This window comes from Setaria italica, chromosome II (genome assembly GCF_000263155.2).
Source record: "Setaria italica strain Yugu1 chromosome II, Setaria_italica_v2.0, whole genome shotgun sequence".
NCBI lineage: Eukaryota > Viridiplantae > Streptophyta > Magnoliopsida > Poales > Poaceae > Setaria > Setaria italica.
The window spans coordinates 30,010,598-30,142,631 of record NC_028451.1 but is presented as its reverse complement, the minus strand read 5'-3'; the positions used below and the strand labels follow the sequence as shown (position 1 = coordinate 30,142,631).

The 132,034-nt window shown below is 46.0% G+C and overlaps 11 protein-coding genes and 1 pseudogene across 13 annotated transcripts; 8 read left to right on the top strand and 4 right to left on the bottom strand.

Moving 5' to 3' along the window:
• Positions 1–20,083: 20,083 nt before the first annotated feature.
• Positions 20,084–27,684, bottom strand: LOC101766162 (putative cysteine-rich receptor-like protein kinase 35). Of its 2 annotated transcripts, none has more exons than XM_004956725.3 (3): positions 26,801–27,684; positions 20,853–21,272; positions 20,084–20,763 (listed from the first exon to the last, which is right to left on the bottom strand). In XM_004956725.3, the coding sequence occupies exons 1-3, from the start codon at positions 27,246–27,248 to the stop codon at positions 20,276–20,278; spliced, it is 1,356 nt and encodes a 451-aa protein (XP_004956782.1). In that variant the 5' UTR covers positions 27,249–27,684; the 3' UTR covers positions 20,084–20,275. The 2 variants fall into 2 exon arrangements, with proteins under 2 accessions (XP_004956782.1, XP_004956783.1); XM_004956726.3 differs by having other exon boundaries at positions 20,857–21,272; positions 26,801–27,682.
• Positions 27,685–31,928: 4,244 nt separating this feature from the next.
• On the top strand, positions 31,929–36,151 carry LOC101765337 (dihydrolipoyllysine-residue acetyltransferase component 4 of pyruvate dehydrogenase complex, chloroplastic). 2 transcript variants are annotated; one of them, XR_002676621.1, is made up of 8 exons: positions 31,929–32,924; positions 33,028–33,219; positions 33,327–33,414; positions 33,494–33,564; positions 33,664–33,747; positions 34,413–34,527; positions 34,881–35,043; positions 35,130–36,151. XR_002676621.1 is itself a non-coding variant. In XM_004956723.2 (6 exons), exons 1-6 carry the CDS (start codon positions 32,097–32,099, stop codon positions 34,515–34,517), a joined length of 1,368 nt encoding a protein of 455 aa, XP_004956780.1. In that variant the 5' UTR covers positions 31,930–32,096; the 3' UTR covers positions 34,518–34,682. The 2 variants fall into 2 exon arrangements, 1 of the variants encoding a protein (XP_004956780.1); XM_004956723.2 differs by lacking the exons at positions 34,881–35,043; positions 35,130–36,151 and having other exon boundaries at positions 31,930–32,924; positions 34,413–34,682.
• Positions 34,934–35,794, bottom strand: LOC101765741 (heavy metal-associated isoprenylated plant protein 25). The gene is made up of 3 exons (XM_004956724.3): positions 35,654–35,794; positions 35,479–35,557; positions 34,934–35,408 (listed from the first exon to the last, which is right to left on the bottom strand). Exons 1-3 carry the CDS (start codon positions 35,663–35,665, stop codon positions 35,233–35,235), a joined length of 267 nt encoding a protein of 88 aa, XP_004956781.1. The 5' UTR covers positions 35,666–35,794; the 3' UTR covers positions 34,934–35,232.
• Positions 36,152–36,352: 201 nt separating the features above from the next.
• Positions 36,353–45,111, bottom strand: LOC101764941 (DNA mismatch repair protein MSH6). Its single transcript, XM_004956722.3, is given in 22 exon segments — positions 36,353–37,049; positions 37,180–37,309; positions 37,407–37,503; positions 37,618–37,697; positions 37,782–37,919; positions 38,000–38,289; positions 38,849–39,011; positions 39,715–39,816; positions 39,905–40,107; positions 40,302–40,474; positions 40,665–40,756; positions 41,531–41,660; positions 41,737–42,242; positions 42,362–42,559; positions 42,767–42,850; positions 42,930–42,998; positions 43,123–43,197; positions 43,281–43,334; positions 43,423–43,525; positions 43,778–43,874; positions 43,952–44,437; positions 44,440–45,111. Coding segments are annotated over 22 exon segments (3,936 nt in total). The 5' UTR covers positions 44,861–45,111; the 3' UTR covers positions 36,353–36,804.
• Positions 45,112–46,107: 996 nt separating this feature from the next.
• Positions 46,108–52,622, top strand: LOC101763859. The gene is made up of 7 exons (XM_012844140.2): positions 46,108–46,474; positions 47,908–48,060; positions 48,160–48,226; positions 48,300–48,386; positions 48,493–48,614; positions 48,959–49,038; positions 50,699–52,622. Exons 1-7 carry the CDS (start codon positions 46,329–46,331, stop codon positions 52,291–52,293), a joined length of 2,250 nt encoding a protein of 749 aa, XP_012699594.1. The 5' UTR covers positions 46,108–46,328; the 3' UTR covers positions 52,294–52,622.
• A 263-nt stretch (positions 52,623–52,885) lies between these two features.
• Positions 52,886–57,195, bottom strand: LOC101764257 (probable ubiquitin receptor RAD23). The gene is made up of 11 exons (XM_004956721.2): positions 57,007–57,195; positions 55,971–56,132; positions 55,615–55,662; positions 55,165–55,238; positions 54,734–54,796; positions 54,395–54,572; positions 53,931–54,068; positions 53,733–53,846; positions 53,537–53,655; positions 53,372–53,447; positions 52,886–53,242 (listed from the first exon to the last, which is right to left on the bottom strand). The coding sequence occupies exons 1-11, from the start codon at positions 57,070–57,072 to the stop codon at positions 53,096–53,098; spliced, it is 1,185 nt and encodes a 394-aa protein (XP_004956778.1). The 5' UTR covers positions 57,073–57,195; the 3' UTR covers positions 52,886–53,095.
• Positions 57,196–66,500: 9,305 nt separating this feature from the next.
• On the top strand, positions 66,501–69,463 carry LOC101763452 (cytokinin hydroxylase). Its single transcript, XM_004956718.2, has 5 exons — positions 66,501–66,822; positions 66,939–67,171; positions 67,292–67,554; positions 68,085–68,502; positions 68,608–69,463. Exons 1-5 carry the CDS (start codon positions 66,543–66,545, stop codon positions 69,040–69,042), a joined length of 1,629 nt encoding a protein of 542 aa, XP_004956775.1. The 5' UTR covers positions 66,501–66,542; the 3' UTR covers positions 69,043–69,463.
• A 20,694-nt stretch (positions 69,464–90,157) lies between these two features.
• Positions 90,158–93,634, top strand: LOC101763047 (uncharacterized protein At1g66480). The gene is made up of 2 exons (XM_004956717.2): positions 90,158–90,958; positions 93,182–93,634. The coding sequence occupies exons 1-2, from the start codon at positions 90,293–90,295 to the stop codon at positions 93,224–93,226; spliced, it is 711 nt and encodes a 236-aa protein (XP_004956774.1). The 5' UTR covers positions 90,158–90,292; the 3' UTR covers positions 93,227–93,634.
• A 3,234-nt stretch (positions 93,635–96,868) lies between these two features.
• On the top strand, positions 96,869–108,930 carry LOC105913783. Its single transcript, XM_012843668.1, has 7 exons — positions 96,869–97,075; positions 101,136–101,465; positions 102,002–102,100; positions 102,886–103,047; positions 103,264–103,402; positions 104,195–104,298; positions 108,925–108,930. The coding sequence occupies exons 1-7, from the start codon at positions 96,869–96,871 to the stop codon at positions 108,928–108,930; spliced, it is 1,047 nt and encodes a 348-aa protein (XP_012699122.1).
• Positions 108,931–110,980: 2,050 nt separating this feature from the next.
• LOC101762096 (universal stress protein PHOS34) lies at positions 110,981–112,907 on the top strand. Its single transcript, XM_004956715.3, has 4 exons — positions 110,981–111,445; positions 111,522–111,613; positions 111,797–111,924; positions 112,580–112,907. The coding sequence occupies exons 1-4, from the start codon at positions 111,247–111,249 to the stop codon at positions 112,665–112,667; spliced, it is 507 nt and encodes a 168-aa protein (XP_004956772.1). The 5' UTR covers positions 110,981–111,246; the 3' UTR covers positions 112,668–112,907.
• Positions 112,908–121,581: 8,674 nt separating this feature from the next.
• Positions 121,582–129,282, top strand: LOC101761680 (putative 1-phosphatidylinositol-3-phosphate 5-kinase FAB1C). Its single transcript, XM_004956713.2, has 11 exons — positions 121,582–122,364; positions 122,639–123,331; positions 123,416–123,569; positions 123,643–123,981; positions 124,149–124,985; positions 125,116–125,447; positions 125,533–125,659; positions 125,771–125,929; positions 126,019–127,494; positions 127,580–127,846; positions 128,620–129,282. The coding sequence occupies exons 1-11, from the start codon at positions 122,099–122,101 to the stop codon at positions 128,872–128,874; spliced, it is 4,905 nt and encodes a 1,634-aa protein (XP_004956770.1). The 5' UTR covers positions 121,582–122,098; the 3' UTR covers positions 128,875–129,282.
• A 925-nt stretch (positions 129,283–130,207) lies between these two features.
• On the top strand, positions 130,208–131,357 carry LOC101764420 (annotated as a pseudogene).
• The last annotated feature ends 677 nt before the right edge of the window (positions 131,358–132,034 follow it).

Genomic DNA, 132,034 nt, shown 5'->3' with positions numbered 1-132,034 from the left:
GAGCGATTCAATGTAAGATAAGCCATGCGCAACGGTAAACGATGAGAACCACGAGGGGGAAAACGTGGTCTGTCATCCCGATGTTGTGCAAGAGCACGAGTACGTGAGCGAAAACCAGAAGAGCGAACAAATGGCTCACGTCTCAAAATAGGACGATCATGAGTACCACGTACAGGGTACTGCTCACATCTAAAAACACGACGATCATGAGTACCACGTGTGGGGTGCTCACGTCGTTCAGCACGCATCCTCCGATAACAGAACTCATAAAGATGACCATCATGACTGCAAAAATCACAATGATAAAGCTTGCGTGCAGGAGCGATAGAAGCCTCAGCATTAGAGCTAGAAGCAACAAAAATAGGCTTAGCAAAATGATCACAAGAAGAACCATTTGGCTTAGTATTTTGTATACCCTTGAAGTGTTTTGGCTTAGGCGCCCAAACCTGCTTTTTAGGAGCAGATCTAGATGTCTCAACCAGCAACCCATCAGAGGTGACACCTGAACCCTTCCTAGGAGGTGGTCCAGTATATTTAGCCAAAGGTGGATTCTTCTCATCAACAGGCGGTCCACTTTTTTCACCAAAAACATGTTTCAAGTCATAACCGGGACCAAAACGCTCACCCCGTTTAATTTGAGCAATAGCCATACCAATTTGAGGCTCACGAATAGAACACCAACCAAGAATAGTTCTCAAATGCTTATTTTCTTCTTCCAAATCAGCAAGTTTGGCCCTTAAATCATTATTTTCAACAACAAAATTAGGACAAGTTAGGCATGAAGGAAGAACCGGACAAGTGTGTTTTTCCAACTCAACAATATGTGATTTAGCAACATTTAATTCAGATCGTAAAGTTGGACAAATCAAACAATCCGGCAAATCAGGACAAGTGTGTTCTTCAAAATTTTTTACCCGACATAAAGCATTATCCAAGTCAACTTTCAAAAGCGGGCAAGAAACACAAGTACCAAACAAATTCGACCGAGAACGAAGTTCATTTAGTTCAGCGTAAAGTTTATCTCGATCATCAACAATGGAAGAATACTTGGTTTGCAATTTAGACAGCGAAATCATATGAATTGAGCATTCTTCACATTCATCAGGTTCAGCAGGATTAGATGCAGCATTTTTGAGAGTAGCTAGTTCAGCACAAGTTTTATCATAATCAGTTTTAAGTTTAGCCAACACTTTATTTTGCTTATGAACAATTTTAGTTAAATTAGCTATTCTTTGTTCTGCAGAAGTATCTACCTCATCATCAGAAGTTTCATTGTTGCTGTCGGTTGATGCATCACCCTCCAAGGCCATAGTACATATCCCATCATTGATGCCGGCGTCAGTGATGAAGCAAAGTCCGTCTGTCTTCTTCTTGGGTGTCTCATCCTCGGAATCTGAATCGCTGGAGTCTGACGAGCCACCTGAAACATACTGTCCAAGAGAAGATAACAAAACATTTGCAGCCTTAGCGACTTGCTTGTCAGAGTATTTTTGTCCGCCTTTCTTCCATTGCTTATCCTTCTTCTTCTTCCTCTCCCTGAACTTCTCCTGGCGCCTGGAGGAGTTATTGCCCTGCTCAAAAGATCTCTGCTTGTTTGGGCAATCAGCAGCAAAGTGTCCTCGCTCACCACAGTTGAAGCAACCATCTGAACGTCTTCTATTACGCCTGTTGTCATACACACGCTTAAACTTGTTGGAGAGCAGTACAAGCTGATCATCATCTAGCACCTCCAACTCCTCATCTGCAACATGACACAAAGAAGACAAAGCAAAACTGGAAACATTTGGATTAGCATTAGTGTTAGTCTTATTTCCAGAAACCAAAGCCATTGGAACGTCAGAAGAAGAAGCAGCCATGGGATTTTTCAATTTACGCTTAGAAACAATTTCAATCTCTTTTGATTTGAGCTTACTGTAAAGCTCATCAGTGGTGAGAGTTTCATAACCTACAGATTCAACGATCGCCTCAACTTTCATATCCCATTCATCATTAAGTGAATGTAATAATCTGAGAGCCCTAGCATGATCATCATAAGGCATATTTCTATTCATGGCCTTCATCTTATTAACAATCACTTGAAAACGTGCAAACATGTCATCAATAGACTCACTAGGCAATTGGCAAAAAGCATCAAACTCTTTTCGGTGAATCTCAAATTTTCGGTTTTTCACAGTGTTTGAGCCTTCATGATATTTTCTAAGTTTCTCCCAGATCTGATAAGCGAGATCTTCACTAGAAACCCGATCATATTCAGTTTTACAAATAGAAGCCTGTAAAATAGCAACAGCACGATGATTTGTTTCAAGAAGCCCGATCTCAGCGGCGTCAGTCGGTTCCTCAGCTGGAATCACATATGTGGCATTTTGTGTGATTTTCCATAGCTTCAGCGACTTGCCTTTGAGATAGTTGGTCATACGTGCCTTCCAGTAATCATAATCAGTCCCATCAAAAAACGGAGCGCGAACATCAAACTTTTCATTGGTCGCCATAGCTTTCAGCACCGATTAAGGTATAGAAAACCTAAACCGGCTCTGGTACCAATTGAAGGATCGTAACGGGCGACCAGAGGGGGGGGTGAATGGTCGCAGAAACCAAAACTTTCTAACAAATATTTCTAACCCTTCCCCTAAACACAAAACCTGAATAAATCACGTTTTTCAAATCTGGACAGAACTCTATGTACCTAGTAAACCTGATGTGGACGAAAATCCGTAACTCCGATCGACCTAAAAATTTTTCAGATTAAACTAGATGAAATAACGAAACTAACCCAACTGGAATCACGTCAATCGGACTTACGGATCTTGAGATAAAAATAAAACAAGCAGACTATGTCAGATGCTGACGAGAATTGTAAAGAACCAATCGAGATGCACAAGATCAATCATTATAGATGAAAGATTAAATCGAGTAATTGAACTTACAAAAGTGCATCTAGCCTCCGCCCGAACATCCTCCCTCTCTTAATCGGAGAGATCAACAAAAACCTCTCACTAGAATTCAAACCCTAGGCTAGACCGGAGAGAGGAAAATTGAACCGTGGAACCCCAGGGCACGAGTACTGTTCACGGGTACTGTTCACGCGTGAATAGTAACTCGCCGGGAGTCCAAAACGTCCACTTTTCCCTCAACCCTAGGTGCCACATATTTATATCTCCAAAGGGTGGCACGACCTATTTTCACATAACCCCCTACGCTAAATAAATCCAACGTAGGGGCGTAAATTCCAATTACGTCCTCCATGGCAAATTCCGCGATGTCCGCGATCCCTCCATCTCCACGATGTGATCCTCGCGATGTCGCCGCACAACCATCCGAAATCGTATCGCGATCGCCAGAATTTCCATCTTCGCATGCCGCACGAGCGTCCCGGTACGATGCATGGCTTTGTGGCTCAACCAGCGAACCCCGGATTTTGTGGCATAATCCGGAAACCTCCATCGACGTCCTCCCGCCGTGTAGCCAGGTACAGTAGACGTACACCGCACGATCGCCTGTCCCTCGAACGCAAGCCTCGATCCGCCCTTCTCCGCCCCCGCGGTTTTTCGACGCGGCATCCTATCTTCGTTCTTCACTCGTCGCCGCATGTACCTTGTCTCCACCTGTCACCTGCAACCACAACCTGCCAAGAGACACGTCACACGCACACCGTGTTGTCAATCGCTCATCACCAAGGTGCTAGCCCACCGGCATCTCACCTTTCCCTTTCAATTACAATTTGTCAGTGTGGTCAAGTAATTTTCCTTTCCTCGAGTGTTGTGGTCATGTACCTATGATCCATAATGTAATCAATGGTCAAGAAATATATTTCCCTCCCATTCAATATGACTGTCTCCTGACTCTGGACAAACTATACATTCGCATTTTTTGCTTATGCAAGCACAGGCTTGAGTGCTGCACTCGATCGTATGCATGCGGGGTCGTATGCACATGCGGGACGTCATATCTCTATTTTTAATAAGTGATCACGATGACCTCGCGGCCTTCTAACAACTACGTACATAGTTGTTGACTGTACAGTCTGTTTCTATAGGGGAGCGGGCATACACAGTAACTATACATTGCTTCATTTTAAACTCATCGTATTAAATAAAACCTTTGGTATGGTTGTTCGTGAAGAAGCTAAGCATCTGGTGCTCACTGCTCAGTATACATCCCTTAATTGACTCGGAGAGCTAGCCCAATGCAAGTTATAATTACTCCATTTGTCATCCAAATATTTTTATTATATATTCTCTTTGTTCATTTTATGCTTTTCTAGATTTGAAGATTTTGCTATGTATCGAAATATAGTCCCTGTTTGGGGAGCTTCTGGTAGCTTTTGCTTCTCCAGCAAGCTCCAAAAGCTAAAAGCTTCCCCATACAGGGTTGCTTCTCCCACAATTAATCAAAAAGCTCCAAAAGCTGCATTTACACTAGAAGTAGAGAAGCAGCCCCAGACCAGCTTCCCGAGCCTTTGCGGTTGCCTGCCCTCATCCAGACTCGCCCCTCCCCAAGTCCCGCCTCTATCCCTTCTTCATCCCGTCGTTCCTGGAGAAGACCGGTGATTGTCGCCCCTGGAGAAGACCGGCAGTCGGCCTCTGGATCCATGCCATCGTTCCTGAAGATGAGAACCGCGCGCCCTCATCCCCGTCCTTTCACCACAAAGAAGAACGGCGGCAGATAACGTCGCCACCCGGAGAAGACCGCCGGCCGGCCACTGGATCCGTGCCGCTATCCCTGGAGAAGAGCGCTGCCGCCCTCATCCCACACCGTCCCTGGAGAAGACGGGCCACTGCTCTCATCCCGAGCTGCCAGACGGGCCGCGCCGCCGCCCTAAAGTCCCCCGAAGGCTCGGATCCCTGACGATTGCTGCCGCAGCGAGCTCGCCTCCGGTCTCTGGGCTCCCTCTCTCGACGACAGCTACACAGCAAGCTCTCTCCCGTGACGGCCGTCTAGAGCTTCCTTAACGACGGTCGACGCCCGCAAGGACATTAGATAAGCTCCCCCAAACGGTCATGGTTTGCTTCTCTGAAAAGCAGCTTCATGGGGAAGCAGGTGGAGCTTTTCCAAATAGAGTTTTTGGAGAAGCTCAAGCTTCCCCAAACAGAACCATAAGCTATGTCTAGATATTAAAAAAAACTATATATTCAGAAATATCAAAATGACCTACAATTTGAAACTGAGAAAGTACTTCCGGTAGATCTGCAGTTTTCTTTTTGCATGATCAACTTTCACTAACTTCAACCACTGAAGTATCAGACAACAACCTAGAGTGTCCATATGAAAGATAACTATACGGGGAGATTTGTGGTGAAAATACTTCGGATGGTTGGACAAATAATACGATTTTTATATCATGATGGTCGGTACAATAGTACGATATAGTCGTGCTATCGCAAGAAACATGCAAGACTAGTGAATCACTCCATCTTTGTTTCCTTCTTCATACGATTCATGTACGTTCTGCACCCTATTATCAGTCACAAGGCATTGAACACCGAATATTTTGGATCGATACAGATCGAACCCTTTGAACATGTGCAAATGGCTTTGTTGCTTTTGATTCACGTGGTTCATACTCGGTTTTGGGCTCTTAATCCCTTGATGGTATTTCCTTATGGTCAAAGTGCAAGTTTCATTTTGTTGTAAATAAAAGGTAAAGCTTATTCGTGCGCTTCAGGTTCACATTTGGTGTCCCTAGTTAGATCAACAAACACTTGGCTGTTTGCGATCGCAAAGGCCCTTTTCTAAAAAAAAAAAGCATCAGCAAACACTTACCCACACAAACATCATTTTAGACAACATTGTTTTTTTTTAAATATATACAACTTGAGGAAATATAGAAGTATAGGTTTAGATATAGATATATGACTTGATGAATTAAGCAATCCCTCCCAATGCAAGTATCATTTGTTGTTTCATAGGCAGCTATAATATTTAATTCATGCATAATATGGAAGTTTTTTTATTGGACATGAGATCGGACGCAATGAAGCCATCCCAATTGGAGGTTTCATTTTTGTGTTTTCAAGAATACCATCGTACGTAACAAAACATTTATTTGATAAGTAAAATAGCACATACAATGCGTTGTTTAATCTATTATCTTAATATAATAGTGTTAAAAGTTGCCATCACGTTCACCGAGAGGGTCTAGAAATTTCCGCGTTAATCGGAAAAAAGAGAAGAATTTACACCGTTAGATTTTATGAAGATCAAATGGACGTGCACCCGTGGAAGAAGAAGTCTGTATTTTGGGAACTACCTTATTGAAAAATCTTAGAGGTCCGCAACACAATAGGAGTGATGCACCTGATGAAGAATCTTTGCGTGAACGTGCTAGGCTTCCTGAGTTGTTATGGGAACTCAAAAGATACATTGAAAGCACGACATGACCTAAAACATATGAAGCAACGAGATGACCTACATCCGGAAAAGAGAGATAAAGGACAGCACTACTTATGTCCTGCCAGTTACACTCTCAGCAAGGAAGAGAAGGATAACATGTTTGACTGCATGAATAGTATCAAGGTTCCATCTGGATACTCCTCGAATATAAAGGGAATAATAAATATGAAAGAAAAGAAGTTCACAAAATCTAAAGACCCATGAGTGCCACATGTTGATGACCCAGTTGCTTCCGGTTGTACTAAGGGGTATTCTACCAGAGAATGTACGACTGACGCTTGTTAAGCTATGCGCATTTCTCAATGCGATTTCGCAGAAGGCAATCGATCCAACCAAGCTACTAAAGCTATAGAATGATGTGGTACAATGTCTTGTCAGCTTTGAGTTGGTATTTTCACTATCCTTCTTCAATATTCAATATTATGACGCACCTCCTGGTTCATCTAGTCAAAGAGATTACTATTCTCGATCCAGTATTCCTGCACAATATGTGGCCTTTCGAGAGGTTCATGTCAGTCTAAAAAGTTATGTTCTTAATCGTGACCATCCAGAAGGAAGCATCACCAAGGGATATGGAACAAAGGAGGTCATTGAGTTTTGTGTTAATTCTATTGACTCAATTAATTCGATTGGGTTTCCAACATCATACCACGAGGGGAAGCTACGGGGAAAGGGCACCCTTGGAAGGAAATCAAGAGCAATGATAGCCATAAAGCACACTTCGTGATTCTGCAACAATGATCCTTTGTGGCTCCGTATATCAAGGAACACAAGCAAATTCTACTTTCCCAGTACCCAACGAAATCCGATGCCTAGATTATACATCAACACTTGGATATTTTTCCTTTTTAGTTGCATCAACACCTTATGGGTACCTCCGCGATTCACGAACAACTCGCTTGGTTAGCTAGGGGACTTTCTAGTACAATCGTGAAATTCCAAGATTACTAGATAAATGGTTATACATTTTACACGAGAGCCCAAGATAAAAAAGCACCAACCGAAATAGTGGTGTCCATATAGATGTCATAGACAGCAACAGGAGCAAGGACTCGCATTATAGTTTCATAGAGGAGATTTGGGAACTCGAATACGGACTGCTGAATATCCCTCTATTTCGACCAATATAAACAATGTTAACTTAACCACATACATCAACTGTATTTTTGCGTGTTGAAATTATTGAATTAAAGAGTTTGTGGATCAATTGATGCATTAAAATATTTATTTTAGAAACTTAATAAACTAGTATAGAATTAACGACTAATTCAAACTTATTTTAAATATACTTGCTAATTTAATATATTTTTGCATGTTCAAAATATGTTAATTTTTTATTTTTGTTTAACAACACCAGTACAAAACAACTTAAAACATATATAAATTAAAACTATAAAACCACTTGTAGCACGAGTCCGAAACGAAAAGGAGGGGCCTTTAGTCCCTATTGGTAATACCAACCGGGACTAAAGGGGCCTTTTATCATATCCCACGCTTAAAGCCCCATTTTTGTCCCGGTTGGTAATACCAACCGGGACTAAAGGCCCCCTACCCTTTAGTCCTGGTTGGCAACTCCACCCGGGACTAAAGGGCGGTATAAATATCTTTTCTCCGCCCCTTTCTTCCTCCTCACTTCACTCCCCCGATTTGCCGCCTCTCGTCTGCTTCGCCCCGACCACCGCGTCCTCCTCCCCGGTCACCACGTCCGCCATTGGCCCCCATCGAGATGCCATGCCTCCCCATCCTCTTCCAGCGCCGCCACTCCCCGCGCCTCTCCGTCATCCTCCGTCCGGCCTAGCACCCGCGCACGCCCTCTCCACCCAGCCCGACCATGCCACTCCTGTGCCGCCATCACCGGTGCGACCCCGGCCCGACACCCCGACGCGACCCCTCCACTACCAGCGCCGCCACCCTCGGCGCCGCCCCTCTCTCCAGTGCCGCCGGCCGACCGGCCAGCCGCCGCCCACGGTGCAGTGCCATCATCGCCAGCCTCTTCCCCGGCCATCGCGCCTGCGGCACCTCGTTGTCGCCCCGCGGCTCGCCGTGCGCGCGCCATCCCCGTCCCCGGCCTCCTCCTCATCGTCGCGCGCCTCCCAGCCGCTGCCGCCGCATGCAGAGGTACACGCGCGGTAGCGCTACCGCAAGCCCTCGCCTTGCTGACGCAAGCCGGGTTTTTTTAAATTAGGAAATTCAATAGAAAATTAGTAGAAATCAGTAGAAAATAGTAGAAATTAGTATTAAGTAGTAGAATTTTTTATAATTTAGTAGATTAGTGGAAATGCTTTGAAAATTAGTACACTTTAGTAGAAATTAGTATAATTTAGGATAAATACTTTAGAAATTAGTATAATTTAGTAGAAATTAGTATAATTTATTAGAAATTAGTATAATTATTATAAATACTTTGGAAATTAGTATAATTTAGTAGAAATTTGTATAATTTATTATAAATGCTTAGGAAATTAGTCTACTTTAGTAGAAATTAGTATAATTTATAATAAATGCTTAGAAAATTTGTATAATTTAGTATATTAGTGGAAATGTTTTGAGATTACTATAATTTAATATAAATGCTTAGGAAATTAGTATAAATGCTTAGAAAATTATAGAAAATTAGTACGATGTATGGTTTCATGTGTATTTATTTCATGTAAATATTTTTAATGTTTAATTTCATGTAAGTTTCATGTAATAAATTTTGAAAGTTTTATTGTATGGTTTTTAAGTGTATATTTTCAATCATGTGTCTATTTATACATATGATTCTATATATGATAAGTTTTATATGATTTCATGGTTGTTGTATGATTTCATGTATATACATTTACTGTACTACTTGAGACAATCTTTAATTTAATGTATCTATGATTACATGTGTGTATAACCAATGCCATTATTAGTTGAGATGGGAGATGAAGAGGATGAAAGGTATATATAACGGAGCAGATTATTGCTGGCGGTAGTCGCTCAAACGTTCCAAGAACGTACACCGAGGTTGAGGGTAGCCAGGCGGACATGTTCCTCAACATGTCCGGTGATGGCAATGATGAGCCCGAGCACGGCGTTGATGACAATGCAGAACAAGACATTGCCATGATGGAAGGTTCCAGCGAGGTATATGTCATTTTTATTGTTTTACTCCATCTATAATTTCATATTCATTATTACTATGTACTGATTAATGAATCTTGAACTTTTAGCTCTCTGGATCGATGAACCGAAAGAAGCCGCGAGGTTGTACAAAGATAATGGAGGGAAGGCTTCACATCACGGAAGTGACAGAAGAGGGCCAGCCAATTGCTCCAGAAAAAGTTGCTAGAAAGTTCGTTAGTCAATGCGGGGCTATTGTAAGGGACAAAGTGCCCATCAGCATTCGAGAATGGAAGGGTAAAAAAGATGATCCATATGTGCTCCCGCAGATACAGAAAAATATGTTGTGGGAAGATGTCAAGAAACACTTCACACTTCCTGACGGCGTCGATGAAAAATTTGTGAAAGACTGCACGCTCAAGAAGATGGCAACCCAATTCCGGACCTTCAAGAAGAATCTGGATGCCAACTATATCAAGAAGGGCTGAACTCCAGATTTTAATGACTGACCAAAGTTAAGAGATCACTGGAACTCATTTTTGGAATACAAGAGGAGTGAAGGTAGTGCGAACAAGGTTCGTGTCAACTCAAGCAATGCCCAAAAGAAGGAGTACTATCATCGTCTAGGGAAAGGTGGTTACAGGAGTGCAATTCCCAAATGGAGAAAGATGGAACAAGACCTAATCGATCAAGTTATCGTACCAGCGACTATTGACTGGCCCGATGGATCGAAGAATTGGTATTACGCTCACGGAGGCACCCTTAGCCCTAAGGATGGGACACTTATTTTAAATGAAACAATACGTCAGAAGGCTCTCAGGCTTATTAAAATATTGAACATTCAAAAGCGGGAAAGTTCAAGCCTGATGTGGCGAAACCACTCAAATTAAACCGGCTCAAGTGTACTAACCATCCTCTTAGTAGTTAATTTGGTCACACACACACTTGAAATAGTGTAATCCGACAGTCCATCGGGTCAAGCCCGATTCAACCACTGAATTCCTCGATTGAAACAACATGCAACAAGTCTCACACGAAGATGAGCGCAGATGATACAACATGGTATTTCAGTTTACAACTATAGAGTTCTTAATTAATTTACAAACCAAGTTCGAAGTTCATAAAAGATTACAAGCCAGAGTTCTTAAATAAAATAAAATAAAATACAGCGGAAGTCTAAACGATAAAGTACGAATAAAGATACATGACGACATGAGTAGCCTACCAACATGTCATCCAACATGAGACCACCTCAAGACGAGGCCGGAGACCACTCAACCGACCACCCTTCAGGTAAAGGACGGCCATCCTAAGGTTGACCGGCAACCAACTCTATAATTTCTTCACTAAGACCTGAAAGTAAACAACAAAGCAAGGCTGAGCATACTAATACTCAGCAAGACTTACCCGACTCTGATCAGGAAAAAGAAAAACAACAGCAGCAGGAAGAGGCCCACAGAGAATCAGTCTGACCTCCGACCGTGCTGGTCGGAGCGGTTGGATGCGCCGGTCGGAGGTGCCGACGGAGCGATCGGGAGCGGTCGGGGCAGCTGGATGCAATTGTCGGGGCACTCGCCCGCGCGGTCGGGTGCTCGCCGTTACGGTCGGCCGCTCGCCGTCACGGTCGGAGCGCTTGCCCGTGCGGTCGGGCGCTCGTCGGAGGCGCCCGCCGCCGTCGGGTGCCGCTACGGCCTGGAGGGGCGCCCGCCACCGCCGGGGCGGTCAGGGGCATTCCGGGTTCGCGCTAGTCGGAGCGGTCGGATGCGCTGGTCAGAGGTGCCGACGGAGCGGTCAGGGCAGCCGATGCGCCGATCAGGGCGCTGGCCCGCGTGGTCAGGGCACTCGCCCACGCGGTCGGGCGCTCACCGTTACGGTCGAGTGCTTGCCATTGCGGTCGGGCACTCGTTGTCATGATCGGAGCGCTCGCCCGCGCGGTCGGGCACTCGTCGGAGGGCGCCCACTGTCGATGTTTTAGACCAGCAACCCGCCTAGGGGTACCCTAAGTGGTCTTTTATGCGGTAAGGGTCGTCGAGAATCAAGGAATCAATGGTGATGCAAGGAACACGATTTAGACAGGTTCGGGCCGCTAGATTGTGTAATACCCTACGTCCTGTGTGTTGGTTTGTATTGATCTTGGGGATTGATGAATTGGAGTTGTTCTTGCGTGTCCTGGGCTTGGGTGTTGAGGTATGACCTTGAGGTCTGACCTGCCGAGCTAGCTACCCCTGCCCTCCTTTATATACTCCAGGGGGCAGAGTACTAGTCGGATTACAAGGAGGAGTCCTAGTAGGAGTACTCGAGACTAGTCCTAGTCGGATTACAGGGGAATCCTAGTAGGAGTCTGACTTCTTCCTTCCTTGCGGGTACTGGGGATGTATCCCCAACACCCACCGCCGCCAGGTGTCGCTGCATCCTAAAGGGGTGCCCGCCGCCACCGGGGCGTCGAGGGCGGTCGAGGCGGCCAGGGACGGTGCCAGCTTGCGCCTGGAGGGGCGCCCACCGCCGTCGTGTGCCACTGCGGCTTGGAGGGGCGCCCGCCGCCACCGGGGCGGGCGGGGGCAGTCGCCGGTCGGAGCGGTCGGGGGTGGTGCCAGGATGCGCCTGGTGGGGCACCCACTGTTGCCGGGTGCTACTGCAGCCTAGAGGGGCGCCCACCGCCGTCGGGTGCCGCTGCGGCCTGGAGAGGCACCCGCCGCTGCGAGGGCCGCCGCGGGGGCACGGCCTAGAGGCGCACCGGCCGCCGCTGGGGGCCGCCGTGGCCTAGATCTGCTTGCTGCTTGACCACAATCGGCATGGCGGATCAGAGGGATCGGCCGCGCATCCTACGAGGGTGCTGCCCCCGGCGGAGATTGATCTCCCCGGGGACGGCGCGATGGCAGCGGAAGCCGAAGACCTAGGGTTTGTAACCTAAACTCGTGATACCATGAAAGATTATGTATAATGCGTGGGATATATTGCTTGAGCCCCTTGGGCTGATTATATAGGAGTACATGGCTTGGAGGCCAAGTAGCCTCTCTTAAAGATAAGGAAGGTTATCCCGGGATTGCAATCAATCCTAAACTATCCATATCCGAAGTTGCCTAATATACTCTAATAGTAAGAATGTAGGAATAAATTAATCGATGAGTGGCCCTGGCAATTACTAAGATGGCCCAATCTGGAGCACTGTCGGATCCCAACATCATCATCAGCCCTTCTCAACACCGAAGCAGTTGTGCTTCCACAGGGATCCCCGATGAGAACATGCCAAGCTTACCCATGGTTGCGCAGGACAACCAACGGTACCCTGTGGATGACATCACTCAGCGCACCTCATGTGAGCTGTACAGACCATTTGGCAACCTCACTATTAAGGTGTGTATATATATATAATTTATCTAATTATCTCAATTGATCCACGCCTCGGGAGTTTAATAACTTTTTATTTCTCCCATGTGTACAGGTGGCCTACGGAAGTTCTTTACCAATCCTTCTAGGGCAGACAAGCCATGGCATGGAGATTCCACCTAGCTACTCCAACGTTGGGGTGGAGCAGATTTGTGATAGTAAATATGAAGGCCTAGAGCTCGACCTCCCAAGAGGTGATGGGGAAAGGACACTAGGAGATGCACTTCACGGTATCATTCTATGGCGCAAACGCTACATCATCATCCCTAGCCAGGAGACATCATTTCTTCCCATAGATCTCCCGCAACCACCATCTCCTCAGAACTCAAGATCGTCATCTCCAGCACATCCACCTCTAGGACCATCATCACCACCGGGACCGTCGCATCCTGCTTGATCGCCATCTCCAGCACCATCGAATCCTGGAGGTGAGAGCGACGACGACCAAAACACCCCTCCTCGATCACCATCTGCAACGCCAGAACTAAAGTTTGGTGCGAGCAAGAAACCTGCAGCACCTCTCAAGAAGTAGCGACCACCGAGGAAGAAAACAAAGAAGTCTGAACCTATTAAGAAGGTAGCGAGTGATATGACTCCTGAGGAATTGGAGGAGGCATCACAAGCATATGTAAGGGAGTGGTTTGAAAAAATGCTGCAGAAAGAAAAACGAAGGAGATGGAGCCTAAGCCAGTAGATCCAGCCAAGTTAAAGTTTTTTATTGGTATGAAAAAATAAGTCAAGAAGACATTACTATCGAACTACGATTGTTCATTAGTTAAGTCTTATCGGAAGAAAAAAAAACAAGGAGAGTCATCTTCCAGCCGTACTGTCTCCCAGCTCGGGCAGCAAGATCAGCAAGCAGATAAAGACGCTCTAGCTATAGCAGCTATGCCTTTAGACCAACAAATCAAGGTCATTAAGTTTATGGAAGACACAGGTCTCTCGCTTGTTGAAGTTCTAGGACAAGCCGAACCGCCACCTTCAGAAAAGACTGTACCTAAATGGCTCTTTGAGTTAGGCAAGCCTCTAGTCAGGCCTGAATTGGTACGAAAGCTCTCAACTAAGATATATGAATTTCATCAGTGGTACATGGAGCAGGCGGCTAAGGAAAGGGTCATATTCACTCTTCTTGTTAAATCGATTGATTTTTTTTGGTGAAGGTGAGAAACTGTTGTGATTGGAATTCAAGGATATTTATGAAGTGTACCATCAAGATGCCCTTGATGTCTCTCTTATTAGCCCCTGGGTTATGTAAGTGTGTTTTTATTAGATGTAAATTTTGGCTTAGATCATTATTTTGTGTGTGTCGCCCTACTAACTTTGTCCTTCATTTTATGTAGGATGCAAATTCAGAGGTGCCGCCGAGAATCCTACTTCAACGTTGGCTTCATGTATCCAGCGCTTGTTAACCAAGATCGGATTCGGGATCAACCAAAGGATACATTGGACCGAATATACAAATTCTTAGAGCAACAAAATTACAAGCAATACATACTACTGCCTTACAACTTTAAGTAAGTGTGTGTACCGTCTATTTTCGTTTTCCTTTTCCTTACCTATTTAATGTTAGTTAGTTCTAATATGAACATTTATGTACGCAGTTTCCATTGTATTATCCTTATAATTATGATTGATCAAAGCAACGTTATTGTGCTTGATTCGTTGAGGAAACTAAAGGATGAGTACCAAGACATTCAAGACATGCTTAACTTGTAATAATTTTGGATCTTTATCTCTATGCAAAAGTTTATTTCCTAAATTTTCACCTAACACTATATCATTCATTATTTTAATTCACAGCGCACGGAAACGATTCCGTAAGCATCACCGTGGTGATTTTAAAGAAAAACTTACATTCATTACAACGTTCCCAGTATGTATGAAGTTTACACATTTTGTACATTCTGTAACACGAATATTTTATAACTTATTTTTTTCCACTAAAGTGCTTGAGACAAGAACAAGGGAATAATTTATGTGGATACTACGTCTGTGAGCACATGTACCATTTCGTGAGGGACAAGGTGATATCGGACCATATAATTGTATGTAAAATAAATCTATTAATAATTAATCATTTTCTACCTCCTTATATTTGATTGTTGGTATAACATTCACATATTTCCAAATTACAGATGAGGCATATTAGAGAAGAACTCTAGGAGAAGGAGAGGTTTTTAGCACTCCAAGAAGCTCTCATAGTATTTCTAGTGGACGAGGTGATAAATCCCAATGGAGAATTTTATTACGATGGACATTCAATAGCCAAACCGAGTAACACCATGATGGGAGGATCCTAAGAATTACGTGGACAAATTATTGTATATATAGTAATCGTATAAATACTAGTTTGATGTGTACAAACTACTAAGAATTGTATATATAGTAGTTAAAATTAATATTATGCATATACTATCATGAAATATATATATATACGACATGCATACGAGCGTATACGTGTAAGTAGTGTATGCTAAGTGTCACACCCGGTTTCTGGATAAAACCGAATGCATCGCATATGTGTGCCAGGATCCGTTCTCACACATATGTTGACGTCATCAGTGAATACATCAAAGATAGTGCTCAAAAACGTACATAAACCAGTAGGAACTTTATTACACTCAGCGTGATAGACATGAAGGTCTTTAATCGTTCACCGATAACTTAACACGCACGCACACACAGCGCAGCTTCTCCACAGGCTTGACTGGTGGACCGCCTGCCTAGAACTCCTCAAAGTCGTCGAAGAACTCCCCGTCATCACAGGCTTCTGAACAGCGTTTGGGCAAGGGTGATTACACTTATGGTTGGTACTCAGCAGGTGGGGGAAACATGCAAGGCTCACAAGGAATGGCTCAAGGCTTTTAAGCGGTTAGCGTTTTAATTGGTCAAATTTTTATTAGCAGCACCTAATTACTAGATGTAAGTTTATACCAACCCAATTAAGCATATAACATTAACATAACCCAAAGGTAAAGGTAACACAGATTAATCTCATCTTTAAGTTCAATTATCATGTGAGGGTCCAAGCCGCTCTTAACCGTGAGCACGGCTGATATATCAGTTTTCACTCTGCAGAGGTCGTACACTTTACCCACAACTCGTGGTCCCCCGTGTCGCCCGGGTTTGCAAAGCCCTTAAACACTTCCTTTGGTGAGTGGCTGGGGGGTCCACTACGAAGCCTTTACAAAGACACGCAGATAACTGGTAGCCCGCTAGAGTTTCAGTAGCGATGCGGACCACAACCCGTTAATGAGACAGCACCTTAGCGAAGGCTACTGCTCCGGATCGTGCACCCAACACCTTCCCCCTCCTTGCCCTTTCGGTAAAGCCACCAGCTAACTACATGCCTAATTATTCGGCTAAGATCAGAGCCATGTGATGTTGTGGTTGTACTGTTTTCTTGGGTGGTTCTCCATGTTCCGATTAAAACAAGTGTTCTTGCAATTAAACATGTATAGCAACATAAATAAAGCATGATTAACATGTTTCATGATTAACACATTACCAACCCAATTTAAGCGACTAGCAAGTCTACCCAACATGATTAAACAGGTTTTCAAGGAATAAGGATTAAGACTAGGTAAGTCCTTAATAGGCATTCCCGTCAAATTTATGCACATACAAGAAATAAGTAAAGTGCTTAATCATGATATTATTGGGACAAAAAGAACATGCAGGGGAAGAAGGCCACTTGCCTTCCTCGGCAAACTGGGAGAACTCTTCTTCGAACGGTGGCTGCTCTTGGACTTGCTCCTCCGCGAACGTCACGTCGTCTACACGATCACACAAGGCAAACAAACAAAGAATAATTAAAACAGTACAACAAACATATGCAAAGGCTTACAACAAACTCCTAAATCTAACATTCATGCAGAGACGATCGCGTGAGCGCGAGAATTGCTGAAATCGGATTTAAAACGAAGAAGATATGAGATAAAAAAGTTTCAGGGGCTAAAACAGAATTAACTATATCTTCAGGGGCTAGCATGGAATTTTAGAAATATATACTGAACAGAACATGCAAAAATAGAGAAAGATAGGGTTAGATCTACAAAATGACATGGCTCGGGTTAAAATAAAAGAATGCAGGAACTTCAGGGACTTCTCTGGAAAATTTATAAGACACAAGAATTAAGAAAGAGGAATAACAGAGAGGTCAGGGACTAGATCGCAAAAACTCCATCTTCTTCCTCCAACAGACAACCAAGCACACAGGGGCATGGCCGACGGGGAGGGGGGTCTCGCCGGCGTGGGAGGGGGGCCTCGCCGGCGGCGTGCTCGCTGGCGCGCGGGCGGCGGCGCCTCGGTGGGGGAGAGGAGGGAGAGAGGGAAAGGAAGGGGAGGGCCTCACCGGAGAAGAACAGAAGCTTCGCCGGTGACAGTACGGGCGACGGCGTGGCTTGGGCGGCGGTGTCGCGGTGCGAGAGAGTGGCGGGTGAGTAGCAAAACGGAAAGGGAAACTCCGGGCGAGGTCGATGGTGACCTTTATAGGCCTCGGGGAGGAGCGGAAGGGGCTCCCGGGAGAGATCGAAGGTCGGCCGGCCATTAATGGCCTTCAAGCTTGTGCGGCCGTTTCCGGGGAGAGGAAAGGATGGGGCGACGATTTGAGGCCGGGAGTGGGGGAGGGGAGACGTCACGAGGTCGTGGAGGGGCTCGGGAGGCCAAGGGACACCGGGAGGCGAGGGGGCCCCGGCCGGCGGCGCACAGGGAGCGCACGGCACCCGTGCGTGCGTCCCTGGCGCTTCAGGCGCCTGGAGGTAGAAGAACCAGGCCGGCTGGGCCGATTTGGGCCAGCTGGTGGGAGAGGAAAGAGGGAGGTGGCGGCCCAAAAAGAAAAAGAAGGGAAGCTGGGCCGGCGCAAGGAGAAAAGAGGGAGGAAAAGGAAAATGGGCCGGCTGGTGGAAAGGGCCCATTCGGCTGAAAAAGGTGAGGGGAGGTGGCGGCCCAAGAGAAAAGAGAAGGGGAGATGGGCCTGCGCAGGGGAAAAGAGAGGGGGAAGGAGATGGGCCGGCGGATAGGCCCATCCGGCTTGAAGAAGGAAGGAAAGGAAGAGAGGAGGGATTTCGGCCCAAGGAGAGGAAAGAGAGGTGGAGGGTTTTGAGAATTTCAATAGAGTTGAAGTTTTCAAAATTCAATTCAAATTCTTTTGAAATTCAAAAGCAAGCATTCAAACAAAAGCCAAAATAAAAGACAAAAGAAAAACTCTACCAAGCACTTATTGCTTCTAAAATTATTTCAAGTGCTCTTTAATTATTTAAAGACCGTAATTTAATTAAAGTAATTTATTTAATCCTTAGAGCACGAAAAACTAGACCGAGTTGCTTACATTATCCTTAGAGCACGAAAAACTAGACCGAGTTGCTTACATTATTTTCATGATGGAATTTTGGGTGTTACACTAAGAATGTATAAATATAAGTGAAGCAACAATTATTAATATGGAAAAGAATTTAGGGTAAAAAGAAAAAAAGTCTTTAGTCCCGGTTGGTAATGCTAACCGGGACTAAAGGGGCAACCATGCACGTGACCCTATTACCAACCGGGATTAAAGTAGGTCTTTTGTCCCGAGTGAATGACCCGGGACTAAAGAGGGGCACCTTTAGTCCCGAATAGTTAGTCGCAGTTGGTTATTTGAGAGATATGACTCTCTCCAACCGGGACTACTGCTCAATTTTCCACCAGCGTCTAGAAATTCCCACGTTAATCGGAAAAAGAGAGAAGAATTTACACTGTTGGATTTTTTTGAAGATCTAACGGTCTAGACTACTTAGAGGAGTCCTTGTCAATTATCAAATACACCTAATAAGTGGTTTAGAAATTCCCACGTTAATAAAAAAAGAGAAAGAAAATAAATTAGCACCTCATACGAACTCCACGTACAAGGTGCCAATTAAGGTAATTTTATCCTTCCGCCAACAACGTGTACTTTTCTCTTTTTTAAGTAATCATATCAGTACATGTCAATAGTATTTATGTCAGCAGGAAAGCATGGGCTTCGGGTACTTGTTTTTTGTGTTTTATTTATAGGCAATACTCCCTCTATTCTCTTGTGATAGTATATTTTACTTTTTTTTTTGAATCACACAGTACATAGCGCTTACATACACGCACGCACACTCGTCTCTACGAACACACGCACACTCGTCTCTACGAACACACGCACACAACCCTACCCTATGAGCACCTCCGAAAGACTGAGCCAGCAAATTCTCGAAATTGATGAAGTAACCATTAGCACCTCACTGTCGACAGGCACGTTGACTACCACTGAAAGAATAGCAACGGTTAAATCCTGAAATAAATCTAGAAAAATACGAGCAGCCGTGCTGAGTTAGGTATATTTTATTTTAACATAATGATCAAGATAAACAACTCTACCTATCATCTAATTAATGCAAACAATATTCTCTTCGTGATAAGTCCTCCACTGTTTGCGAGTACGACAAATCCTCATTGTCGATTTATTACCGTGATCCACGTTGATGTCAAATATGTTTATCATTGTGAAAATCTGATTTTTAAAATCATACCTATCAAAAGATGATGATGGAGGGAGTACATGCTCCTTGCTTCATCAATGCTGCGGTGACATCCTATTTGATATTTTCATAAAACTCTATGAAACATGCAGCGGACATCATGGATATGTATGAAAGACATTTCAGTACATTGGAAACCGTGTGATCAAGTTTTGTTAAAGAAGAAACTTGTTTCCTCTCTTTTCAAAACTCCAACCCAAGCACCCGCAGCGTGTATCAGGCCAATGTTTCAAATGTCATGTCACCGCCGATGCTTGATTTTCATTTTGTGCTGCAGTTTTGAGCATAGGTTTGGTGGGGCCCATGACACATTAAACAACGGAATTCCAATGGCATTCCTCTCTTCCCTACCGTACTCTCTGTCATCTGCTAGTCAGCCATGTTAGTCTTTTATTCAGCAGGCATCGAGGAAAGACGAAAAGCATCGATGACAGAATATTTTGATCAAGCATCGGTAGCCGCAATGGATGCCCAGTTCTTCTCTTTCATATCCAAGCCTCGCCTTTTCATCCACACTGTGGGTGCTCTTATATTCGAAGATTAATAAACTGGATTTGCAGGGATGCAAATCGGGGTCACGATTGGCAACAAGGTTCCCTAGACTACTCGAGTAGGCGAGGATTTATACAGGTGCGGAAGATGGCATCGTTATTTTCGACTGAATGATACAGAAATTTCGAGTGAACAAGCACGGAATTTTTATCGCTCTCGTTTTTCTATGCACAATTCCTGAATCCACCACGGATGGATCGATCAATAGTTCATTGCTCCATATCAACCAGCATGCTAATGAAATCCAATCACTAGATCCTATCCGCTAGCAAAATAATCATGCCATCTATACCTGCTCTGATCTAGCTACAATGTCAGCACGAACAAATGGAGGGGGGAAGAGAAGGTAAGAATTGACAAATGTACAGTTGGACTCGCCCTGCTGCCTCTGCTACTCCTGCTCCTCTCGGTGCGACGGCAGACCGCCATGGCTCCTCAAGGTGTGCGTGCTCGACGTCGTCATCGCGTTCGACGCGGATGCCGATGCGTGCGATGTCGCGGACGTGGACGGCGAGCTGGTCCCCGACGACGACCCGGCGGAGTAGTGCGAGCCGCGCAGGCCGTGGGGCCTCCGCCGGTACCGCGACCCGGGCACCCCTGGGCGCGTCGGCTCCTCGAGCGTGCTCTGCTTCTTGGACAGGATGATCACCACGCGCTTCATGTCCGGCCGCAGCCGCGGGTCGGCCTGCACGCACAGCAGCCCAATGCGCACGCACAGCTCCACCTGCTCCGGCACCGCTGCCGACTTGACGGCGGGGTCGAGCAGCTCCAGGCTCCGGCCCTTCTTGTACAGCCTCCACGCCTGCGACGCACAGAGCAACGGATGCATGTGAGGAATCAGGAAAAGAGCAAAAGGCACACGAATGTGCTGGCATTCCGTTGCACACATACGTACGTATTCGAGGAGGCTGTCGGAGTCGGAGTCGGGGGGCGGGACGAAGGAGGAGTTCTTGCGGCCGGAGACGATCTCGAGGACGACGACGCCGAAGCTGAAGACGTCGGCCTTGGTGGAGAGGTCGCCGTGCATGAGGTACTCGGGCGCCATGTAGCCGTTGGTGCCGGCGACGCGGGTGTGGACGCGGGAGCGGCCGTCGCCGGCCTCCGGGAAGAGGCGGGCCATGCCGAAGTCCGCGATCTTGGGCACCCACCGGTCGTCCAGGAGGATGTTGCTGGCCTTGATGTCGCGGTGGATGATGGGCGTGTGCGCGTCCTCGTGGAGGTACAGCAGGCCACGCGCCACGCCCACCACCACCTCGTGCCGCCGCGCCCAGGTCAGCTCCGCGCGCCGCGACCGGTGACTGTTGCTGCTGGCTGGGCATCGCACGAGAGGGAAAACCACACGGTGTCAGAGCCACATGCAGACAGTGGAACGAATGCAAGAATGAAACATGAAATCTTCGCAGTGAGCTTGTGACAGAAATCAAACGCAAAAGGAGGATATGTTTCACAGGAGCAGAGAGTACGCTCTATGCGAATCTAGAAATGGCGTGCTCGGCCATGGCTCGGCCGTCCAGCTAGCCTTTTCGTTCCATGTTGAAATTCAATTCAATACGTCCCAACGAAACCCAGACAAAGAAATCAAATGCTCCGTGCTCCTCTCAACAACCACCAAAACAACGTTGACACGTACTGCGAAATCGATAAACAGGACAAGAGAGGTCGGCCAAAGAGCAGGCGGATCCACAGAGAAAGCACGTGTCCAATGTGAAAAAAAAGGGGGGCAAAAAGGAAAAACAGTGCTTTAGCTTCCGTCTTCTATGAGGCCCTGACTCGCACCGAAACGGTTTGGATCTCGAGCCAGAGTTTAGTTTGTGTCACATCAAATATTTTAAAGCTAGTTAGAAGGATTAAATATAAGTTAATTATAAAACTAATCATATAATAGAGGCTAAACGGCGAGACGAATCTATTAAACCTAATTAATTCATCATTAGCAAATGATTACTTGTAGTAGCACATTGTCTAATCATGGACTAATTAGGTTTAATAGATTCATCTCGCTGTTTAGCCTCCATCTGTGTAATGAGTTTTGTAAATATCCATATTTAATACTTCTACTTCTAGTTAGTGTAAATATTCGATACGATCCAAACACCCACATCGTCACTACTCTAATTTCCCCGGTACTTTCTCGGTCCGCCATGACGACGGCGCAACGGGTCAGACAGCGACGTGTCTGACGTCGTCTCGTGGTCCTGGATCGACCAGCTCAAGGAAAGGGAAAGAAAAACAGGAAGCGCGTACACACGGCTACGGGTCAAGCACGCTACGCATGGGGTAATCGATCCAAAGCACGATCATGTCCAACGGAGTCCCACATAATCCAGTGACCCTGTGTGCACCCACAGTGCTTGTGGAACCAAAGCAAGAGCACCAGAAGTCTTAGGTCGTGCGATGGCGCTGTGCAGATTATTGTAATGCCCGGAAGGACTAATTCGATTTTGACCAGCACAAAGAGATTGCACAAGCGGGTTTGACCAGGTCAAAGTAATCTAATGTACTCCCTCTATCCTAAATTACTATTTTTCTAGACACTCCTTTTGATATGCACCTAGATATATAGATGTCTAGATACATAGCAAAAATGATGTATCAAGAAAAATCAAAACGAATAGTAATTTAGGACGGAGGGAGTAGCAAAGTTGATTAACACTTTGAGCCTTGTTTAGTTCCCCCCAAACTACCAACTTTGGCACTATAAAAAAAGAAGATTCTCCATCACATCAAACTTGCGGTACATGCATGGAGTACTAAATGTAGACGAAATAAAAAACTAATTGCACAGTTTTGTTGTACTTTGCGAGACAAATCTTTTGAGCCTAATTAGTCAATGTTTGGACAATAATTCACAAATACAAACGAAATGCTACAGTTACGCATTTATGACAAAATCCCAACTTTGGTACTTCCAAATTGGGACACTAAACAAGGCGGTCAACAGAACGCTGGCAGAAAGTTGGCCTTTTTTGTGTTAGTACAACTAGTCCAAGATTAGGCGAATCCTTTTCGAAGTTGAGATCGCGACGTCCGCATGCAGCCCACTCCCTTGAGGAATGATTCTCTTGGTACGAAAACTAATCGTCCCACTGCTATAAACGGTGCTATAAAATGGCTTCACCATGTAGCGTAGCGACAGTACGTGTAGACAAACGGTGCGTGTCAGCGTGTGCATGACATCATGATCGCGTCAGCCATGGTATGCTGTAAGTCAGTGCAGGGCAGCCACTGCCTCTGCTCCGGGACGGGGCTCCTCCGTTCGGTCCGTCCGATGATGCAAACACGCAAGCAGCAGAACGTTGGAGGATTTTTTAATTAACGTTAACCTTCTAGAAAAAAAAAATGGAAAAGCACGAGTCGAAAGGAAAGAATCATAAGATGACAAGGATTGCTTATCGGAAGCCAACTTGTACTGTACTGCTAGTACTCTAGTAGCAAGTAGCAACAGCCAGCATGCTTCGTGACCCCGTCAAAGGTTTGTATACTTGTACAGTTGACCAGGCGTTGCAACAGTGGCGGAGCTTGAGCAAGTAATCAGGGGAGGCCAGCCATGTTACTTTGCTCTAAAAATCAATGAACACTAGCTGATTTACTATTCATATAGTGGAGATTTTTACAAGGAAGGGGTGGCCATGGCCCCCTTTGAATTGCACTAAGCTCCGCCCCTACGTTGCAAAGAGAGGGCTAGTCTGCTGGACCTGTGCATGATAGCAGCTGGGTTGTTAGTTAGTAATGGCCCATTGACCCTTGGAGATCTGTGATGCAAGCATGCACGAGGAGGACTGTCGCCGTTTGTCATGCCTCCCCAAAGGGGTAGCAAACTAGCAATGATAAATGGTGTTTGGATACTATGTGCTAAACTTTAGCAGTGTCACATCGGATGTTCGATGCTAATTAGAAAAACTAAATATGAGCTAATTATAAAATTAAAAGCAGAACCCTATCTAATTCGCGAGACGAACCTATTAAGCCTAATTAATCCATCATTAGCAAATGGTTACTGTAGCACCACATTATCAAATCATGAACTAATTAGGCTTAATAGATTTGTCTCATGAATTATACTCCATCTGTGTAATTAATTTTATAATTAGTCTATATTTAATACTCCTAATTAGTATCAAAACATCCGATGTGACAGGTGCTAAGCTTGGGGTGTATCCAAACACCCCCTACAGTACAATAGCAGTGGCCAGTGGACGTTCAGTTCAGACACCCGCACGCAAAGGAGAACAATGGACAAACAGTGGATCCATCGAGCAACAGATTTGTGATCTTTCCCAACAACAACAACAACAAACTTACCACATTGGTTGGTTTATTACATTCAAGACGGATGCAGCCATGCATTCTACTACGCAATCATCAGAAAGAACAGTTTGAATCACTCGAGTTTGAGGTTTGAACTAGAAAAAAGTGCCTCATTTGCCTATTTTATGGATCGTTCCTAAGGCCAGTAGGAATACACGGCCCTACTGTAGTCTGTGTTTCTCGATGAACGACAGTCTGTCCAGCCGTCCGGGTTGCAGCTAGCTGGGACTGGAGTACAGTAGAGGTAGAGCATAGAATAGATCAGCCAACAGGTGCCAGACCTCATCGCCTCGTACGACACACACATCCATCATCGGACCGAACGGTCCGAAACTCTGGAGCACTGGACTAGCAACAGCATCCGTATGCATTGTTTGACTAGCGCGGGCACATGGATTTGCTCGTGGTTGCCGATACTCTGTATCATGACGAGAGCAAACGGCTCTGTTCACTAAAGTTTGACAACAGATTGCTGCTACCTTACGACATAATTATCGGACCAAACAATCTGGCTCCCCGAGCTAGTGAAATGTGCTTTAATCGTTGTTTCAAGGATAGCTCCTGGCCTCAATACGAATGCCTCCTAGGTAATTTTGCTTGTCGATCGCCGCCGGCTTCAATTTTTCTCGCAGCACTTTGGCAAGTCTGGTACGAATGTTAGGCAATGAATCAAATGGTCCCTTAGATTGCGATGTCGCAGTCCACTCTAAAGAATTTTCTTGGCACAGAAACTAGTGCTGCGGAATTAGTGGTTCGTGAGGGGCAGACAAAAGCACTGTATTGGCTACTTGCGCTAATTACGAATATCAGTCAGACATTGTTTAAACTTTGACTAGCAGCATTTGATAATATATTGTCTCTTTAATATATATATTACAAAAGCAGTTCTACCTGGGGACAAGATGGGATCAAGTTTCTCCCAGGACCCCACTGCCCTCTCCCAGCGATGAATCTTATGCCCCTAAACACAAATCTACATACGAACTTTGACCAGCGACTCGCTAAACAAAATCGCTTTAGCCTTTAGCAACCGTTCGTACGTGACATCAGCAGCCGCCGGGTTGCGGCAGCCACTGCTGCGGGGCGCGTGGATGATCCAATCACTCTAGCAGTGTGCCTTCTAGGAAAGGAGAAAGCACGAAGAGAAAAGAGGAAGGGTTCACGTTTCACAATGCCAGCAGAGAGGCAAAGAACATTCTGATTGTGAACAGCTTGGGGAGGTTAGTCAGAGAAAAATGTGGACGGATAAAGTGAGAGAAGAATCAGCAAGATGATGACAAGGGTTGCTTATCGGAAGCCAACCGGTCCTGTAACACTGGTCGCAACAACCAACCTGTCGATGGCTAGGCCAAAAGACTACTGATCAACTATACTGCTGACCAGGCGTTGCAAAGTGAAGACTGTTATGCCGGACCGGCGGACCCTGTTCCGGCCGCCCTGCACGATCAGAGCACAAGTTCCGACCGATGTCTGTGGACCATGAATGCGGTTGCTGCTGGTTAGTGATGACCGATTGACCCTTACAGATCTGTGATCATGCACTGAGGACAGCACCGTTGTCGTTCAGTCGTGCTTCCAAAAGCGGAGCAATGACAACGCGTTGTGCAACAGCATCAGCATTGGACTTTCAGAATTCAGGCACCCACTCAAAGAAACACAAGGAGCAAAGATCTCTGCACTGCACCGAACATGGCAAATGGGCCAAACTAATTCTGATCGTGTGTACAGATGCTTCCAGATCCGAAAACGTGGAGCACCAAAATCCAGGTGCTCTACGCCTACGGATAGACTAGCGCGAGATGAATATAGTACGTATTTCTCAAAGTGTATAAAGTTGGGCACAGGTGCGCAGCCGACGGTCTGACACTCATAGAATCCATCGACAGACACATTGCTACCTACCTTACGTCCTTACCTTAACGACTGGCTCGATGCAGTCAAGACGGAAGCAGCCATGCATTCTTCTAATAATACTAGGACGCAATCATCGGATCAAACAATCCTTAAATCTCTCAAGTTTGAAGTTTGAACTACCCAGGAAAATGTTTTTATTTGCTAGTTTATTGATGGCTCCTGACCTCAATCGCCAGTACGAACGAATGCACGCGCCCTTATTTTGCTACTGTAATTTGTGCTTCTCGGTGAATGACAGTCATTTCGGCAGCCTGGCCTCCCATTCACGCAACGCAAGCAAGCGATGAATGGGTCACTCGCGCGTACAACAAATCAACCAAGCCAGCATGAGCGGTAGGGAACAGTACAGCGACTTTTTCCTGGCACATCAATGCCCTGCGAGGAAATATCCCCACCAACCGCGCATCGGCCACCTCTGTTTCAATGAAGCACACGGATTGCAGCAGCCGATCTCTGATGCGGTCAAACAATTTCCTCTCTAATTATCTCGGCGTCTGATTGTACGAAAACGGAGATCACTTGCTCGATCGCGCGAATTAGTACTAGATAACTAATGGTGGGAAATCAGAAAAGCAAATTCAGGGAGCAATCAACGGAGCGGAATGGGGAGCACTCACAGTGGCCGGAGGCGGGGGCGAAGAGGATCTTGTCGAGGCTCTCGTTGGGCACGTACTCGTAGACGAGCAGCTTGTCCTCGGCGCCGCGCGCGCAGTAGCCGATGAGGTTGACGACGTTCCGGTGCTGCACCCGCGACAGTAGCGTGGCCTCGTTCCGGAACTCCCGCGCGCCCTGCCGCGACCCGGCGCCGAGGCACTTGACGGCGACGTCGCGGCCGTCCTCGAGGCGGCCCCGGTACACGGGGCCGAACCCGCCCTGCCCCAGCCGCTGCTTCTCTGAGAAGCCCCGCGTCGCCGCCGCCAGGGCCTCGTACCTGAATCCGCGCTGCTCCCGCGCCGCGATCGCCTCCAGGTCCGCCTCCTCCTCCCGCTCGCGGCGCGACTCGGAGGACGAGCGCCGGGAGGAGAAGGGCCGCGCCAGGCGCTCCAGGAGCTCCCGCGGCTTCATGCCGCCGCCGCCGCCGGCCTCGTCGGCCAGCGCCCAGGTGATGGGCTGGACGACGCCGCGGGCAGGGGAGGTGGGGTGCTGCTGCCCCGCGCGAGCGGGCGCGCGCGGGGAGAGGGGAGAGAGAGCGAGAGGAGGGCCGCTTCGGCCCGCGGTGTTGAGGAAGCCGCCGGGGTGGGTGTGGCGTGGGTAGGCTGTACGACGCGTGCGGGTGGTGGATTTTGTGGCGCGGCGAGGGGGGACGGGGTTGGAGATAGATTTGGGGAGGGAGTGGGAGAGGAGGCGAGCGCGTGCGCTAGCTAGTTCTCGGCAGGCGGCCCATGGGGGTTGCCGGGTTTGGGGGTGGGGTGGATTTTGCGTCGGGGTTTGGCGCTCTCGGGGACACGATGTCGATGACGATGAGCGCGGCCGCGGCCGGGAGGGAGGAGGGTCAAGCAACAACTGTTCAGAGGCGTCGCTGTCGCGGGAGGAGGTAGTCCAGGCGACTGCGCGTTGACGAACGCCGGGGATCCGCCTCCGCCCGCCGGTTCGCTCGCGTGTGGGTTCCACCTGGACGGGGGAGAGAGACAGAGACCGCCCGCGTGGGTCCGTGCCGTCCGTGGGCGCGGCGCGCGGTGGCGCGGACGGACGGACATAGGCGTGCGAGACGTGCGGTGCAGGTCAGGTCCGGGTCCGGCCTCGCCCGCGACTCGGCTCGTGGGGGCACTGGGAAACCGCGGGGAAACGGCGCGACGTCGTCCCGGCCGGGACTGCTGCTTCTGGTGGTGATGCAGTCGGAGCGCAAGGCCTGGCAGCCGGGTGTGGAGTCGTCACGGTTGGCCTGGCCCACTGTACCTTTCCCCTGCTCCGTTCCCACTGGAGGGACCGAGGGAGACTGTAGTCACGAACCGTACAGCAGTCGTTCTGTATACGATCGTACATATAGATTCAGAGGCTGAGTCGAAATTTAGGGGCCTTTCTAAACTTTCTCCCGTCCTATTGAATATTTAAATACTAATTAGGAGTATTAAACATAGATTATTTAAAAAAAATCATTGCACAGATGGAGGCTAAACGACGAGACGAATCTATTAAACCTAATTAGTTCATGATTTGACAATATGCTGCTGCAGTAACCATTTGCTAATGATGGATTAATTAGGCTTAATAGATTCGTCTCACCGTTTAGCCTCCATCTGTGTAATTAGTTTTAAAATTATCTCATATTTAGTCCTCCTAATTAGTCTTCAAATATTTGATGTGACACGGACTAAACTTTAGCTCTAGAATCCAACACCCCCTTAGGCACCGTTTGGATCCCATTATGGAATCTGAATTTTTGATGGATTTCCAATATCTGGAATTTGGGCAAAATTTGGATGGAGTCTGATTTTATGGCTATTGCCTGTTTGTTACGTACATGACTTTTTTTTGCTCTTGCCATCATTTCGTGCTCAATATCAGATGAGGGGTAAAATAGTAATTGCCATGGGCAGAAGCTGGTGGAATTCAGCCTTTAGCAGATTCTAGGATTCATAGAATCTAGAAAAATTAGCTTCTGAAATCTGCACCAAAATCTGACATGTTTGAAGCCATTCCGGATTCTAGATTCTGGATTCAATAATCTGCCATGCTCGTAGTCGCGTTTCGTAGCTCGAAGCAGATTGGCGGTGGCTCGCCAACCTGCATCTTCTGAATCGCGAAGACGCAACGAAAATCTGGACCGATACTGCATTCTCGTGGAGCCAAGTCTGCGGTACACGAAACGCACAAAACATCTCTGTTCAAATCTGTTGGGATTTGAAATTCCAAACAGGTTGTAGGGAGAAGGAAAGGGAGAGCAAGCTAAGTGAATGAGTGAACTAAGTGAGCAAATAGCCAAAAATCCAATCCTCCCACCCCTTGATTCTATTATAGGGAGGTGGAGGAGGCTATTTATACTTTTTTCATGGGTAGGGTTGAATATTACAACAAGATCCCTGAACTATTATAACAAGATCCCTAGCTGTTACGACCGAGTTCCTAACCTTTAAAAAAATCCCTAGTCTCCATTTTAAATCTCTTTTACGCACACACGGAGGTTTCTAGCCTTAGCCTTAGTTCATCTAAATCGCACACCCAACAAAATCACAACAGGCAGGCGTCCCTCTCAGACAGCTCAGCTTTAGCAGGGCGCCAAGCAAGTCACGTAAAAGCTGAGCTGTCAAGCAAGTCACGTAGAGGGACACGCACGACAAGTCCTCGCTAGGCAAGACTCTGACTTCAGCTGGATCGGAGAATCGGAGGTCGTCGTCTCGCACGTGGATGCGTTGTTCGTTGCTAGCCACTCGTTGCCTCATATGCCCGGGGAAGTATCCAAAGGCTTCTTTGCCATTTGATCATGATGGGTGCCAGCCTGCCAGGTGCCTGCCTTGCCATGCCGTTGCCATTTGCCACCAGACCCAAGACTACAGGAGCTCATCGCTGCGAGGTGCGAGGTGCGAGGAGCTCATCGTTGACGGTGACCGACAGTGACTGCAAAATGATGCCGGGAGACCTTTCGTCTCAACAAGCCGTGTTCTGTTAGTGGCGGGGGGGGGGGCGGGCACCTTAACTACTGCTGCGATAGAATTTACACAACGATACGATAACAACAGTTAGCTAGCTTTTTCACTGAACCAAAAGGTACAAATGAATGGCTAAGCTTTTTCACTGAATCCCAATGGGTCATTAACTGCTGACTGGTAAAAGGTACATGCACGCGCAAGTATATGCATAATTTGATTTTTCATGCAAACCTGAACTGTTGTTAAGCAGCACGTATTTTTTTTTGAAACAGGAGGGATTATATATATTAAAATAAAAGAGCAAGTATTACAAAAGGAGTCTCAAGAAACATGAAAAGAAAAAAAAGATAAGGCCCCGTTTGGATCATTGGAATTGAATTCCATCATAATAATCATAATTTAGACACAAATTAATTAAGCTAATATAATTGTATGTGGAATATAGTTGTATATTATAGTTGGTGATATGGGAGAGATACTTATATGCTGCACTTCTACTATAGAGAAGCGAGTCTAAGAGCGTGCTATAAGAATTGAATTCCATTCTAATAACCATAATCTATAGAATCAATTTCCATCTTCCACCCCATGAATTTAAGATAGGCTTATATATAAACTTTGGAAAGTTGTGGAATGCCACATTCCAACATAAATTAGCCTACTCCATTAAATAGATTCCAATTCCTTCATACCAAACGGGGCCTAAGAAAATTTGCAACAGAAAGTCTAGCCATAGTTGCATTGCTAATTTAACTTGTTTTTGCTCGAAGGATAACCAGAGCAAATTCTTTCTTAACCTCCTCCAGCAAAGATTAACTTCAGTTACAATTAATTTAAAATCAGATCATTTCGAGACATCAAAATGCTCCAACTTATAAGTATAATAATATTCATGAAGAAAGGTTGTTAAAGTTGCTGTCTAGAACTAGAGAGCACGGCATATAGTTCCTCAACAGAATCAATTGACAGGTTCAGAAGCATAGGTAACATGCTCTGGTCACGTTCAGGTAGCTAAAGTCCATACCTACATGTATGACTTATTAGAAAACGAGTAATCAAGTTAAAATAAGGTAAGAATCGAAAAGGTAGCTCTTTCCAAATTGACGTAGGCCGGAGGCATGCCACTATAAAAAGTAAAAGACATATAGTTTGGCTACATCAATTTTTTCTCTCTCAAATATGCTCTCGTGCTGCGCGTCATTATACTAGAAGTGTATAAAAGTTAGTTACAACAATGCAGCAGTAGATTCCAATGAACTGAAATGCAGACGTATCAACCAAAGATTGTCTCGATACTCTATATAGTATCACCATTTGTAGACAAGATCGGTACAGAAGAATGTGCGCAACTTGCATTATATTGCGAAGCATGCGAGAAGCTTGAAATAATGCAGCACCATGAAATACTTTGTCCTCGAATCAGGGTATTTAGACAACAGCATCAAAGATTTATTCCACTGATAATCCAAATCAAACATCAAACGCACAAGATCTTCGAGCATGGTACACTCCCAACAGTGATTACTGGATTTTTTTTTTATAATGGAAGTTTTATTAATTTTAAGAACATTACATCGAGTGGATACAGTGCTTTAAAACGCTTCCGACCTCAGCATAGCGGGATGCACACAGTTTAAAACAGAAAATACAGAATATAACCCAAACACTCTATTAACAATGATTACTGGATGAGAGGATGCTACAGCTTGACCTTCGTCGGGGAAGAAGCCCATTATCGCGCGCGGATCCCCTGCTGATCTCTGCATTCGTCAATAATCGCTCCAAAAAGGGCAGTGCAATTTGCGTAGGAACTAGGGTCGTTTTAGGATCCGGAGAGTTAGCCAACGCAACGGTGATGCTGTGGTGGTGAAGAGACGGAGAGGTTGCCTACCACCTTGCTACTCCGGCTTCACAACGCGCCAACGCGGGGATATCGATGTTCACCTCGCCGGCGGTTAGTTCATCGTACTGGGACTCGGGACCCAAATGTTATTACGGGATAGTTCGAGGACCCCCTTAGGCAAATGGTATGGATACAGTAGGCCCCCAAGACGAATCTTCGCCGCTAATTGTCGATCGGACGGCCGAAAATAAGATTTGGATCGCGATCGCACTGACGGCCAGGAATGCCAAGCGTCACGGAGAAATCACCGAACGGGCACCCAGGTCCCACATGGCAGCGGGTACCGCCCTCACCTAACGCCTCTGGTTCGTCTCCCCACCTCGCGCCGCCGCCGCCACCGCGCTCGCCGGATTCCGCCGCCCCGCGTTTCCTGAGCCCTGAGAGGGGGTTCGTTTCTTCGGCGACTAATCCCGCCCGCGGGCCATGGCGTCACTGGCTTCTCCCTCCCTCTCCCTCCACGCCATCCCGGGGCGCGCGCGCCTTGCTGCTGCTGGGGCGCCAGGCCGGCGGCGGAGGATGGCCGTGGTGCGGGCGAAGGTGCGGGAGATATTCATGCCGGCGCTGAGCTCTACGATGACGGAGGGGAAGATCGTCTCCTGGACTGCCGCCGAGGGGGACCGCGTCGCCAAGGGCGACCCCGTGGTGGTCGTCGAGTCCGACAAGGCCGACATGGACGTCGAGACGTTCCACGACGGGATCGTCGCGGCCGTCCTCGTCCCGGCCGGCGGGACCGCGCCCGTTGGCGCCCCCATTGCCCTCCTCGCGGAGTCCGAGGAGGAGGTCGCGATAGCGCAGGCGCGCGCCCAGGCCCTCTCCCAGGGGCAGAGCCATGAACCCCCTCCTCCCCATGCCGCCGCCGCCCCGCCGCCACCTCCTCCAGCGCCAGTGGTGGCTCCAGCAACAAAGGGCGTGGCGTCGCCTTACGCCAAGAAGATCGCGAAGCAGCACAGGGTGGACATCGCCGGGGTTGTCGGCACCGGGCCACACGGCCGCGTCACGGCGGCGGACGTTGAGGCAGCTACTGGCATCAAGCCGAAGCCAAAGGTCGCTCCACCTCCACCCCCACGCCCTGCCGCTGTTCGCCCTGCGCCTCCGGGTGCAGTGCTGCCACCAGTGCCCGGTGGCAAGGTGGTGCCGTTCACAACAATGCAGGCGGCAGTGAGCAGGAACATGGTGGACAGCATGTCAGTGCCAACGTTCCGAGTCGGATACTCCATGATCACTAATAAGCTCGATGCACTATATGAAAAGGTAGCATTTCTATCGATCTTACACACAGCTTTGATTCACAGCTCTGCTCAATTGTTGATGTGTTTAGTCTTTAGTGATTGTTGGATTGAAATGGGTTGGACAGGTTAAGTCGAAGGGGGTCACAAAGACAGTGCTGCTAGTGAAGGCAGCAGCCATGGCGCTCACCCAACACCCTGTTGTAAATGCTAGCTGCAGAGATGGAAAGAGCTTCAGCTACAACAGTAATATCAACATTGGAGTGGCTGTTGCGATCGAGGGTGGCCTTCTTACACCTGTTTTGGAGGATGTTGATAAGGTTCATGCTTCCTGAAATAGCTGTGTTTACTGATAAGCAATGTAGGATTTTATCATGTGAGGGCATTGTAGATTTCTACTGAATAGCTATAAAAATTTACATGGCAGTTGGATATATATCTGCTTGCACAAAAGTGGAGAGTGCTACTCAAGAAGGCACGCACCAAGCAGCTACAACCAAATGAATACAACTCAGGTATCGAATGTTTTGAGTGCCGTGTCACTGTTCGTTGTTCCTGAAAACTTTGCTTACCTAAAGAGCTGATGATGTGTAGGGACGTTTACACTGTCCAACTTGGGTATGTTTGGGGTTGATAGATTCGATGCAATCCTTCCAGCTGGTCAGGTGGGTTTTCTCCCTGGTGTCCACGTAGTTAGTATGAAATGCTGATGGAACTGTATTTATGAAATGTAAGATTGATTTATATGTAATGGCTTGGTGCAGGGAGCTATCATGGCTGTTGGAGCATCAAAACCTACTGTGGTGGTTGATAAGGATGGTTTCTTCAGTATCAAGAATGAAATGCTGGTTAGCTTGTTCTCGTATCTACATATTTTGTGTGCTTATCGACTCTTGTTTAGTCTTCTGTCCTTTTTTGCACTATGAAGGTCGACATGCGTGTCCTGATGCATGTAATTGAAGCGTATTTCATTATATCTACCATAACTAACCAACAGTAAAGTGTCAAGAAATTTTATTTTGGCAATACCATAGCCAGACATTAAGCATCTAACTTAATTCCCATTCCAAAAGTAAGAGAGCTATTTCACAATATCATTGTTATGTGATAGTTCATAATATCGGACATATGCAAGTATGATAAAGATCTGCATGACTGTGCCTGAATGTAGACTAACCCTATTACAATGCCCGGCACTCTTATTTAGTACTAATGAATTCTTTTTGGCTGCCATAAGGACATGCTGACTCCTGATTCCATTCTAAATATACACATTAATAACTTCTAATTACGTGTTATGAAATTTTATATTGATAATAGGAACTACTACCAGTCAAGACCTATAATTATTTGTCCACAATGCCACACCATCTTTTCACGAAACGACAAAAAGCTTTTTGACCCAAGCTAAGAGGGGGAAAACTACCACACCATCTTGTTCTACAGTAGCAACCAATTTGTCTTACAGTGATGCTGCTCATGAATTTAACTAAGTTAATCCTTACATTTCCAGGTGAATGTTACTGCTGATCACAGGATTATCTATGGTGCTGATTTGGCATCATTCCTGCAGACATTTGCAAAGATTGTTGAGGATCCTGAAAGCCTCACATTGTAAAGAAAGTCCCGTATGTCATTCTATGATTTCTTTGATTTTCAATTGGGAGACTATGCCAATAAATAATAATGCTATGTAGAGTTTGTAAAGGCGTTAAAGAAGAATAGTGAGTCACTTCTTGATTTTGTTTCCACATATAGAAAGTTTATACACACTTCCAAATCATGACCTGCTCGTTTTCAATTTGGGTATATCTTTTTCTTGGATGCTGATCTTGATTCAAGAAATCTTGAATAATACACACACACTAATAAATAATAGTGCAAGATGGCTTCTCTTCTCACAGTATCTTATTTGTGGCTTGCTTGGGCAATACTAATTGGCAAGACATTCAGTAAAGCAAATCTTTCTTGCTTTGAGCAGAAGTTGAAGCAAAGCAAATCTTTCTTGTTTTGAGCAAAAAGTTAAAGCAAAGGTTGAAAGGGAAGATCATGTAGCCTATCTGTTCGGTCATATGGTCTCTGAACTCCTGCTCTACGGTGGAATTGTAGAATGGTCATCACCAACCGTTATGGAAATAGTACTGGTATGGCTACCTTAAGTTGTGACTGAAATGAAATGCTGAATCTTTTCTGGCTATGCCAACAAGCCTTACAGAACAAAATGGTGCAGGGTTCCTAAGTTACACGAAGGTAAAATATGACAGCCACAAACATCTTCTGGTGCTGCGAGAAGAACAGCAGGTCTCGCTCCACAGGCTTCAGCTGGCGCTCTGTCAGGGCATGGGGCCTGGGCCGCCGTCTTGGGACGCCGGCGCGGCCTCCCTGACGTCGAGGATCTCGACGCGGCGGTTGGTCCGCTTCCTGATCTTGATGGCCACGTCCTGCGGGCTGAAGGCGCCGCACACCATCACCCGGCCGAGCCTCTTGTCGATCAGGTGGCTGTCCAGCTCTGCACAGGAACGTTCAGGTGGGGAAGGGACTCTCCGAGACCAAAATTCCAGGGAAGGCCGAGTGTTTACCTCTGATCTGGAGGAGCGCCCTCCGGATCCTCTGGTAGCACCCGTTGCAGTCGATGTTCATCCTGAGGGTCATGCAGTACTGCAAAATTCACAGGCACGTCACCTCCTTCGGCTTCCAAGTTTCAAAAGGCACTCTGCTCGGCTTGACAGCCACAGAAATGAAGGTGTCGCTTACCCTGTAGTCCATGGAGGAGGAGGAGCGCTTCTCAGCCCAGCGGCGACGGCGGCACGGCGGGTTCGACCTGACCGGAGAGAGGTTCAGAGTGTGTGAGGCCCCAGTGAGAGCAAGGGATGTGTGCGGGCGTCAAGGTCTTAAGGGCAGTTAAAAGCAGGGGATTAGCGTGCGAAGCGTGGCTTGATTCTTGCTTTACTTAGAACTTGTGAGTTGAGCCTCTTTATGGTCGAGTCATTTCTCACTTGGTTCATTCCAATCCCGTGTGGGCTCGATCGATTTGTGTTCTGGGAATCGGATTCTGGGGTAATGCAGGCTGGCTTCCATGCAGTGTCCTTTTCGCTTCCACACAGCTTTTGTTCCGGCTGCTTGCCCCTTTGGCACTTTGATTTGGACCCAGGACCGGTAAGGCATGGATGGATACTTATATAGTTATATGCCTTCAGATTTTTATTGTACTTTGATTCACCTAGTCTAATAGATGTCCTTGGCAGTTTGATCTCCGGTTTAGTACTTTTCCTGGCATTTCCTTTTGCAAGATTTCTGTATATCCAGGTGTTCAAAGTAACAAAGGGCCATATTGAATAGCTTACAGATCGGGAGTATCTTGTTGGGAAGTTTGATCCTTGTTCAAGTTTCTACAAAATACGAAACTTTCAACAAAATGCGCACCATCCAAACACCACCCCAAGAACCAGAAAGTTCAGAAAGTACGGCATGGAAGAAGCTAAGCCTGAATTGGCTTGTAAGAGTAGTTCATGATTTCCGTTTTCCTATACATCTTTAGGAACCATCTCTACTCATAGATACAATCTCCTTAGTTTCTACGCAGCTCAGATTAAATTTTGAGCCATCTATCCTCTCTAATCATACAACCGGTCGGCACTGGACACACCATGACACCACCACCAAGCTCGAACAATCCTAGGGTTTTCTCGCAGGATAATCAGAGAGCCACAATCCGTGGACGTTGACATGGCCCAATTCTTTACGTGGGCTTGAACCTTGACGATTCTGCAATGGGCGAGCTTTACCAAACCTATCCAACACGGCACTCTCAGCATGACACCAATCCAAAAAAAAGGAGAAGCCACCAAAGTAGCAAAATGAAGCGGAGCGATCTCCATTAAGCAAACAGGTCATGCAACAATCGCTTAACCTTCCACAGCCTGCACCTTGGCAAGCTTCTGCACTTCACGGAGCATGTTTATACTCGCTGCCTGACCATCAGGACAAGGCCATGCATTCACAATGCGGAATAAATCCCTGATGGCAGAAAACTTATCCTCACTCTGTGCACTGGCATGCTTATCTTTGATCATACGGTGTCGCTTCCCGTAATTGGCCTCAAAGTCATTTGACTTCTCGTTAGCCCTCTGAAGCACTGAAGCAGGTATTCCTGAGTATCAAGGGTGAAGACAACATGAGCATGGTTGTATATGGTAACATAGTAGGGCCTTAGGAAAAAGAGCATTTGAATTCTGAGCAAAAGACATGTTGAGAAATGAGCATATTAGCTTGAAAATAACCTGCCAATCGAGCAACATTTACACCATAGCTTTTGGGGCATGCACCAGGAGTTAATCTATAAAGGAAAGTCACTTCCTCCAGACCTCCTTCTCCCTTGCCTACCTCGCATGCCATATGACATAGAGATACCTGCAATGTGCATTGTGCAATATTCATATATGAACGTTACAACATTAGATATGGTTGGATTCAAAAAGAACAAAATGAGAAGGTATGTATCATTTACCTTCGCATCCTTGTGTTCCACAGCTAACCTATGGTAATGTGTAGAAAACAAGCCTAGACACTGCACCTGATGAACTAGATATTCCAGAACAGAGGCCCTGTTACAGTAAAGAGTGAATCGGTGAGCATTACAGATAAATGAGACTACAAGAGAATGAAAAGATATAAAGAGTACGCAGCAAATCAATGTTATGATCTGTAATTCAACTTACGCAATAGCTTGTCCATCAGAAGTCGATGTACCCCGCCCAAGCTCATCTAAAACCACGAGAGAATTCTTGGTAGCTGATGACTGAAGCAAAAGTTACACAATGGTGAGAAAACATACAAGTTAACAAATTAATACACGTCACCATTTTTCGAAGGAAGAACTTACAAGCACCGAGGCAGTTTCCATGAGCTCCACCAAGAATGTACTTTGGCCGGACATAATATGATCCCTTGCTCCCATTCGAACAAAGATACGGTCAACAAGAGAAAGTTCAAGGTTTTCTGCAGGAACATCTGCTCCAATCTGGCAAACAGCATGAAGTCAGTCCTCCTGAGTCCTGAACAAGCAATGTTGACACTTGACAGACAAAGATGGTGGATTACCTGAGCCAATATAATGGTAAGACAAACTTGGCGCAAAAGAGTTGATTTACCACCCATATTCGGACCAGTAAGAACAATAAAGCTGGCATTCCCTGGCCCACCTATCTTAACATCATTCGGTACAAAAGAACCCTTGCCTAAGGAATCACTTCGTAGAATGGGGTGTCCAAGATTTCTGGCGTGGAAAGTAGGAGTATCATCTGGGCCATTTGATTCTTTGATAGTTGGACGGCAACTTGCGCCCTCAAAATAATCACTTGCAATAGAAAGACTTATTAAGACATCAAGCTCTGCATGGTAAAATCAAAGGCAGCATTTAGAGTAGAAAAATCTACCAGCATAGTGAGTCAGACAAACACACCTATGCATCTTTGTTAGAAGTATAGCTAGCATGATAACATTTCTTTACTAATAATGCATCAACTGACAAACTGTGTAATATTTAGTCATTAACCAACATCACTGTTACTTGTTTACTCTTGTCAATCAAGATTCCATATAGTATTTCGCACAAACACACTTCTCCAAAGAAGGAAAAATAAGTTAACATATATTTGGCAGGTAATCAGTTGGTATGTACAAAATTAGTAACCTGTTTTCAATAAATCCCTCTGAACTTAAAATGGTCTAGCAACCTTGCAGCTAGAATTCAGTAATAAAATACAGCACTAAACACATTCTCAGTACTTTTTCAAAATATCATAGTGACCTGGAGTACAGTAAATAATAGAGAGCAATTAGGAGGAGGAAATATCATAGAACACTAGGAATATTGCTAACCTAAGGTAAACTAAAATTGGTATGGATTACAGTGCAAGAAAAAAGAAGTAATGTCCAAAGGAGGGTTACCAGCAACAACAGAAACCAATTGCCTCCACTCGCTGTGATGCTCAACAAATAGCTGAATCAAATTCTGAAGAATGCCTTTCAATATTGATTCTCTCTCTGCCTCAGCCTTCGAAAGTTCTGATATTAGGTCTTTCAGTTCTGGCGTCCAGTACCTATAGAAACCCTGGATGGAACATTTAAGTGTCTTAGGACTTCAATGATTAACATGGATCCCAATTTGGATGAAACATCTATGAGCTTGCCAATAAATTTGCCATATGTGTTCAGGTAAAGTGAAAGAAATACGCAGTAATTTAATGAAAGGAAGAGGAAACAAAGGAATTCAGCAATAGACTATAAACGGTCTATTCTGAGAATCTGAGTCAATTAAATGAGCTTGTTTTAAGGCTTGTGTCTAGTCAGCATTACTAAAGGGTCCTCCCACATAAGTTGCGGGAAGAAACACAAACATCAGAACTAACCCCAAGCAAATTGTCCAACTCCAACTAATAAAGCCAAAAATGGATAGAGGACCAACCTTTGAGGCATGACCACAGTGTGTACCCCTAGTTTATGCGCAATGGACAATAAAATTTGCAACTAAGTATGTGTTTACCCCTTTAAGTTTATCAGAAAGCATCGTGAACACCTTGATCTCAAGACTTGACAAATGTTCAATTGACTACACACCTCTATTATCATATCATATTGGAGTTTAAATGCAATTTAAATTACAGAGTAGTAATAGCCTAATAGGTACACATTATTTGTAAAACAAGGATCAGGTATATATTACACAAACCAAATATATGCAACAGTGGCAACTCACATATATAGCTATTACTTGTTTACATTTAAATACAAGAGGGAAAAAACGTTCTGATTACCTTTTTTGTAGACTGCAACTCATAGTTTCCAGGAACAGAACCTCCCAGGCTCTCAGGCACTTCAATTAGGTACATATCTTTTCCAACATTAACATAATCAACCTGAACCGTTGTTTATTAATTATTAGCAATTGGCAAATAGACTGTTAAATGATGCAAAGCTTGAAAAAGAAGCAAGGTGTAGCACTACCGATGCACATCGCAAAAGCTTCCGTTGCTTCTTCAGGTATTCTTTTAGACTGGATCCGATCTCCTGTATTGCATTGCAAGTGGCGTCATATTCAGGATCACAACCTTCACGGGGAATGACCCGACCATTGCTGTCTGCATCTGACCAATCAAATGCATCTCTGAATCGGTCTAAAATAGATGATACATCCGGTAGCCCTGTGCCTGCAAACAGTTATCGCTTGCAAGGATTACCTAATGCTTTAAGTGCCATTATAGTAACCTAAATGAAACAAAAAAGGAAAATGAAAAAAAGAAGACAACAGGAGGAACATATGGGTGCATCAAGAAAAGTAATGAGGAACTGCATTTAGAAACGGACTAATGTTATAGAGTATTGAAGAAAGCTGTTATTATACCTGGTGAGAGCAAATCATTTAGTTGAGACTCCTCCGTGCATATCAATGTACTAATAGAAGAACATGCATGGAACATCTGCTGGCAACCACGAAGAGCAGCGGTGAACTGTTGAAGCAGTCTCTTTGATGCGTCTTCATAAAGAACAACTGATGAATTTCTCTTGTTTTTGTCACTGCAGAGAAAGTGTAGCATGAGTCACTCAGGTTAGACAAAGAGCTAAAAGATTTCAAAAACCCCAAGGTAGAAAAGCAACACAGTATTCTAAAGGTAAACACAAAGAAAAGTTGACCGCAACCAAAAGGCGTGACAACCAGTGGGTCACATCAAATCTCTACTAATATACCATAAATATACTGAATTACCAGCTAGAGAAAAGACGTGCAAGCAAGCGCTCCATGTCAGGTAGCCTAGACAAATCCTTACGAAACTGAACAGCATAGTCATGTCCAACTCCCTGAAAAGAAGAAGAAAGTTCAAACGATGATGCAAAAAATCAGAGGAAACGTGAAGAATAAAGCTATTTGCTGCAGTACAGTACAAACAGATGTACAATCAGCATAAAGCAGTAAGTGTTAAACATCAGTTTGAAATTTCTGGAGTTTTCCTTTGACCATTCATAATGTATGGCACAGTTCAATATATAAAGAGGAATCTGCACATGCAAAACAGTATAACTATAGAATCCATTGAGGAATCCCCTCGCCTCTCAACAATGAATAAAGCGAATAACTTAGTATAGTCCCCGATTGTTCTTTAAGCCATTAAGCAACCCCACTGTGGATTCCCAGAGGAGATTTAAACAGCAACAACCAAGTTTCATTTTTTTTTTAAAAAACATGGCATACTGGACTGTATAAGATAATACCATTTCCAAATAATCTCAAACATTATCAGAAAAACTTGCAGAAAAGATAGAAGCCAATTAGCAGTTATGAGTTATGACTACATTGATAGAATAATGCAGTGTGCTTTTATTCACTTCCAAAGGTGTAACAGTGCTCATTCTGAAGTAGAATCATTTATATACAAAGGAAAAGATATAATTGTAATTGCGTAGAGATATTTCCTAAAATTCCCATGACTTAATTTCCCATTATAAACAGCAAAAAGAACATGGAGATATTTTGGTGTTTATGATGTTATTTTCATCCTAAATTTTTGGATTTATGAATACTGCCCTACTAGGCAAGATGACACCCATAATTTAAGGAATGCAGCTCCATAAAACCTTGAAAGTAGCAATAGCGCTTTGACGCCTTAGTATTGCTCCGCGATCATACAATGGCCTTGCAATCCACCGTTTAAGCAGCCTCTTCCCAAATCCAGTAACACAATGGTTCAACTGTGCATACAGGGTCCTGAAGGATGCGTATTAGTACTTAGACACCAGAATTTGATTTCTAAAGAAAACAAAGGATTTGAAGCAAGCATTACCCTGACAGGCCACCAGTTCTGATATTTTCTAAAAGTTCTAGATTTTCCAGTGCTGCTGCATCAAGTATCATATGCTTTCGGATATTGTTGATGAGCCCCGAGCATGCAAGGGGCTCAAACTCAGCACATAGAAGTATTTTCTCATCCAGAAGGGTTTGCCTTAAATAAAATAAGGAACCTCCAAGAGCAGAAAGTGCATATATTTTATCACCTGCTCCAATTAAGTCATTTAATAGGTTGGGCAGACAGTCCATGCTGTCCTGTACATCATTGACATTGTTTTGTTTATCTGCTGAGCTGTAGTACTGCTTTATCTCATGAATAGTCTTTTCTGCATCCCAGAATTCTGTGGATGGAAGCAACTCATTTATTAAAGGCTCCCTTGTGTTGTTCTTTAGTGCCTTCTCAGTTTCTGGACTCAGCATTTTACCAGGCTTGATGATTTCCACAGGCCTCATTTCGGACAAAATTGAACATAACCCATGGCGCTCTGGATCGTCTTGGAACTGTAAAATCAAAATTTTACAGTTCAAAATTTGCCTCTTGAGCAATTTGCCTAGTTTGATAATAATATTCTAAAGTTCGATACAAATAGAAATGGGCCCAGGATCTTGTAAGCACCAACCTGTCCTACAATAAATTTGTTTGTAGAAACATCAACTATGCAAACACCAATGGTACAAGTGTCTTCGCTCTTCTTTGAACTTTGTTGGTGACTTTCAGTCACAGAAAGGAGATACAATGGATCTGGGTTTGCCAGTAGGTGCTCTCCTTCTGTCAGTGTTCCTTTTGTGACCACTGCGCATATTTCACGCCTCACAACCTTCAGAGAGTAAAGCATGCCAAATACTGTAAGTTAATCGCGTCTAAGAAGTTTTGAAATAATATAATGGAATAAACCCAGAGGAACAAAATGTTGCTAAAGTTTGCAACCTACATTCAGCAGACAACTTTTAGATGATCACATTTGCATGTTGCCTGCCTTACCACAAGAGATGACTTTGATTGACACCATGAAATCTAAGCATACCTTGTCCTTTATACCCATCGCCTTACGCCGGAGTTCAAGTTGCTCAGGTGTTTCAGTCTGCTCCACAACCAGAACTCGATAACCCTGTGGTGTGGTGATTGTTATTACTAAAATTGCAGATATGTGAAATCAAATGAGGAACGTAACATAAATAAGTTCTGACCTTCTTAGCTAGTTTCTCCAAGTTCACTGATAAATTCTTCTCTGGGAATCCACAGTGAGGTTGTTCACCCTATGATAACATGATTGAATACAAATAAACCATGAGTTTTGGGTAATAGGATAAAAGGCGAGCTGGATTGCTGAGTAACAGCAGAAGAATCAATAAGCATTTTTTTTCAAGGAGATGTTCTTGCCTTCATGTACTGAAGATCAAGGTCCTTTGCCCCAACATGTGCATCCATCTCAAATAGTTCGTAGAATTTTCCCATCTATTTCAAATTCATGTTATAATCACTAAATGAGATAGTCTTCGTTTAAGTGCCTAATAACCAGTGCAAAAACATAAATGTACCTTGAAGAACAGAACCTTGTCCATGTGTTGTGATTTAAATTCCCACCATTGTCTCTATTTATTGATTACCAAGAATATCAGTTAGCATTAATACATGTAGCACCATAAAAAACAAGGTGTATTATTACCATGAACTTTATACCTGTCCTCCTGTCAAACCCTTCAAGAACTGGGAAGGCAATAAAAGTGTTCTTGGATCATAGCCCGGGCTTCCAGGGCGCCTGCCTTTTGCGTCTTTGCGCCCTCTACAGTTGAATATTTTGTTACAACTAAGAAGATTGATAGAACCTAAAGATTAAGGCATCATACTAATTGTTTGCTTTCTATGAGAGGATGAGAGGAAATAGAAGCATGTTTCTTTGGATAAAAAAGAAACAGGACAAGGCAATAAAGTTTCTACTCAATGCACTTGAATAATGTATACTGAAATTACACATTTGCATAATAAATTAACAATGCGAAGAAGCAAATCCGTCTAGCAATCAAAAAGCACTCACTCTCCAAGGAATTTAAACTTTTCCACATCACGCTGTGCAAAGCGCTCAGCTGCCTCCCCAGTAAGAGCAGTATTAGCATTCCCTGTAGTTTGCTCCTCTGCAACAATAGCAACCAAAATCACAAAGAGAACAGCCAAACTAAAGATTATCAACAGTTGAGATTCCACTGCTTACTCTGGCCACAGCTGATCCGCATTTCTGGGTCAACTTTTCCAGAGGTATTAACTGCTTCAAAGCTGAACCTTTTAGCACAATCCAATGAACCCACATCCACCTTTTTCCTCTTCTTCGAAATTGTTGACCCCGATGCAGATATCAAGCCAAAGCCCAATGTCGATGGCGCTGAACCTGACACCGGCAAGGAGTTCCTCGTCTTCCCCTTACGTGAACTCACCGCAACAACCTCCTCCTCGTCATCCAGTTCCACCTCCTCCTCCAAATCATCCTCCGCGAGAGTATCCTTCTTCCAATCCTCGTGCTCAGTGGAATCCCCTGCGCCATCCTCCTCATCCTCTGCCACAGCCGGAGATTTTGCAACCGCTGTATCCGACATCCGCCGAAGACGCCGCAGCTTCCTCGCGGGCGTCGGGGTGGACTCCTCACCTGCGGCGGCCCACTCGAACCTCTCCTTCCCGAGGTCGACCTGCTCCTCGTCGCCTCGTCGTACTTCACACAGTGCTTGCCTGAGGCCGCATCGTAGGCCTCTACCCTCCCCTCGTACCACGCGTCGTCCAGCGGCCAGTACACCCGCAGCCGCCTCCCCACCACCTCCGCCGCCGGCGACGCAGCCACAGCCACCGGAGCGGCAGCATCCCGCTCCTTCTTATCCCTCTTCCCCCTCTTCTCTTCCTGCGCCGGCGGCGGCGTCGGCATCGGCTGCTTGGGAGGGGAAGGGGAGGCCGCGGCGAGCGTGGACCTCCGCGCCGCGCTGGGGTTCAGCGGCGAGGGCGAGGGCTTGGGCGCGCCGGCGTTCGGCGTGGACGGGGAAGGTGAGGGGGTGGGGGAGGAGGAGAAGAAGGCGGTGATCTGGCTCTGCTTCCGCACGAGCGGCGAGCGGCCATTGCTGGCTCGGCGCGACGCCATTGCGGAAGGGGAGGGGGCGGGGGGAATGGCTTCTCCCTTCTCCGCGGGTTTAGGGTTTTGGCGTTTTGCGGGGGGAATTGCTCGCGGGAGGGGATTAGTAGGAGTGGGAAGGAGGCGGGTGGGCGGGGAGAAATGGCGCGGAGAAGTGGCGGGAAACGGAGGTTGGGGTAGGGAGGGAAGCTGGGAAGGTGCGGGGTGACATGTCAGCGCCCACCGGAGTGGCGCCGAGGAGCGGCGGCGGAGCGCGGGGAATTGCGGTGGAGCTCGGGGCGGGAGGTGGTCACAGGGCGCTTACAGGTGGGTCCGGTTTGGCGTTTCTGTGGACCTCGGCGGGCCAGGGACCAGGATTCTATTTCCGGTTTTCATTTTTCTAGTTAACGTAAAATTTCATTCACGAAGCCATATTAAAAGTTATGTTTCGGTATTGCAAATGGTTAAAGTTAGATACTGAATTTCCATTGTAAAGTCTGTGGTACAGCAACTGGGTTTTTTGAAATTTGAAATGGAAAGTTTAGGTGGGCTCCTTGTTCCCGGCGGTTCTAAAAAAATTGTTTAACTACCGTGGCCAAAAGTTCATCCATAATGCGCAAAAAAACTCGATGATCAAAGTGGGAAACAAGAATCACGAAAAATTTGTAACGTTGTCATAATAATAGAGTATAATCTTTCACATATCTGATGAACATAATTCACAGTTAAATAAACTAGCTGGTTCCACTGATTATATATCGATCTATTCTGCCGGCAAAGGCGATCAAGCAAGCATCATCCTGAGTCATGTGCACCAACACAAGTTACTATAACTACACGTCCACATACACGAGGCATTGGAACCAGGCACTCAGGCTGGCTGGGCGCCGGGCGCCGGCGGGCTGCGCCGAGCCGGTGAACGCGGCGCGGTGGGGACGGCGAGCGCTACCGTCGCCAGTTCGGGAGAGCCGGCGTTGACGCGCCGAAGACCTGTTCTAAAGACCCCTCCGGCCCCACATTGTCAGCGGGTCACCGCACGCCAAAACGGCGCGTTGTGGCGCTACAGGCATGCTGCCCCTCCGATCCGACGGCCCGTGTCACGCCCGCTCCAACCTGCGGGGCATCGCGGCCGTCGTCTCCGCCTCCGGCCCACTCCACCAGTCCACCACCACGCCACTCTCCAGAAAAGGCTACCGATCCAACCGAAAAGGCTACTAGAACGCCGCGCGGAGCCCACCCACCAGCGACACGCCCGCGGCCACTCGCCTCGGCTCCCCCCTCCCCGGTGCTGGTTGCATGCACCTACTAGTAGCCTACTCACACACTCGAAAGCTAGAATCCTCCCATCGCCGTCTCTCCGTCTCCGTCCTCCGCTGCCGTCCGCAACCTCGCCGCCGACGAGACCCGAGGCAAGGAGAGGAGGGGGAGGTGTTGGTAGGCTTGGTGTTCACGTCGGGTGGGGGTAGCGGAGGGGAGCGGGGCCAGCCGTCTGGGGGGCATGGGGGATGTAGTGGAGGAGGCGGACCTCGCGGACCCGAACCCGGACGTGCAGGACCTGTTCCAGCACTACGACCGCCTCTACTTCCGGGGCGCGCTCGCCGGCGCCGGCTTCATCGTCAAGTGGGCTTCCTCGCCAGCCTTCAGGTTGGGGTTTTCCCGTTCTTGGCTACCTCCTACCTGCGGCCGCTCCCTGGGTGCTGGTTCGCCTGTTCAAAGCCGCCGCCTTTCACGCTGTTAAGCGCTGGCTTTCCGCGGCCTGTTCTTTTGCCGCATTGTTGGGGTGCCCTTTTTCTTCGGTTATTTTTCGAGGGATTTTAGGGTTCTTGGAGTAATAATCTTTTGGGCTGGGGGAATTTGGGCGCGTTTGGGTGTTCTCCTTTCCCGATGCTGCGCCCTGGCCATTTTTTTCTTTTGGGGTAGTTCACCAGTGCCAGAAGGTGGCTCGATCATATACCCTTTTTTCTCACAGTTTTGGGGCGAATTTTGAGCAATGTTTGGGGCAAATTTGTTGGGGTTTCTATTCTTGTTTATTTTTCTTCCTTTCATTTTAAGGAAACATGGTTTGTTTCATCATGGAGCTTCAAAATCTGGGTTATCTTTGAAAAATCTTTTATTTTCTTTTAGCATTGGCACTCGGATTTGCATAAAAGGAGCCCCTCTTCTGTTCTTACTGGCTTTGTGTGCTACAGTGCTACCTTTGATCATGGAGATTTTCGTTTTCCTTTCTTATTCGGCAGTTGAATCTTTACGGTAGTATTAGAATATGGAGTGTACTTGTAGTTATGATATGGATTATGATGTTGAGAATACCTTGTTGGCTCCGAGGAGGAGATCATGCAAAAATGTTGGGAAAGGGGAAAAGTTCATTCTTTCTTGTGTTCAAGGCTTCTGTCTTCCCACAATACGGATGACATGCTATAGTTCTATGAATTTATGATGCTTATGTTAAAAATAAGGAAGCAAATGATGTCGTTGGTTTATTTTCCGTTGGTACTTCACAGCTGCAAGGTTGAATTAGTATATCTAGTTATATGCTCCCTCCATAAGGATCAGTTGATGTTTATTACAGCAAAATAATTAATTGCAGGCCAATTTGATTGTCTGAAACGCCACTTAATTTGCCTCGAGTTAGTACTACAGAAAATGATTCTGATCAGTGACCATATTCATCTGCAAATTGTTTGTAGTTTTTCATAAAAAAAAAACTGTTTGTAGTTTGGTTAGCTGGTTTGTATGTCTCTGACCTTTGGATTTCTTAAATGGATGGGAAACACCATGAAATTGAACAGGTATTTGAAGCTTTGTTAGGTTAAGTTGTATATCACCAAAAACCAAAATAGGAACTTTGGTGATGCTTTCAATGGTTGCTATGCTTAATGACTCAATCTGATGGTTGTATAATGAATCAGTAGCAGTGAATACTTGCCCAGAAAAGATCATACTTGCAAGTTTTATATCCTTATATTAACATCCCCTGATTTATTGTTTTAGATAACAGGATCTTTCGTTATAAATTTTATTCATTAGTTTTGAATTATGAATCTTGTAGAAACACTGATTGGGTTGTCTATACACAGTTCCTTTGGATCTTGCACCTTTTCTAAACCGCGCAATACCATAACACTCTCCGAGCCGGTTCTGAAGTATCTCTCATGCACTGACCGGAAGAATGCATTGCTGCATGAAATGATTCATGCAATCATATATGTTAAGCATCACAGGAAGGACCGGTAAACTTCTCGTGTTCTTAACAAAGAATTGTGTCCTTAAATTGCAGTTAGCTCTGCTCTGTATGCCTGCTGCTTAAATTTTCTGTTTAATCATGCCAGCTCCCATGGCCCTCTTTTCCGTGCTTGGATGGATGCTATTAATTCGTGCTCAATAAAAGATCACCAGGTTAGTATTTCCTGTCTGAAAACCTGTAAGTTGTTATACCACATTGGTGATTTTTCTTTTCCTTGTGCTTCAGAAACCAGATGGTGGGTACAATATCACCACCCGCCATGATTTCAGTCCAGAAGAGCCCCACAGCCTTTTGAAGGGTACCTTGTGGAAGGTACTTCTGAAGTCCGTCCATTATGTTGTCTGTCTCTTTTCTTGTAGAATTTGTTTTTTGGCAGTACTGTTATCATAATCTGGCATGCTCAATTACTACTTTGCAGTGCGGATCTTGTGGAGATACACATTTTAGGGCTACAAACCAGGGTCCTCCGTCTGATGCCTGCTGCATTGAGAATGTTAAAAGTGGCACACCTTGTGGAAACATGCTTTGTCACTGGCACAAGTAAGACTGTTTACTATAACAAACAAAACCTTCTGGTATTTGGATAGAGTAGCTGTTGTACTACATACACAATAAAATTTGGAGATCAGACCTTCACCTTATGAGAAGTCACTAGTGAATAATTGAGTAATTGATCAATGCCTTCAAAATTGGGCACTGAGTTTGTTCTCAAAATTCACCCTTAAACTGATCATGAAACGTACAATCCACTGTCCTTCTATTTGGAATGGACTCAGCTACTACGGTAGTACCATTAGAGTATTTCCCGATAATATGAACTTGCAGCAAGTGTTTCCAGCTGTGGATGCAACGAGCTGTGTTACTGATTATGTTATTTTCTGCAGCCACAAGAATGATTGTCGTGGCACGTACGAAAAAACAAAGTTGGAATCAGATGCACTATCTCAAAAGAAGGTTCCAGGAGGTATATGTCTAACTTCTCAATATGTAATATGCATTTATTTGTAAATGCTGATCTATGCAATAAAGATTATGGAAGCGAGACATGGCTCCTGCACTTCATGCTTGCCAAATACTGTAATACTTAATACATGTAAAATCAACTAGCTGCATGATTGTTTTTGTTCTCGACGTAACCCAAAAAAAAGCTTTGCTGTGATAATTTTTTCTTCGTGGGGGGTTCATGCTTGACAGTTTCTCCAAGCAACCAAGCAGAGCGTAACAAAACCTTGACATAGTAGAATTTATTGTTTAGGGTTAATTGGATCTATGCCATTATAATTTTCAAATTTTGGGGCCACACCACTACTGTTTGAGTTATAGGATGCAGGCCATTGCACTTTTGAAGTTGTTTGAGATATGCCATTTTCTACGTCTTTAGCGTCGTTGGGCCCACGTGCAGGTCGCTGTATTTTCGTATTAGACTAAAAAGCCCTCCTACAACTCCACCCTCACCTCACTGATGTGTGGACCCCATACGTCATCTTCTTCCTTCCCCCTTCCTCCTCCTCCTCCGATTCTCCCTCTTCCCCTCGCCGTCGCAGCCGACCAGACCCCTCCGCCGCTGCCGGTGCCCCCTTCGGAGCTGGTGAACAGCCCGAGCCGCCTCCTCCGGGAGCTAGCGCAGCGGAAGAAGGTCATTTTAGGGCCCTCTGGAGTCTTGACCCACGCACCAGCTAGGGTCGCTGCGCGCGCGGATAGGGAGGAGGGCCAGGAGGCCGGCCGCCCCGTATGGGAGGCGGCCGCCCATTGACCGACGCCCGTGGTGCGTGGGCGAGGCCGTGCGCGGAGGGAAAGGGGAGGACCTGCCGTGTGCGTGGTCCGCGGTGGACAGGCGCAGGTGCGGGCTCTAACACGCGGGGTGGGCACCGGGCCGCTGTGATTCGCGCGGCGGCCGTTTCGCCCTCGCTCTCGGGGGTGGGGCCCGCGTGCGGCGGCCAAGCCACCATCAGGAGGTCGCCACTTTCATTGCGCACGGCGCCTAACCGCGGTGCGTGCGTTTTCTATTGCTTTCCCGGCAGCGACGCTCGCACCCTCGGAGACGCAAGGGACAAGGGGGCGCCGCACTCTCGACCTCACCGCCGGCCCTTTGGGGGGGGGGGGGTCACGCCGCCAAGGGCGTTGCCGGCCATGGCTGCCGCTTCGATCGTGAGGAGTGCAGAAAGAAGAGGGGTGGACGGTGGTGAGTCGCATCGTGGCGGAGCTAAGACGGCTGTGACGCGGGGGAAAGAGAAGAGGGAATAGGAGGTCGGGAGGAATAAGATGATGCGTGGGGTCCACACGTTAGTGAGGTTGACGGTGGAGTTGTAGGAGGGCTTTTTAGTCCATACGAAAATACAGCGACCTACACGTGGGCCCAACGACGCTAAAGACGTAGAAAATGGCATATCTCAAACAACTTCAAAATTGTAATAGCCTGCATCCTATAACTCAAACAGTAGTGGTGTGGCCCAAAAATTTGAAAATTATAATGGCATAGATCCAATTAGCCCTATTGTTTAATATTGTCTTGTTCTGTTAACTGTGGTTATCCCACCGGCCACCGTTACTGGACAGAGGCATTTGATCCCTATCATTCTAGTGAGGTCATGTTACCATATCAACTCACACCATATACTCTCCAGGTGCTCAGTTACTTCTGACTTCCCCATCAGAAATGTCCAAGTCAAAAGGAGCCATTCAAGAATCCAGTTCGTCTGCGTTGCAGGGGAATACTAAAGCCACAAAACCAAGTGATGAAGACAAGCATATTCCTCTAGTGAGTGGTAGCAATGGGAAACCTCAGGGGAGTAGTTCCGTGAAGAAGGCAGGCAAGAGGCGCTGGCCAGAAGTTGTTCCAGAAACAAGTGTTCTCCTTGCTGAATTTCCAAGAAAATCAAAGGGGAAGCAAGATTTGGTTGCAGCAGAGGACGACCTTTTCTCTCTAGTCAGTTGCGGCGCTCCAAAGTCTTCAAGAAGTAGCAAGAAGGTTGTCAAGGCAGACATGCAGCGTAAGCCTGAGGATGTTCAGAAACCCAGTGGTCTGCCTGCTTCGCCCCAAGGAAAACCGAATCAGAAGAAAGTTGGCAAGCAGCATAAGCCTGATGATCAGAAACCCAGTGTTTTACCTTCTACACTCCTAGGAACACCAAAACTGAAGCATGCATTGGTCACAACAGAGAAGGACAAGCCTTTCTCAGCAGAGGGCTGCAATGATACAAAATCGCTGGGAAGCACCTCAAAGAAAGCAGAAGAGCAGCATGAGCCCCAGATCGCTCAGAAAGCTTGTTCTCAGACAGCTTACCCTCAGAAAATACTGAAGCCAGACTTGGTTGCACTGGAGAAGAAAGAACCTTCCCCTACAATGGGCTGTAGCAATGAAAAGTTACTGGACAGGAGCTCCTCAAAGAAGGCACACAGGCAGCATGAGCCTGAAGACATTAGGAAAACCATTCTGCCAGCTGCCTTAAAGAAAGCAGGAGAGTGGCATGAGCCCCAGATCGCTCAGAAAGCCTGTTCTCAGCCAGCTTACCCTCAGAAAATACTGAAGCAAGAATTGGCTGTACTGGAGAAGAAAGAACCTTCCCCTACAATGGGATGCAGCAATGAGAAGTTACTGGACAGGAGCTCCTCAAAGAAGGCACATAGGCAGCATGAGCCTGAAGACATTAGGAAAACCACTGTTCTGCCAGCTGCCCCTGGAAGTAAACCGAAGGCATCAGGCTTTGTTGCATCAGGGAATCAGCGAAAGGGAAAATGCAAAAGGAAGCCTGTGAGGGAAAAGGAGTATGCTGTGATGAGTGCGTATTTGGACTACTATGAATCAGACAGGTCAAGCGGATCAACCGAGTCCCTTGTAAACAAAAGAACAGAGCGAAGAAAAAGAGAAAGAGAAAGAGCAAGAATTCTGACTTATTCACGTTCGAAGAAGCTTAACCCTGCTGCACCATTGGTCTACTCTAGGACAAATGCCTCAGTCAGTAGCCACAGAATCGAGATGTTGCCTCACAGGGATGGACTGATACAACAGTCCCTGCCACCACCTCCATGCTCGGACAATGCTATTCTTACTACTGCTAACCAGGTGGTGGTGACTGAAGCCACTGGAGATCATTCCGAGCCGTCTGCTCCATGCCTGGATATTGTTCCACTTCAGCCAGCTGAACCACCCGGTTTAACTCCTCCAGACCAAAGCACTGCCCCTGACATAATAGATATTTCCGATGATGACTTGCCATGATACTTTTTTTCGGTGATGATAGCTTGGCTCATTTTGGATGGTTGCCGGGCTGCTCATTGGTACCAATCCTGCGACAGGCGATGTCGCATGGATGAGCAACCAGCACACTGGACGTGGACAGTATGCCATGGTGTTTTGGAAGTGACATAGTGTTTTTTCAAAATAGAAAGGAAGTGACATAGGTCTGGTTAGCTCTGGCAATATTGTCTCAGGAGCATAGTCACGTATCTGTAGCATGTAACGTTGAACTGTTTCGTTGCCTAAGTGTTTCTCTCATGTTTCGTCCAACGTCTGAATATATTTATGACGTCCTGGTTCTAAAGCCTCCACTCTTTTTCCCATCAAGTGAATGCGAGTCCTGCCTCCCCAGGAATGGGCTCGATGTGATAGCATCGTCCTTTGTAAACTTTGGATGTGTATGTGTACAGGCGTACAGTACTGCAAGACCGGTTTTGCAATTTGTAACCTATGCTGCAATCATCATGTTTGCACTCGGAAACCCGCGAGCAGTGCATCAGAACAGTACAATAATACCAGGGTAAAAAGAAGAAAAGGGAAAAAAGAAACTACCGTACGAAAAGCTACGAAAAAGTAGATCCAGTAAACTGACTCATGACCTTTATATCCAATTATAAAAGTCTGTCTGTGATGATAATCTAGAGTTATGTACTAAACAGCAAAGCCAAACAGAAACGAATTCAAGATTAGGGGTAGCGAATAGGCAAGGCAAATCCAAAAAAGTTCTCCTAATTCTGCCCTACAGCCTTCACATGACGCAGAGCTTGAGAGCGGTTCCGCCTCCTTATAGTGGTGGCCCTCCACCGATCCCATCGTCATTGTCGAACTCGTGCATGTGGTCCAAGAGGTAGTTCGCAGCCAGCTGCTCGTTCTTGTTGCAGGCAAAGAACACTTCCAGGACAAGCGCCCTGTCAAAGCCCATCCCTTCAAGCTGCGCATGAAGAACGCGACAACATTACAATGAGATGGGTAAATGAGCACGAGGAATTGAGAATCACGATGGTGAGTCTAATGCAGGTGCAAGCAGATGTGCAGAAACTTGTCGGATCCATCAACTTACACGAAGTATAGCTTCGTTCTCCTCTGGAGTGACAGCAATGGTCTCAGCTGCATCCGCAATCTGGTCCAGCATGTTCCTGGTTCAGGAAGTAAAAGAATATTAAACGATGCGGGTAGCACAAGAGAACAAGAGAAGGCAGGGGCAGCACAAGGAAGAGGCGCAAACATTTCATTCTCTTCATCTCCCTCCAGAGGTTCATTGATCAAGCGCATGAATTCTGCTTGGTTTTCCTGGATCAGCTGCATGACCTGGGGATTTTGTTTCCCCAATTCTTGAAGCAGTGGCTGCACATAAATGAATTGTCAATCAGCTGTAAAAGGGGGACAGGTTTTCTAAGAGAAGGATGAGCGTGGAAAAGAACCTGTAAAATTTGAGGGTTAGCCTGCACTAAACTGAGCAAGGTTTGGAATTGTGCATTATTACGCAAAACATCAAGATTTCCCGCCCCAGCATTAGCAGAAGCATTTGGAAGGGCCTAAATTTAAAAAAGGGAAACCATCAGAACTAAATTCAACTAACTGCAAATGCATGATCACATGCATGAGTACAGGGGAGTTACTTGTGGGAAGAGGTCCAGCGGGTTAACATTTGGACCAGACGAAGGAACTGCAGCTTGAGCTGGTTGTGAAGGCTGGACAGGATTGGCTGCCTGGGAACTTGGAGGTGGTGCAGGAACATCCATCTGATCAGGAATCCCCTATAAACAACCAAAAGATATATAGGACATTAGTGTACCATACCATGGGACATTTGCTACATTGGTGTGCCACAGCCCACAGTACAAGCATATCAAAACTGTGTCATAATGTTGTACAGTACAAAGAAAACTTAATTTCTATCGGACACAAAATCACCTGCAAAAGAATCAAACTAGACAAATGTGCAGTTATTTATCATGCAGCTTCAATCTACTGTAAGCAAGACATAGTGTGTTCACTAGCTACAAGTATTTTGGTAGTCGTGGATTGCTGGAAGCTTATCATCAAGACCTAGAAAGTAATGAGGAGAAAGAATCATTCTTACAGAATATAAGTACTCAACAGCCCGCTCTGGATTGTTATATGCAGCCTGTAGAGCACGTAGCACAGTGTCTCTATCCCATGTTCCACCACCCATTTCAAGAATGGATTGAATCGTTCCTTCTAAGTTGCCGCCAGCAACAAGGTTTGAGGCAGCCTGACCATAACTATCTGCTTCAGTGCTGTTAAAGTGACAGCATAAAATATGTGTGAAATGTGATTAGCAACTTTACCAGCCATACTTAACATGAAATATCAATACATTATTGAACAAGAACTGTGCTTATTATTTATTACAGGATTAATAAAATCATATACGATGGAAGGGAAATCAGGAACTCACGATACAGCAACAGCAGGAGCTGGGGAGGCTGTGGCAGTTGGAGCAGGTGCACTGACAGGTACACTGATACAGAAAAATGTAAGAAGCATAGAGTTAGCTGGCAAAGGTAGTGCAAATCAGTGAGTGGACAACAAATTTTGCAATGTTACAACTTGATTCAACTTAACAAAGGCTCTGAAAAAATTAAAAATAGCAAGGAATCAAAGCCTGTCATGAATCTGTGAACCTTAAGCAAGCCAGCTACAGTATCAAAGCATCGCACTATGCACAACCAAACCTTGTTATGTTATAATCCGAAAAGAAACAAAGAATAACTGAAATATTTGAAAACTGTAATTGCATTTCCTATGATGACCTACAACCAGCTGAAAAGGATATAAAATGTCAATCCTCACAAGTCACACAGATCAAAGTTTACAGTGAGAACGCACGTTGGTGCCGGTGCAGCTGGTGCCACAGGTGTTTGAGGTGCAGGAGTAGCAGGAACTGTCTGAGTAGGAGGCGCCTGCAAAAGTAACTTAAGTTAATCTCAACAGTGACATAGTTCAGAAGCCTTGTAGGTAGCACACGGTTTAAAATCAAGCATAAATATTTGTATAAGGAACAAAAATATTTACAGGACAGCAAACATCAACAGATGGCAGTACAGTGAACTAAAAAGCATAGCTCAGAACTTTTCCACTGTAGTTCGACCATTTTTGTTGAATGAAAAGGTATCTTTAGTGGCATAATCAAAAGGCGTTATGCAACAGACCTCATCTATGTTTTTACTAGAGTTTATTATTCATGAGATGGGTTAAGGAAATATTGTGCATCGAAAACAAAAAACAAAAAGTGAAAAGCAGCAAGTACCAACACATGTTACACAATTGACATCTCACCTGATTTGCAGATGCCTTAGCTGGTGGTGCACTTGATGAGGCCTTGTTCTGCAAAAGGTTAACAGTTAAAAATGAAACAAAAGGAGCTCTATTATGATAACTAACATAACTCATTTCTAAAGCAATTTTAGATATTCCAAATTCACAATAGGCAGCTGCCATATCAAAAGTCAGAAGAAAAAGAACTCCCATGCTGGTAGCTTTCTGCGTCCATACATACATTTATGTCTGATATGCCAGCAATTTAGTGCACTATGAACAGTTGACCCTATTTATAACTTGGCAAAAACTTTCTTGGCATCCAATGCATAATATGCTACCCATGATTTTGGTCATTTGTTAACCAGAATATCTACCTGTCTGAGCATTATAACCAGGAAATTGTTCTCAAGAACTTGGTTTTCCTCCAACGTGGTCTCATCATTGAGCACCTTTCCTTGGTGTATGAGCATCTGTTGGTCAGCTGGGTAGACATTCTGCCCTTGTGTACTCTCTATAACCTTCTTCACATCAGCAACCTGTTTGAAGCACTTATGTCAGGAGCAGGAATGAAACACCACCAGTTTTTATCTAGATATAAAAATTGAAAGAAACATAAAAGGGGTGCTGATAGAATCTAATATTATGTAATATACTGGAAGAACCCTCATGATAGATAATAGAAACAGCGGAAGTATACTAAAAATCTCAAAGACTTTGATGGCAAGCCACAATTCATGCACCTATTTGATCCCCTCCGACATTACCAAATAGGTAAAATCCAGCATTACATCCTAAAGCTGCCTAGAAACAACTGTAAAAAAAAGTAGCACATACAGACGAGATCTAACCTCCTGAGTACAAACTGAAATCGACAATAACTGATAGCAAACCGAAATCGATAATAACTAATAAATGCACGCGCGCCCGAGGTATCATGCTGCCTTAAATGTTACGATCAAACATACTGCCTGCAGAAATTTACAACAGCAATAATAAATCGACACTGCAACTTCTGCGCAGGAAGCAACCAATAGATTAAGGCCTGACAACTTCCCCGTGCCATCTGACTCCTGTATCACCAAAAACATCACCTGGAAGGAACCCAACCCCAAGCCCACAAGCGAACTCTGCAACAGCTCTATGTTCCAGATGCTCCACTCGCGCCATCGGTACTTTGCCCTGCTGGGGATAAGTGGGAGAATCCATGTATTTACACAGCAACCTACAGATTGGATCCAAGCAAGCTTCGCTCGCGGGCTTCGACGCCCCCACCGTCTCCGCACAGGAGACCACCAAACCCTAGCCCCCCAGCGAACCTAACAATAAGCCAAATCTCGCAAAGCAGCCGAGCCAATCCATCCACCAACCGGAACCATGACACGACAGATCGGGAGCGCGAGCGATGGGTACCTTGTCAGTGGCCTCCACTTCGATCTGGAAGCTGGATCCCTTGAGCGTCTTCACGGAGACCTTCATCTCGCCGCGCCGCCGCCTGCGCGTCGAGCTCGAGGGTTGGAGGCGGACGAGGGGAGGACGGCGAGAGGAGGGCGAATTTTTTTTCCTTCGGAGTTTTCTATTTCGGTCCCTGAGGCAGTGAGGCTGAGGCGCAAGGGTGCTTTTGCTGCTGAGCCCTTAGGTTTGTTGAATTTATACGTACCCGTTTGCTGTTTCTGGAAGGTGTCCAAATCGGTCGCGTTTTGATGTTGGAAGGACGGCGTGAAAGCTGTAGCCGGATAAGGACGGTGATAGGGTGCGTGCGCCATCAACATTCTTTTCTTGCACGTGATTACGTGATTTTCATACGAAGTGCGTACCTATAATTTCAATACGATGTTCGCGTACGTATTTTTGAGAGATATCATTGTATTCATGAACCATTCGTAGTCACAAGATCATATTTCTCATCATATGAATTGCTTTATGTTGGCATATGTGTAGCTATCGATCCCATCATAACCTTTACATCAAATCAAATCATTAAAAAGTGTGTGTAATCGTAGAAAGGATGTCCTTACTGTCGAGATCTCAACCCATTTAAACACTTTCTCTTTTTTTTTTGCAAAACTCAACCCATCTAAATACTGTCGAGTAGCCAGCAAGTTAGTTATAACAACTATTTTTAGTGTAGCTAACGGGAGTGGCTACTTTGGGTTGGGTTGTATGGTTAACGAGAAATGATATTATTTTTCTAAAAATCAATCTAATTTTTTTTCATATTCTATTCAGATGACGTTTTGGCTTCGATCTTGAGCTTAATTGCAAAGACATGAACCTTAAGGATACTTAACTGAAGTGTGTCGTACATTGAAGATGTGGCTCTACACTTCTTTTGTTTCTATAGACGGTTTTTTCATTTGCGAATTTGTATTTAAGTTGAATTTTTTAATTCAACTATTTTGTGTGGGTGGCATTTGACCACCATTTGTAACAAACGTGGACTGATTCCTTTTGTTTGAGGAGGTTGAAGTCAGAATTTTCTTCAATTATCTAGAAGAAAATTCTCATATTTGTTGCTTTTTTTGCATTCTTACTAGGGCGTGCATTCACCAACATTGAGTTTTGTTATGAAACTGTTATTTGCATATTGTTCTATACAAGTATATTTATGTTTAATTGGATCATTTTTTTTTAAAGCACACAAAGTAGTTGTCCACAAGCCATATCATGAAAATTTGCATACCACACCTGTACGTTAGATATTAAAAGAGAAAATGAAAAAGATTCCTTTTGATCCCCAACTTCTTTGTAACCATAAATTCCTCTATGACTGATGGTAGTAGGCTTCAAATTTTATGATCTTTAACTAATAATTTAACTATTATTTTTTATTTTTATAATGTAAATTTTATATGGTTGGACTCGTAATCAAATATACTTTACGATCATAATTTTGTAACCATGAATAATATGATATAAGATAAATGAATAGTCAAAATATAATTTGGAAGATCATACCAAATCATATCATACCTTATAAATAAAAATGGAGCGAGTAGTAGGCACACTTCAAGACCATGGAAGCTAGAAGCAGCATGCAAGAAAAAAAAAGCCCAGGCAAGCAGCGAGGCATTCGCAATGAAACTTAGGAGCATCGACCAATATATTGTATTTGTGCTTTGTGTTTTTTTTTCTGCTTCATGGCCTTTACATGGTAGCCGTAGGAGTAGGAGCAGGAGAAAGGTGCAGAAGAATAAGGTATGAAGGAATATGTTTCTTAGCATTACCAAAATTTTAACTATAACTGACTTTTAAAACACTTAGTTTTAGAAAAAAAATGTGTAGAGCTATCTTGAGAGTACTTTCATAATATCCTAGCATTGCCCTTTTTTATTAAAAGAATATTTTAGTAAAATAAGAGCTACAATTATATTTTATTTAGAGACCGTGTTGATAAAAGACAAAGCCGGTTGACGGACAAATTTGAACAACGTAAAGGGTGTGCGTGCCAAAACGTGTACAAAGCACCAGAAAAGCGGCGAATTAAACCGAGCCCGTATCTCTATTCTCTACACTTATCCCAAACAGGTACGCCATGCGCGACCAAACAGAAGCCGCCGCGTCTGCTGTCAGGCGCCCACGTTGTACGGCCACAGGATATACACACGGTTCTGCGTCCGCAGCCGATCCCCTCTCTGCGCCATGGTTTTCTGCCGCCGCACGGGCTTGCCTGCCAAAAAGCAAGAAGACAATTCATCGCTTTCTCTATTTGGGGATCTAAGCCCATAAAGTTTTGGGCCGTAACCAAGTCTGGACTCCATTGGGCCATCATACCGACGAGGAGCAAAAAGAACAACATTTAGCGCAGCATCGAAACGTTTCTCAAACTCCAGGCTTCCAGGATTCTTTAACCTGGGGTATATTTCCTACTGTAATTCCTTTTCCTTACACGGGGTTGTTTCTGCATGTTTTTTGTAAGTACTTTTTTGTTTTAAAAAAGGTATAAATTCGTAATGAGCATAAACCGCACGATTAAGCAAGTGCGGAGACCTAATGATCCAGGCTAACGCCGAGGACGTAATGGCGGACAAGTTTTCAGAGATAATGGCGCAACTTGCCCGGAGGAATTCATATCAAAGTTTGCGCGCTTTTCGCGAGCTCTCTTTTTCTGCTGCTTCTTTTTCAAAAGCCCCGCGCGGAATCAAACTTGATACAGCCTAGTCGCTAGTTCTCTCGTTGATTACGCAGACAAAAGCAAATCTCTAGCTTGAGGAGGTCAGAGCCCTTGACGAGATTCTCTCGGATCCGTCTGATGTGTGCCATTTATAGTTTTTGGATTTGTTCATTAGTCAGAGCGCGCGATTATGTTGGTGCTAAATATAATTCAGGTTCAGCCCCCAAGCGATGGCCGGTTCACACCGGCTGCCCCCCACCAAATTTCACCTCGTGATCGAGCTGGGAAATATCGTTTGAAAACCGAGCGGGTTCTTTAAAATTTGAGCACGAGGATTTCTTGGAGATTGCGTGCGCGGCGCGTGGGATCTCTGTGTATCAGGGTCGTCGTTCCCATGAAACCGACGCAGGGTTCTGAAAAGTTCTTGCGTATCCTGCAGCCAAGTGGTCGGTGCCCTTCTCGTCCATGTTTTTGTCTGGCCTGGTAGCCTTGCGGACACGTGGCCGGTTGGATCTAAGAAGGCAAGAACGAACGGCGCAGGAAAAAGAGAAAGGCGACTGTCGTCCGCAAACATGGGCGACTGGGAAAGGAAACTACTGCTCAAAGCCTCTAAGCAAGAATGCATGGAAATTGTTTTTAAAATAAAAATAATACCATAGAAATAAAAAATAGGGAAAAGTCCTATTTTCACCATTCAACTATAGCAGAAGTCTGATTTTTCAACTTACAACTACAAAACAGGACATAGGGAGCTATCCAACTATCAAAAACGGGCAAATTTTATCCTTGAGTGAATTCCCTTGATGCCATTGAAAATTATACCGCTTCCCTCGTTGCTATCGAAATTCTTTGAGTTCCTCCACTGCCACTACTTCAATTTTACAATTCCCTCACTGTCATTACCGTCAATGGCTGTTAGGTTGCTGTTAACTTCAGTGGAAAAGATGATTATACCCTTGCCAGTAGAATGGAGTGAAATTTGCTTCAATTCCTTACATGTCATTGCACATCTCAATCGCTACAAATATAAGTTGAGTAAGAAAAATGAGTAACATGCCACGGTGAGCAAAATAAAATATCATGATAAAACAATATATATGATTTCAACACCCAAATCCAATATAGGAGCTCAACAAGTAGTCAGACATGCATAATATCTCCAAAGTTCTAAATAAGGACTGGTCACAATATATGCTCTCGTACAGATCCATCACATGACATGCATAAGTTGTCAATTACATGCCACCAAAGTTAAATAGCAAAAAGACCATTACGGATCTGTTCTTCCAACCAAAATGAGTTGAGTTTCAGTTTCTCAGCACATAGACATTAGCTTGGAGACACATCTTCCAGCATCCAGATCATACAACTTTCATCCCACAAAATTAGCAAAATAGGCTAAGATAGCAGCACATTCATTCAAGGATTTTCCTTTTGCTTCTAGCACCCATTGTGGGGCTGTCAGGAGTAGGAGTCTTGCTTCTGGTGCACATAGTAGGATTTTGAGGTGGCACCAATTCTTGCTTCTTTGACTCCGTTGCAGCCTTTTGCTTCTTAGCATTCCCTTGTGCTTTCCTCTTCTTCTTTGTAGACTTGGAGGTAGCAGGAGTTGGTGTATTAGCTTCACAAGGGTACTGAATGGACAACGGCTCAGGTTGGCTCGAGTCACATCCGGACCTGCACATTCATTTTTTTTATTTTCATAACCTGGACAATGATCATGTGGAGAAGCTATATGGTACATCAAAACTGAACTTACTTCGGATTTGAGCTCACAGTATTTGAGTGTCCTTGGCTGCATTACAGATTGAAATATAGGTTGTAGGTTCAATTGATTGGCTGGTTGTAGGTCCAGTGAGTAGGCAGGTTGTAGGCTGAGTGGATTGAGTTTCTACACACTTCTTTGATACAGCAGGCCACTTAGGAATTTCTGTGGGCAGGGTATATGCAATATAAATGTTCACTACTTTACTTCCCACATGTCTAGCAAACATTGTAAGCATAAGCATATCTTGGTCTGATTTGACTTCTAAGTAGTTTTCACTGGCATCATCATAATAGGTAACAGTCACAAGTTCCTTGTAACCTCTTGTAACCCGGAGGATACTTGTCTACAATTTCATCGGCGAAATCCTTGAAATTGCACATGTCTGAGTTAACAACCATGGTGCGAGAAGGAAAAAGGACTAATCTTTTGTTACATCTGCACGAGATGAAAAAGAGAGATGATAACAAAGCAACCAACATCATTTCTACTTCTAGCATTGCCAGCAAGTCTTATTTGCAACAAATAACTTGATTTAGGGTCCATCCTGTGCATTAAGATACAATCAAAGCTACAAAAATTACTAGTGCTTCTCCTTTTACTATACTCCACTAAGCAATCAACATGGTTATCAAACAAATGACAACAACAATACGTATCCTGGAAGGAGCCAAGCAGGTTGGCTTGGACTCAAAGAAGCCATGATTGCTACCGTCATCCTCCCCTAGCGCTCTAGCCTGCTGCCGGCTCTCTGCTCCACGCCCGGGCCGTGCCCGCCAGCACGCGTGCCTGCTGCTCTCTGCGAGGTGCTGGGGCCGCACCCCCCACGTGTGCGTCGATGGTGCTCCGCTCGGCGCCCGAGTCGCACTTGCCCGCGCGCGAGTGTCGCTGTCGCGCGTCGTCCCGGTCACCATGCGCCCGCCCGCAAAGCCACGCCGCTCGCTCGGTTTCTGCCCTCTCCACCCGCCGCACCACTTGCTAGGGTTTAGGGCTAACGGATGTGGTCCCTCTGTCAGGTGGATAAGGGGAGGGGACGGGAGGAATCAGCGGCAGGAGATAGACCGCTCCAGAAGATAAGGCTCCTTACATGTGGGCCCATACTGTCATTGGAAGAGGGGTAATGTAGGGAGTGAAAATAGTGGTAAATAACCCTTCAGATTGTGGGCCCGCCAGTCAGTGAAAGGGTACTTAATGGCCGCTAGTAAGTGAAAGGGTACTTAATGACCATTGATAGTAATAGCAGTGAGGGAATTGTAAAATTGAAGTAGTGGCAGTGAAGGAACTTGTAGAATTTTGATGGCAATGAGGGAAGCGGTATAATTTTCAATGGCATTGAGGGAATTTACTCTTGATCCTTTGGGGGGTTTCAAGAGTGGTTTTACATTTTCTAAAAAAATTAAAAAGTTTACGTTTACTTAAAAATTCATAACTAATTCATTTTTAGAAAACTTTTTATACCAACTTCATATTTATTGGATTTAAAATGAATTAGTTATAATTTTTTTTATTAAAGCAAAACTTTTTAAATTAGAAAATGCAAAACCACCCTCGAAACCACATAAAGGACCAAATTTGACTGGTTTTGACAGTTGGATGGCCCTCCCCATCTGGTTTTGTGGGCGTGGGTTGAAAATCAGACTTGTGTTATAGTTCGAGAATGAAAATAAGACTTTTCAAAAAAAAAGATTAGCGTCATTCAAACATGCACGTGTGAATGAGAAAAAATATTGTTCAAAGCGAGAAGGCAATGGAAAGAAGAAGGGATCTATCAATATCGTTGCAAACATGTGCAGATGAGAAAATACTGTTGAAAACAAGAATGACATGAGGGCAAGGGAGGAAATTCTAAGGTTGGTACCGTCGGAAAAATGGAAACATCGTACACAAATGAGAATAGCGTAAGAGCGTACACGCCACGAGCAAACCGTGAGGCCGGGCCATATATGACGTCGAGACGACATGACATCACACGGCGTCTGTTCCCGCGAGCCGAGCGGCGAGCGGTGCAACGCTGACTGCGGAACGAGAGGGCGCACCGACGCGTGCGACCGGGGCAGGGGAAGCCGGAGGGAGGGAGGACGCATACTACGAGCACAGCTCATATTTCACCGCCGTGCGCCTCGCGGCGTCGGTGGCGTGCTGGCGTGTGCGCTCGCAGAACCCCTGCGTCTTTTCCGAGCAAGATGCTCGGCTTCACTCTGCCGTGCCGTCAATGGCATATGCTGCACGGTTCTGTAAACACGACCTGTGTAATTGTGTCGATCTGTGACTTCTGTCGAACCGTCAATTTGGTCTCTGGTGATACCGCGTCTCGCCAACGCCAAGCAGTAAACGGCTCCGCCTGGTCGTGGTCTGAGTCTGAGTCCGAGTCGATGATAAGATTCACGTTAACGTTTTCAGAGTCGGGAGAGATGCTGAGCCATCATCGATCAGCTTCCAGCAAGGTGCACACCATGCAGAGTGCAGATACAGCAAAGCTCAGGCAGGCCTAACCCATGATGCAACTCATGCACACCCAAGAATGGAAAGTTCCGCGTTTCAATTATTGTGACAGGGCTTCATGAATCATGAGGAAGGTTTTCCTATTTCTGACGTTTGAATATGATATCCTATCACAAAACTCGGATGCAACAGAAAAGCAGCATTTCCTATTCTGGCACTGCCCACCCATCCATCTTCCTGAACTTGTGTCCCAAAAAAAAAAAACAAAGAAAGACTCGTCCTCCTGAATTTCAGAAACTTTCAGATGGTTCAGTAAGTACTACAAAAACCTCCTGAACTCCGAAATGTTTTAGTATTCACCGCCCTGAATTCACAATTGCCCACATGCTCGACACAAAAGCTCTACCGGATCTCCTGAGTCCTGACCATTTCATCGATGCATGTTTAATACTTCCTGAATGACGAAGTAAATCAAGCTGTAACTGGCATCAGCATTTTCCCGGTGCGCCGACTCCTTCGATCTCTAGTTCATTCAGAGAAAATAAAAAGGCCTAGCGTCTATCGGCTACAGCTCATCCACGCTGTACTCCGTTCGTACTCAACTTTTTTGTATTTTTCAAACATCTGTGTTAGCGGATTCACTAAACAATGGGTTTATAAGAGGCTGCAACTTTTGTATTCTTGCCCAAAAGCCCACCATCACACGGATTTTATTTTCCCCAAGTTGCAACCCGGTGCAGAGAACTAGGCGCTTGCCGCGAAACAAAATTGCTCTCCAATCTGTCCCCATTCCTGTGCCTTTCTGCCTTTTTAGCTGCGCTTCAATAGACAATAATCTATCCTTCTTATCAGAAACTTTTGCTTCAGAATCATCTGTGGTGAAAGTGCAGGAGATGGAGAATACAGAATAAAGCCACCCCCCCTGAATGAGATTGTTTAAGGGATTGACCATTCCATAGACACACTGATGATACTCTAAACTAAGCCTGCAATCCTGCAGGCTGCTGTCCAGGCCTTACGATTAGAACATTTGGTGACATTACAGGTAATGTGCTGTCCTTAGTGCTCTGATTTTGTATCTTGTCCATGGAGGTGCCTCTGCTCATATAGTACCATATAGGAGTACTTGTTAACTTGTCCCTTCTGCAATGCAGGAGGCAAGGCGTACAGAAAGGTGTGTCTTTTTTTTTTGATCATGTCATACATTAGGAATAGCACTCAGTCTCAGTGAGTGTATGTCCATATTTTTGTATTCCTATAGTGGTAGTGTGGTACTGTACTGCTGTATGCAGCTGTGGCACTTGAATCCTCTAGGATCTTGGCACGGTCTCTGCCTGTCTTGAAATAAATTCTGGCTATGGCGCCAACAGATGTTACCAGTCAAGAAATCTTTATGCCAGGCAATATACTAATGGCTTCTATAACTGATACGCGCTGCCACTTTTTCTCTAGTGGCAAAGATACATTGCACACATCAGTTGGTACTAAATTAATGACTACTTGGCGTTTCAGTATTTCAGTTCATGCCCCAAATACATCACATATTCCTATTTTTAAAAATAAAATCCTCTCACATTTATGCATTACTACTTGTTAGTGATAGATAGTGATAGTGTCGGATTTAGTGACCCGCAGTCCACCTAGAGGGTACCCAGATGGTTGATTTGTAGGCAGAGAGGATCGCAAGACCATGAACTTTATGGTAACGCAAGGCACAAGATACATAGATTTATACAGGTTCGGACCGCCAGTGTAGCGTAATACCCTATATCCTGTTTTGGGGATTGTATTGCACCCTGCGTTCAGGTGTTGATTGTTGTGTTGAGGGATTGGATCGTTTCCCCTCCTAGGAGTACCCCTACCTCCCCTTATATACTCCGAGGGGTAGGGTTATATGGCAGAACCACTAGTTGATTACTATAGATGAGATCTAGTCGGATTACAACATATGGGGAGTCCTAGTCGGACTCTATCTTATGTCTTCTTCATCAAGTCGGGCCGACCCATTAGTGGTCGGCTAGGCCTACCATAAGGGTACCGGGTATCTATAACCGTCAGATAGATAAATAAATAATAATTTTGCAGCATCCATATTCCATGAGGTCACATGAGGCAACGAGTTGGCAACCAAACCAAGAAGATTGAAGAGTAGATTTAACAAAGATTCACAAAATTGCTCGCTCCGTTTTATAACATTAGTCCCTTTTTTATAAGCATGTTTCTTAAAGTTTGCCCATTGCACAAACAAAAATCCTTCATTCTACAAATGAGATTAAGTGACACCAAAATTGCGTTGCGTTGAATAATATTTTTCTTTCAAGTTGCGGGATGATTTGGTTCTATGCCAAATTTCTCTCATCAAGCCTCGCCAAAGTAATCAAATTGGAGAAACCACAGTATTTAGTAATTTGCCAAAATATGACAGCAAATCAATTGCTGCCGAATCCAACCCAAAAAGACAATAAACATTATTACGTGTAATAAATGGAATATCATACGGTCAGATCTGCGCTCTAGCCATAGGAGATCGCGCCTATATATAGCCCAGAGCCCAAGCGAAATCCCACACATTGCCGGCCGCCGCCGCTGCCTAAACGCAGATCAAGGCCCCCCAAATCTTCGTCTCCAATGGCGCTCGTGATGCTGATGGTGATCGCGTCCCCTGTCCTGGTGTTGCTCCTGCGGGCGGCGTGGGTGGCCCTGTCCTGCTACGTCCTGACGCCACTGAGGATCCGGCGGATCATGGCCCGGCAGGGCGTCCACGGCCCCCCGCCTCGTCTGCTCATCGGAAACCTCCGCGACGTGTCGGCGATGGTGGCGCAGTCCACCGCCGACGACATGCCGGCCCTGAGCCACGACATCGTCGGCCGCCTCATGCCGCACTACGTGCTCTGGTCCAAGACCTACGGTGAGGCACCCGACCTGGCTGCCGCGTGCGAACCGCCCGCCGCCATTGCGCCGTCGTTGACCGACCGCGCAGTACTGTACTGACGACGCCGTGGAATGTTCTTGGGTCGCGTGCAGGAAAGTTCTTCGTCTACTGGTACGGCAGCGAGCCGCGGTTGTGCCTGACGGACGCGGCCATGATCAAGGAGTTCCTCTCGTCCAAGTACGCGGCGAGCGCCACGGGGAAGTCGTGGCTCCAGCGGCAGGGGACCAGGCACTTCATCGGCCGGGGACTCCTCATGGCCAACGGCGCGCACTGGTCGCACCAGCGCCACGTCGTCGCGCCGGCGTTCATGGCCGACAAGCTCAAGGTTCGTGTCGCGCGCCGCCGCCGCCGCCGTTGCCGCCGTCCGCATTCTGTATTTCTTTGTTAATTTCTTTTCTTCCGGACCGAGTCGTGTTACTGACTAACGTCACCGGCCGCGTCACAGGGGCGTGTGGGCCACATGGTTGAGTGCACGAAGCAGACGATCCGGGCGCTGCGGGAGGCGGCGGCGGCGACGCCGTCCCCGGGCGGCGGGCGGCGGTGCGAGGTGGACATCGCCGCGTACATGACCCGCCTGACCGGCGACATCATCTCGCGGACCGAGTTCGACACGAGCTATGATACCGGGAAGCGAATCTTCCACCTCCTCGAGGACCTGCAGCGCCTCACGGCGCGATCAAGCCGCCACCTCTGGATCCCCGGCAGCCAGTGAGTCCCCTCCGCCTCCTGATCCCCCTCGCCGCCGGCCGCCGCCGCCCCGCCGCTTGCCGCTCGTCTTTTGTCTAGTAACCCGTGCACCTACGCACGCACGCGCTCACTCCCTTACCTGGCCTTTTGTCGCTACCCATGTCCCGGTCCTCTGCCTGCATATGCGTGTGCAGTCCTCCGACCTGAACTAACCTTAAGCAGTTAAGCTATTTCCATGGATTAAACTAAGCTAAATCCGTTTCGCTCCTGGAGCTAATCGCGCTTAAGCGATCGATTAGTCAATTGATTCTCTAGCGGTGCCGTTCCATCGCTGTCCGGCTAGTTTTGGACACTGGCATGCACACTCTGACTCGAGGCCGAGGCATCGGCTTGTGTTGATGCCTCGAAACGATTCCATCGTGGCACGGGCATTGCCGTACGCCTGTCAGCTGTAAACAATTTTTGGACATGCACACACTAGCTGGTGCTTTGACTGACCACTGACGTACGTGCGTGTCTGGGATTAATTGTCTCGACGTCGCGTCGTGCAGGTACTTCCCGAGCAAGTACAGGCGGGAGATCAGGCGGCTGAACGGCGAGCTGGAGGCGGTGCTGACGGAGTCCATCGGGCGGAGCCGGGAGATCGCCGACGAGGGCCGCGCCACGTCGGCCTACGGCCGGGGGCTCCTGGCCATGCTGCTGACCGAGATGGAGCGGAAGAAGCAGGACGACGGGGCCGCGGCCGGCGGCCGGAAGCAGCAGCAGCAGTTCAGCTACGACCTGCAGCTGGTGATCGACGAGTGCAAGACGTTCTTCTTCGCCGGGCACGACACGTCGGCGCTGCTCCTCACCTGGGCGCTCATGCTCCTCGCCACGCACCACGAGTGGCAGGACCGGGCCCGCGCCGAGGTCGCCCGCGTCTGCGGCGACGCCCCGCCGTCCTACGACGACCTCTCCAAGCTCAACGTGGTACGTCCGGCTCCGACGTGCGTCATATAATATAGTATTAACTTGCGGCCGGGCCGGACCGCCGGAACATGAGGCATTGCTGACGACATGTTTGCATCGTTGCAGCTGCAGATGATCATCCACGAGACGCTTCGGCTGTACCCGCCGGCGACGCTGCTGCCGCGGATGGTGTTCGAGGACATCCGGCTCGGCGGTGGCATCGGAGGCGGCGAAAGCCTCCACCTGCCGGCCGGCCTATCGGTGTGGATCCCGGTGCTAGCCATCCACCACGACGAGTCCATCTGGGGCCCCGACGCGCACGAGTTCAGGCCGGAGCGGTTCGCGTCGGGGCGGCGCCCGGCGTTCCTGCCGTTCGCGGCGGGCCCGCGCAACTGCGTCGGCCAGGCGTACGCGCTCGTCGAGGCCAAGGTCGTGCTCGCCATGCTGCTCCAGCAATTCCGCCTCGCCATCTCCGACGACTACCGCCACGCGCCCGTCAACGTGCTCACCCTCCGCCCCAAGCACGGAGTGCCCGTCCACCTCCGCCCGCTGCGGCCATGAGCTCAGCCCCCATTCGTTTTGTTCCTTTGCTCGCCGGCTTCTCGGCTAGCTTAACTCTTGTGGCGTCGTGCTGCAGCTGTAGAGGGTGGTTAAAGTTTTGTGCTCTCCGGTTGGTTCTCCGGCCGGCTCGCTGACAGGTGGGGCCGGCATGTCAGGTGCTGATCAAGTTAGTAGTTTAACCTGATGCAGCAATATGCGTGTAGGTTGGAGCTTTGGGTACTGAGTTAGGGGACATATATGTATGCAGATTAGTTACATAATAACATTGACTGATCACAAGAATTAGCACATGGGTTTGCATCATCGTGTGCTCTGGTACGGTTCTGCCTAGATCATGCAGATTACAGGGGGCTGAACTGAAGGGAGCAGACATAGCAAAATGTTAATTTTGACAGTATGATAAGAAGCATGGCAGAGTGAATGGGACAAACTAAGCGCTGGTTTGCAGATCAGTCTCAAGCAGAGATGCCTGCTAAATAAGATAACTAAAACAACCCGGCTGTACAACACTTGAGAGGATGCAAACTAGATAAACAAAGCAACAAAGAACAGAGTGCTGGATTACTGGCGGCGGAAGAAAAGCATGTGGGCTGACCATCCCACAGGGCGCATGCACTGCCCATCCGCCAGCGGATGAGAACACGTGGTACTTAGAAGCACCTCGACACGCTTGTTATGAGATTGTGCAATTTTTTTGTTACTTCCTAATTAAACATTAGCTAAGGGCATTTCTACTCTGTTCTAATTTTTCACTAATGAAATTTACGAGAATAAAACAACTTTATATAAGATTGAAACATTACTCCTATGTATATCAGTACTCATTACTCCATCCGTTTCAAAATGCAGATCGTTTTGACTTTTTTAGTTATACAGATTTTAATATGTATCTCGACATAATCCTATATTTAGATGCATAGCAAACTTTATAGCAAAATTTATATAGCTAGAAAAATTAAAACGACCTACTTTTATAACGGAGGACCAAACAAAATCTTAGCACTCCCGCATAGTTAGCCCCGACCCACAAAACAACCCCTGGATGGGCATAAGGTCAAGGAGTAACCGTGGTCGCCAAAAGACAATCCCGGCCGTCGCGAAGCGCCCGCCCCGCACGTGTGCGGTGTGCCCGCACGCGCGCGTGCACGTCCCGCCGCACGCACCCCTCTGATCGATGGGCGATGATCAGGAGCTAAATGCTGCGGCTAGCAGGCAAAGCAGCAAGCACAGCTTAAAAGACAGAAGGGGCATCGATGCATTTTACCGGCAACTTAGTGTGTGCGCCATTTAATTAACATTATCGGCAGGGAATGGGATGGCATATAAATCTATCTATCTATCAAAGCCCAAGCACCACTAACTCGGTAGCTAGCGATCGGGCGAGAGGGAACCTTATCTTACCAGCTGCTAACCACGGGTTAGTTAAATTAAGTAATTATTAACCATCCCCCGGACCCGGCTGGTAGTTCTTTACACACTGTACGTGTCTCGGCTAGCTGTTGAGCATTACATTGGGCTGGCTGACAAACCTTTTGTTCGTGCAAAGTGGGCGATCTTTAGCTGATGATGAGTAGTACTATAATCCCTTGTTTTAGAGTTTTATATTATTATTAGTACTCACGGCTGAAAAAGGTTATTCTAGACATTGACATCAGACGGCAATCGTTTTAATTCCCGTCGTTGTTACAATTTTTTTTAAACGAACCGGCAGAAGAGCTACATGTTATATTAAAAAGAGAGAAAGTCTGAACATATGTAAAAGGTTATGCACATGTCGTGTTATAACAGCAAAGGAAATAGGAGCTCAAGAGCGCAGTAACATGATTTGATAAGAAATGCAACCGCGGGACTTTTGCGAATATCGGGCGGTGTGCTAGCGCTTTGGTTTATAAGAGGATGCATGTGGTTGACTACAATGTATATAATAATCTCTCACCCTTGCAGTGAACATCGCCGTAGAAAGGCTTTGTTAGCACTAAAGATATGATAGTATAAGCCGAGCATTTTCTGTCTGCACGATGCAACTATGTAAAGGCATCGTTAGTTGCTGTTAATCGGTTTAATTACAGGGCCGTATGTAGCTTTACGTGATGCGACAGGAGGCGGAGGCGCCCTGTGATTTGGCACCAAGTGCGCAAGTTGCACATACATATATACATATATCTCGCCTAGTTTAGCCGTGGTGCACGCGATGGCTTTAGTGTCAACTTTGTGGGTATAATGCAGAATGATTGCAACCTTTTGCCTGTAGGCATCGACGGCCGGCTTTGTTAACTACCTTAACATGGGCGATCGACCGTTTCAGGAAAAAAATGTGGGTGCGGTAAGGTTAGCGGGATCGGTTTGACCCGTGCAATTGCGCGGCACTGCTATTGATGGGTGTAAATCAACCGCACTCTCCGTTCCGAGATATAAAATGCTTTTAGTTTTGTTCTAAGTTAAGCTTTTCTATTTATGATCAAAATTTTTTTTCGAATCATTTATGATCAAGTTTGTATACTAACATTTACACGAACCAAACAAAGCACTACGAAGACATATTTTATATTGAAATTAATTTGTTACCGTGGATGTCAAAGTTAAAATGTTTGACTTGGAATAAAACTAAGACATCTTAAATTGTAGAATGAAGAAAGTATATATAAAGTTATATTTTCCCTTTTCTTTTATCTAGCTTAAGCTTCATCAACAAGCTAGCAACGTAAAATGAAACAGCTAGAAAACATGATCGTGCTTCGTGCATCCTGTGAGAATATCATGCTACACATATGAGATGACTTAAGTTGGGGGTGGGGAGAGGTTTGGCCATTGAAAATGTACTAGTATGTAACAAAAGCCTCTTTAGTAAAAATCTGTTTGGAATCTAGGAATTTCTCAAGAAATAAAAAATTAATTACCATGGGAATCGACAAAACTTTCCATGTCACAAACGCAAGCCTAGCCAGGTGAGCTTTCAAGCTACTAAGTACGGAGGCCATGGTTTTGGCGATAGAATTTATCTTCCAAAACTCCGATGCATCACCACAACCATCATTTTCTGAAGAAACTACTGTTTGCGATTTTGTTTATTAAAACTTTGTGGACCTCCAGTGAACAAGAACAAGCTTAGGGCATGAAACAATTTTTTTCATAATTCTTGTTTGGCCATATTAGTGCCACAAGGGATAACACCAACACCACAAACTGAATTTCACCTGACGGTTTTTATTTAAGTGGCCAACATCAGTAGTATCTTTGGTGAAAATCTAAAGGGTATTCAAAACAAGTTTGTTGACAACTATAATGTTGGTGTTTATGTAAAAGATTACAAATCACACTAGGCAAACTATTTGCCACTTTGGGAAAAAAATAGAACTCTTGTACAGTAGTAGTTTAAAAACATCCAGCACACGAACCATTTCTCTATGTTGTATTACTACATCTGTTTAACAATTTTCGTCCCGTTCACATACTAAGGAGGCTCGAAAGTTAGGTAAGTTTGCATGAAATTGGACTGTCTTGTTCTTGTCGGATAGATGAACCATTGATCTATATCCAAAGAGTGCAAAACTGACATAATTTCATTGAGACTTAATCAAATATCATGCCACCTAACTAGATTTGAGAAATAGACAAACATTATGAAATGGATAGAGTATTAGGTACTGCCGCCATTATTTACAAAGAGTGAGACACAGCAAAATGGAAAAGGGCTACTGGGAACAACCTAACATGAATGGGTACATTACTATACTCATGGAGTTCATATGATTTCTCTCTGAAGAAGAGGTCTAGCTAGGCAGAAAAGGTGAGGCTGCCCTATCTTTGATCCGAGGAACACAATCTACCTATACACTGCTAGCTATGCGCTGCGTCGCATCAAATCCATCAGCCGGGATTGTCTTGTCCGAATCCGCCGGGAGCACCACACGGTCGTGCATGCCAATTGTAGAATCAATCAGCGAGAATATGGCGAGCACTTGAAACTCCTGGTAACTACACTACTGATCGATGACTGTGGCTGATCATGCCCCCTGACTAGATGGCCAAAGAACCCAGCTTTGTGTGATGCAACTTATGTTTGTCTAGGCATAGAAAGAAAGATAGAGGGTTCCACTGTTCTGGTTGTTGCACTTGCACAGGATCATATGTCGTCCACAGACAGAGGAAGGAATACATGCATGCATCTGCGACCATCTCGATCTCAAAGCAGGTTTCTTCTCAGCCATGAATGCGCTGTGCTCCAAAATCCATTAGGAAGCTACAATAGCTAGACAGACAATTTTGAAAAGATTCTCCAAAATCTAACACTCGAGGCCCAGAAGAAAAGAGGAACAAGAAGATCGAAAAGGAGAAGAAAAGAGTTCAAAAAGGGCACCAAAGTCCTGAATGATGGCTCTGGATAGAATTCGGGATCAAATTTGCTTGTTGACGGCAAGTAAATCATTCTGCCTGCCCGGTTCTACGATCCATACATCTTACGCCGTGTAGCTTCACTACCCTATACACTGTACTATATGTGTTCCTGTAGAAATCGTAGTGGCATCGATCCTTGTAGAGACATCATCGTAGGGTACGGAGTGCGTGCACGCGTTCCGCTCGATCACATATATGTACTCCTACTACGTATTTATTAGATCCATATGGAGTTAGGCAAAAAGGAACGGACAACAGTTCGATCGATTGGTTCACTGATCTGTATGTGCATTTCACGAGTAACTTGTTTTTTGGGACTACCTAAGGCTAGCTTTACCATAAAATACATGTTCAGCTTAGTGCGTATCAAAGTTGTGGTTTAATTTGTTAACTTATATATAGTTGTTACTTTCTCACACTTTGATGGAGATACTGTACGTCATCTTAGCAACTACTCCATCAATTTTAAATTGTAAGTCATTTTAACTTTTCTAAATACATAAATTTTTATGAGTCATTTTAGCACTCACCTTCAAAAGCTAGTGAAATTCTGATAAAGGTAATCAACAAGAGCTATATGTTTATTTTCCTAGGTAACTAATATGTTAGCTCTAGAATCTACTAGCGAACAGCATGTTATTTACTACTTGTTTATTCACCTAGCTAACAACTCATGTCAACTCTTGAATCTCAAATGCACCCCAACCTATAATTCCCGGCCGCAAAGAACAACTACACATAGCAATTACTCGTGTGTAATAAGCTTTCAACCTCACTAGCTGTTAAGCAAAATTATTGATGGCTTTGACTGAGCTAAAGTACGTACCAATTACGTACGGGTTTTCAGCAGGAATGGAAAATTTTACATGGAAGAGAGGGAAATGGAGCATCGAATGAATATGAGGTGACATGAGATAGGAGGGGTACGAAAACACACTTCGATCTCATAGGAAGAAGAGGGCAGAGAGCTAGGTGGAGACGTTGTCTGGAGCTTTGTCGGGCTGTGTGTGTGAGTGTAGAGATGAACCACATCCACACCGAGCCTGGCACTCTTGCTGCACACATCTGACACCATACAAAATGATATCTTTTTATATAAATTGGTGGTCAAAGCTCACATTATGGTCGATATCCTAAAGTGCTAAATTTGTATTACATATAATGTTCCGTTTCAAAATTGTAGGTCGTTTTGGCTTTTCTAGGTGCATAGATCTATGCACCTAAAAATCCAAAACGACCTATAATTTGGGACTCAACATCTATGCACCTAAAAAATCCAAAATAACCTACAATTTGGGACGGAGGGAGTAGTTCCAAACATTATAATACTCTACTAGTCTTATAGCCCTATAAATAATATATGTTATGAGAAATTACGAGAAAACATTATAATACTCTATTTTACTATATATGAGAAACATTATAATACAAACTATGCATTCTGTACTTCTATTTTTTGAATATTGGGCCAAAATTAAATACGCTTTATATTCTTGACTTAAGGAGTATATATAATTCGAGCTAGAGGGATCTTGAATATGAGCCCTGGCACATAATTTTAAGCAAGAAATTTGCAGCCATCATTTGTTTTCCAGTACGAGTTCGCAGTTCGCACTAGAGGAGAGTATGGATGAATAACTAAAGGGAATTGCTAAACCATACCCGAGCATTTCCGGAAGCTCTCACACTCAAATTTTCTCCATCGTCTTCAACCCATCCTCCCTATCTCCGACGAGCTTGAGGGGTTCGGGGATTGGGGACTCCCGGAGTCCGGTGGACCTAGAGTGAGCTTTGGGCGGCAGGGTAGCGGGCGGTGGTGACGGTCAAGACGGCGGTGAGGCAGGGCGGCGAGGGCGCCGCCTGCCGGGCAGCGGTGGATTCCCGGTTGGGCAGTGAAGGGGCAGGGGCGAGCTCTAGTGACGAGTTAGTATGGGAGAGGTCGAGACGGTGGCGGGGGTGAGCCGCGGAATAGAGGTGAACTCTGACGACAGGAAAGAACAAACGGAGGAGGGAGGGAGTAGGGAGGAGAGAGGGGCGGCGGAGGAAGGGGGGCCTTGTCGGAGCCGGCGGATAGCACCGAGGTGGAAGGGTCGGCGGAGTAGGGTGGACAAGGAAGACAAAGGGAGATGGGAGGAGGTAAGGAAAAAAACTGGAGTCATCACAGCCGTCCATCGTGGATCTAACGGTCTAAAAATTCAAGTGTAGGTGGGATCTTCTACACTCGAGTGCTATGTAGACAGCCCCTAACTAAATCTACCTTTATCAATTAACTTAAGCTTAGAAGACATATTACAATAGCTATTGCAATCCACCCTATGATGCTTTGGATATCGATGTCTGTCATACATAAACCCAACAAGATCCAAGATCGATTTTGTTCCAACTAATCACCTCCTGCATGATCATTAGCTCTTGACCAAAACATTCCGTTAATGCATTGACTTCCCCCTCGTGTCCAGACAAATTAAGGTGGACGCAACAAATTGCAAGCCGCAAGATCGATCGATCGATCACCGGATCTCTCCCCCATCTAGTGACAATAATGCATGTGTGTACATGCGTGCATGAAATCTCGAGTACACACAGGAAACAGCTGAAGCAGACGCCCCTGCACAGATCATGCATGCGATTTGATCGGTCGTGCGTCGAGTACTCGATCCCCCGGCAGATCTCTGCAACTGGGCGAGTGGAGCGGCCAGCAACTCCGAGCCGGTGAATGGGCGCTAGACAGCGCGAAAGAAAAGGCGTCAAAAGGCAGACAGGGCGGCTGTGCTGGCCACAGAGGTCAGGGTACGTGTGTTGTGTACATACCCGGCCTGACGACGTACGAATATTGGGCGTGTGGATCTGCAGTACTGTGGCAGGTTTATTCTTGACCTCGACGCCGGCCGGTCACGACGACTACTCCATCTAGGAACCAGGATTCATGGTCTTCACTAGCTCTTGTTATTTTGGATTACCCATGATAAGGTTTGGCTTTCATGCATTTTTCGTGTTTGGATATGTACATGCTTTTTACACGATTTCAAATATAAATTTATTATTAGGACATTAACACGATCTACGCTGCAAAACTATATCTATATAAGATGGTAAGTCATTTTCAGATAGAAACACTACTACATAAACCATTTTTCCATGAATGTCATTCATCCGTGCGTCTGCAATTCATCCGACGGTTTTAATTTATCGGGTGCACGAGAGCACCGGAAGCACTCGGTGCACCCGAACTGCTCTCGAAGCCTATCGCTTGTTTCAGATAAATATGACCCTCTAGACATGGCACTTGTGTCCATAAACTTGTACTCCACATGTAGAGGAAAGAGGGTACCTGCGACTTAGAGTGACCCCACATATCATTGTGATAGGGATGTCAAATTCTAAAAGGCGTGCCAATTGAGACCCAATCTTGAAATCTCTCGCGTTAGTGAGAGGAGTAATCTCGCACGAGCCGTCCCTGTTAACGCAAGTTAAACCTAACACGTACGCTGGCCACCTTTTACCTGGGGATCAGTGAATCGACCGGCGCGTGGTTTCGCATGGCGCCACGGGACGTGTGTTTCTCATGCGTCATGATTCAATGCCGCTGAAAAAATGGTGGCAACTTGGCACCATGCTTGACGCGCAACGCAACCGAGCTCCTTTCTACATGCGGCCGCCGCGTGCAACTCATCCGCCCCGTATATTCTTTTCTTTCCTCCAGTTTTTTCACCTCCAACAAAAAAAAACATATTTTCGTTCTCCCTTACTTTAATTTCGAAACCGTCCGATTAGAATTAAGTGAGCATGAAGATCCGGTTAGAGGTGAAAACTCAAAACTTCGTCGTTAGTTGAAGGTCAAATGGACTTTCTTTTTAGCGGACCCGGGACCGTTTACGGGCCTGTTGCGCTGAGCGCCTGAACGGCCCAGGTAGGCTTCTTATCTACCTGGCCCTAATCGCCGCCTGTTTGTTGTCGGTCCAAGTATGTGGCCAGCTCCTTAATCGGGCTCCCATCACCATTTCGCATTCGTCGCGCAACGTTTCCAGTGGCCCACTGCTAAGGCCGCGCCGGGGCCTGGGATGGGCTTTTCTTCCTTGGATGACGGGCCATCTGTTGTTGGAATTCCTTTTGTTGTTTGTTGCTCCTGAAATCTGAACGCATATGCACTTGAACATTTTTAGTGGTTTTCCCTTTTCTGAACAAAAAATCAAAAGCCCTTATTTCAATGTCTTCTTTTCTAGGAAAAACAAATTTACACCTTTTGTGAAATTTTTTTGCTTGCTGATAGCACACATAATCTCTCCGTCGTGCAACACATTTTTATTCTGTTTTTACACAGAGAATGAGTGGTAAACTAAAAGGGATGGACCACTTCGATCAGTTCGTCGTGCCTTGCCCGTGCGGCACCGAAATCTTCGGAATTGACTGGCACTCGCACGAGCATTCTCATCTTTCTCTTGCCATGTTTTCATTAGCAGCATGCTGATCACGTGCTTGTGCATGCGTCGATCGAAAGCATTAAAAGATATCCTCGAAAGAATAAAAAGATATCCTCCCGACCCAAACGTGCCATCTTTCGGTTGACTGCGTGCAGCGTGCGGTCGAAATGATCAGGTCAGACAGACGGGATTGAAAGTTCAGTAGTCAGCACTGACACTCGTTCGCATTCATTGGTGGCTGCAGTCCTTGATTTAACTTTGGTGGCGATCAAATCTGGGAGGATTTAAGGGGGGAGGGTGAGCATACCGAGTTTGAGACTCCAAAATTGAGTGGACAGGATCCTGATTGACCTCTAGAAAAGGTGTTCTTGCAGTGCCCCCTATCGCTCTTGCAAATAAACGGGCATCTCTTCCTTGTGTAGCATAAACGAAGGGCAACCAAATCAGTCAACCCATCATTTAGCCATCTAATCTATCAACCCGTGCTAATAATTTTAGAAGTCATTGTATTATATAGTTGTTTAAGAACTTAGACATCCTAGTTAATAATCAAAATAGTTATCTACGACCCTCTCGTTAATTTAATATTCTAACACAATACTTTTACATGTCTATTTATTTTTATCCGGTTGTGATTAACTTTTAATTAGTAAATACTCTATATACTTTTTCGTCCATATTCATACCTTTTCACTTTGCATCTCACCTCAATATCTTGTATTTAACATGAAAATAATGTATTTTTCATCACTTCCTCTCGTACATGAATAAATGGTCTACACGGTGACAGCTATCATGCATATTTATATTAACAATGATAGAAATATGTATAATCATATATTGGTTTACTTTTGGATATTTTTTTTATAATGAACATACTTATAATTAGATTAAGATTTAAGTATTTGATTTAGATTATTTATAATAACAACATACGCTAGTAACTTATATACAAATTTAGAAGGATATTTTAAGTTATTTTATAATGACATGCCTGGGTAATATAGATAAAGATTTTCGAGTTACTTTATATTATTATATGTGGGTAATTTAGATATAGATTAAGGGATTTAATTTATAATATTTTTCATAATGATAGTGGTTGCCTACCGGATTGATACCCAAATGTTTTAATTTTTCTGAGAATTTCTTAGATTTATCTTTTACCTAGCGCGTCTCGTGAGAATTAATGCAGGTTCTCCAATTGAGAAAAATAAGGGCACATAGTTAAAACACTAAAAACTCTCTCATTTGTTAAATATTCTAACGCAATACTTATATAGATATATACTTATTATCTTCGCCGATTATGAAAGATTTAGTAATTACTCTATAATATTTTTATCCATATTTATAATATATTTTTTCACCTGCACCTATTTAATGGATCCTAAGTTTAGAGCTATATTTTTAACATAAAAATCACTATTCTCATCACTTCGTCTATATATTTATAAATGGTGGCATCTATACCTTTAATTATTATTTTCTATACCAATAGTGTAAGAAATAGATAATTAGAATCATATATTGGTGTACCTTGGGGTATATTTTTAATAATGGAATATGTAAGTAATTTAGATATTTACTTTAAGTTATTTTTAAAAAATATTAGTACTGGGCAATTTGGAAACAAATTTAGGGCTTATTTAAATTATTTTTAATAATAGTATAAGTGGATAATTTAGGTGAAGATTAGAAGTTACTTTAGTTTACTTTATGTAATGGCAGATGTGCGTGTAATTTAGATATATATTTAGAGGGTTACTTTAAGCTATTTTCAAAATGGCAGGTGGGTAATTTTTTTAGAAAATATAATAGATCTAATGGCTACAATGATTTGAGTCTACCGAATAGATGGTTAGAGCACCTGAGTATCACCCAGCAGACCCGGGTTTGACTCCCCGTTGGAGCGAATTAAATGGGTCTGGAATAAAAATATATAAAAAAATAGGTAGGGGTTTCTCTGCTAACTTCGGTCAAAAAAATAGATGACCGGATGTTTTGTTTTTTAAGATATTTTTAGAATTGTCCATTTAGAATCGTAGATGGTTTCATTTGGAGGTCTCAAAAGAAATTCCATTAGTAATAGTAAGATTATCACACTAAACAACATTTCAGCGGTGCCTGGTTGATGGACTTCACTGCTCAGCCGCGATAACCTTCGGAGTAGTTGGTCGGCTCAGGCTTTTCTCGCTGGCGCCAGTCTTCTGCTGTATCGTTGGCTCGGATGCTGTTCTCGGTGGACTAATCCGGGTTCCACGATAACGATCCATACCAGATGAGATGGCCGGTACTCCTACTACGCGATCCATCTGTGTCTACGCCTCTCTTCCCAGATCCTGTGACTTGGAAATGCAGGAAAAGGGAGCAGCAGAGATGCGTCATCCCCGTTGACAGAAGCGCCGCCATCACATACAGTACTGCTAATGATCACTTGATCAGCTAGCCATCAAAACTGCCCCCTTTTCGTTTGTGCATATAAAGAAACAGCTAGCCCTTCTTTTGCTCTTTCCACAAAGCAAAATCGACCACCAGTGTTTGCCTCTGACAAAGATTAGCAGCCACTTTTATTTATATAATAACAAACTGGTCATCATACGCACGGGACCCCCAAAAAGACAGGACTATTAAGTTAACTGGTCGTGACTCGCGAGGAGAAGAATATAAGCGATCAAACACTACCTACCGTATCTAGTCAAAAGTGGTTGGTTTTGCAGCTGCTGCTAGGTGCATTGAGCAGCCTTCTTCACTTTCCAGTGCCCTGGCCCGATAAGATCGATAAGAGTCATGCAATGTTTGTTGGCTCTGCATTAACTTAGGACTCTGATATCGCGTTCTCGTCAGGAAAAAAAAGGAAAAAGAAATGCCAATCATCAGCTGCCACGGTTCTCTCCTGCCCCGCATTCCCTCTCGACCACTAGTAGTCATTAACAGCAATTGTTAACTGAATTCAGAACACCAGAATGTCTCAGGAGACCAGGATTACCGGGGTGTTTGTGTTAGGCGAGCCGCAGCACTTGCAGAGGTAGACTTCGTTGGCAGCAGTTCGCAGAAAACACGCGACGCTGTCGGCTGGCCTTGCCGATCCGATCGATCGATCCCCTGGGTGATTAAGCACAAGCGAGGGTTGATTACTGGGGGTGATTAGGCACAAGTTGTAACTGGAGTCATCAAGCGTACCGGCTCTAGCTGGGTAGGTAGCTGCTAGTGCGAGGTTCGTTCGTCCAGCTGCACATTTACTAATCCCGGCCCCAAAAAAGGGGATTAGCAGCGACTAATTGCGATTACCAACTTCGGCTGGCCTACGTAACCTGCCCCTAACTCAATTAGTTTAGAACTAGATCCTTTTTTAAGCTCGCCGCTGAGACGATCCTCGCGGAAATGCGACCGCGGAACAGTGCCGGATCGGCGGATCCGTTTGCTTCAGCCGTGTGCACGACCTGCACGGCACCCGGTTTATGCATACTTCTATTTTTTTTATTTTAATTAAATATAAGCGCGCAAAGGCTCCGCTAATTGTTAAAAAAAAACTTGTTGTGGATAACGGGCACTGTTGGAGCCTCATCAATCGCACGTACTGTGGATGTTATGTGGATTTCTTCAACTTCTATAGGAAAGCCTGGTGTTGAGGCTGAAGATGATTTATCGTGGCATACCGTTTGATAAAATTCTAGCTACGTCACTGAAGATGATGATGACCGGTAGTAAAGCTTTCTGTCTGGAAAGAAGAGGGTGGGTCAAACATTAACCATTAGCCAAACTGATATGTGCTACGAATCTAGACGCTATACGCCTACAATAAGCAGGGATATGGTTAAATTGAAAGATCAAGTGCAACATTTTCTATGACTCCACAAGCTGAACACTGAAGCAAAAGAATGAAGCCAAGGCGGCTCCCAAACTTGGGAATCTGGCATAGGATTTGAATTCACACAAGCTGTTTTGTAGTAGGAAGGAGAAGGCAATATACATGCATGCCTCTAATTCCCTTGAGTTGACTGTGCATGCAGTTTTGCTTTTGCTTGAAGAGAACTCTTCCAATCATTACAATATGCAGATGTACCTCTTGACCTTCTACTGTCCACACTACTACCACCACCTTGAGTCTGTCGTACACTAGATATCATGATAAGTCCGTTGAAACTTATGCCTCTTTCGATCGAAAAGGAGTTTTTCAACCATGCGGCGGTACAGTTGGTATAAGACGACCTAAGAAATTGGCTCCAATGTCCCACCCAAGAGACTCAGAAAAATTACACAAAAAAGATGATCAGCAATTCAGCACAAAAGGCAACTGAAAATTGTGCAAACAATTCATAGGACCATAACATGGCATTGCATTCGCGGTCATTTTATCCTAAAACGTAGCCCGAAAAAATGCTTAGGTCTGACAGGGCATAGCTAGTCATATAATGTAGCAGCTCTAAACCAAGAGACAAGAAAATGAAAAAAAAAAAGAAAGAAAGAGAAACAACGCTCCTACTGAACTCCCAAACCCTGACAAAACCTGCTCCCTGATTCCACAATCCTGACAGATTGTAAACTAGCATCAGCAAATGGCGAGCGCCGGCGTGTCGCCTGACCTCATCGCTGCAAGCCAGTAAACTAACCTGCCAATCATCGCTACAAACCAGATGCCGCGCATGCAATGCAAGCGTCCAAGGCAGAGTTGGCGCTGGCCTGGCCATTTCCCTGTTCTTTTTTCCTCTGAAGGGCCCCTGTTCTAACGGGTTGATGCGAATGCTGACAACAATTTGCAGCGAAGGAAATGGACAGCGAGGAAGCAAGAGAAGGTGATGGTGTTGCTCGTGGACATGGACGTACGGGCATCACGGGGTAGCGCTCCCGTGACTCCTGGGGTCCTGTGATCCTGTCTGCCTCGTCAGCAGGGCCAAGCAACCTGATCGCTTAGATTTGGAAGCTATATGTAGTATTATGCAACTACAGACACTCGCACGTGTCTGATTAGTGCACGGGCATGACGACGTACTGTGTGCATCACTTCGCTGATCTGATTCTGATGGCACGTCTTAATCGAAAAGGAAATCTTCAGAAGAAGCGTACACTTCAGAATAGGGGTGTTTGATAACAGATGCTAAACTTTAGCACGTGTCACATCCGGTGTTCGGATGCTAATTAGGAGACTAAATATGAGCTAATTATAAAATAAATTGCATAACCTCTAAGCTAATTCGCGAGACGAATATATTAAGGTTAATTAATCCATCATTAGCAAATGGTTACTTTAGCACCACATTGTCAAATCATGGACTAATTAGGTTTAATAGATTCATCTCGTGAATTAGACTCCATCTGTGCAATTAATTTTATAATTAGCCTATGTTTAATACTCGTATCAAACATCCGATGTGACAGGTGCTAAACTTCAGCACGTGGGAGGCAAATAGACCCTAAGTTGAGACACGGGGAAGTGCTAAAACTTGGAAAATTGTGAACCACAACTGCATACAGGTATAAGTGCAAGGTAGACGCCGCTCTCTCTTCTTTGCATTCCGAACCTGAAAATGCATCCGCCTGAGCTTCCCTGCAAGAGCGGGAAGGCATCGACAGGATTAGACTGGGCTAATCTCTCCCCATTTAATTTGCAGAGGTCAAACCTAATGTTACGGCGGTCAGCGCACCGGTGCGCGTCGCTGTTCAGCTAACTGTTACCGCAAATGCACGTTACGCTCAGGCAGCGTGGGTGTCAACGTTGCAAATAATCCAAGTTGCAGGCCGGTTCCTTCGCTAATGGTGCATTGCACCAGCGGCAAAATCCCCTGAAATCATGCGCCACCGTGCTTCAAATCCGGCTTTGCCTCCCTTTCCTCGGCTTAATTTATCCCTACTTTTTCTTTGACCAATGCAACCGGCACTAGATACGTTTATTTCTTTGTTTTTTGCATGGTTTTTTCGATTTGCTAATGTTGATCGCGCAGAGTACCATGATTGTAAAGGGATGGTGAAGACGATGGCCGTTGTAGTGGTCAGGTGCCCAATCCCGATCTTCGTGTGGCAAGTAAACAAATCGTTCTCGAAGGTCACTTGTGGTGAGAGAAAAAAAGATGAAATTGGGGCCCGAAGCAATTGTCGGATTTGTGATCGGCGGTCCGTCAGAAGTTACCCAGATGGTAGATTTGTAGGCGGGGGAGACTGTAAGATTAAGAACTCAAATAGTAATACAGGGCGCAGGATTTAGACGAGTTCGGACCTCCGGAGAGTAATATCCTATGTCCTGTGTTCTGGTGGATTATATTGCTGATCGCAGGTGCGAAGAGTTATCGTGAGGTAGATAAGTCGAGTCGCCCTTCCCTCGGAGGGCGCCCCTGGCGCCTTATACAGACTGACAACTGACGACCTAGGGTTACAATCGGATAGGATCTAATCCTAGTCGGTTGTTACATGGAAAGCAATCTGAGTCGGTTTACAATAAGTATCCCATGGTATCTGAGCAGAATCCATTCGCCCGGCCTTTGAACTCGTGCTCCACGGATCTTCATACCTTCATCCGCACGGCATGGTTGGACGGGCCCACTTGTCAGGGCCAACCGGTATTCTGGTCGGTGGAGACCTATGGGTACCCTTATCCCTCGAGCCCTCGAGAAATGTGGAGTCGAACAAGAGCCTGACGGATGCGCAACGAAGCTCGTAATGCACTCAGCTGAAGTTGTGGTGTCATCATACTGATGGAGAGGTTGCGTAGTGCTAAAAAATGGAAGAAAAATTGAAGCTTCCACAGGCGTATGACCAAATACGCATGGCTATACGACCATCGAGCTTCGGGATGTCTGGCATCCTATAGATCAAAGGGAAGCACATGGAGTGCGTCGCACTCCATATGAAGTAGCCCCCTGAGCATTGAAGCGATTAAAGTAATCAGTCCAATGGTCAAGAATATGATGTATTGTTCCCGTCGTAAAAGCGATCCAAATATAGTACCCAGCCCCCTAGTGCGAGGACTGGGAGAGCCGTGAAGGCACGCCGACCTGAAATAGGTGCCCAACCCCCGAGCGCGAGGACTGACGGAGCCGCGAAGGCACGCCGACCTAAAAACAGGTGCCCAGTCCCCGAGCGCGAGGGGACTAGCCGAGCCGCGGAGGCACGCCGACCTGAAACAGGCGCCGAGCCCCTGAGCACGAGGACTGGTGGAGTCGTGGAAGTACGCCGAGTCGCCTCCTGCCTCGAGCTAGAGAGGTCGGCCGGGTAACGGGAGGCATGCTGAGTCGTCTGTGCACGCAACCCCTGAGCTTGGGAGCCAGCCGAGCCACGAAAGCACGCCTAGTCGCTTGCCGCCCCGAGCTAGAGAGGTCAGCCGGGCAATGGGAGGCACACCGAGGCATCTGTAGCGTCCAGCCCTAGAGCTTGGGAGCCGGCCGAGCCACATAAGCACGTCGAGTCGCCTCCCGCCCTGAGGTAGAGAGGTCGGTCGGGCAACGGGAGGCACGCTGAGTAGTTTTGAAGCTATAAAAGGACAATACAAGATTATGTAGTATAATATAGAGTATTTAATAATTGAATAACTCGGAGTTTTATTCGGTGTAGAAGTAAATTCTTGCGTATTCTGCTCTTGTAGGCCATGTAATTTCCTCGAGTAGTTAGCCCGTTATGTTTAAGCACCTTACCCTGCCGGGTTGTTGCCGAGAGCGGGCTCGAGCGTGCTTAGCAGGAAGCGACACACGAGGGCTAGGATTCACGTATTAAGGCGCGTGCTACCCGAGTACTTTAGCAACTGTTAAGAGAGACGGTCAAGCCGCAAAACAGTCGGACTGTACGGAAAAGTAAGAGCGTGCGCTAGGCACTCGTAGGTCGCAGCCCCAACTACCCGTGTAGTGGACGGACCAAGCTGTGTGAGGTGTGATAGGATGGTCGGCGAAAGTCACCGAGACATGGAGAAAAAGCCGAGACGTGTGGAGATATATGGAAGCCGTAAAATATTACTTAACATGGTTCGTGGTCGAATCAAAGAATGTGCCAAGTCGGTTGAAGGCCTTGATGAAAGAGACCACCGTGGAGTGCGCTAAGAATGTCATGACGCTTCTGAAGATGCACTTCCCCCGGCTGGCTGTGGAGCATGTCGGAACTAGCATTGCCGAGGACTTCGATGTTGGTAACCTCCTGGAGCTAGTCGAGCAATATCAACAAGTCACGGAGGACGTAGTTAAGGAACTGGACCTGTAATGAAAAAACTATAAAATGTAACAATCTGTGCCGTGGGGCAAAAAATTTGTTGATTAACTCATGTAAAGGCAAAAGTTCTTCTCTGCTTTGGTATGTTTGACAGGACACCGTGTGGTCGAGGCCTATAAACGCTAAGCGCCTAGCCTTACCTGGCCAGCACTCTGCTGAAAGCGGATCTTGAGCTTGTAGAGGGGGCGAACGCAAGATTGTATAGGTTTTCCATGCTAGGACACCGTCCATACGAGTTAGTCGCACAACCTTAAGAGGGGTAGGAGAAAAGTTGGGACTTGGAGGTCGGCGCGTAGCGGGGGAACCCCCTTAGCATATTCGCGAGGGGTCTCTTGAACAGGTTGGACAACCCCCAAGCGTGATTAAGAGCTTGGATAAGAAAGAGAAAAGGTAGTAGGTACGTAAAGAACCTCTAAAGTTTTATTTATTCAATATAAAAATGTAGAGAGAGTACATAGCTTTTAGGTCATAAGGGTAGAAGCGCCATAGGTGTTGGATGTTCGCCATAGTCCGGAAACTGGGTGGGTTCGGATGGGTTGTCACATTGGATCTGGAAAGACTGCACGAGTTTTTCGGAAAACACGGCAGCCGAGTTCTTAATGCCAAAAGGGGCATGGGGAGAGCCCTGCACCGACTTTCGGGGCGTAGTGCCACCTCAGAGAGGTTGATGCACTCAGCAATGGTGTTGCTGATGCGATAGCCCTGCGATTAGATCGGAGGGTGTGGGTGGGCGGGTTGCCGCGAGGATGTGTGAGATCCTCTCTGAGAGAGAGATCGCCGACCTGCTGGGCAAGCGGCATGATGATCCTTGGGTGAAGACTTTGCTCCGTCGATGCAGGACCGACGGATGCCAAGCTAGCGGCGGACACCGAGTCTGCGATGGAGGTGGTGGAGTCGGAGCTCACCGGCATGCTCTCAAAGCGGAGCTAGATCGGATTGGCAAGGAAGTCCTTCATGGTTTTGGGGAAGATGACGCCAGGGCGCGATGCCATCGAGTTCGCTGGGGAGGATCTCACGACCACCCCTACCTGGTGCGCCAGCTGCCGGATTTGGTGACCTCCATCAGGGGGTTACCCCGGTGGTAGATTTATAGGCGAGGGAGATTGTAAGATAAGAACTCGAATGGTAACATAGGGACATAAGGTTTAGACAGGTTTAGGCCTCCGGAGAGTAATACCCTATTTCCTGTGTTCTGGTGGATTGTATTGCTGATCGCAGGTGTGAAGAGTTAACGTGAGGTAGACGAGTCGAGTCGCCCTTCCTTCGAGGGGCACCTCTTGCCACCTTATATAGGCTGACGACCTAGGGTTACAATCCGATAGAATCTAATCCTAATTAGTTGTTCCATGGAAAGCAATCTGAGTCGGTTTACAACAAGTATCCCGTGATATCCGAGCAGAATCTGTTCGCCCGGCCTCCGAACTTGTGCTCCATGTATCTTCATGCCTTAGCCCGCACGGTATGATTAGGCGGGCCCACTTATCAGGACCGACCAATATACTGGTCGATGGGGACTCGTGGGTATCCTTATCCCTCAGCACTAAAAGTAAAAAGGAGCCAAAAAAAAGACGAGACAATACAATTGGCGATTTCAATTCATATGTGTACACACGGGTCGAAGGCACCATCATTCAGACTTTCGAGAGCTCCGGTACATACACAACGACCATCGTTAGCACCAATTCACTTGCCTACAATTTCATTGCTTTTTTTGTTTTTTATCTGCCTACAAATTCAACCTTATGATGGACCCACCCCTCGCTCTTTCTCCCAAAAAAAACTTGGAAGTTACTATGTGGTCGTATTATTCCTCCAAGAAGTTAGGTAAAGTTACTACAGTGAGGGAAAAATTAAAGGTTGGTGAGGAACATAGAGAGCTTAGAATTAGCATTGCCAAATGGTTAGAATTAATCTATCGACAGGACGCACATGTCCATGGATCAAACATTACCTTGACACGGTCGTGCATGAACTAACAATTGGCTCGATCATAAACCGGACGACGACCAGTCTCAAGTTCGAGTGGTAGGTGCTTACCAAACGGGAGGTCAGCCTAAATAGAGTAGTATTCAGGGCTCGATTGCGACCAGCTTAAATAAGGAAACATCCATCAAAGCTCAATGCAGTAGTATATGTACTCGGAAATTTCTCTTTAATTTTCTAAAAAAATAAAGCAGAAGTACTGCTCAGTCGGTCAATCATGTAAGAGGGGCAAGCATACAAGTTTTACAGATGTTTCTCCTTTTCTATTTATCGACAAAATTAGTGCAGATTAAACTGACAGGCTATGTTTCGTTTCAAAAAAAGAAAAAAAAACTGACAAGCTATGTTTCGTTTCAAAATATAAGAAAAACAAAAAAACTGACAAGCTATGCATGTTTTGTTTCGAAAAAAAGAAGAAGAAAAGTGAGCAGTATTAGACATGCTAAGTTTGTTTTTTAAGTGCGTGCTAAACAGAATAGGAGTGAACCGCTATAAATCATCGTAGCTGAATTATCTCATGATTCTCTGAAAACTTTTTTATACTATAATTTTCCTAAAGCCCTTAAACACCTTTTTTCACGTTTTTTTTTGTCAAAATAGTGTGCTCCCAAAATTTGAATAAGGAAATGAACCACACCTAAATCAGCATCCAAAAGAAGCAAAAAAAAAGAAGATTCCAAAGAAGTACAACAATTCCCAAACATGTGGGCTACTGAACACCTTATGAACCAAGCAACCCAGAGGAAATGAAGACACGCCAGCTTAAAATGGTCATGGACTCATGGTATCCGTGATATCTGCAGTAGTACTGTAGTAGTAAACATCATCTTCAGTCCTCATCTCGTGTGGTTAACCGGTCAAGAGCACCCGTATATCTCTTGCTGAAAACCTGGAGAAAGAAATGGTCGGAGCCAAAGACCAGTAGTATATTGTGCACACGCAGAGGACTGACCACAGAGAAGTCACACGGCTTACCAGCACACACGCGAAGGTACGCGCGGGAGAACCGGTATTTGCGCGAAATTTGCATGGCTGGGCATTATGACCCGTCTAGGTGACATTTGGGCCCACCGGGGAGCCATACTAAACCACCAAGAATTTCGGGATATTTGATTTTTTAATAAACACTATTTGAAGGGGCTAAATCAAACGATAGGTCCATCCGACTCATCCAGCTACTCCTCCGTACTAAAATACAATGCATCTTAGATGTTTTAGGATATAGTAGTAGGAGTAGCAATAGACGCGTGCACCCCTGAGTTAATGGTAGTTACAGATAATAAAAACTTATTTTTAATAATAATCCACCAATCAGCCACCCTTATCTTGTTAATCCTAGAAAGAATTAAATGACAATCATCCACATGTATCTACAATATCTTATTTTTAAGGATAAATTTTAAATGCTTGGATGCCTTGTATTACAGGACGGAGGAAGTATGTATGCTAATAATAGAATATGCAGCATGAGTACTTGTAAAAAAAAGAATACGCAGCATGAGAGAATATATCGTGTTTTGCTACCGTTAAAGGATATGTTAATGCGCTAATTTCTCATCCTTTCAAGGAGAAGTAGTAATGGATGGGATTGATTGGAGAAATTATAGCGTAGCAAATAAAAGATAAAAGGTACTTTATCCGTCCTAAATTAGGATTTATTGACTTTTTTAATATCTTTTTTCTATGTATCTAAGCATATATATATATATATATATATATATATATATATATATATATATATATATGAAAAGATGTGTACGTAGAAAAGTTAAAACGAATAGTAATTTGGGATGCTGGGAGTTTCAATTTGCAGGCTCGTATAGAAAATAAAAAGTACCCATTTGCATGCTCGTGGTAGCAGGAGTACAATGTAGCAGCAGAATTATTGACCATTGTTACTATCCAATACTACTTTCGGCAAGAAGAACACGGAGATTTGACACGAGCCTCGTATAATACAACTTAACTGACACACAGAGAGCCGACGGTTCCCTTTGTACTATCCCAGCGGCGCCAAGCAGGACACACCGGAGATTTGTTGACACCAAACCAAACTCCAAAGGCTCCAAGCGCACCCGACAACCTTTATAACCTCCACCTCGTCTCTCTTTCCCTCTCTCACTCCAACTCCAACCTCACCTCACGTACGTTCTCAACCCCAACCCCCCAAAGCTCCTCGCTAGCAACACCCGCGCACGCGCGCGCGCCCCCACCTCTCCCGAGGAGCAAAAAAAGGCCAGCTGCTCTCGCGCCGCGCCGTAATGGGCAACGCTCTTGCCGGCCGCCGGCGCGCGGCCAAGGTGATGACGGTGGACGGCGCGACGTTCCGATACAAGACCCCCGCCGCGGCGGGCGCCGCGCTGCGCGGCCACCCAGGCCACCAGCTGCTCGAGTCCGAGGAGGTCCGCCGGCTCGGCGTGCGCGCCCGGCCGCTAGACCGCGACGCGCCGCTCAAGCCCGGGAAGCTCTACTTCCTCGTCCAGATCCCGCGCGGCGCCGCCGTAGGTTGCGCCGGCGACGACGACCCGCGCGCGCCGCGCAAGACGTGGTCGGGCGCTCTGCACGTGGGCGCCCGGGAACGTCTCGAGAGCCTGATGCTGTCCCGGCGCACCGTGTCGGACGTGGCGTCCATCATGCCGTCGTCGGCCGCGCGCCTCGCCGCGGTGGGCGCCGGCGGGTCCCCGAACAAGCCGCCGTCGTCCGTGGAGGTCGGCGCGGACGGCGCGGTGCGGCTGCGGATGCGGCTGCCCAAGGCGGAGGTGGCGCGGCTGATGAAGGAGAGCAGGGACCCCGCCGAGGCCGCCGAGCGGATCATGCAGCTGTGCGTGGCCAGGGACCAGGGCGCCGCCGCGGCCCCGCCGCCGGTGGCGCGTTCCGCGCTGTCCGGCAGGAACGCGACGACGACGACTGCTGGCTTGAAGAGAGAGGTGAGCCCCGCTTGCCGCATGCCCATCGGCCTCGCTGCCGTCATTTTCCTTTCCGCAATCAAAATCCCGTTTGTTACGTTGCATCGATCCCTTTCCATAGTTCGATTGAATTATAATTGGTAGCAGTAAGTACAATACTACTAGTAGCTACTTGTAGCATCCCACAACTGCTCCTCTGAGTTGTAGCTTTAAACAAGGCTTTTAGTTGGGCTGCTAGCAGCAAAAGGTGATTACCATCTAATCATTTTTCTGAAACTTCACAAATCTTAAAAGCACGAGTTCACCCTAGGACTAGGATACTGGATACCCAAATGAACAGGACGTGAACGAACATACGAGAAACGCGAGCTAGATGTTTGTCCCTGGAGGAGCGCTAGCTAGGGGATGTGAATCGCGTGGGTGGGTTGATCATGGCATCTTTGATGATTTGATCCGTGCCGTGGCAACCTCGCGCGCGCGCACGCGGGCATCCACCTTTTTGGGGCTCGGCGACGTGTGGGCGCTCCCCGCTCGCTCCCCGCTCCACCTTTCCATGCCACTCTCTGCCTTGCTCCGTACGTGGGCGCGCTCCGGCCGTCATGCGCCGCAGTGCGCTCGATCCGCATCGCCCCGCGCTCACGTGGTGTGCCCGCGCCCGTGCGTGGCAGCGACCAGCGAGTGGCCGGGTCGAACCTTCCAAGGCCTTCCGCGCATGATGCAGTAGGAGCCTAGTACTAGGGATTAGGAGGGACGTTGGCGCAAGGCGACGCTGCGGGCCAGCGAACAAGAGCGCACGCAGCGGCATCTCACACCTGTGCCGTTTTGTATGCTAGCGATCTAGTAGCAAGCAGTATGGTACTCCTAATTATACGCCTCACCGCGCATGGTGCGTCATGATTCCCGAGCTGCTAGCATCGTTATACAGAAGAAATTCGTGACAAAATCTCGATCTAGAAGACACACTGCACCGAGTTAGAGTTAGAGCGTGCATTTGGTACTCCTTCCGTCCCAAATTACCATTCATTTTAAATTTTATAGATACATAGTAGAAGCTATGTACCTAATAAAATTAAAATAAATAATAATTTGGGACGGAATGAGTACAGCAGTGCCTCTCTTTTCTGACGACCGTAGGCCGACAAACCTAAAGGCCACATTAACTACTAAGAGGCAGGTCAGGTCAAGTCAGCCTCTTCCCCTTGCCGAAGAAGAAAATAAAACGCCAGTTCGGGACTGGTTTTGGCGAATTAGGTGCTCGCTTGCCGCTGGTCCTGCCTCCTTGACAAATCCGGCACAGTACTCACTAGCTACCTCACCATCTCATCTCATTAGCTTTCCGCGAGCCTTGCTAATGGCTCCACGTCAGTACGTCACGCGAGGGCGAGCGCGCACGCGTCCGGCTCATCGCCCGTGCATGTGCCTAAGATTCCGTGTCCGGTAGACTAACCGCGAGGCCCGGGGCGCTGTACCACGGCACGGCCCGTGCGAGCGTACTGTTTGGAGGGAATAGGAAACCGTTTATTATGATTGGTGGAGGGTTGACCTGGCTCCCAAGGAGGATAAGGACCGGTGGTGTGGTGTGCTAATTCCTCCTGACGTTTTCAGTCGTAGGCATGCGATCATCTTATTCTTCAGTCTTTGGGTTATAAGTATATTTCTGAATAAAAGGTTGTGCATTTGGCCGGGTTAATATATCACGAGATAGTAGTATGGATAAATGAGCTGGTGGGGTAAGAAAAAAAAATAGTGCTAGTGGTTAAAGCAGCACATGCACTATCTGCCAAGAGTTGGTAGGAGTAACGACGAGGTGATTAAGTCAAAGTTGTGGTACTCATCAAGCTTGAAGGAACAGTATTAGTCCTCTTCATCGTTTTACTGTCTCCTGATGTCGCCCAATCAGGTCGTTATTAGTCCGGACTGGCTGAGGACAATCATGAACCATAACTTTGCTTTTGTTTTCCTGGTAGTAGTACAAAAGGGAGAAAGGGAGGAGAGAGCATAGGGGTAGTGTCCTAAGTGGTTTGGTTCACGATGCGTTCCTTTCAAGGGAGAAACCGCGCTCGATCATTTGTCAAGGCCCCCCTCCAACGACCCATCACGATCGCTCCGACTTTGCCGGATTCAGCGATGCCTTACTACGCGTCTGTTTACATTACTGCATGGCATTCCCTCATCCGTCTATTTCTTACTGTTATTATAAACCTGAATTCGCATTCTGATCAATTCCCCCCCGGCCTCTTGCAGAAGCGTACGAGGTTCATGGCGGTTCCTGACGAGATCATCGGATGACACGGCGGGGATCTCAAAGCATACTCTTGCTTTGCCTTTCTTCTTGGGTTTTTCTCCCTTTAGTCGTCGATCGATCTCTTCGGCGAGAGAGGGCTAGAGGAGTTGCTGGGGCTTGGAACATGAGAAGCTGCTCGGACACCTATGGCTTCCTATCTAATCTCCCTAGCAATTCCCCAAGTCTTTTTAAGTCTTAGGCAATCTCAGAAAAAAAGAAAAAGTATATGTAGTAGTAGTAGTTAATTAGGAAGCAGAGAAAAATGAAGAAAAGCTTTGTACTGTACTGGTGTGAGACATGGCATCTGCAGACTGCAGCAACCACCATGATCAGACGATCAGTGTGAATGAGTCACTGAATCAGAATGTATATATATAATTAGCAAGATATTACTAGCTTTACCTTATTGTACACATTCATTTCCCCGTTGCACCGGTGGTTTGCAAAGGGCGGCTCTAATATAGCGATGTCGGCTTTGCTTTTGCCTTTTTGGCCGCGGCGGTGATGGCCTGGTCGAGCCGATGCCCGATGGGCACTGCTACTACGGCGACGCCGACGTACGCGTCGGCGGCACGCGCGCGTGCATATGAATGGGCGATACTTGTGGCGGCGCATGCGGTCGTCCCATCGCCTACGGCCACGAGGCCGGCGGCGCCGTCTGTCGTTTATCCTGCGCCGCTTCTGCCGTGGCCGTCGCCGTCGCCGCATCTGCTCGTGATGCTCATCTTTTTGGACAGGACTGCCGCCGCTGCACCGAGCCAACAAAATCGGCACCCACTCAAATATTTGCGGCTAGGAAGGAGGTGGGAAAGGTCAATCAGCGCTTCATTCAGAGCTGGGGCGGCGTCGTGCGGGAGAGGCGACCTGGGTGGCCCGCGTCGGCGTAGCCCAGAAAAGAAACGACGACGATGGCTGCTGGAACAGCTGCGCAGAAAGGCCCGTCACCTGTTTGGGCCAGGCCGACAAAAGTGGGCGAAGTAACTTGACATTGATTTTGAGCCGGCGAAATCCTCTATCAGATTTTTAGAGGATGCAAACTTTGATGAACGGCGACGGTCATTTCAGATTTCCAGATTTTCAGAGGAAGCAAATTATCGCCACCGTTAGACACGGTCATTGACTCATTTCTATTTTCTGGAGCCCACTCTAATGAAACGGCGACGTTCGTCAGATTAGAGAATTGAGGGTCAATGTTGGGCACCTTTGGATGATGAGTGATGACAATGTTATGTAGTTTGATGTTGCTCTTCGTTTATGATATGCAGGCGTAGGATGTGACATGGTGGCCAACGGCGTGCGGTGAAGTTCAAACGAAAGATTTATACCGATGGACCAAGGGTGATGAAGGATGAACGCGAGTAGGCTTGGACCGATGGACCCGAGGAGTCTGGGCGGTCCACATAATGCATGGAAGAGCGAGAGAACATGACGGATGGAGACGGCGTCAGTCGAGTCGAGCCTGAGGCTCGGCGGAGGCCGGACACGCATTGACATCGAGGAGGTCGCGTGGCGGCCAATCGGAGATGAACGGTTTGCGCCTCAAAACCACCGCGCAGGTAGGTTTCCTGGTTTGGGCCTCAAAACTGGGGGCGAGCTCGGTGCAGCCGGAGCTTCAAGAAGGAGGGCACGTGGTATCATCGCGAAACTTGCGTCGAGGCGAAGCAAAGTCGTGGAGGTGGCGTGTCCATCCGATGCGTCTACAAAAAACTGGACCAAAATACCTCTGCGTGGGCGGTTATTTTAGTTGTAGCTGTAGGGGTAGTTTAGTCATTTGTCATGGACTATATGTATGGGTCGATGGATGGTTGTTTCAGTACCCTTGTTAGAAAGCCTAATTCATTTACTTAGAGGCTAGCCAAATGCTTAGAGAGAGAGAGTAGAGAGGGAGATGAGAGGATGATTGCTCTTTTCTCTTGATTTCTTCATTTTAGTGGGTGGATGAAGAGAGGGGGCTACTCCTCATCTTGTAAAGATGTTGTCCTTGTAATTTAGTCAAGTTTGTGGTTTAAATCTGTGGTTAAATCTTTTGGTTTCTCCCATTTTTCTTTTCCGGTATTTTCGAGTATTTTTCGTTCTTCGATTTTGAGCCCTCATCCCTCGAGATTTGTTGGGGGAAATTATTGCTAGGATCCTTGTGAGCATCTATAATGTGATCCCTCCTTAAATCCCCCACAGATTCAGCATGAATTGTAGTTTTCCCAATAACTATTCCTCTCTTTCGTTCTTGACCGAAATCATAAATTTCAAGGTAAAGTCTTGCTTTTCAAGCAGATCTTTTGGATGAAGACTCATTGCTTCTAGGCGAACCTCTGGCTAAAGTTTCATGAAGTTTGGACATTTGATCGAGTTTCCCTTTTCTTTGGATCTTGACCCGCGCAGGGAAAAACAGGAAGTTCCGATTTTACAAAATAGGAAGTTCCAGTTTTTGCAACTTTTTTATTTTGGGGAGATCTCTTGGGAATAGACTCTTAACAGTCTTGGAAAGCCATGGTCCAAATCTCGTGAATTTTGGAGTTCGTTTGGTTGAGTTTTGCTATTTTTCTTGGAGCTCCTTCAGTCTGTCTGGGCAAAATCGGAGGTTCCGGTTTTTGAAAAGAGGAAGCTCCAGTTTCGGAAGATTCCCTTCCGATTCTGTGAATATTTCGCTCCAATTTTGATTCTAGTATTTCCAATTTTTCTCTGAAGCTCTTATTTTGCCTTAGCCCTTTCCGTGCTTGCTTCCGCTTTGTGTTAAGGGTTTCTTGGTATTGTTCCTAGGTCCAGTAGCATCTTATTTAGCTATGTGGATCTGACAATTCTAAAAGAGAGGTGTGTAGGGTGGTTTTGGGATATATGCTGAATTCCTTTATTCAAGAAAATAATTTTAATCGGCTCCCATTCACCCCTCCCTCTGGTCGCCCATTCCGATCCTAGAATTGGTATTAAAGCTGGTTAAGATTTCTCCATACCCTAATCGGTTTCGAAACCCATTATGACAACCTTTGAGCGTTTTCCTCGACCGCTGCACCCTACTTTGATGGCTCTGACTATCGGTATTGAAAAACTCGTATGAGAGCCCATCTAAATAGTAGAGGAGCAGAGGTTTGGGAAATCACTCAGGATGTTACTTATGTGATTCCAGCAACTCGCTTGACTCAAGATGAAAGAGATAAATATCACACCAACAACAAGGCGGTTGATATCTTGTTTGCTGAGTTTGATCGTGTTGAGGATCTATCTCTGACTCATGAGATTTGGTCCTGACTTTAGAGTTTTCATGAGGGAAACAGTCAAGTGAAGGCACAACTCTTTGGAACGTACCAGTGTGAGTATGAGAATTTTGTTCATTTGCCCGTGACTCTACTGATGCTTTGTTCCAGTGCTTTCCTGCTATTGTGAACAAGATGAAACCAAACACTACTAACTTGCCCTACACTGATCATGATGGAGCTTTAAAGCTCCTGCATGCCTTGGATCACGAGTGTGGGGTACGAAGGTTGATACTATCATCGAGTCCACAAACTATGAGATTCTTATTACCGATGAGCTTTTCACCAAGCTAAAGTCGACAGAGGTTGACAAGAGGCTCCGAGCAAAACAGGGGAGCCCTACTAATCCGCATAGTATGGCTCTTGTGTCAGTCTACGTCTTTGGCTAACCCTTCTACCATGTCCTTTGCTTTGTCCTCTTTGGTGTCTGTTTTAGAGGAGCAATTGGAGATTCTTAACGAGGAGGAGCTCGCTTTGATCACGAGGAGGTTCATGCGCTTCAACGACAACCGCAAGAACCAACGAAGGAACAACAACAACTGCTTTGAGTGTGGCAAGTCAGGTCACTTCACCGCCGACAGCCCCGATAAGAACAAGTCCAAGAACGTGTAACAACTGCCATTTTAGTTATTTAAGTGACTTTGATGAATTGGAAGTAATTCAAGAAAAAAGGAAAAAGAGATTGGCCGAAAATCAAATTCGGGTCAAATTTGGCCGAAATTTGAATTTTGAATTTGAAATTCAGAAAAATTCGGCAAAAATATAGAATACAAGTGTAAGAGTGACTAGAACTTAAGGATCAAGAATTTGGAGCAAAACTAGTCCAAAATATCCCAAAGGAATCAAAGAAAGGAAATTGGAAAACTGAAGTTTACTGTTCATCGTCCGAAAATAGGAAATTCAGAAAACAGCCTCAGAGTCCATTTTGGAAATTAAATTCTGATGAATTTTTCAAGTAAGTGGATCAGGACAACTATACCATGTTGAAGTATGAACTTTGGACTCCTAGCATTGGGTGTTGTTGATCAAGAATAGCAGAGGGAGCTATTTCAAATAGAGGCCTAAAGTTGGCACTTTGTCACGGTAGGTGACTTTGCTGAAATCGGTTAAGTCTGAAAACAGCAGCATAGGGTCGACTTTAGACTTGATTTCAGAGCAATATAGATCAAAAGGAGTAGGTGTTCTTGAGCAAAATGGAAACCTTGGAGATGGTAGAGCACGAATGGGAAGAAGTTGGACTGGAAAAGAAGGATTTGGATCACAAAATTCAATCACAAAGTAAGGCAAATATCACTGTTGTGTTATTGACGAACTGAATGCCGATTTCAGTCAAGTTCAGGCAAACACGAGAAACAATTCAAAATTCAGCTATGTTTGATGCTTATCTCGGGTCAGAGCCAAAATAAAAAGTGAAGGATTCAAGTTTATCTCCAACTTCTGTTAAGGCACTTGGGGACCGTTGGATTGAAGATCAACCGTAATTTTAGTCTGAAGTCACGGGCGCCAGAAGAAGGAAGAGGAGCGGTGACAGAGCGAGCTCGACGTGTCGCCGCCGCCGCTCTCGGTCGCTCGCCAGCGCGACGGATAGGCCACCTCCTCACCACACAAGCCTATGGGTAGACCACGGTGGCAGCCATGCGCGCGGTAAGTTATTTGTATATTTACCGCTCCCGCGCCGCCGTTTCACCGCCGTATTTTTCTTACCGCTGCCGCCTTCTCTGTCAAACACCGCCGCCGAGTAAAATTCCACCGCCACACCGCACCTCCCGTCGATTCCCTCCGTCTACACCTCCGCCCACTCCCCACCAGCAACCCTAGCAGCTTGTTGCCCAGCTTCTTCGCCGGCACGCCTTGAACCGCCGCCGCTTCTGTCCGCCGTCGTCGCGCCTCCCGCTCACGGTGAGCACCACCTTGCGCTGGTCCTCTTCTTTCTTAAGTAGTCGTAGGCAGGTCCTTAGGGTACTAGGACGGTGTAGTAGTAGTTGTTCGAGTAGTTTGTGCCGTCGTCGTGAGTAGTCGCAACCGGCCGAAGGTGTCGCCGCCCGCCGCCGTGGAGGGAATGGCTCCGGCCATCTCCCGAGGAGCTGTTGCCGCGCGCGGGTGCGTGAAGGTGTAGAGGTAGTGTCCTGACCTAGCTCCGCCGCCGGTAGGGCGCCGGCCGGCGAGTCGCGCCGCCCCCTGTCGCGCCCGCGTTTTGGCGGGAGGAGGAAGAAACGTCTGGAGCAGCAGGCCCGCGTGTCAACGGAGTCGGAGGAGTGAAAGGAGCAGGCCGACCGAGCGCGGGCGGTCGCTGGGCTGGCGCGTCGGAGGCCCAAGGAGCCGACGCGATCGACCGGAAAAGAAAAAGGGCCGGAGGCCCAGAAGGGAAGGCAGGCCGCGTTAGCGAGAGAAAGGAGAAAAAGAAAAGAGGGCTGTTGGGCTGGAAGTAGGTCGAGGGAAAAGAAACGGCCCAAGAGGCCCGTCAGGGGGAGAAAGGGCCGGCGGGTAAGTGGAGCAGTGGAAAAGGTGGGTCCGCATCGTGGACCCAGCGCGCGTGTGAGAGAGGGTAGAGTCGGGCTGCGTAAGAAAAGTTTTCCGGGGCGTTTTTTTCCGGGAAAATTAGATTTCCTTTAGAAAGTAATTAGTTTAAATCCGAATTACACCATTTAAATCACAGAAATTTCTAGGAGTGTCCAAAATTAGTGAAACCAATTTTGTTAGGCTTGTTTTATTTTCCTTTATGCATTAAAATTTTTACACCCTAGAAAAATAATAAAAATTCGGGTATTTATTTAATGCCTTTCTTTTAAGGTAATTAAATAAATACTTAAATATTTGTAAAATGTATAAAATATGAAGTAACATTTTCTTAATCACAAATTATTCTTAACCCATAGGAAATTAGGTTTTCAAGTTAGAGAATAATTATAACTTTTACAAAAAAATAAAAGAAAGGCCTTAAGTAGGGTTAAGTAAGAAAATAAAAGTGTGGGCTAATCTTTTTGGGTTTTGTGTGTTGACTTGCAACTTTATCATGATAGATTGTATAGTCCTTGTTGGCTTGCAACTTTATCATGAAGGAAAGTTGTATAGTCTTTTATTCAAAAATTTGCATTCCTAACCCCTGCATGTGTTGTGCTATAGATCCCGAAGCACCAGAAGGAGATTATTTGGAATTTTCAGAAGGACCTTCGGAGTTCGAAGAAGTTTTTGAATTAGTCCCCTGTGAAGCCAACCCGTCAGAGAATACTAACTTTTTAAGCGAACAAGGCAAGCCCCGGTGCATTTATACCTATCTATTTTGGAGTCATTATTTCATGTGCCCAATTATCGGTTATTTGCTATATGTATGCACTAAGTCTAGGAGTTGCTTGAAACCTATTCTTGTGTATGATCATGCCTTGTTTTAAGGACATCTTTGCCACTTGTTCAAACCTTAGAAGATACCCAAGTCTAGAATTGCTTAGTTGCTTACATACTTGGTTTACCAACCTTAAGGAAAACTTTTGAGTCATACAGGTTGCTTATGGAAAGATAACCTGGAAATTTGAAGCAGACAGAAGCTAGAGATGTAGTTCTGTCCGCTAGATTAATTGGTTAAGGCCCGATTCGTTGTCTTAACCTTTGATCAAGTGATAAGCATCTGATCACTTACTGGGTATGGGACCAGTAAAGCCCAGTAGGTTAGTAAACTCTATGATCGGGAATACTTCGTACCCGCGCTTGACGTGCTGGAGATTGGCAGGGGCGTAGCCTGAAACTCACATGGTGATCGGGCCAGACGTGGGGTCCCATGTGGGGGTGCGTCCCTGGGTCCGGGTAGTCGTATTCCTAATCATTGATTTTGCTAACCGAGAGGTTGCTATGTACGACCTGGACAGTCGTATAAAGCTGGTGATCAGGGTACTCTCCTGCAGGATGTAAATGGATCCGGATCGCCGCAATTCTCGGTTATGAATGCACTTGATCACTGTTGAGCATCGTAGTATAAATTCATGCTATATATATATCTTCTGATAATGTTTGACGTATGACTTAATATCTATTGTTGCTTTTTATTCTCTGCTCATCATTTAGAATGGTTAGGTAATAACTTAACCCAAATAAAAGATAAAACTAAGGCATCACTCGTAGTAAGCTTTTCGGCAAAAATTGTGTTAGCCAAGCACACCAAAAAGCTAGCATACACTTCCAAAGAAAGTTATTGTATTGGTTAGTCGGGTAAGACTTGTTGAGTACCCCGTACTCAGGGTTATCCCTTGTGGCTATCTTTCAGAAGCTCCGCAGGAGTCTACAGAGGAGGAAACCCCGAAGCCCTAGGGTATTGTTATGAGTCTCACAATACCCTTAAGAAGAAGTTTTTAAATGCTCATCTCCTCCTGAACTGTTTATGTTTAAATCTTAGAACTCTGTCTAACACTGCACTGCTAAGTTTGCTTCAATCTATGTTCTGTAATAACTCGTACCTTTTATATGTATGTAAAAATGTAATATTTGTTGATGTTATCCCATCGCGGATACTATCCTGATGTATGGCTATGAAACACAACGTGGATCTTTCGAGGAGTCCTAGGGACACTCGACGGACGACCAGATTTATACTGTTTTAAACGCGTTTCGAATAATTGCTGCGTCGGCAGCGATTAGGCGCATTTAAACCAGTTTAAGTTGGACGGTTCCGCCACAGAACGGGTACGACTACAATAAGTACAAGAACAAGGACGGCACCAAGAAGAAGAAGAAGTACACCGATCGTGAGAAGAAGGAGCACTGTAAGAAGGCCAAAGCGCACACCTTCATCGCCTTCCTCAGCGACGTCGACTCCAACATCGACGTCCACACCGACTCTAGCCGAAGTGAGGAGTACGACAACCGCAAGGCGAAGAAGAAGGATGGCAAGAACTTCAACAGCCTTTGCTTTTACTCCGGCATGAACCGCGATGGGTACTGCGTCATGGCCCTCAACGCTGACAGCAAGAAGGATGGCAAGGAAAGCAACTCCGACACAGAAACAGAGGTAAAGCCTACTCCTAAACAACGTGCCTTAGAAGTAGTGGAACTGAATGATTGCTTGCTAAATCAAAATAAGTTACTTAAAAATGCTGCTCGTGAACAAATTGAGCTTAAGACTAAGTTGGAGAGTGCTTTGATGAAATAGATATGCTTACATATACTCCTACTGTTTCTGATGTTGTTGAGTGTAATGAACGTGCTGTTCACATGGTTAGTATAGCTTCCTTGCAATATAAGCATGCTTTGCTTGTAAATGAACTTGATTTGACTACAGCTGCTTTAGATAAAGTTAAGACTAGACCTGTTTTACTTGGTGCTTGCAAATCTTACCCTGCTTTACTGATTCAACTTGATGATGCATATGCTAAGATTAAAGCTCTTGAGAAATATGATTTAATTGCTAAATCTAAAGTTCCTGAATGCACCAAGTGTCCTGAAGTTAAACATTCTTTGTAAAATACTGAGGATGAAAATTACTACTTGCGCACAGTTCTCAGTTGGGTATCAAGTAGGGAACCTCAGTTGGGTATGATGATTCAGGAGTTTAAAAGGGTTGATGGTTTTGGGATTGGGAATGTGACCAAGCAGTGCAGATTTGATGGGTTGCATGAAAAGATTTTTGATGGGCTGTATGAGAAGGTTGGTCAGTGCAGTTGTGAGAGAGAAAACAAGCAACTTCCACTCCTTATGAGCCACCCAAGCTGAGTGGAGAGCAACCTAACTTAGATTGTGAGAAAAACTCTATAGAGTGTGTTAAAGATGGAGTGTTCATTGAGATACCATCAAAAGTTCCAAAGAAAGCTATCTGGGTGGAAAAAACCCAATCACATCAGAAACAAGCTTGACACACTCCCTGATATGCCTTTGAAGCAACCTCCACCAAAACCCTAAACCAAATCACAACCAAGAATGAACACTAAACCCAAAGATAACCCACAACTGAAAGTTAATCCTCAACCCAAAGATAACCGACAGCAAAAATAACCTGTTCAGTTCCACTGTGAGTATTGTAAAAGGGAGAGTCATATTGAGGAGTTTTGTTTTCAAAGAAAGAAAGCTTTGAGGCGTGAGCGTGTGTGGGGAAATAAGAACATGTACCACCCTTCTCATGGTGTACATACATCTAGAACAGCTCCTCTACCTCGTCGAGTGGATAGTGTGCGTTTAGCTTCTTCTCGCAGGTTTGCCAACCATGCTCCTCGTCATGATCAATATGACTTAGGATAACATGGCCGTGGCTTTGAATCTCAGAGGTACAACGGACCACGTTTTCCCCCTCGTGGTGGTCGTAGTCCTCCAGTGAGTCGAGAGATGGTTGATTTTGCTAACCCCACTCTTGAGCAAATGGTTCGATACTTGTATTCTACTTATTTTACTAACCCCAGTGTTGAGACCTCATCCTAGGGCTTCTTTTTGTTGAGCAGGTCGGAGGCCTAAAGAACACGTGGCTTATTGACTCCGGTTGTTCTCGACACATGACTGGTGATCACAGATGGTTCTCCAGCCTTACCCCGGTGATGACCAGAGAGTACATCACTTTCGGGGATAATAGCAAGGGAAAGGTATTGTCTGAGGGTGTCATTAAGGTAAGTGAGAATTTCATGCTCAAGTGAGTTGCTCTTATTGATTCCCTCGGTTTCAATTTGTTTTTGGTTTCGCAACTGCTTGATGATGGTTTTGAGGTTCGTTTCAAGCAGGGAGCCTCACGGATTTTAGATTCTCGAGGTGATCTTCTGTGTATGATCGTCCCCGAGGGTCAAGTTTTTCGAGTTGACTTTTCTAAGTCGTTTGGTCTCTCTTAGTGTTTAGTTGCTGGTTCTTCTTCTGAGCTTTGGAAGTGGTACAGGAGATTAGGTCATTTGAGTTTTGATTTGCTTTCCCGCTTGAGTGCTCTTGATCTTATTCGAGGATTGCCTAAGCTCAAGTTTGAGAAAGATCTTGGTTGTGCTCCTTGTTGTCATGGCAAAATGGTTGCCGCTTCTCACCCACCTTTGAACCAGGTGATGACTGAGCATCCAGGGGAGCTGTTGCACATGGATACAGTTGGTCGAGCTCGCGTTTGCTCAGTTGGTGGGAAGTGGTATGTTCTTGTGGTTGTCGATGATTTCTCGAGGTATTCATGGGTCTTTTTCATGGAATCTAAGGAGGAGGCATTTTCTTTTGTTCGAGATTTGATCTTGAGGTTGAAAAATGAGCGACCTACAGATGCCATGAGAGCTATTCACAGTGACAATGGCATAGAATTCAAGAACGCTCATTTTAAAACCTTTTGTAATGATCTTGGTCTTGAACACAAATTTTCATCGCCTTATGTCCCTCCTTAGAATGGTGTTGTTGAATGGAAAAATCGGACTCTTTGTGAAATGGCTAGGACGATGCTTGATGGGCAAAGGACTCCTATAAAATATTGGGCCGAAGCCGTGAACACTGCTTGCTATGTTTCCAATCGAATCTTTTTGCGAGCTTTCCTGAAGAAAATCTCTTATAAGTTGATGCCTCGACACACCCCCAAAGTAAGTCACCTGAGAGTGTTTGGCTGCAAGTGTTTCATTCTCAAGCAAAGTAATTTGGACAAATTTGAGTCTCATTCTACGGATGGTATTTTTCTAGAATATGCTTCTTATAGTCGTGCGTATCGTGTGGTCAATCTTGAAACTAACCGGATCGTGGAAACTTGGGAGATTACCTTCGATGAAACTATGCCTTGCACAACTCCTGTCATTGAGGTTGCAGGTGAACATGAAATGGGGCAAAGCATCTTTGAGGGAGAGGAAGAGCATGTTGATAATGGTGATGAAGAAGATGATGAGATTGACCATGCTCCAGCTGTTGCACTTGTACCTTCTACTTCGACTACGACAGTTGATGGCCCTACCTCCACTCACACTACTACAAGCCATCAACAAGTACCACTACATGATGATGAAGAAAAAGATCAGAGTGATCCAGCTGCTGTTGAGGGGGAGGCGATTTCAGACCAAGAGGCTCTATGATACATTCAGCGTTGCCATCCTCCACGACAAATGATCGGTAATTTACATGAATGCACCACTAGGCACAGCTCTAGGCAGATTTCACACTTTGCACATTCTGCTTTTGTTGTCTCTTTCAAACCCCGAGATATGGGATATGCTTTATCTGATTGAAACTGAGTTAATGCCATACATGAGGAGTTGAAGAACTTTGAGTGAAATAGGATTTAGGTTTTAGTTGAACCACCTCCAAATTGTCATCCTAAAGGAACAAAATGGATTTTTAAAAACAAACAAGGTGAGGATGGGTTGGTTGTGAGAAACAAAGCGAGGTTGGTTGCCCAAGATTTTAGCCAAAAGAGGGAATTGATTATGAGGAAACATTTGCTCTTGTTGCCCGTTTGGAAGCGATTAGAATTCTTCTAGCCTTCTCTATGGCTAAAGGTTTTAAGCTCTTTCAAATGGATCTGAAAAGTGCCTTCCTAAATGGGTTTATTGAAGAGGAAGTGTATGCGAAACAATCGTCTGGTTTTGAGAATCCTAAACATCCTGATCATGTTTTCAAACTTCAGAAAGCTCTCTATGGCCTAAAACAAGCACCCAGAGTGTGGTATTCTAGATTGAAATACTTTTTGCTTGAACGGGTTTGAAATGGGGTCAGTGGATAAAACACTCTTTCTCCTCAGACAAGGCAATGACTTGTTGATTATTCAGATATACGTGGATGATATTATCTTTGGTGGTTTCTTTTCATGCTTTGGTTGCCAAGTTTGCAGACGATATGAGTAGGTAATTTGAGATGTTGATGATGGGTGCATTGACCTTCTTCCTCGGGCTACAAATCAAGCAAAGCAAGGATGGGACCTTTGTGCACCAAGGCAGGTACACGAAGGATGTGCTGAGGAAGTTCGACATGGTTGATGCCAAGCCATTGTCAACTCCCATGGTGACGATGATGGGTTTGGATGCGAATGAAGACGGAGAATCGGTGGACCAGAAGGAGTACCAGAGCATGATCGGCTCCCTCCTGTACCTGATGGCGACGAGGTCGGACATACACTTCGCCGTGTATCTGTGCGCTCATTTTCAAGCTTCACCGAGAACATCTCATTGTCAAGCGGTAAAGAGAATCATGAGGTACCTTCGTTTCACGCCTGAGTTTGGTTTGTGGTACTCTGCCTCCTCGACACTAACACTTTGTGGTTACTCCGATGCGGATTTCGCTGGGTGTCGGTTGGATCGCAAGTTCACTTCTGGTACTTGTCAGTTTCTTAGTTCGTCTTTGGTTTTCTGGTCTTCCCGCAAACAGTCCAGTGTTGCTCAGTCTACCACCGAAGCCAAGTACATTGCCGCTGCTAGTTGTCGTTCCCAACTGTTGTGGAAGATCTCCACTTTGAGAGACTTTGGTTTGAGTTTTTCTCATGTACCCCTCCTATGCGACAGTACGAGTGCCATCAGTGTAACCAAAAATCCTGTTCTCCACTGAAAAACTAAACACATAGATGTGAGACACCACTTTCTGAGAGATCATGTTGAGAAATGGGATATTGATCTTAGCCACGTTGCTACCCAAAACCAACTCGCTGACATCTTCACCAAACCCGTAGATCAAGCCACTTTTGCTCGTTTGCGGGGAGAGTTGGGTGTGTGCTTTCCCTTCTGAGTTGAGTTTTGGAGCTTCTCTTGTATTATACTTGTATCATACTTTTTTGTATACCATGATAGGCTAGCCACCTTTTCTTGATAGCATTTTTTGTTTTTTCATGTATATCTTATCATGCTATCTTTTGTGATATATTGTGGTGGATGATACATATGAACATCATGTCATACTTTACCTTACTTCACATTTGGGTATGGCATGTTGTTCATCTGTATCATTTTAGCTTAGTTCCATTGCATCTGTATCATATTGCATTTGTATCATATTCCAGTAGATGAGCTTCTCCTATATACCCTATGTACTTTCTTATGCTACTTGTGAGCTAGTGCTTTGATTCGTGATTTTGATGTAATGTGCAGTTATACTCTTGATGATATTGTCTTATAAACATGATGGGATAACTGTTTTTGGAATCCCTGGCTAATTCTACTCTATGAGCTTGACTTGCTTATCACCCATGAGTAGATGCTTGGTTATGCATTGCTTTTGCTTGAATGCTGGTTCCATATTTAGCTTATGTTTGGAATTCATGTTCTTTTCAATTGGATCAAAGACCTAGGTATCATTGTAAATGTTTAGCCCATGATGCATTCCTTGGGAAAGCATGGGTTCTTTGTGCTGCAAAGATACTTCATGTACCTTATTTTATGTGAATGATGAAAAAAATGATGAAAAGAAAAATTCAATAATTCGCCAAGTGTTTATGCTTAATGTTCATATCTTTGTTTGTTTAGTTGTTAAATGATGTCTGCCAAAAGAAGTAGGCACATAGTTTCAATAAGCTTTGACATTACTTGTGTTGCATATGTGGGTGTTTCCAATGATCTCTTGTTGAGAATGTATCTCCCTTGTATGAGCTCTGATGGTCCAGTTTATTCTTGCTCGGATGATTTATGACTAGGTGCTTGCTCATGTGGTGATATTTTTACAAATTATCAAAACTTGACACAAGCTATGCCTTATGCTTATATCATAATATCCTTTTGATGGTGATGCAATTGCTCTTCATGATCTACCTGATTCTGCATTACCTCACTTGTAGTCTTTGTGAGTGCTTTGTGATAATTTGAGAAGCTTGCTAGGTTCTGCATTTCCATGGCATACATTTTGTGCTCTCATGCTATCCTTGATGTTTTCATTGTTAACAAGGGGGAGAGATTCACACAAACTCATTTATCTGTCAAGGGGGAGAGATTGCATGTATGCATGTGTTGACACCATTTTTTGACATACGTCAAAGATGGCATCAAGAGGAAGCAGAGATACCAGTGCATAGTGGAAAGACAACGGCTAGTGGAATCGGCCGGTGAGGTTGCAGAGGATTCAGCCGATGAAGTTATGGGAGATCGGCCGATAGAGTAAGGCAGAAGATTAATCGATGGGATCACAGGGGTGTAGCCAATGGAAGATGATGGAGGTGTAGCCGATGGAGTCAGCCGATGCGAGCAAGAGGGTTCTAGCCGATTGGAAATGTTGGAGGTTCGGCCGACGAGGAGCAGGTTTTGACCGGTAGAGGCCAAGTTCGTTTCCAACTCCTGCGCGAGTTATTTTTATTTAGAAAGTTTATTTTCTTTAGAGATAGATCTTATGATTTGTCGTAACCAATTAGGATTAAAAATCTTGATGTATAGGGTATAAATAAAGGTCTTGTAAGCTCTAGAGACATACACATCATAACTAATATAAATCTACTATTTTCGCAATATACTTTCAAGTCGGGGACTTCGCCATTATTTTCTTTTCTTCACGAGTTCTTCCAAGCTAGTTGGGCTGCATTGCTTCGATCTCCGGCTAGACTGTAAGTTCCGTGTTTACCGAATACTTTCTAGGCTTTAACTTCGGCCGCATCGCTGTCATTTCGTTTAGATTTATTCACAAGTTAATGATATTTACTAGATCTGCAAGTTTCATTCTTTAAATCTTGTTGTTTTAGTTTTTATCATAGTTATCCAACTTAGAACACGTTCCGATCGACTTTTTCTTTATTTTCTTGTACCAATCTACTGTCACATAGCCAATTAGATCTGTTTTAAGTGTTGTTCATGTGGTACTGTTTAGGTTGTATTTTACGGTTCCTTTACATCTACTACATCTGCATCAGCTGATCTAGCCGATTGTCTTTGCTTGTGTCGGCAGTCTTGCCGATACATCCTGTGGAGCGATTTGGAACGCCAGCCAATTTGCTTTTGTATTTGATATTTTATCTGTTATTGTCCATCAACAGGTTAGATTGACTGGCACGTCACGGATTGATAGGGCTACAACCCGAACATGAGTGAAGCAGATTCTCCCGAGTTTCGTGTGTTAGTGCGCGGGAGTCGTCTCTTGATTTTTGCGTTAACAGCATGTTTTCAGGGGGAGTGCATATGTTCAAGGGGGGGTTTGTGAGCTCTTGTGCTATATTTGTGAGCTTTTTATGCTCTTGTTCTCTTTTGCCGGTCGCCTTGAGCTTTTTACCTCTTCTTGAGGAGCCGGCGTTTAGTTTGAGCATTTGATCTTCACATGATTGGTGTTGAGCCATTTGTGTCTCTTCTTGAGGGATCATGTGTTTGTCTCAATTGTGTAGAGTCGTTGCCCTTATCTTAGAGGACTGAGACTTCTCCTTTCGAGTGATCTTGTGTTTATCTTTTCACTTGGCTTTTTTAGCACTTGAATGATCTCTTATCTTTCCTTCTCTTTCTTTTATTTCTTTCAACTATGAATTTGTGTTGAGTGTTGTCAATGCACTCATCAAGGGGGAGATTGAGGACCAATGGTGTTCACCCTTGGATGATGAGCGATTGACAACGTTGTGAAATTTGATGTTGCTCTTGGCTTGTGATGTGCAGGTGTAGGATGCGACATGGCGGCCGACGGCATGCGGTGAAGGTCAATCGAAAGGTTCATGCCGATGGACCAAGGGCAGTGAAGGATGAACGTGAGTAGGCTTGGACCGATGGATCCGAGGAGTCCAGGCGGAGTCACGGGCAGTCCACATGGTGCACGGAACAGCGAGAGAACATGACGGATGGAGACGGCGTCGGTCGAGTCGAGCGGGAGGCTCAGCGGGGGCCGGACACGCGTCGACATCAAGGAGGTCGCGTGGTGGCCAAGTGGAGATGGACGGTTTGGGTGGTTTGAGCCTCAAAACCACAACGCAGGCAGATTTTCCGGTTTGGGCCTCAAAACCGGGGGCAAGCCCGGTGCGACTGGAGCTTTGAGAAGGAGGGCACATGGCATCATCGCGAAGCTTGCATCGAGGCAAAGCAAAGTCGTGAAGGTGGCGTCTCCGTCCGATGCGTCTACAAAAAACTGGACCAAAATGCCCCTGCGTGAGCGGTTATTTTAGTTGTAGCTATAGGGGTAGTTTAGTCATCTGCCATGGACTATATATATATGGGTGGATAGCTGGTGGTTGTTTCAGTACCCTTGTTAGAAACCCTAATTCATTTGCTTAGAGGCTAGCCAAGTGCTTAGAGAGAGAGAGGAGAGAGAGGGAGATGAGAGGATGATTGCTCTTTTCTCTTGATTTCTTCATCTTAGTGGGTGGATGAAAAGGAGGAGGCTAGTCCTCATCTTGTAAAGATGTTGTCCTCGTGATTTAGTCGAGTTTGTGGTTCAAATCCGTGGCTAAATCTTTTGGTTTCTCCTATTTTTCTTTTTCAATATTTTCGGAGCTATTTTTTGGGATTTATTGTTGTTCGAGTTTGAGCCCTCATCCCGCGAGGTTTGTTAGGGGAAATTATTGCTAGGATCCTTGTGAGCATCTATGATATGATCCCCAACTCAAATCCCCCACGGATTCAGCTTGAATTTGTAGTTTTCCTAATAAATATTTTTCTCTTGTGTTCTTGACCGAAATCATGAATTTCAAGGTTAAGTTCATATCTTTTCGAGCAAATCTTTTGGACGAAGACTCACTGCTTCTAGGCGAACCTATGGCTAAAATTTTGTGAAGTTTGGACATCATTTAATCGAGTTTCCCTTTTCTTTTGATCTTTACCCGCGTAGGGAAAAACGCGTAGGGAAAAATAGGAAGTTCCGGTTTTACAAAACAAGAAGTTCTGGTTTTTGCAACTTGCTAATTATTGGGGAGATCTCTTAGGAATAGGCTCTTAATGGTCTTGGAAAGCCATGGTCCAAATCTCGTGAATTTTGAAGTTCGTTTGGTTGAGTTTTGCTATTTTTCTTGGAGCTCCTTCAGGCTGTTTGGGCAAAATCGGAGGTTCCGGTTTTTGAAAAGAGGAAGCTCCAGTTTCGGAAGATTCTCCTCCGGTTTTGAGAATATTCCCTTCCGGTTTTGGTTCCAATAGTTCCGGTTTTTCTCTGAAGCTCATTCTCTGCCTAAGCTCTTTTCGTGCTTACTTTCGCTTTGTGTCAAGGGTTTCCCCTCCGGTTTTGGTTCCATTAGTTCCGGTTTTCTCTGAAGCTCTTTCTCTGCCTAAGCTCTTTCCGTGCTTACTTCCGCTTTGTGTCAAAGGTTTCCTAGTATTGTTCCTAGATCCAGTAGCATCTCATTTAGCTATGTGGATATGACAATTCTAGAAGAGAGGTGTGTAGGGTGATTTTTGAGATATAGGCTGAATTCCTTTGTTTAAGAAAATAATTTTAATCGACTCCCATTCAACCCCTCCTGGTTGCCCTGTTCCGGTCAGAATCATTTTTCTTTTGATGAAAACCAAATTTTATACGGTAACATCAAAACGTGGCTTGGCAAATTGCATTGGGCGCCGAACATTGAGGACGGTGGGCGTCTGGAGGAGGACATTGAAGCTGTTGCTGTTGAGTGTTGAACCCCTTGAAGCTCTCGGCGCATTCGCGTCGCTAGAGAAGGCGTGGCCCATGGCACTCATCCGCACCGAAAGCGCTATTTTCCGCGGGCAGTGGGCATCCTTTCCGCGCGCCGCTAGCTAGTTGGTGCGCTCGCGCGTCGCCGGTTACCGCCAGGCGCCAGCGTCCGTTCCCCGCAAGCGCTTTCCGTGCTAGTCTCTACGGTTTCGTGCCGTTTCTACCGTTTCTTCCAGGCTCTCGTCTGGCCGTCTGGGGGCCTTTCTTCTAGGCTCGTCTGGGGAGCAGAGGGCCAGTCGGCCAGACCCAGAGGTCACTGCGAGAGAGCGTGTCGCGCGACGAAGCCAAGCGAGCTAGTAGCTATCCGAACAAGGGGTCGAGGCATGGCGGAGGAGGCGCCTGCGCTGGCGGCTGCGGCGGGGACGAAGATGACGATGGTGGCGGGGGTCGACGAGAGCGAGCACAGCTTCTACGCGCTGCAGTGGGCGCTGCAGCACTTCTTCCCGCCGGGCCAGCCGCAGCAGTACCGCCTCGCCGTCGTCACCGCCATGCCCTCCGCCGCCGTCGGGCTCGCCGGCACAGGTACGACTTAACAGCGGTCCTCCTGCAGTCCTGCCTGCGCGCTGCTTCCATCATGCTAATCGACTGCTCCGTTCAGGCGCCTTGATGGATGTGCGGTCGTTCGTGGAGGCGGACCTCAAGCGCGCCGCGCGGCGTGTCCTCGACAAGGCAAAGGAGCTCTGCGCGCAGGTACGCGCACCAACCAAACCAACCAGATCCCCACCACGCACGATCTTGAAATACCTTGATCCTTGCTCCTCCATCCGCAGATGCAAGACCGAAACCATGAACGCGAATCGAAGCTCTAATTTCTCTTGATCAATCTGCTTACTCCATGCTCTCATGTTGGGCATGCTGGTGAATCCGCTGCAGGTGCAGGTGGCCGACGTCGAGTTCGAGGCGTTGGAGGGGGACGCCAGGAACGTGCTCTGCGACGCGGCGGAGAGGCACCACGCCGAGATGCTCGTCGTCGGCAGCCACGGCTACGGAGCGATCAAAAGGTCTGTGACATCTCAACGCCTTAGTATGCTCTGCTCTGCTCTGTTTATGTTCTGTTTCCCAACTTCACTTGTGATTAGCAACTGGCAAGGAGTACAGCTAATGAAAGGAATAAGTTGGTTTGCTCAGATCATGAGATTACTTTGACGCCAATACTGTTCCAGTTAATATCTTTGCTAATGTATTATTTGGTATAATGGTATATGTCCAACCAAAGTAGAATAATTAGAGACAAGCATAATATATGAAATGGCTCTGTCCCGGTACAGTCTTATCTTCAAGTCATGCAGCAAAAACTTGTAAGTTCCTTTTTTACTAGTTCGCAGCTCTAATGGAGTATGCAGCAAAATACGCAAAACTTTTTTCAGATTCAAAAAAATGTTTACGGTTGAAGATCAAAGAGCTAGGCTTGCCTGACAGAGGCCTTCTAGAATTGGGGCAAATACTAAACTGTTTAGAAGTATTTGTAAATTCACTTTTCAAACCACATCTTATATGGATTTTTTTTATTTCACTCTCCATGTGCATACAGGACAATAAGTCACTGTAATGCGCGTTGCCTTACCTTGAAGACTGCATTCTTTTCCTTCTCTGCTTTATGTTTCTTCTTGTACTCACTTTGCTTCAGTATTACTGAGTCCCTTGAACCTCCACCAGGGCTGTTCTTGGAAGCGTGAGCGATTACTGCGCCCATCATGCGCACTGCACCGTGATGATAGTAAAGAAGCCAAAGCACAAGCACTGATCAATGCAACGATCTGATCGACCGGTATTTCGCAAATATATGTTTTGCCAAATTGTGTGTGTGCGTTGGGGTGTGAACAATTCGATCATCAACCATCACATCTCCGGTCGGTTACTCCAAGTATCCGAGGCAATCATTCGACGTGTGGTTTGAGTATAGTACAAATAACTGTTGTCTATTGCCTCAAACATTGTGTTTTGTTATTCATGCAACTGCTATGGATGTATTTTGTGACTGCAATGTGAATGTGCATGTAATTTATAGGTGGAGAAAATCGCAGGCGATACTTCTTCGAGACGTGCGTGGTTCGACCGACACGGCGACACTATGGGCCTGATCAGCAAAGGTTTGGCCCATATTCGAGCAAGAGTCGCGTGCTGTTCATCACGGCCTACCAGCCCATCGGCATCCTGGGCACAAATTGAAGTGCCGTTGGCCCTGTCACATAAAACACCCTTGTGTATATGCCTGACGTTAGGGAATTGGAAGGGAATTTAAGCATAGCAACCATGAACCAAAGAAGCTCCCAAAGCATGCAAAGCTAAAGCCAGAGTGGTTGGCACGGTCACGACTCACGACCCATGATGGAGAAGGGAAAAAGAAACGCTGAACCGCGGCCAGTTTTGGCGTTGTGTTGTCCCGGCATGATTGGCGCCTTTCGGTGTGCGGCGTGCCTGCCATGAATCACCCCCACACCCGGCAAAAGAAAGATTCTTCCGGCCTCCACTGCTGCTGACGCGATGGCCTCCTTCCCAATCGCGTTCCCCGTCGTGAGCGAGGTGCTTCGTGCGCTCTCCGGAGGGAAAGCGATGATTAACCGCTCCGCTCCTGAAAAGATGGTAAACCTCGCCATCGTCTCATCTAGTCATCTCCACGTTTTATGGCTCTTATGTGCTACGCATGTATCTCCTTGGATATATATATCTCATCTGTATATCTAGCTAGCACTTCGTCTCTCCTCTCCCACACATGAATCATCATTTTGTTCCGGGAAATATCGGCTTATTTCGGAGCACGATTCCAAAAAGGGGTAGTGGGGTACCATTGGTACTTGGACCACGATTGATATTTTTTTCACGTGATTAACCATGTGGTTCCAAAATCCCCGTCTTCATTCTCCATCAAGCATGCGTCGCCTCCTGACCATGACCTGGAATTAAATTCGCACCATCATCGCCCGTACAGAAATGCATTGAGTATACGCTCGTCAAGCACTGTTGATCACCATGGCCGCGCTTGTGGATTCTTCCGCCCAGAGCTGATATGGCGTTGACACGCTCATCATGAGTCAATACATGTCTGGACGATGAGCACGATTGGTTGGTGTCCAAAATTTACCATACCAAAATTTAGGCAAATCAAAACATAGACATGCCATACCAAAATCTGAGCAAAAATTCTAGAACATGACTTGATTGGGTGCCAACCAAGTGAATGCTAAAGACTTTGGGAGGCAACCAATCGAGCCAAATGTGCCCCCTTCTTCTAGACCTGCCCACCCTACTGACACTACTAGAGAACTGACTTTCCATCCAACCTTTTTTTCGGTGCCTCATTTTTGACCCGGGACTAAAGGCACCGAAACGACATCGACGGGAGCGGCTTTAGTTCCGGTTGTAAAGATCTGGCACCGACGCCCCCTTATCCCGGTTGGAAATTCCAACCGGGACAAAAGATCCCCCCTTGTCCGGTTGGTAATTCCAACTGGGACAAAAGGCCCTACCCACGCGCGTCACCTCTCTCCACATTAATATCTCACCTATCTCTTCTTTTCCTTATCTCTTTTCCTTCCACCGGTGCCTCCTATCTCCTCCTCCTCTCGCGCAGGCACCCCCCTCCCCTCCCCCTTTGCTCCCCTCCACTTCCCTCTCTGCTCGCCCCTCACTAGCAGTGAGTAGCGGCAGCGGGGTGAGGGCGGGTGGGGGTGGGCAAGCTGGCGGCGCGGGCGGAGCGAGCGGAGGTGTGAGGCGGCGGGTGCGGGCGGAGCGGAGGCAGGCCGAGGCGGTGGCCGGCGGGCGTGGGGTGCGTGCGCCTTTTTTTTTATTTTTTTCAAAATTTTTTAGTCCCGGTTGGTAACAATTAAAGGGGTTCCGGGTGGGTGATCCGGGATTAAAAAAATCCACTTTTATCAAAAAAAAATAATTCCGATTAGGCATTAGAGAGATATGGTCCGGGAGCATTGTGAACCGAAGATATCCTCAATGTCTGCGATTTTCATTTTTACACCTGACCTGATCCGGCAAATTCCTGACAGATCCAGCAAGACTTGATGGCAGCTGACAGCGGTTAATTCTGCCCACGATTCGGCCGATCTAAAGAAAAGTTTTCGGCGCTCAGGCACAGGCACGCAACCCTCTGAATGACGTTCGCTAAGAAGGGCATCGAGGTCACTTGGTTGGCGTTAAAGCACCGGAAACGAGAGGCCGGTGGTCTCGGACAGTGCCGGTGCGGGGACTGATGCATCCCCCAATCCCATCCCTGTGGTATGTGGAATGCTCTGGTGCTCGTTAGCGTTAAAATGAAATGGAAAACGGTCAGTCAGGTCAGGTCAGGTCTGGTCAGTTGATTGAGTAGTAGTACTGTGCTAATGAAAAGGATCAACTAGCAAACTAGTATTTCCTCTGTTCAGTTCAGCTGTTAGGATGTGTAGCCGTTGTAATAAATACAATAAAGTAAAATACAATAAAATGCACCTATCATATGTGCGTGGTCTTAGCTTAATACGCTCGGGATTTTTTCAACCTGGAGCTATCCGTGTGTACGAAAGTACTTCCTCTGAAGGACAGAAGGAGCAGTAGTAAACTGCGCATCGAAATCCAGGAAGCAGGATGGAAGCTGCATCCAGTCAGAATGCAGAGCGCGGCTGATCCATTCTAGTCTTGTTTTCTCGTCCCAGAATAGATCGCCATTAGCGCCGGCCGAGCCAGGCGCGTACACACGTCGTGACGTCGTCGTCCGGGAAGGAATGCTCCCGATCCGGGCCGTAACATGCAGCTCGGAGACGGTGTCGTACACGATGTGTGGCAGCGGCGGGGCGCCGAGGCTGCCCCTGGGTGTGATGCTGTGAGGTGGGTCATGTGAACCGATTCAGAGTACCAGGAGATTCCGGGGTGGACAGGTACCTCCAGCACTGCCGACGGCGCTTTTTGACGCAGGCATGCCTTGCCTCATCCATGTGTTCGCGCTGGTTGATCGCCACAGGTGCTATTTGGATCCGAAAGTAATTGTTACTCCTTTCGTTTCAAATTATTGTAGTCTGTTTTGATTTTTTTAGACTAGACATACACCATATCTAGATACATAATAATATTTATGAACCTAAGAACACTGAAACGACCTAATATTATGTCGTACAATTTGGAACGAAGGTAGTACATAATATTATGTCGTTAGTTTCTGAGGTGAATCCAAATAGAATCTATTAATATCTAGCTAAAGTCCTTATACTAGTTACTATTAAGCTAACCGATCCAACCTAATTAATTTCAGCTAGCCAGCTCTTTGATTAGTTGGATGGATCCAAACAGAATCTTACTCACTTAGCGTTACAGTTTATTTGCTTTCTTCTTGGGTCTGTTCGCTTCAGCTTATTCAGCCGGCTTATCAGCCACCAAACAGTGTTTTTCTCTCACAACAAATCAGCCGTTTCAACTTTTCAGCCGGCTTATAAGCTGAAGCGAACAGCCCGCTTGATTCGTGTCTTGGGACATCTAGTGTGCTGGAACTTATTAACGAAGCGATCATGGACGGAATGGTTCCTTTTGATCTGAAATATATTTTGAACCAGGTCCTTTCCAAGTGGTTTCACATTATCTCCAAAGAAATTGACAACACCATAACATGTTGGCCAGAGTTGGATAAGAGGACCCAGCCTTAACATGTTGGCTTGTGTTGATAAGAGGACCTAGCAGGGGCATATGTCCCACTCAGATTTTAGATTTAAGTGTGATTTTGTTTAGTGGTCCACACTAATTGAACTCTAAGTATTACTCAGTAAACAATAGTAGCTTATTCAATGGAGTTTTATATTTGCCGGGTCAAGATCTGCCAGTGGTATTGTAATATCGTACTTTCTCGAGATGCTACAAAGAAACTACTCCCTCCGTCCGGGAAAGAATGCAACTATGGGTTGCGTGCCATCAAAAGTAGCTCACGTTTGACCACATTTCTAGTGAATACTATTCATATTTATGACTCCAAATTAATTTATTATAAAAATACATTTCATAATTAACCTAATGCTATTTATTTGATATCATAAGTATTGATACTTTTTTATCTATAATTGATCAAATTTAAGATACAAAACTATGACACTGTGCTAGAATTGCAATCTTTTGCGGACGGAGGGAGTACGTACTAGCAGACTCCTACTCATTTTTTTTTGGTTCGACCAGGTCTGTGCGATCCCGAACCTGATGTGAACGTGTGAGCTAATTCAAAGCAGGATTGTGCCTTATCATGCGTTTACGCCACGCGTTAGGCACCGTTACGCTTTTTTTCTCTATTGCATTGTGGACATTTGGTACAGTAATACTGGTTGACGAGAGCGAAAACATACTATTTATTTATATTATGTGTGAGATCTATTATATATAGCCAGCCACATCATCTCATATTCCTTCCAAGTGGTTTCTTTTATATCCCCAAGAGGACTAAACAATGAAGTTTAGCCGTTTTGTGGTCGGTGCATGCCGCAAGTAGACATGAGAAAACGCCAAAAGATGTGCCCAAGCCCGAAAGAACTGTCGGGATGAAGTTTGTATGGTTTTTTTTTTTGGGTCGGACTGGACTGCTCATCATTTTTACATTGAAAAATAAATAAAATAAATAGTCCAGTTCAATATTTTTAGGCTGCCAAAATTAACGCCACGCTAGACCTAAGCATTTTAGTACAGTCGAAGTCCGAGCCCACCGAGTTTTGACCCAATCATGTCTGCTCTAAAACTAGACCTGAAAAAATCAGGTAGGATCGAGCCCTACCCGACAATTTAATTTAATTTAATTATTCCCCAACTACAAAAGAAAGTGTGGGAAGTCCAAAACCGAGCCGGACCCGGTCCGAGCTTAGCCCAAAAACAACCATAAATGAGATCACAAAATTTAGACCGGAAATTAACCGGGCCGTCCTTTTTCGGCTGAACTTGAGCCCAGCCCGCTCCGAAAAATACTCATGCCTGCACTATGCCCAGCCCTAATGTAGCTACGGGTCGAACTTGATTAGGCCAACTTTGCTCAGGTCTAGCTGCGAGTAGTACTCGGATCGACTGATGAACAGCCGGAAGCAATTCAACGGATCGCGTCCGTCCATCCGCTCCATCCCATGGAAGCTGAGGTCGACAGGGCAAACCGCCCAAGTGGGGAATGTACCGTGCACCTTGCGGCTTTAATTTCGCCGCCGGTCACGTGTGCGAGCGGGAGCGTGAATGCACGCACGCACCGACCCCCAAAAGGAGGTGTGCGCCGATGCATTCGGAGCGATCAAGGCCGTCGCATTCACTACGCAAAAGCGCAGTCCGGCCGGCCGCCCCCATTATCACGGGAGCGGGTACGGGTACGGGGTAGGTATGCGATACGATACGACACTGTACGTGGGGCGTACGCCGTCCATACCATACGGCGAGGGAGGCCACGGACTCACGGCATCGTCGGACAGGGCGTGACCACGGCGCGGAGCTGCTGGTGCTGGCCGGACACGCGTCCACGCCGAGCGCACGCCTGTGCGTTGACCTGGAAAAGCCTACGGGACCTGTGAACCTGACCTGATCACCTGACTGATGAGTTTGTACTGGAGAACGAACTACCTGGGACACCATTCTTTCTCTGCCGCCCTTTTTCATTCGGCTCAGAGGTGTTCATGCACTCATGCTCAACGGCCAGATTGCTGCGACGATAACCACGAGTGCTAACCAAGCGTCGTCAGGCCTCCTCTCTCCCGTTGTTTTTGGCCGCTGAGGCGCTGGCACGCGTCTTTCTTTTGTGTTTCTCCTTCAACGCTCCTCACGGTTCCAACTGGGCGCGCGATGTTCTTCAGCAAGGACACCGTTTGTTTACTGGCACGGCGCGCTCGCAACGGTCGGTTGGATGCTGCGCGAGCACATGGTCGATCATCCTCCCTCCACGTTAGGATCCTCCGGCGACCGGCTACTACTCGTACGGTCTCGCAACTCAACTGTATACGGTGCCTTAATCACCCTGCCGATCCATCCGATCCTTTCCCCTGCCAAACTCATGTGATCGATTCAAAGCCTGCATCCGGCCGGTGAATATGGATCACTGGGGTCTGGCCTCTGGGACATTCTCTCGCTCGAGGACATCAAGAACGACAGAACCCTGATACGAAGACCTCGTGACCACCTACGTCGTACACACGGCACGTACGTATCGGCCTCCGGTACGCACGGCGTCGGCGATTGCACCCAACGGATGGATTGCGCCAGCAGCGAGCGGCGGCGGAATCCGGCCTCCGCCTGTCGGGTGGCGGTGGCGCAGAGGCGTGAAGCGGCAAAAGATGTACGGTGGCGGCGGCTGCTGTCACGCACGCTCACGTGTCGACGCGCGGGGGGAGAGGGAGGGAGCACGAGGCCGATGGGAAGGGATCATGTGATCCAGCCAGCGGAGAGCTGCCCCGATCCGCGGACCTGGCGTTCGCCCAACGTCCATCGATCGGAGTTCACGCGCCCGCGTCGTGCCGCGGAGTGGGACGACACGAGGGCGGCTTCGGAGCTCGAGACCCAGATCTTCATCAGAACTGGAACTTGGAAGCGATCCTTCAGGCCGGGTCTACCATGGCTTTTTTTTTTTTGACTCGCCGCCACGGGTTTCCCGTTCTTGGATCGGAAGGGAGAGCCTCGCCCTCGCGTCGCCACCACACGGACTCCAGGTTTCCTGCGAAGTGAACGAAAACCCTCCGCGTGGCTGCATCTGCTGGGAGGTTAGCCAAGATTCTAATTCCTCGGTGAATGATTGCTTGTGTTCTCGACCTTGTGATTTCAGAGACGGCTTTACGATTCCTACGTTAACATGAGGATAAAGAAGTTTCCAGACGGCTCTACAATATTCCTCCCTTTCGCGTGACAAAGTAAAAATCGTAGAGGTTCAACCGTGCTATAGTAGTTTTTTTCACGATGCACCTTCTTTGACTTGTCAGTTGTCACCTACATGTGGCCGGTAACGTGTAAGTAGTGAAGAAATCATGGCGTTTGTATGCTTCATAAGATTTCGAGATACCAATATGGTATCTTCGCCAAGCGAAGAGATGTGACGTTAGTTGGCGCATGTTACCAGCATAGAAATCATGTTTGGAGGGAAAGTATGGCGATATCTACTACTGACAAATCTCTGACACGAGAAATCCATGTGCGACATGGTAGATAAAATCTATAGGTCTTAAAGGGTGTTTGGATCTTTAGTCCGGACTAAAATTTATATCACATCGAATATTCGGAGGCTAATTAGGAAGACTAAATATGAGCTAATTATAAAACTAATTACATAGCTGGAGACTAATTCACGAGACGAATCTATTAAGCCTAATTAATCTATCATTAGCACATGTTTACTGTAGCATCACATTGTCAAATCATGGACTAATTAGGCTTAATAGATTCGTCTCGCAAATTAGTCTCCATCTATATAATTGGTTTTATAATTAGTCTATGTTTAATACTCCTAATTAGTATCTAAACATCGAGTATCTAAACATTCGATGTGATGGGAATTTTAGGAATGACTAAAGAAACAAACACCCCCTTAATCATGTTGACTCCCGAAGCTATTAACCACCTAATGTCTAACGGGGCTACTTGGTTCCAGGCCATGACGCGTCCTGCCAAATTGCGGCGCGCCAGACCATATCCCTCCTGCTTGTTGCTTGCCACGCCACACAAAGCTAAGCGGACATAACTGATTCATGGTTGTTTTCCTCGCCGCAACTTAGACGCCGAATTCCTGCACCGCAGGTTGGTGGCGGCCACAAGCTTAGCTTGGCATTTAGTGGCCACGAACCAAGCAGTTCCTGAATCTATTTCGAATAATCGATGTCCAAGATTTCACTTATTAGAATTATTAAGACTCGTGAATGCTATCCAATTAATTCGTTGTTTCTTATAAAATATACAATACTCCCTCCGTTCCAAATTATAAGTCATTTTAACTTTCTTAGAGATTTAAAACATCTCAGTTTTATCAAATTTATATAATAAAATACTAATTTGGAGAGTTAGAATGACTTATAATTTGGAACGGAGGGAGTAGTTCTTTTATGATTCGGTGTTAAAAGAGTATTTCATGTAAATTTATTACTACCTACTATAGCTTATAAGGAAACATAAAACATTATCCATGAATTACCCATAAGCTTCTCATATATGGAGTAACTGGAAATAGGCATCAAGTAAATTGTGAAAAGTAATGAAACTACCGTATATGCACTACCTTCTCCTTTTGACTAGCCACCACTAATTACTAAAGCTATATAACATAATAACAAAAATATAAAAGAAAATGGATAGTGGCTGGAACCCATCCAACATATGTATCCCCGCGGAAACGACGCATTTTTTTCTCTAGAAAAAGACCTCTTTATTTTACACCCTGCATCTGCATTTTCCTTTCAATTGGTTCTCGACTTTAATTTAGCAGTACTATGTAAGAACTTTAATAAATGAATGCTAAAACGAAGCCAGGACAGGAGAAAACGAACACCAGAGATTACGAAGCAAGAAAGCCACCGCTGTCGTCCCCGTCCGCTGCTAGTACGAGACTACGTAGGCGACGGCGACACGAGAGACGCACGCACCATCCGGGCCCAGCCAGCGAAACGGAGAGATACCCAAGAGGCGAAGAGCGAGGCTTTTCCACCGCGCGGGCGGCCTCTACCTGCCGTTAAAATCCCAGCTCCGTCCGGCAGTGGCGTCACTGTTCCGGTATCCCTCTCAAATCTCCCTCCTGAATCTCCCATTCCCGTAAAACTGTATAAGAACCACCACCGCCCGCCGCCGCCGCCGCCAATCTCATCTCATCGCCTCTCCTCCCCAAGCCACGACCCCTCTCAGCATGCACTTTGGGTTCTCCTCTTCCTCTCCCTCTCGCAACACGGCGCTCAATTGGCATCCCCCGACCTCGCCGTCCGCCTCCGCCCGCCGTCCCCGCGCTTGCTGAAGCCGATCGAACCCCCTCGTCCCGCTCGTCGGCTGCATTGCTCGCTCGTTCGCCGCCGGAGGCGGGAGTGCCGTCTCGCAGGCCGCACCGGTGCCGGGTGGTTGGTTGCGCGTGGGTGGGGCGCTGACTTGGAGCGGACGCAATCAAACGGAAGGAAGGAAGCTTCGGGGCGCGGCCGCGTCGCTTCGGCTCGGGGCGTCTCCTGCTACTTCTCGGGGCTTCTCCTCCCCCCTTTTGTTGGTGTTTCGTCTTAGCGTGAAGTGGCGGGGATGGGGGTGCTGGAGTTCGCGGTGGAGAAGGCCAGATCCCTCGCCGCCGCCGCCGACCACGAGCGGTGCCACGTGCAGAAGGGCGAGCTCGCGCGGATCGAGACGCGGCGGCGCCAGGAGGCGGGCCATGCCGTGAGCACGCCGAGGGCCCAGGGCGCCGCCTCGCCCGTCGGCCCGCCCACGCCGCCGCGCCGCCCGCCCGAGGCGAGATCTGGGGGCGAAGGCGACGCCGCCCCGCGCTGTCATCCTCCCTGCCGTGATATTAGGTAAATGCTAGTCTACCTCCTCAGTTTTTAGAACCGTAGTAAATGATTTAACAAAGTCAAGCACCCTTAAAAACCTGTAGTTAAGTTGTCTGGTCGATTGCCATGGAATTGTATTAAATCTGGTTCGTTCCTTTTTCTGTGGACCTGAAATTAGTGCGTAAAGGCAGTAGGGGTGTGGGATTGTAGCCAAGTTACACACCAATTGGCTAAGGGCAGATGCATGATGTGTACATCTGATATTTTGTCATGGATCGATTTGTGGTTGTGGATGCAGGCGAGTGGAGGAGGAGGCTGCTGACGAACCCGGGGCTCAGTTTTTAGCCCCAGGGACTGACTTCTTACATGACTTTTCAGATACAGATTCTAGTGTTAGTGTTAGTAACTCAGTGTACAGATCGATGACCCCAAGCCCTGCAGAGACCCCTACTTACATAGTGAGGCTGGATGATACTTCTGATCATGATGTAACAACAATGACTGATTCAGATGATGCACGGGAGAAAGTCATTGCTGGCATCGCAGATGAGGGAGAAGAGGTCAACACATTATCCCGTATTGTTGATTTTGGTGATGATATTTGGTGCCCACCACCACCTGAAGATGAGATAGATGATGTCGAATCAAGGATATTTGGAATCGATGATGAGGACGATGATATTTTATCGGAACCTAGTTGCTTCAGTGCTAATAAAATAGCTGGTGTCAACGGTGTCTTTGGTGGAGCTCATAAAGATGGTGTTCAGAATGACTTGCTGAAGCACTTTCGAGCTCTAGTTGCACAGTTACTGACGGCGGAAGGCATTTCTTTGGCCAGTGACAACGATTCCAAAAGTTGGCTTGACATAGTGTCCTCATTGGCATGGCAGGCTGCTAACTATGTGAAACCTGATACCAAGAAAGGTGGCAGCATGGATCCTGGTGATTATGTGAAGATTAAATGCATAGCATCTGGAAACCCAACTGATAGGTATCGCCTTCTCTTGCAACCTACTGACAAAATTTGTCTTGATTATTCATCATATGTCACTAATGAACAAATTATTGAATGCAGCAATTTTGTCAGAGGAATTGTTTGCTCCAAGAATGTAAGGCACAAACGTATGGTCTCAGAGCACAGGAATGCCAAATTGCTCATTTTAGGAGGAGCCCTTGAGTACCAGAAAGTATCGAATAAATTGGCATCCATAGGGACTATACTTGAACAGGTTTGTGTCTATTCACTCTGGCTATTTAAATATTTTTCTTGCAATCTTATTGATGAATGACCTTATACTGCAGGAGAAGGAACATTTAAGAACTATTGTTGGGAAGATCGAGTCTAGGCAGCCTAACGTGCTTCTAATTGAGAAAAGTGCCTCATCTTTTGCTCAGGAGCTCTTAGCAAAAGATATTTCATTAGTTCTGAATGTGAAGAGGCCACTTTTGGATAGGATATCAAGATGCACAGGTGGTCAGGTTGCCTCATCAATTGACAACATCATCTCAGCAAGGCTAGGGCAGTGTGACTTGTTCAAGGTGGAGAAAATTCCAGAATCCTCATCAGCAGAACACACAGGGAAGTGCTCAATTAAGACTCTGATGTTCTTTGAAGGCTGTCTGAAGCGCTTGGGTTGCACGGTAATGGTTCTTTGAAGACATTCAATTTGAATTTCAAAGGATGTCTTTGTCATTATTTTAATTCATGTTCTTATACTAAAATTCTCTGAAATAAACAAACTTTCAAAACCAAATTTCCAAAATTTCTTCATACTGTTTATTAAATAAGTGTGCTACACTTCATGCAGGTTCTTCTGAGAGGGAATTGTCGGGAAGAACTAAAGAAGATTAAGCGTGCAATGCAACTTGCAGTCTTCGCTGCTTATCACCTCTCCCTGGAGACATCATTCCTTGCCGATGAGGGCGCAACAGTTCCAAGAATTCCTTCAATGCCTGTGATAGATGCACCAGATCTGCAAACCCATAGAGATAACGTTTCTGCTAGCCCCGCTGATCATAATATTCCTGAGAACCTCAGAGATACTGAAGAGAGATATCCACATAATGCTACTATCAACCAGATTTTTGAGAATATATCTGCAGCACCAACTCTGTTATCAGCATCAACTCTGTTACCATTTGATGGGGTAAGCCAGGGAACCGTGCCTGAATGTGGAGCATCTGAATTTCCAGCTGGCCGTATCAACTCTCAAGCTTTGTCCAACTCATGCCATCCAAATGCTTCATGCATTAAACATTCAATATCTCCATGTTCCCTCAGTGATTACTTCAGAATGTCATGTGCTGTCACAGATTATGATGACTCATACAAGTTTTTGCAATCTTCAATTGCTTCTGATGCCTGTCATGCTAGTGCGTCAAGCATGAAACCATGCCTTTTGGAAAACTGCAGGAGTCACCCCTCAATAGACAACTTACAATCAGGGAATACAGATGTCAAAGATGAGCTATCTGCTGGTTACTTATCTGGTACCGACAACAATCAGAGCATCTTAGTTTCGCTCTCAAGTACCTGCATCCCAAAAAGCTTGGCATGTGAACGTTCTCACCTCCTCCGCATCAAGTTTTATGGTAGCGTCGATAAGCCACTAGGGAGGTACCTCCGTGAGGACTTATTTGATCAGGTACTTCTGATATTCTTCTATGTAACCTATTATGTGAAAATACCCCCCCCCCCCCCCCCCCCCCCCCCTCTTCGAAAGAACTCCTTTGTTATTTTTTCTAAACTTCATTCTTCATTGTGTTTCTTTTCAGGCGTATTGCTGCCCATCATGCAAGGAACCTTCAGAATCACATGTTAGGTGCTATATGCATCAGCATGGCAGCCTAACAATCAGTGTTAGACGCTTTCTGTCTCAAAAGTTACCAGGTGAACATGATGGAAGGATATGGATGTGGCACAGATGTATGAGGTGTAAGCCTAAAGATGGAATGCCACCAGCAACTCATAGAGTAATTATGTCTGATGCTGCTTGGGGCCTATCATTTGGCAAGTTCCTGGAGCTCAGCTTCTCAAATCATATGACTGCTAACCGAGTTGCTAGTTGTGGCCATTCTCTCCAAAGGGATTGCCTTCGTTTCTATGGGTATATAGCTCTTTTTACCTTTTTTATGTTCCCAGCCTCATCCAGTCCTGCAGTGAAGATTCAATTTGCGTACATAATATTGCAGGTATGGAAATATGGTGGCCGCCTTTCAGTATAGTCCCATGGTTACTCTATCCGTTAACCTTCCACCCCCAGTACTAGATTTCAGTTTCCATGCTACACAAGAGTGGGTTAAAAGAGAGGCAGTTGAGGTATGCAGTTAAAATAGTTGATATTAAAGATACGTTGATTCATTTGCAGCTCCACATCCCAATTTTGATTGCAGCAGAGATGACGAAATGCTTGTAACATTTTTCTTTCAGGTATTTGGCAAGATGGAATCCTTGCACAAGGAGGTATATGATTTACTTCATAATATTGAGAAAAGTATCATCACCGAGGATGATTCCGTCAAAACAAGCATGCAAAGGCAGATAATGGAGATGAAAGATTTGCTTAACATAGAAAGAAATGAGTATGAGGTAGTGCCTCCTAAGTTCTCTTTTTTTATTCATCTCATGCTTCATGTTATTTTTTTTGTGCTGACGTTTTGTGATTTTTTTTACCTTAGGCTTTGCTTCTACCAGTTATAAGGGGGAGTGCTCATTCAGTTAAATCAAAGATTGATATTTTGGAGCTCAACCGTATTAGACGCGGTCTGTTCCTAGATGCTCACACATGGGACTGCAGGTTGTGTGGCATAGATTCACTTAGGGAAGGTGGTGATGTTTCCAGAACTGATTCCTTCAATCAAGAAAAACCCCAAGGGACCAATGAAGCGAGACCTGAATTGCACCAGGCAATTACAAGACTTGGAGGTACCTGGCAAGAACCATGTCCTCGACGTTCTACAGGAAGTCCAAGGAAATCTCTCTTGTCTACAGAAGGCCACTCGAAAGATCACCAGTCTGCCATGGTTGAGAAAGATTTGCAAATTGGGCTCATGGATGGTGTTGCAGGTGATGCAGGAGGTCTTGATTTGGTCTTCAGCAAATTCAATATATATGAAGGACATCATGTATCTGAAGATCCCATCAAGACAGATCCAGTAGAGAGGTTACCATCACTTGCATCTATTTTAGCAGACAAAATAGATATGGCATGGTCTGGATCTGGTGAATTACACTATAATCTTCCACATGATTTGACCAAAGCAGATGAAAATAGATCTTTTAGCTTGTTGAACAATCCAAGTTGCAAGAAGGCTACCGCCCCAGTCCGGATCCACTCATTTGATGCTGTATTGAGATTGCATCAGCGGGAACAAACTGGATTAGTGCCTGCTTCATTGCATTCAGCATTGAAACCAGCTGATTCCTTTAGAGACTTGACGAGCCTTGTGAAGGATCCGATGACAAACATGCGGAGAGCATTTTCTCAAATATCTCCCAGGACAAGAGGAAACTTAAATTCTGTTCTTACACGTGCACCTAAATATATTACATCGGCTTCTGATATGGTGAAGAATGGGGCACGACTGCTTCTGCCCAATATTAGCTGTGAAGGTTCTGTTGTTATCACTGTCTATGATGATGACCCAACCAGTGTTGTGTCATATGCTATGACATCGCAAGAGTATGTTGAGCATGTCACACATAAAATGAATGCAAGCTCCAGCTTTTCAGATTTTACTAAGGCCAGCAGTAATAGACTTGATGGATCTTCTTCCTTGCATGAAGACCTTTCAGATTTGAAAGGAACCCACTTCAGGTTCAATTTCGATGATGATGTATCTTCTGCAGATAGTACTAAGTTTTCTGTCACTTGCTACTTTGCAAGGCAGTTTGATGCACTCAGAAAGAAATGCTGTCCAAGTGATATTGATTACATACGCTCACTAAGTCGTTGTAAGCGATGGAGTGCACAAGGTGGAAAAAGCAATGTTTACTTTGCAAAGACAATGGATGAGAGATTCATTATTAAACAAGTCACCAAGACAGAGCTCGACTCTTTTGTAGAATTTGCTCCTCACTACTTCAGGCACTTGACAGAATCATTGAGTTCCAGAAGCCCGACATGTCTTGCGAAAATAATGGGACTATATCAGGTTGATTTTTATATTGAACCCTCTATCCAGCTGCATTTTTCTCTATTCTGAGTTTTTACTAACTTATACTGTTCGCCTCATCCAGGTTGGTATCAAGAGTTTGAAAGGTGGGCGTGAGGTGAAGATGGATCTGATGGTGATGGAGAACATTTTCTTCCAGAGAACAATATCTAGGGTCTATGATCTGAAGGGTTCTGTGCGTTCACGTTATAATTCTGATACTTCGGGACACAATAAAGTCCTTTTAGACTCTAATCTCATAGAAGCACTACATACAAAGCCTATGTTTTTGGGGAGTAAGGCAAAACGAAGATTGGAAAGAGCTGTCTGGAATGATACATCATTTCTTGCGGTATGTAGCTCTTTTAACTTCTTAGACTTATAAATTTACTGGCAAATATAGAGACCTTCATGACTTATCTTTTTACTATTTTAGATGATACTTAATTTATCTAATGAGATAGTGCTGAGGCTCCTTTTTGCATGCAACAGTGGATGTCTTCTTTCCCTGAAATTTCTCTGTTCGACAAACATGCTCATTATTCTAGACGATGCTAACCGTTTTAGGGCCTGTTTTGTTGAGGAGTATCACGCTATTGATTTTAAGGATTTTGTTCAAGTTAATACTAGATCCTAGGGATTTTGATCCGAAAAAACATTTTCTGAACAGGCTGTTAAAGTTTTTAAATCTCAATGGTATCCAATATCATGTATGTGACCTTTTTGAATTCTTTTATTTGTCTCCAGTCTGTGAACTAAGGAGAAAGGTGTTATTTTCTGGCCTTTCTAAGAAAAGAATCATAGCACATTGATAGGCTTTGCTTATTTGTTGTGGCACTAGGATTATCCGTTAAAAGTTATAGTAAATTAACAATACAGCAATCTAAAATGTAAGGATTTGATGCCACGATGTGGACTATTTGCTCTTACCATCGTTGTCCAATTTTATGCAAGTTATCGTCATTTGCACATAATTGTTGCAGACCTTTTATTTTTTGGAATTTTTGTCAAACTATATGTTACAGCAACTCTCTCTTAATTATAGAAACTGTAGCATAAACTAGATATAGCATGACTGGGAACCTTGCATCATCATCGCATATGCTAACATGATCCATCTCGCAGTCTTTGGATGTCATGGACTACTCTCTTCTGGTCGGCATTGATGAGGAGAAGAGCGAGCTGGTTGTGGGCATCATCGACTTCCTGCGGCAGTACACCTGGGACAAGCAGCTGGAGACATGGGTGAAAGCCTCAGGCATCCTGGGCGGGCCCAAGAACGAGTCCCCCACTGTGATTTCTCCAATCCAGTACAAGAAGAGGTTCAGGAAGGCCATGTCGAGGTACTTCCTCGCCGTCCCTGACCAGTGGACCTCCTGAGGCAGCTATATCCTCTTTGGTGTTTTAGCTGCAACTTTGTCAGCGAAAGCATCACCCATTCATCATCCTTTGGCGAATTTTGAGCGAAAGGATGAACTGAGACGAATAGGCATTCTTTAGTTGCTTGTTGCCTCCATTTTTTAACCAACAGGTAACATGTTTAGCTATAGAGCAGATATATGAGAGGATCAGGCCCTGATCTGGATGGACTGTGACACAAGCATGACCATTGCAGTGTCGAGAAACACCTGAGGAAGGCTTGATTGCAATGTAAATCACGGTGAGCGACGGCGGGTTATTTAACGCCGAGTTTCGCTGTATTCTTTTGATTGATGTATCAGATACCGAGAAATTGTACAAGGGAGGTTAATACAACATGTAACAGCTCAGTTGCTTTATTTTCTTGAATGAGTGTGTTCTTGAATCTTGACTGCGCATCTAACCTTTCTGCCTCGCCCTGTCGCTCAGCAGGGTTTCAGTAATCACCAATCTTTTTTTTTTTTGAGATGTTCAGTAATCACACTGATCAGTAGTCGTTCGAAGTGAAGGAAAACAACTAGTACTTCGTTTGGGCCATATTGGGTTCACTCAGGCCTAGCCCATGTGAACAAAACTCGTGGGTTCGACCGCACGACGGCCTTCTCTCTCCGTAGAGTGGGCTGAAGCCTCGAACGCATGTCGCGACAAAAGCACGAAAAGTGCGCGGCGCCACATCACGGATCCCCGTACACACCTACTACTCTCTCCGCGCCCTCCAGTCCTGCCACCAACCGAATCCTGCCGTCCATCAGCGGTTCCCTCCACGACCTGACAAAAAAAACCCTCGCGACAGCAGCGGCCCTTCCGTTCCCACACGAACCTACTGCCTTCATTTCTGCACAGCCGAGGGCTTCCAATTTTTCACTGCGAGGTGGGGCAAGGCCAGGAGCTTACTTTCCTGGCCCACATGTCGGTGGTATTACGTAGAAAACCCTGCGGTAAGTCTCCTCGTCCCCGTCGCCTTCACCGACCCAAAACCCCAATTCCCCTCTCCACAGAACACCAAACCCCATTCACGGCGACGCGCCGCCACACCACGAGAGCTTAGCGCAGCCGCCCCGCCCCGCTGCATCCATGGCGGACGACGCCGGCTCCGGCGCCGCCCCCGAGCTCGCCCCTCCCCCGCCTCCGCCGCCGCTGCGGCCGCTCCCGTCCTATTCCGAGGTATAATTCTCCTCCCCCATTTCATTTCCGCCGCCAATCTGCGCGCAGTAAACTTTTACTTGGGTTCTCGTGCTGCCTTCGGGCTCGTCTCACCGTCTTGCCCGTCTTTGCGGCCGCTCCCCCCGCGCAGATGATCCTGGAGGCGATCGACGCGCTAGACAACGCCAACGGCTCCAACAAGACGGCGATCTCGGGCTACCTCAAGAACAAGTGCCGCGCCAGCCTCCCGTCCGACCACACCTCCCTCCTCACGATCAACCTCGGCCGCATGAAGAGCAGCGGCGAACTCGTCTTCGCTAGGAACAACTACTTCCGCCCCGACGGCGACGACGAGGAGGTGAAGGAAGAAGAACCCAGCGCGACTGCCCCCGCAGGCCCCGCCTCCCCGCTGCGCCCCGATGGGTACAAGGACCCCGCCGTCGATGAGGACTCCACTGGCGTGTTCGACGCGGCTTCCGTCTACTTAGACATTGATGATTTTGACGCGCAGCTTGGTCTCCATTCCGTCCGCGACGCTGATGACACTGACGTCCCTGCTCTAGCTCCCGGCGTCGCCGCTGATGACATTGGCGTGCCTGCTCCAGCTCCTGATGGCGTCGTCGCTGATGACATTGACGTGCCTGCTCCAGCTCCCGTCGTCACCGCTGATGCCGCTGCCGGTCCTGTCAAGAGGGGACGCGGACGGCCGCCCAAGCCCAAGGTCGCCGTCGCAGAGGACTCGCCCGCTGAAGCTTCCCTCGTTGCCGCTGATGCCGTTGCCGGGCCTGCCAAGCGGGGACGCGGACGGCCACCGAAGCCCAAAGATCCCGCTGCCATGGGAACGGATGGTGAGTCCACTGCTGATGCTAATGCGCCTGTCAAGCGGGGGCGTGGACGGCCTCCCAAAGCCCAAGGACCCCATTACTGAGACCATCGCCTGGGCCACCAGTGGCATGCTCAGCCCGCGTGGGCGACCGCCTAAGAAGACCAAGGTTGAGGAAGCTCCCAGCACTGACGTGCCTGTCAAGCGTGGGCGTGGACGCCCCCCCAAGGTGAAGCATTGAGGCCTGCAGCTGTTGGGGAGCCATCGAGTCTGAAACCATGGCTGTTTTGAATCCTGTGATGACAATGGTAGCAAGATTATGGTGTAGCCGCGCTCGTCAAGTGAAGTTGAGTAGTAACTTTTGCAATTGTTGCCTTGGGTCAGTTACAGTAAGCTAATCTCAGTAATCTGGATGGGTTCGTGTGTACGATGGGATGGTGGAATCATAGTAAGTTGGCTACTGCTGAGGGCGATTGAATCTGTGCTATTTTGCTCTCATTGTTACTTGCTTATTATGATGGTGATATTTGCAATGCTGCGGGTAGCAGCTGTCGGCTGGACCTGTTCCTGATCTGTGGCGTTCTTGTGTGGTCAATTATGGTTGAATTCATGCATGCTATCGCATATAAGGATTTTATTTTAGTTGTCAATGAATTGAGTTGTTAATTCAACTTCTGTGTTATGGCTGTGTGTTAGTTGAATTATCGTCGAATTGTTCTAGCATGCTGCTTGAGTGCAGAATGATTTTTATCTGTTCTGGATTATATACTAGTAAAACTCGATTGATTATTTGTTTGTTTTGGATCATCAAGGCATAGTGGTTGATAGATGTTACTTAGGGCTTGTCTTTTATAGGTGGATGGTGGCACTAAAATTCTGTTAGCGTAAACTGCAGTTATTTGTTAAGCATAGTTCACTCTTCACAGCCAATAGAGGTTGAAATAGGGTAATCTAATCTAGGTGTTCTTATGAGTGGTATTTGAAGACTGTTCAATGAATATATGGATTTAGTTTATTTGGCAAGTGCTGTTACTAGAAGAACATGTTCAGTAAAAATAGAATTTTGTTTACAATTTCCTTGAACTGGAAGTTGACCATCACTCTGATAGTCAGATAATTAATTAAAGAGATATATGATGTTCATCATATTTTTAA

What these genes read in the sequence shown, in the direction of transcription:
- LOC101766162 (XM_004956725.3), bottom strand. Translation starts at nt 27,248, where the DNA reads ATGAAGCCGCGGGAGCTCCTGGAGCGCCTGGCGCGGCCCTTCTCCTCC. An exon ending in CGCCCCCGCCTCCGGCCACT is followed by an intron (nt 21,273 to 26,800) that starts GTGAGTGCTCCC and finishes TGCGATGCCCAG; the next exon opens with CCAGCAGCAACAGTCACCGG. An exon ending in CAGCCTCCTCGAATACGTAC is followed by an intron (nt 20,764 to 20,852) that starts GTATGTGTGCAA and finishes TGTGCGTCGCAG; the next exon opens with GCGTGGAGGCTGTACAAGAA.
- LOC101765337 (XM_004956723.2), top strand. Translation starts at nt 32,097, where the DNA reads ATGGCGTCACTGGCTTCTCCCTCCCTCTCCCTCCACGCCATCCCGGGG. An exon ending in TCGATGCACTATATGAAAAG is followed by an intron (nt 32,925 to 33,027) that starts GTAGCATTTCTA and finishes TGGGTTGGACAG; the next exon opens with GTTAAGTCGAAGGGGGTCAC. An exon ending in CAATCCTTCCAGCTGGTCAG is followed by an intron (nt 33,565 to 33,663) that starts GTGGGTTTTCTC and finishes GGCTTGGTGCAG; the next exon opens with GGAGCTATCATGGCTGTTGG.
- LOC101765741 (XM_004956724.3), bottom strand. An exon ending in GGCGCTCCTCCAGATCAGAG is followed by an intron (nt 35,409 to 35,478) that starts GTAAACACTCGG and finishes GTTCCTGTGCAG; the next exon opens with AGCTGGACAGCCACCTGATC.
- LOC101763859 (XM_012844140.2), top strand. Translation starts at nt 46,329, where the DNA reads ATGGGGGATGTAGTGGAGGAGGCGGACCTCGCGGACCCGAACCCGGAC. An exon ending in AAGCATCACAGGAAGGACCG is followed by an intron (nt 48,061 to 48,159) that starts GTAAACTTCTCG and finishes TAATCATGCCAG; the next exon opens with CTCCCATGGCCCTCTTTTCC. An exon ending in ATGCTTTGTCACTGGCACAA is followed by an intron (nt 48,615 to 48,958) that starts GTAAGACTGTTT and finishes TATTTTCTGCAG; the next exon opens with CCACAAGAATGATTGTCGTG.
- LOC101764257 (XM_004956721.2), bottom strand. Translation starts at nt 57,072, where the DNA reads ATGAAGGTCTCCGTGAAGACGCTCAAGGGATCCAGCTTCCAGATCGAA. An exon ending in CTAAGGCATCTGCAAATCAG is followed by an intron (nt 55,239 to 55,614) that starts GTGAGATGTCAA and finishes TTACTTTTGCAG; the next exon opens with GCGCCTCCTACTCAGACAGT. An exon ending in CTAACCCTCAAATTTTACAG is followed by an intron (nt 53,656 to 53,732) that starts GTTCTTTTCCAC and finishes ATTTATGTGCAG; the next exon opens with CCACTGCTTCAAGAATTGGG.
- LOC101763452 (XM_004956718.2), top strand. Translation starts at nt 66,543, where the DNA reads ATGGCGCTCGTGATGCTGATGGTGATCGCGTCCCCTGTCCTGGTGTTG. An exon ending in TCATGGCCGACAAGCTCAAG is followed by an intron (nt 67,172 to 67,291) that starts GTTCGTGTCGCG and finishes GCCGCGTCACAG; the next exon opens with GGGCGTGTGGGCCACATGGT. An exon ending in CTCTGGATCCCCGGCAGCCA is followed by an intron (nt 67,555 to 68,084) that starts GTGAGTCCCCTC and finishes CGCGTCGTGCAG; the next exon opens with GTACTTCCCGAGCAAGTACA.
- LOC101763047 (XM_004956717.2), top strand. Translation starts at nt 90,293, where the DNA reads ATGGGCAACGCTCTTGCCGGCCGCCGGCGCGCGGCCAAGGTGATGACG. An exon ending in CTGCTGGCTTGAAGAGAGAG is followed by an intron (nt 90,959 to 93,181) that starts GTGAGCCCCGCT and finishes GGCCTCTTGCAG; the next exon opens with AAGCGTACGAGGTTCATGGC.
- LOC105913783 (XM_012843668.1), top strand. Translation starts at nt 96,869, where the DNA reads ATGTCCTTTGCTTTGTCCTCTTTGGTGTCTGTTTTAGAGGAGCAATTG. An exon ending in TTGATGGGCTGTATGAGAAG is followed by an intron (nt 102,101 to 102,885) that starts GTTGGTCAGTGC and finishes TTTGTTGAGCAG; the next exon opens with GTCGGAGGCCTAAAGAACAC. An exon ending in CAAGTTTGAGAAAGATCTTG is followed by an intron (nt 103,403 to 104,194) that starts GTTGTGCTCCTT and finishes TTGAGGTTGCAG; the next exon opens with GTGAACATGAAATGGGGCAA.
- LOC101762096 (XM_004956715.3), top strand. Translation starts at nt 111,247, where the DNA reads ATGGCGGAGGAGGCGCCTGCGCTGGCGGCTGCGGCGGGGACGAAGATG. An exon ending in CGTCGGGCTCGCCGGCACAG is followed by an intron (nt 111,446 to 111,521) that starts GTACGACTTAAC and finishes TGCTCCGTTCAG; the next exon opens with GCGCCTTGATGGATGTGCGG. An exon ending in CAAAGGAGCTCTGCGCGCAG is followed by an intron (nt 111,614 to 111,796) that starts GTACGCGCACCA and finishes AATCCGCTGCAG; the next exon opens with GTGCAGGTGGCCGACGTCGA.
- LOC101761680 (XM_004956713.2), top strand. Translation starts at nt 122,099, where the DNA reads ATGGGGGTGCTGGAGTTCGCGGTGGAGAAGGCCAGATCCCTCGCCGCC. An exon ending in TAGAAAGAAATGAGTATGAG is followed by an intron (nt 125,930 to 126,018) that starts GTAGTGCCTCCT and finishes TTTTTACCTTAG; the next exon opens with GCTTTGCTTCTACCAGTTAT. An exon ending in ATGATACATCATTTCTTGCG is followed by an intron (nt 127,847 to 128,619) that starts GTATGTAGCTCT and finishes TCCATCTCGCAG; the next exon opens with TCTTTGGATGTCATGGACTA.